General features: G+C 37.8%; 1 protein-coding gene across 1 annotated transcript; it reads right to left on the bottom strand.

The window, feature by feature from the left end:
- Positions 1 to 34,856: 34,856 nt before the first annotated feature.
- SLC1A3 (solute carrier family 1 member 3) lies at positions 34,857 to 96,708 on the bottom strand. Its single transcript, XM_066340081.1, has 9 exons — positions 96,439 to 96,708; positions 79,450 to 79,587; positions 54,040 to 54,244; positions 52,300 to 52,342; positions 44,071 to 44,366; positions 41,816 to 42,049; positions 39,708 to 39,902; positions 38,168 to 38,302; positions 34,857 to 36,940 (listed from the first exon to the last, which is right to left on the bottom strand). The coding sequence occupies exons 1-9, from the start codon at positions 96,617 to 96,619 to the stop codon at positions 36,736 to 36,738; spliced, it is 1,632 nt and encodes a 543-aa protein (XP_066196178.1). The 5' UTR covers positions 96,620 to 96,708; the 3' UTR covers positions 34,857 to 36,735.
- Positions 96,709 to 144,179: the final 47,471 nt, after the last annotated feature.

Below are 144,179 nucleotides of genomic sequence, written 5' to 3'. Positions count from 1 at the left end.
TCCTTACTAGAATAATAAAGATTTCATGATTAAGTTGAAACCTGAACAAGACAATATGGACTTTAAATACTTGAAGCAGCTGCAGGGTGTGTAATAAAAGGTAGAGTTAAAAATACATTATTTTAGGAGTAACATGAAAAATCTGCTAGTTGTTTCAATCTGCTAATGAGTGCTAATAAATAAAGTAATTTTCACATTTTTACATGTCTCTTTTAAATACCTTGGTGCAAAATTGAAAACTAGCGATTCATCAGAACAAATATACGTGCAAGAGTGATACTACTATGAAAAGGCTTCATATTTTGTTCTGGAAATTTCATAAACAGAACTTTAAAATATACACTTGAGATTGGGGTCAGATTTTCAGAAAAAAAGGTCATATGCAATTTAGGTATCTGAAATTTGGAGAAGAATAAAAATATCTTTACCATAATGTTTTGAGTAATTGCACAATACTGCAAGGTCTGGTTCAGTGGAGACTGATGTATTTGTTTGAGTGCATGTACTTTAACTTATTCATGATAGACTGGATTTATTTTACTTTGCTGGATTAAAGCCTGTACTAGAAACAGCAGTCAAAAGGTAGTTTTTGCAAAGTCAGTTTCTTAGATAGGAGTGCAGGTGCTTCCCGCAGCAAGATTGTGAAGAGCAAAGTGAGAGCTGTGGAAAAAAAAGAGGGAGGTTGTTCTGAGTTTGCAGCAGGTCAGTTGCTGCTGTGTCAATATCCAGCATCCATAGGTATGAGTGGATAATGTTAAGACACTGAAAATCAGAAAAAACTTTGGGAGAAGACATTAGAACCATAAGTGAAACTACTTTATATGAGAAAACCTTGCATAGATGACAGATTAAGGGAAAAATAATTTAATTATAGACACTACAGCTTTTGTATTACATTGATAATTGAAGCATTCTCTCCTCCTCTTCTTTTCTTATACCCTTATGCTTCTTCCTGATTTGCTTCTTCTTTTTGTTCCTATTGAACATAAACATTATTTTCTAATATGTGATTGTTTTGGCATAACATGCTCCACATATCATCTTGGTAATATATAAATAACTATATTTGCTGAAGCTTTATAAAGATTTTCACTGTAAACGGAAGGAGTAAAAAATTATATTGAGAGATGGAGAGGTATTTGGAAATGAATGTAAAATTTAGACATTATTAAGCTCTGAAGAGTCCAGATGGAAAGAATGCTGTCAGCATGCTGGGGGATGGCTGGTTTCCAGGGGAAAAAATGCTGTGGATCGTGAATCTAGAGAGCTGCTACTATAGCCTTCCACTTCAAAATGAGAGAAACAATATAGAATACTTTTATAAGGTTAAGTCTTATGTTTCCTGCAGACTTGAACCATAGAGGTATACCTGGATGAAGGAAACAGAGGCAAAAAAATGCAGAAGTTCAAAGAGGCACCACAGTGTGTGGTTTTCTGTGATTGCAGCTACTCTGCTTTCACAGCCTATGCATAGAGGTTTGCATGGAAATGGGAATCTCTCCTCTCCTAAGAGCTAGTTGCAAACCAGAATAGAAATGGCTCTATTCCTACCACTCTGCCTTCTCCATGGAGAGTGAGATTTTTCCAAGCACTTCAGGCAATATGAGAGCAATCACAGAATTTCGAAGAGGACAAAAAAGACATTGAAAAGAGGAGTGAGAAGAGCTTCAAGGACACTGCAAAATGAATGCAAATAAACTACATTGACCTGTAGTACAAAATAGAGTGATTCGGCTGCTTCTACAATGTATTTTTCACTTCAGAATTGGGGTCTGAAGGGAGAGAGTTTTGTGGAGATTTTTATTTCTATCATGTGGAACTTTGAGGACCAAAAGAAAAGAGCGTGTGTAACTTCACTGAAAGCATTATGGTTAAGGAGATACGTAAACATTTTATTCCATTGTGAAATTATTCATTGCAACCACCTGACTTAGGTAATAACCTCCTCATCGATAACTCCAGAAGCTGCTGTGCCTGCTAGACTTATAAGCTTGTTCCGGTACTCAGAGCAGAGATGTTTGAGGCATAAGGGGTCTGACTCTGAGGGGAAACTGACATAGATGCAAAGGGTAGGAGTCAGCTCAGGTCCTGATAATTATTCACTGAAAAAAATGCCCTGAATCCTTCATGCTGAAATCTCATTCTACACGAAGGCAATGCAGTGATCAGGAAAGTGGGAAAAGCCTTCTGTAGAGACCTTAACCAAAATGCTCTTTACTGTGTTTACACCTGCGCCACTGCCTGAGGCCCTTATTCAAGGTGAGTGTTTTCTCAGGATTAATTAAGGGCTAAGCTGAGAAAACACTAAAATAACAGAGAGAATGAAGCAAGTATTCTAAGTAGGAGCCCCACATTTCCTGTCCACCTTATGCCAGACTAGCCAAAGGACTTGTTATATTGGTCACATCTACTCTTGTAGCTTTCAGCTCTATTGCCACTGACTAACTTTTTATGTTAGCCACGGATGAAATTTTAAAACTGGCAGGTGCAAAAAATTCCTTTAACTATGTTATTTAACATAGCCCAAACTGAAAGGTTTTATATCTTGCTACTCTTGTTTAGGAAATAGCTTAACTTCTCAGAAATTATGTACTTTAAAAATATCCAATGCATGGGTTGCAAACCCTGGAGGGACTGTTTTTCTTCTTAACACACTGTTATTCCATTTGAAATAATAATAATAAAAAAAATTTGAAACATGCTGGTATATCTTGTGCTATTAAGTTTTACAAAACACATAATCTGGCATTCCATTTAGCCTAGCAGTTTCTCATTAAAAATATTAAATAACAAAAAGTTTGCAAAATTTGGTTGGAGACGGGGAATCTGACTGTTTGGACATAATTATAGTCACGTAAATGTGCTGAAAATGTTTATATGAAAATCTCCTGATCTTGCAGGCATTTAGAGAGCAATACTACCTGTGATAACCTATATCAAGGCTTGCTGCTGTTGTATGAAAAGTAACAAATAGATATGCTATTGCTCCAGAAATCTGAAAGCTAATTTGTAAAACAGATTAAGACAGAAAATGTATGGTTTTAAAAGGAAAAGTATAAGCTGGATGATTTTTTTATTCTTCCACTCTTTTGTTTATGCAAAGTTCTGAACAGAGAAGTCTACAGTGCAGGCCTAAGTGAGAGATTCCACAGGAAGATGTCTTTGCTTAGAGGTCTCTCAGTATCATTGCTTTTCCCTTTTCAGTCACAAATACCAGAACACAGCTCTGCAGCGTGAAGTTCTAAGGCTGGGACTGAAAGAGTGATTCAAGAAGAAGTAGGTGCAGCCAGGTTGTGGAAGTCATTAAAAATATTAAATAACATGGGAGAGCCTTAGAAGTGCAATTTTTAAGTGCTTACTCAAATATCCTTTAGGGTCTGTGCCTTGAGACACGCAGTGATTCTGTCAAGGCTGTGAGAATATATTGGGAGGGGTAAACAGCATCAAGGGACTTAAACACCAGCTGGTACTTCAAGTAAAGGAATTAAAATCTGAGATAACTCATCATTTACAGCTGCAAGTTAAGTATTTTTGTAGATTTAAAATACTAGTTTTGAACAGAAGAAGCTAGTAAGGCCTTCTAGTTCAAGACTGATTAATTTATTTGTTATAAAGACAGGATTTCAGAATTAAACATAAGTTTTTGAAAGAATTAAGTTCCTAACTGAAAAAGCAGTTGAGATCCTGTGTGTTCCTGGTCATGCTGTTTCTACTCCTAGTGTATTTTTTGTAATTTTACTTAATTGTGCTCTGAAGTGTAGTCCAGAGAATTCTCTAAACTCAAGCTTGAGCTACCAGTTATATTAACTATTGAGGAACATGTGTAACTCTCCTCAAGTCAGAACAGTTTTGGTGACATTTGATTCACGGCTTGGAAGACTGCTAAACTTGGAGATATAAATATACAGTGTGTTTGTATTTGACTGTAAGTTTTGGCTAATTTTCCTTTCCTGCTAACCCCACAGTTTTTCTGTCACTGACATATAATCTGTCTTGGTGGCACTCTCTTCTCTTCATGATGTGACTCAAGCTGTAACTACTACAAGGCTCACTCTGGGAAGAGCTACGCCAGTGTGTGACAGGATCGTGGCCATATTTACAGCTAGCAAATCCTGAACCTTTCCAATTCTGGTGAGGGGCTGTTTATGTGGAAAGAACAGGCAATGATGCAAGGTCTAGACCCCTTATATGAAATAATATGTGTCTTTATTTGGTCCTAGGTGACCAAAGGAGACCTAAGATATACTTCAGGAATATTGAGTGCTTCAGTAAGAAAATGGTGTTACCGATTTTACCTTCAAACAGACTTAAAAAATAGTTAAAAGCAGGTACTGTCAAACTATATCTTACAAAATCAACAACGTGTGGAAGACACAGAAGTTGTGCTCTATCGAGTTGTGAGAGGATTCGAATTTACTTTATCTGTGCAATACTGCACCCCAGAGGTGAAAGAGCACTGCCAACATTCTAACATGAAAGAAACCAAAGCACAATATTTTAGTGCATTTTTGGCCTTCAGCGTTCACTTTAAGCACTATTGAGGATAACTCTGACCATTCAAACCTACTCTTTGTATTGTCATTAAATTCCTGATTTGCATTTGAACATTACCCTAAATAAGTGTGTGTTGTCTGGGACAAAGGAATTAGCTGCTGCAAGTGCCACTGGTGAAACCCTGACAAACTGGTGCCAGATGGTTAAAAGTGAGATGTGTCAGTAGTTTCTCATCAAAGTGTATCCTGAAGATGTATCTCAGCTCTATTTTGACAGTGATCTGAGTACTCAAGTGGTGGAATTCCAGCTAGAGCTGTGTTTGTAAATCACTTTCATCTTTATTCCCCTCTATGCCACATACTCTTTCACAGCCACTGAAGTTTGCTGAATGGAACTGGAGTACAAAAGGATCCTGGAGGGCAGAATATAGGCCAGATTCACATTGAGTCTCAGCAAGCTTGTGATGTTTCAGTAGTTTGTGGTGCTGGATTTAACTGCTGAGAGACAGATGTGTTCCCCAGTCATGGCACTGCAGGCTACTTTCAAGGCTGACTTGAACATGGTGCTGTGTGCAAGCTCTGCCAAATCTGCTGGAGCAGAGGCAGTGACCAATCTAGAAGTTAAATGTACCTGTGCTACCCCCAGAATTGACTGGAAGCATAATATACGTATTATACATACTATAACTACTGATGAGCACATATCACAAGTATGATGAAGCAGAACCTCCTGATGGATCTGAATTTAGTTTGTGCAAAAGAGAGTTTCACATTACTCTTTGTGAAAGGATCAGTATCACTGTGAAAACAGTACTTTTAACAACGTAAGTAGCTTACTCCAACATTGTTAGGGGAGCAGAACAGGTGGTAGCAGATGTGAATTTTTGTTCCTAGGTCTTTGATTCACAGTGTGGCCTTAGCTGAATTAGATCCTACCCCTTTGTTTTCTCAGGTGTTTTCCGTCCTTTTGAGAAATAGTTTCCTTAGATGGAACATAGCATCTAAAAGCAAAGTATCAGCGCTGTTGCAATTCTGTTGTCTTTCCAGTTATTTTTTGGTTCTCTCTGGTGAGCATATTTCCACTGCCCAAAGTTTACACTCATTTTCATTATCTGTCTTCCTTCTGACTGACAAGCCACTTTCTAGAAAGTCCTACCTGTCTTCCATCCTCACTGATAACATATTATTCCTGTGTCTTGTGTTGTTCATTTTATACTGCATGCACACAAGCAATGGCTTCCTAGGTTTCAATGAGGGATGCCAGCCAGGTCTTTGTGCCTTCTTAATTACATAAGTATAAATGTTACCATACTGAAGCCAGAGAGAGTGCAATTACTGTAATAGTTTTCATATGTGGGAAAGTAGCCACTTCCTTTTGGAACTAAAGAGTTTCAAAATTTGAAGAATTCCAAAGCAGGGCTTTTGTTCATAATCCCTGGTATCTCTGTGATTTCAATGTATGAAGCTGAGAACTTCCTACTGCCATGGATATTGGGGTAAATCTCTTCTGTTCCTCATTTGGCCTGGATGGTTTTAAGTGAATATCAGGACTGTCTAGATACTGGCTTTCCATAAAATGCTGTTTTCTGGATTATGAAAATGCTGTCTTTAAAATCATCCTCACACAAATTAGCCTTCAAATGGCATTTCTTTATAGCACACCTCTGAGTTTTTTTAAAAACCTAAAAAAAGGCAAATTCCTTTGAAGGGAAAGGACATGAAATGAGGAGCCCAGTCTTAATTTTGTAGGAATAAACCTAACCTCTGAAACTGTCCAATCTTTTTTTAGCTATTAAGTACCCTGTAGTCCTCTCTCTCCTTTCTGACCCATCAGCCTTCTGCAGTTTAATTAAATTGTCAGTTCTTCAATAAATACAGCTTCAGGCTTCTTCTGTAAGGCAATACTTATATACATGATATAAAGAGATGCTGTATATAAAATTCTTACCAGGATAGTAAATACATTTTCTGCTGTTATACCTGATTGTAAGTTCAACAGATGTTCAGAATTAACTGGCTTGCCCTGAGTTACAGTCAATTAAACACCATTTCTGCCTGAAAAGGTACAAAAAAACCATAGTTCTTTCTCTGTCTAGATCCTCACCTTTCCACCTACCTCAGAGTACAAATTCAATGAGTTGAAACAACAGGAATGTTATGGATGCTCTGTGCTCTTTTTGTCCTTTTCTTCTGAAAAGAATGCCTTTCTTTGCATAGTCTGGTTTTATCTTTGTATTTTTCCTTCTGTACATTGATGTACAACACAGTTTCTTCCAGTTTTTGAAAATTTAAATGGTGAAAAAGTTGAATAAATGAGGTAATACATTTTAAGTTTTAGAGCTCACTTTTTTTTCCCCCTAATATACATTGTAAAATAGGCCTTATCATATTGCCCTCTGGTGGTGTGAAATGGGAGTTTAAATTCATTTAATACCATGGGGGAAACACCGTCTTGAAAAATTAAATCGAGAAAACACAGTTATTGCAACAATGATATTACAGTTCAGTGTTAAAGAGCATTTTCTTGCTCTTGTTGAATACATCATTCATTGGTAGAGATTTGGTTGGAACAATTGAAAATATAATTTTGAGATAAACTATAGTCATTTTACTAATTTAAAAACTTCCAATATGATAATTTGTCCTTATAGCCTTCCAATATGACAGTTTACAAGAGAGAATTTGATTTTAAAGACAAGATAGCAATACAGTCATCTTTCTGATGAGCACAAGCAATATACTTGCAATAAAACATGAATAAATACAATGAGAACAGTTTTCTGCTGTTGGTATAAAGGGCTACAAACTGTGGTAATCTGTTTTTTACAGATGGTTTTCTATTCTCCAGCAGAACTCACTACAGATTACAACTAGAAGGTCAGTATTTTAAATGTACTCACTTTTACCTTCTTAGAATGCATAAACAGAAATAAATTAAGAACAACAGGGTGCCACGTTTCACACAGCATGCATTTTTTAATGTGCTGTGAAGCTGCTGGAATATGCCAGGCTATGTGCAATGTTAGGGAGCAGCACCCCTCACTTGAGCAGATTACTTACCTTGCTTTCTGGGAGGAAACAAAGTGGAATTTTCTCCCCATTAATCAATCTGTAATTTTTTAATCTTACAGCTATGTATTTTAACATATTTATTTGCTCCAGGCAGTGGAATTTTGTTTCTCTGAAAAGAAGAACCACAAGTGATGGTTTAAATACATCTGAGCATGGAGTTTCACAACAGCTGGCTCCTAAAATCACTCCTGAAAGTCCACCTGTGACTGACAGTGAAACCATCAAGGCAACCAAACAAGACTCTGATCAATGAAATGCCACCTTTATTTTGTGCATAGTTCAGATATGAAATAAGCTTCAGATAAACAGCAAGCTAGTTTGGTATGCCCAAATACAGAAAGGAAATTAATGTGTCATCTAAATTAAATCTTATTGGATTATTTATCATTTACGTTTAAAGTGGAAAAGTGTGCTGAAATACAAAGCTTTATTTTTGAGGCTTTTCTGGTGGTATTTTTTTGGTTTTGCTGCTGATTTTTTTTTATTTGGTTTTTTGGTTGGTTGGTTGGTCGGTTTTTTGGGGGGGTTGTTTGTTTTTTGGTTTAGTTAGTTTGGTTTTCTCCCCCTCTCACCCACTGTTATTTATAAATAGATATTTCCAATTTAACTTTAAAATTAGAGAAAACGAGATGAAACTTGTGGAGTGCTTGTGCCTGCAGTTAGGTTGGAAGTTTGGAGCCAAGTGGACTCCAGTGTATTTCAGGTTTTTTTCTCTTTCTAGGTCTCTCACCCATGCAGTCACCACGAACTTTATGGTGGGGAAACTGTCAGAGGAACCTCACAGCAGGTGGAGGAATAAAAGACTTGCCTGCACTGGTGGAGGACATGAGCACCAGTGCAGGGCTTCTGGCCAGCTCATGGCTGCCCTCTGCCTCAGGAACTCTTATGTGCAAAGTCAGCTGAGGACACAGGGCTTTCCAGTGTGCTTCCAGCTTTGAAGGTTGAAAACCTGAAGGTAATGGAAATAGCCATGAAGTTGCTGCACGTTTTTTGGGGAAAGAAAGGTCTGTTGACATCTCTTGTAATGCTTCAGTGTTGCAGGGTAGCTTATTTCCATCTCTCTCCAATATGCCCATTTGGGTAGTTCCAGAGTGTATCTGAGGTAAGCAGAGGAACCCAGCAATGTTGAATCAGATATAACTAAGAAAGAAAAAGTATTTACCATAAAGATAAGCTTTTCAGAAACTCTTTTGAGATAGTTGCTTTAATTTGGAACATGTCTGATAATACATCTTTGCCTGCCCAGCACCTTACACAAAAGAGGCATTTCGCTCCTAATGGAAAGAACCCTACAGCTACATCATTAGATGGAAAGCTCAAGTAAAGTTGATTTAGTTGAAGTAAAATAAACAACTACCTCAGTGGCAGTCATTCCTTTTTCTTAACATTTACATCCTACTACCTCTGCCATGTTTCCTCTCCTGAGCACTAAGGACCATGGCTGCCATTGGGCTTAAAGCCAGTAGATTGCCATTATTAAACAACTGGCTATGTTCTTCTCACTTGGCCTCTTGTCATTCTTCTCTCCTTCCTCACTCTTCCTTATTTTCAATGAGCTTTGCTTGGCCTGCTGAATGCTCAAACTGCTGGCTGCTGAGCAGTGGAGCCTGACCCAGCTCTAGCCTGGGTAACAGCAGTTCCTAAAAGGCTGCTAATCCCACATGTGACCCTTTTAGAGTGAACATATTACCTTGTGTCTTGTTTCAGCCCAGGTGACCCAGGATCTACTGCAGCATGAGATTAGTCTTGCCTGTGTGCAGAAGGGCTGTGGTTACAGTGAGCTGTGGTGACAGGACCCTTTGAAACTACCAATATTACAAGTAAAACCACATTGCTGGTTTCATGTACGCCTGGGATTCTGTGTGGCACTTGCATTGTGTTTGGGTAAGGACAGTTAGTCCCACTACCACATTTTGTCACTAGGAAATACATTATTTTCTTCAGCAGTCATGCAAGGGAAGAACCCTGCAGGCTTTTCCACAAAAGGCATATTTGATGCAGTGACCTGCATGCACTGGGAGTGATGCTTGCCCGTTTCTCCTCTTTATGCTGTAAGAACCATGCATGCTCAGTGCCCTAGTCTTCCTCACTCACAGAAGTAAAGTGGAGGCCAACTTCAGTGGACAAATTCCAATACAATGCTAGCAGCCATTACTCTGTGGGGCTGAAGGTCACAGAATTGAGTTAGAGGAAAATGACACAACAGCGGGAGGATTGAGATAAGACACATATGAATACTTTCATTTGATCTGAAGCACATATGCAGGCTCAGTCCGACTGCATAGTACAGAAGGTTACAGGCAAGGATCTGGGGTTTTGATTTTTCTGTGACCTATATATACACCTTTCCTCTAGGTGTCTTGCATGGGTCTTATCCCTAGTGCAGAAGCTATAACTTACAGTTGGGAATCTGGAATAGGTTATGTTGGACTACACTCTGCTCAAACATTTCAAAAATATTTGTTTCTCCTCAATGGAAGCCAGTGTCTCTGTAGCATTTCTCTCGCTTCCACAAACTTTTCTGTGGCGTATTTTTCCTTGGAAAGATATGAAGAGGAGGAAAGGAATCTGGAGAAAGCACATGTTGTACATCAAAGAGATTCCACACTCTTTTTTTAGACTAGACCGGACTAGACTAGAATCATCCAGTTGGAAGCAACAAACAATGGTCATCTAATCCAACTGCCAGACCACTTCAGGGATGACCAAAAGTTAAAGCCTGTTATTAAGGGCACTGTCCAAATGCCTCTTGAGCACTGACAGACTTGGGGCATTTAACACACTCCCACTAGAGAAATGCCTCCTAATGCCCAGTCTGAACCTCCATGGTGCAGCTTTGAACCATCACCTGTATAATCCTTGATGCCCTAAAAAGTCTCTGTTTTGAAAGAAACAATTTACAGTGATCCATACAGAGAAGCTGGAGTTATTCCAAATTTTGCCAATTTATGTAAAATTAAGCTTTCCCATTTCTAGATGCTGCCTACCATCTTGTTCTCTGATGTGTTGAGCAAGCTTTGCAAGAGGCATCATGTTGTCTCAGTCTCTTCAAAGAGCTACTCTTCCATTGAGTAAAGTGATAAGATCAGGTTTTTTTAAATGTTCTTTGGAACTATGAGTATGTTTGTGTACTAGCAAGGGTTTGTCAGGGCCCTTTTATGCTAATTCAGTTTGTGTTAATTGTGATTTTCATAAACCTTGCTTCCCTGACATATAAACTTTATAACTCCAGTGAAAGCTCAGCCTGTGGTGAAAGGCAGATTCTGCCACTTTACCCTATAAATGTTATGCACCTAGAGCACTCGGACTGAAGTTTCCTGTTCACACAGTGTACAAAAATCTGCTTGCCTTTGCCCACAGGAATCATGTAACTATAATGTTCATCTAGATGCAAAGTCTGAATTGTGTTTTCCTACACAAAGCCTTGGCAAAGGATCTTTCAGGGCAGTTAGATCTAGAACTGAAAAGCTAGGCATAGAGCTGCACTGCAATAACTACAGATTGACATTGGGTCCAGCATGAATTTTCATTTCTTTGTTCATGTTTTCTAATAAGGAAACCAGACCCACAAGATTATTATCTATGTAGCTTTCAATCTCACAAATCTCTATGATGTGAAGTAGCCTACAGGATCAGTCCTGTACACAGGTTGACACATAGGGACAGAGTAATGCTTAAACCATTTTTTGAAAAGAACAGCTGATTAAACATCTCTCAGGGCAGAATATATACTGTAATCCCAAGAAAATCAACAGAGGCTGAAACTGAGCTATGCTCTAAGTGAACTTAGTTTTTTATGTTTGGAACATTCTAATTTCTTAATTACACAAGGTGGTTTTTAGCTCCATCGTGGCACCTTTTGGTTATCTGTATGCCTCCAGGTCCTGTCTTTATAATGATAGATCATAAACGAACCTGAGTCCTTCTGATCCACTCTCCTTGCATACACTCATTTCTCTCCTTGCTCTCTTATGAAATACATTGATCACATAGTCTCACCCAAACCTCTTTATCTTTGTTTCCAAGACATTGCTGCACGTTTCCAGGCACTATTCCACCATTACCACCTCACTTCTATTTAACCTTTCACTGGCCCATGTAGGTAGGTAGAGGCTGCCTTTACTTTGCTATCAGGATTTGTTGTTTCTGGTTCTGAGCACAGGATATTCCACCCAGCTGATAACAATCCTCAGAATTTGAATATCACCATCTTCTATTCTGTGGCCATCCCTACCCATTGCCACACCTGCCGCTCCTTTTGCTCTGAATGCCTCAGCTCACTGTTATTTTGAATTTCCTAAATTTGTTTGACCTAAAACCCCTCTTTTGCTCTACACCTTAGATAATTTTAGAGGCACAGCAAAGTTTTATTTGGCTTTGTTGCATAATTTAGTTTATAGGAGATTAATGGCATTTCCCAGCTGGAGATGTGTGGGATACAAAGTTGTTGAATGTTTGGGATGAGGCTGATTCCCATGAATACATCATCCGTGGTTTCTTAACATTTAATTCTGAAGCCAATAATAGGTTTTTTTGTCCCCCTAGGGTGAGAGGAAGTGCTGCTAGAAGCACAGACCTGCTGAGGTCTTTAGGGACATACAAAGTTATGTATATGCTCCCTCAGCTCATGAGATCTCTACATAACCTGCCAACCTGAATGTATCAAGGTTATGCCAGAGGTAATTTTGGTAGTGGTGAGAAGGCTTGCACTGCAGCCACTTTCTGTCTCTGGTTTTCTCTTTGTGACCTGTTTGTGTTTTGCTTCACACATTTTCAGGAACAAAAGGGCCCGAGTTAATCTCTAATGTTCAGAAAGCATTTCAAAGATGCCAGCACATGACTGGTATTACTATTGTGAAAATGCATTTTCCATTTCTGTCAAGCATGGCATGATCAGCACCTACCCATTCCAAGGGCACTCCCATGGGTCCTGGCCTCTCCCACGTGGCAGAGCAGAGAGCTGCTGCCCTGCTGGTCCTGCTCACTGAGTTACCCTGTTCTACATCTGACTCATGCATTTTTATGCTGGCTGAATAATTACCATTTGAGATTAAAAGATTCCAACCTATGCATGGCACAGATTTCTTACTCCAAGTTAACATTAAATGTTGGATGCATGAATCCTGTATAGACTGGAAAGGGAGTGGTGAGGTTGCATTGTGACATTTGGTTCCCACATCAGATGATTCAAAACTAATAAAGCACTTGGTGCCAGAAGCTGAATTTTCACAGAACAGCCAAAGGTGCCATGGAAGAACTTCTCTGTGGGGGAAACATGGTTGTAGACATGGTTTGGACACAGCAATCTACGAACACAGCGAGGCATTTACGTGAGTGAGCTTGAAAGGTTCAAACTGAGGCAGATTTGTTGTTTCTGGCAGAAATAGATTCCCCAAGTGAATCTAGTAATTTCAAGAAATCTGCTTGTAGATTTAGCCTAGAGAAATCTTCCCCACCTGATCTCTCCTATTATAAATGTCACTTACTTCAATCAGGAAAACAGGAGAGCTGTGAAATGTGCAAACAACCTCTTCAAATAGCTAGTTATTTAGTGCTCAAGAGGACAATTAAAATTTCACGGAAAATGTCAGGATCCACGCAGAACACCAAGCTGACTGTGCTGGCTTAAGGAAGGATGCTGGCACATCTGGCATGAGGGCTATATCTGGCCACATTTTCTTCTGAGTTTGCTGTCTTTAGGTAAGTGCCTTATGGTTAGCAACTGACTAGTTGCCTTGGCCTTTGGAAGCTCAGAGGTAGATCCTGCAGGAACACCTTTAATTCTGTGCAGGTTGAGAGCACAATATCCTATTGTCTCCTCAACGCTTTGCAGGAATTACACTGTTGCTGAACCAAGATGATTTTTTTCCCTTCTAAAATCACTCAGATTTTAGAAGAAGGTCAGTGATCATGTGAGGGGAATTCAACATAGTCCACTTCTGGCACTGACTCTCTGACAGAAAATAAACATAATTACATCCCATATTCTTTCCTGTGTTGGAAGATGTCCTGCAAAATATGACTATATCCTCTTTCTCACTTTCCCATCCCCCCTCTCTTTTTTTCTCTCCCTCTGCCTGATACTAAACCAGTTTTAATGAAGATATTGCTGCTAGTAAGATGGTGGGTATATTTGTTTCATCAGCCTGTTCCAAAGTGTCATTTAATTGCTCTATTATTTCCTTTGTCAGCCTCTGGATAGCAAAGTCATTGGTATTTGACTAAGTTTTCATGCTTGGATAAAAATATATCAGTAAATACAATGTCAGCTGCAAAGAGGAACTATCGGCAAAGTATTGGGATTTAGAGATTTGGCTTGTTTTTTCCTTTCCCTGAACAGTAATTACTGAGGTAAGTGAAACTTCTGGGAACTGTTATTTCAGATTGGATTTTAACTACTTGCTTTCCGCAAGGGAGTGTATCAGGCTCCTCCTGAGTGAAGCATAAACAAGAATAAAGATGGAATACTTAGTGGAGGACTCACGGAGAAGGTAAGCAATAAAGTGCTAATGCTAGATTTTATGCCCCTTACTAACAAGGTAACAAAAAATTACATAACTCAAGTGACAGCTACTAATTTAATATTTTTATCTAGGACATGACAATCTCCTTCCCTGAGGAAGTATACTCAAAGGATATTTCAGATCCAGTTTCTTACTTTCCTTTCCAGTGAGAGAGGTGTCTATAGCACTATCACTGGGAAATCAGAGCAGAAGTCTTCAGGAGCAAAATATACCACAGTCCCTATGTTCAGTGCTGTGAGGGGTAGGTTAGACCTGGCTCCTATAGTATGACTGTGGGGAGCAGGAGGGCAGGAGAAAGGGAAGGAGATGAGGAAGAAAATATGATTAAATTCCTTTCTATTACATCTGAAACGAGTACTTCTGTGAGCAGGTAAGTTCAGAGTGTGACTCATAGTGATCTCAAACTCAGCAATTGTACTCAGAAAATGAGTGGAAAAAAGTAACTGAAAGGTCTCTTGGCTTTTTTGCAAGAAGATGCTTTCAAACAGGATAGATTCTGAATTCTCTAATTACAAAGAGAGAGTTTCTGTAGCCTTTTAATCTGCAGAAAACAGAGGTTTTTCCTTCTGTGTTGCCAAGTAAGCCCAGGATCCTAAAACCCCTTGAGACCTCCTGTTTAGCATGGAGCATCAGAAAGTGGGAAGCTTGGAAAGCTACCTGGGACTGTAACACACCCTCATTCTACAACCTGTGATTGTTGCAAGACAGCATCCTTTCTAGTTTGTTTCTTTTAAACACAGGGTAGCAGAAAGTGAGATGGAGCAAGTCACTGAAGGTCCTCCTGTCATTGAGCATCAGTGGAGACTTGTGGTGGAGATTGCAGCATTTTCTGGGACAGATAAACAGAGGGGTTAATGCTAATGTGTGGTTAATAAGGTTTAGCTGCCACCTGGGGAATGTCTCTTCCATCAGATATTCAGGCACATTCACCATGACTGTTCAGACAATAAGACTGGAATTCAAGCCTGTAAACTGATGCAACAATGCTTCTGGAGCTGACGGCAAGGGATTAGTTACCACTTTGATGGAAGAGAGTGAAAGAAAAACTCCAACACATTTAGTTTAGTATCTGAATTAGAATGCAATGAGGACCTCAAGAGTAAATCTGTGTTACAGAAAAATGTGTGAGTTGAATGAAATTTGCTGTCAAAATGATTAACTGACCTTTTAAAAAAACCCCAAGGCTAGAAAGTGCTAGTATTTTACTAAGGCTTCTACTTGGGGGAAGGCTTTGTGGGAAAAAATATTAGGAATCCCTTCAGCACAGGGTGGGAGATCTTGGAGCACGACAAGGCTCAGGTTTCTCAAGACAAGTCTCTAACACTTTTTGTATTCTAATGTTTTTTATTCTCTATCTCCTGAACATGTCCTTTGATTATTGCATATGAAACCATGGGATCAAAGTCTCTATCTTATTTTACATGGAATTATGACAAATTTGTGGGCAGAAAACATTATGTGGCTGCTCAGCAGCAATTTGCAGGGCTCTCTCTCTTCCAGGAAAAACTCAGTCACTTTGTGACCAAGGAGGCAGTCATAGCTGGTTTTACTTTCCCTTGTGATCAGTTCTTGAAGGAAGGCTAGAAGTGTGAAGTTGTGTATAAACTAAAATCTTATCTGAATAGTCTTTGAATATTTTTGACTATTGTAGAAACTATTAAATATTTTGTGCTTTTCACAAATGTAAAATTGATTAGCTGCCTTAGGCACTATTTAAAAAATGTAAATTTGCATGCGTTAATAATAATTCTTTTGAAGTAGAAGTCAAAAATACTACAAATGAACTCTGTAGAGTGATTGAACAGACCTAAGTTTTCAAGTCTGTGGCATCAGGGCTTCAGATAGGTTCAGGAGAGGAAAAAATAAATGGACAGCAGGTGCATTTATTTGACCACTACCCAGTGAAATATTCACTTCATAATGAGACATAATTTGTGTGTATTTGTTTGTATGAGCGCTTTTGCCCCTGTGTACTTGCTGTACACTAAATATTCACTGTATTGGTTATCATATTTCATTCATGTTTGAAAGAGGAATTACCTGATTTTAGGTGTCTTGTATTGTAAAACATAATAAATAGATTATAATTTAAAATAATTTTATTGAATGAACTAGAGAAGAATCCCAGAAAGGTATGAAATAAAATGTGCATTTGTAAAACATGCTATTAAGAGGGGCTGAGAGAGTGGGGTTTGTTTGAATGTCAAGAAAGACTTGCGACTGTTTAACTATCTTCTATCAATGTAGCTAGATTATTATAAAATATTGATCAATAATTTTCTCTTTTGTGTGGGAAAACAACAAGATTAAACAGCACTTTTTTGTTACAGAGTGGGCTTGAAATGAACGGTAGAAGATGCTTCTAACTGGAGTGCAACACTGGGTTAATTGAAGATTTTTACAGCCATTTTAGGTTTTGAAAGCAGGCTAATCTGTCAAGGATGACATTGGTTGTGCCTGATCTTGTCTCTACGCAGACATTTAGACTGTACAGATCTCCCTGAAGCCCATGGCTGTGATCCCAAGCCTAGACTGTGCTTAGGAAAATGTAGGACTCAGAAACAAACTTCAGAAGGAATTGAGCTGACATGAGGTGTGGGGGCTAAATGAAACAGGATAAAATGCAGTGTAAACTCATCAATCCAAACTTGACACATAATTTTCTTTCTAAATACAAGTTATTTTTTTGACAAGAATAATTTACGAGTATAAATTTTTTATATTCAACATAATATCTGGTCCTGAAGAAACCAATTAATTGCATTGAAGATGATTTGTTTGAACTGTGTCGGATTTTGAGACAGTTTTGAAAAGGAAAAGAGGAAAGTGACATTGAAGGAGAGGGAGGTACTGGTAAAGTATCCCACTTGAGACCAGTCTTAATAATTCTGTTACTGCCTTTGGTATAAAAAGAAGTCAAGCACTGATGCAATATAATGAAATTCATTTAAGCAAAATGTGAAGTAATTTCTCTTAGGGAGAAATAATGAGGATTTCTGTTATAAACTTGGAGATAATTTGTTGAAAATATTTAAAGGATGACTGTCTGTAGAGAGAATGAGATGCTAGTGCAGCAGTAAATGAGATTTTGGGGTGTGTCAGTAAAATATTTGGTAGCTATTATAAAGAATATATTTTTTGTACATCTCAACTTCATCTGAAATACCATTTGCAGTTTTGGTCACCTCTATGCAAGCAGGCTAAGGGGTCAAAAGCACAATCAGGGGAGCAGAGATACATGGGACTAATCTGAAAAAATTACCTAGTCCAGAAAAAGGCAGGCTGAAAGGAAAATACGTAAGTCAACAAGGGGAATGAGAAGCATGTGGAACCTTTCTACATGCTATAAAGCTTACAGAACAAAACCAAATAATTATATAAAATAGGATATCAAAAGGAAACTCCTAACCATTGGATATTTTAATAAACAACTTCCCATTATAAAGGTGGAGGTAAAAGGCCAAATCCTCATTGCTTTTAAAACAGCTTTGTAAATTCATGACAGGAGAGGTATGGAGTGGTAGGAGCACTCTTGCTTTCTTGACTTCTGTCCTCCATTAATAAACATAAATGTCTTCTGCTTTCCCATGCTGCTGTGGTGACTGGGCATGAGGGCTGCCATCTTTGATCAGACTTCCAGAGTCCATCTCGTTTGATAACTTGATTTTGGCAACAACTGCAAGCTAAAGCTTCAGAGAAAGTGCAAAACTTCTAAACACAACATATAATCTAATGTACTCTGGAGGGATTTCCCTCCTACTCAGTATAAAAGGAATAGTAGATGTCCTGAGGGAAGGGAATTTCTGCCTCTTACAAAGATTTATATATGATTTATCTGTTGTGAGTAAGAAAGTTATTATTGTCTTTATAAACATGTAAATTCCTGGATTCTGCTGAAATCTTCACCTTAATATAATCTGAAGTAACTCACTGCAATGTGTGAATTTTCAGCCTTTCATTTCATGGACTGCCACTTTTTTTTCATTAGAGGAAGACATAAATGACATCTTGTTTACACTTCATAGAGATCTTGGCCTCTTAACATCTATGGCAGCACTCCAACTAGGTATACTCCTTCCTTTCAGCTGGGAGGTTTTCCATTCCTCCAGTATGATTTCGTTCATGGAATCACAGCATCACAGAATATCCTGAGTTAAAAGGGATCCATCAGGGTCATCAAGTCCAACTCCTGCCCCTGCGCAGGACACCCCAAGAGCCACACTTGAGAGTGTTCTAGAACTCTGCCAGGCTGGTGCTGTGACCACTTCTCTGGGGAACCTATTCCAGCACCCAGCCACCATCTGGATAAAGAGCCTTTTACTGATACCAAACCTAAACCTCCCCTGACAAAACTTCAGGCCATTTCCTTGAGTTCTTTCACCAGTCACACCAGAGAACAGATCAGTCTCTGCCCCTCCTCTTCCTCTCACGAGGAGTTGTAACTGCAATGTGGTCTCCCCTCAGTCTTCTCCAGGCTGAGCAGACCAAGTGACCTCAGCTGCTCCTCACACAGCTTCCCCTCCAGACCCTTCACCATCCTCATGGCCCTCCTTTGGACATTCTCTAATAGTTCAATGCCTTTCTTACACTGTGGCACCCAAACCTGCCCCCAGCCCTGGAGGTGAGGCCGCCCCAGCACAGAGCAGAGCAGGACAATCCCCTCCCTTGCCCGGCTGGCCAGTGCTGGGCCTGATGTCCCCAGGACAGGGTTGGCCCTCCTGGCTGCCAGGGCACTGCTGGCTCATGTTCAACTTGCCCTGGATCCAGAGCCCCGGGCCCCATTCCATGGCACTGCTTTCCAGCATCTCCTCTCCCAGTCTGTCTGTACATCCAGGGTTGCCCTGGCCCAGGTGCAGGATCCAGCACTTCCCCTTGTTAAAATATGAATGGCTTGTGATTGTCCATCTCTCAAATGTACCAAGTTTCTCTGCAGGGCCTCTCTGCCCTCGAGGGAGTTTTGTCTTCTTGAAAGGCTTTTTTGCTGTGGCAAAGTTTTTTTAGCTGATGGAGCCAAAGATGAACAGGAATTTTTATTTAACCCACTGGAAAAAACTCCACAACTATTTTCTACTTTTATCCATTCTTTCAGGGTTCGGACTTTTTTCATACTCCATTTCATACTGGTAGTTCTTACGCTTGTTTTAGAAAATTGTAGCTGAAAATTATATTAATTCCTTAAGCCTGAAAAATGAAAAAGGATATTAAGATGAATTTTCACACATTTCTTGTACTGGATGCCATGTCCAAAGGTAGAACAATTGGTCAAGAAATTAGTCAGGAAGTACTTTTACTGCTTTTAAAACCATAACAACTGTGCAGCATAGTACCATTATTTTTCTGCTCATGTATCAGAGCTGTTCTTCCCACAAGCATTCTTGTACATATTTATGAAGATTTATGGCAAGTAATTGTCTTGAAAATCAATTGAGATATCTATACTTCGTTTAAGTTATTTCTTCACTTGAAAAGGCAAGCAGAATTCAGATCAAAAAACTGATTTAAATAGTCTTCAGAGGAAAATGCTAGAAAAGATCAAGTCAGTACATTTTTCTCATGACATGACAGACATATGTGTACAGGAAACAAGAAAAGCTGTCCAGAATTGCTGAAAATGTTTCTGTTTAGGACCACTAGGTGTCAGGCAGAACGAAGAATTCACCCTGCCTGAACTAGGGTGAATTTCATCCTCGTAAAGGGTTACCGCAAAGACCACAATTTACTTTGTTACCGCAAATCCACCTGAGGAAGAGACGTGGAAACAAGCTCCCAGCCTCTGAAACTGCTTTATCTGCAGGGCTGTGTGTCACGTCTGTCGCTCAAGCTTCCTTTGCACTTCTCTGTGTGGGGCAGCTTCTGGATAAAAGCATTCTGCTGAAAGCTGAACCCCACTGATTTAGTGCAGCTTAAAACCACAAATTCTCTAGCATGTGGGAGCTAGGAAGTTCTTGTTCTAGCTGCTTCTTACCTCAGCTAATTTCCTGACACAAGAATAGATATCCACTGCACAGCCTCTGAGAGGGACTTCCAGGAGCTCTCTTGCTTAATGTGTACATGAATATTAAAATGTACATGAATGTATAAAACCCATCAGTGAGGTCCAGAAATAAGAGTCAGGAGAGAAAACTGAGTAAAGGATGAGAAAGACAAAAAGGGATAAAAATCAAATGAGCAGAGCTGCTATCTTTTGTACTCTGCTATAAATTAGTGCTTTGTTATGTGATGTCAGTTGAAGATACATTTAATCTTGGCTAATGAGGCCAAGAATAATGTTTCTAAGACTGGGTTATAATTCTGTACAGCCCTCACTTGCTCAAGGGAGGAAATCACAAGTCTCACATTCCCATACACTTGGGACACTGATTAGAATAGGAGCATCACATTATATATGCCATTTCCACATATCTTAATGCTAGATTTTCTAAGTAACCTGCTTTAATCAAATGCTTTTGAAGATTTGCTAACCAAAGATGAAAATCCTTAAAACATTTGAACAAAAACATTTAAATGATAATTAGTGTTGGAAAATAACAATAATTTAGTTTATTAAAAATAATTTGTATTAACAACATTTCAAATGGAGCTTTTCAGCAATTGGTTCTAAAAAGACTTCCATTAAGAGATTAATTACTCCACCAGGGTGCTGTCTTTCTTTATCTATTGTTTCTTTCTTCAATCAAAATGAATGTGAAAAGATCTGGTTTCTGGAAAGGATTTTTTTTTCTCGCAGTCCAAATAATTTCACAAGTTCTTTCAGAGAATATTTCATACACTGGAGGAAGCATAATAATAATGAACGTGATGTTTTGGGAAACTGCATGTAAATCAGCTGAAGTCTCCCTGCTCGACTTTGAACTTTGTCTGCATAAATGGACCATCTGGAAAACAGCAAAGCATAAATTTGCAGCTGTGTATAGGCATTTACCAGGCTGCTTCACTGGGTTTTCTGGAATTGATTAAGGAATTATGAAGCAAGAGATGAGAAGAGGTGATTTTATTCATCATCTTACCTGGTGTTTCTTGCATTGCCTAAACTGCATAGTGGTGCTTACTGGAAGCTCTTGGGAGTGGGTCTTGCTACTCCCAGCCTAGAGGAGACATCCGTGCTTGGGGAAGTCATGGCAGTTTTGTAAAAGTTTTTACAAAGGAATTTTGAAACATGCTGCGAAGGAGGAGGATAGCAAATTTTACACATGAGCACACACAGCATTACAAGTGGGAAGGAAGAAAACAGTTTTTTCTGAAACATATGAGTCATCAATTTGCAGCTCCAGAGTGACTGCTTTATGCAAGATGCGTAACTTGAAGGGAAGTGTCAGTGAAGTGGAAAGTCAAAGAAGGAATTACTGTATCACAGAATACAAATTAGTGGATAACAGAATGAGCCATGTTACAGCTGCCTGAATTCTTGCTGTTGGACAGATGGGAAACCATCCCCCACATTAGAAATCTCCTGCAAGTTTGGACCGCTGTTCTGTTAAAACCAGTGTTTTCTCACTGCCCAGCACTGTGTCATGAAATCATGTGAGCTGCCACTTCTCTGCATGGCTTCCAAAACTTTCAAAATTGTTGTATTAAGGGTGCTGGGGCTTGCGTCCTTCCTTGTACCGTTGGTACCAGACTTTAGGCCTGTTTTTGAATGTATATAATCTCTTTTTAAACTTGTTGATACTGTTGCCTCACTGTGACTCTGTCTCTCCTAGTGTCCTGGGACAAGGTAGTGCCAGAGTTCACTACCCACTTTGTAAATTTGTACTCCTTAATCAGTTTAAACTCTGTTTAAAATACTTTCCCAGTTCCCACTGAGACTAGTGTTTGATATGGTGATTAGCAGCTACACAGTTACTTTATCCATTTCCTACTTGTTTTTGTTTTACTTCATCATACAGCTTCCTGCGGCTAAGGACTTTTTTGTATCTCCCAGATTTTTGTGTCACCTCTTGTGAATGTTTTACTTTGTATTCATGTGTGTGCACCTCTCTTAATTACTCTACATCCTCCTTGAAACATCCTAAGGGATTTGAGGTGTGTCTGCACCAAGGACTTTACACAGAAGCAAAATTATGTCCTCTTTTCTCCTTGTTCTGAGTACCTTGACTGGTAACTCCCAACATTTGCTGCCTTTTTTTTTTTTTTTTTTTTTTGGCCAGTGCATTAATCCAGTGATTCCAGGAAACAGCAGCAACTCTAACATCCTTTCTTTGGCTTATAGCTGGCAGTTTTGAGTTCAGCATCATGTAGTTGCCATTTAGAATTTTTATTTTCCCCCCTGTAGGTGCCCTACTTTATATTTTTCTTAATGGAAGATTGTTGGAGTCCAGGACATCCCCTTGGATGGCCTGGGACCTGAGGAAAGGAGTTTGAGCCCTGGACAGGGGGGTGTGGAGACGGTCGAGGGGGCTCAGAGACCTTGGCACAGAGCCCAGGAAGACACCGGGTTTGATTTTAATCCATGGGAAAAGCTTTCAACATTGCAGAAGTAATTACAAACCTCCAGGATGTGAAAATTGTAGTTTAGCTACAGTAGATGATGTAGAATTTAATAGTTTTAGAATTTTTAGAATAGGAGTAAATGGGGACAAGATGATGGAATTTGGGTGGTACCTTATGTACTTCTCCTTCTTCCTCGTCCTCCATTTTCTGGGGCGGTGATGGCACAAAGTAGTTAGAGTGGATTGGACCGAAGTAGAATGTCACTTCTGGTGTGGGCACTGGGCATTGGCACAAAATAGTAAATAACTAGTATGTAATTATCTGTATAAATGTTAGGGGACATCCCATCTGTGGGGCAGTCACCTCGTGTCCCAGCTGCTGTCCAGACCTCGGCTGGGAGCAGAGAAAATTTTGAGATACCAAATAATAAACAACTATGAGAAACCTGAAAACAAACCTTGAGGACTCTGCTTTTTTACACGGACGCAACTCGGGGCTTTTTAGAGAACCAAGGACTTTAAACCACCTAAAGCTCGGGTGAGGAAACCCCCCCGACATCTGGCGTCCCTGGGTGGGCACCGAGGGGGCACCTCACCGAGAATTGGCTTCACTGGGTGCTTTCCAGTGAACGCACAAAGCCCTCTAAAGCCAGGAAGAAATCCAAAGAAGACAGGGGAAGATTTGTGGCCACAGCAGCTGACTTCAACTTTGCCTCGGACAGACGAACTCCAAGGGCCCTGGATTCGTCACCCTGAGATCTGCTGGTCGGTGATCAGGACACCTCCGGGACGGATTTGAGAACATCTGCACCCTGTTCTTCAGTTTTGGTGAGACCGGTCAAATCTAGAACACATGGGGGTGGGAGTCTCCCAGGAACAACTTAAGATTTTATCCGTTTTATGGGTGGTCATGTCTGCACATCCTGCAGGCCTTCCTGAAAAGGAGCTTCAAGCTCTGCTTTTGTGGTTCGGTGTAACTTTCCACATTGTGAAACCCACGTCCTATTTGAACCGGCATTTTGGCAAGAGGCAAATAGGGAGTTGTACCACAGGGCAACTAAAAAGGATAAAACAGCTGCGAAGCTATTGCCCGCAGGGAGAATTATGCTAGAGGCAATTTCACGTAATAAAAAGGCAGTTCCTCCTTCTTTACAGCAGCAGAGGGCTGCGCGGGAGGAACAGAGCGATGTTTCTTCTGCTGAACAGCAGCCAGCTGCTTCTCAGCAGCAGGCAGGTCCCATATCTCCTAGTGAGAATGTGGGAGGAGGGGATAGCCAGCCGCTTCTCCAGGTTGTAGCAGCAGGAGAGAGCCAGCAGCTCCTCCAGGATGAGGCACATAAATCACAAGAGCTTATCTCGGAGCCTCAAATTCTGAAACCTGATTCCCCAATGCCAGTCCCGGGAAAGAAAAAAATTGTACTTCATCCTAGCGATCAGGATAGAGACATGCTTTCTTTTGAGGCATGTCCCCTGGACATGGGACAATTGCCCCAGGGGGGGGAACGGGAAGATTTAGATCGGATTCCACCTAGAAGTCCGTTTACCCCTCCCCAGACACCGCGCGAAATCGCTTCGCCATCCCTTCCTCCACCCGAGCACGGACAGACACAACAGGGGGGAGGGGGAGTGAGCCAAACCCCAGAGCAGCAGGGAAAACAACCCCAAATCGCGCCGGCGGCGGGAGATAACACCGCGGCGCAAGGACGCCAAGGCGATGCGAGTCAATTGCGCCGGGAACAATCACACGGCGCGGACGCGGAACGTGACGGGGGGCAGCAGAAAAACACACCATGTCAGGGGGGCGCGGATCGCGGGGAAAAACAACTCGCGGGCGACCGTCGGGATTTCGCGGATGCCGAGACCGGGACAAAGGGGGAGGAAAAGCCCGTGCCGGTAGCTCGGCGTAGGGTGATGATGGAGGCTACGGGAAGCGAAATGGACAAAACTGTGTCCACATCGCAAGGTGCGGGCAGAGAGCCAGGAGGGGCGGCGCAGGCGCAGGCGCAGAGCCGTGCACTGCAAACCCCAGAGGCGCTCGCGGCTCACGTTGGCGCAGGCGCAGTGGGGTGGGATGTATCCCAAGCCGCAGTCTCGCTGCGGGCGGGGTAAACCCCGATGGCGAGCGGGACGGGGCGGCCCCGGGGCCGGGTCGAGAGGGAACGCCTCCCAGGGCGGTGCCGGGACGATGCCAGCGGGATCGGAGCAGGCGGGGGCGGTGCAAGTGTTGATGGGGTGGGGCCAGGGCGGAGAATTTCTCCAAGGGGCCGCCTCCTCACAGCAGACGCCACAAACCATAACCCCGCCCACGAGCGGCGCCTCAATACCAACTCGGCAGCCACTCAGTGATTCTATATCAGCTAGCTCGTTCAGGCACATGGGTGCACATCCAAACATCACTGCAGTGTGTCCCAGAGATCCAGAAACGGAGAGTTTGTTAGAAGCACAGCGTCTTTTGTCAGAAATAATTGAAGAGATCCCAGACAAAATATCGGTCGATCGACAGGGTCCGGTTGTCGCGATGCCAGCGCCACCTAGTGGCGGGACTGCACAATTACAGCGGCCACAGCGACTGCCACACCCAGCCATGGGAGCAACAGCGCCCCTAGTGCCGGAACACCCACAGTGCATCATTTTTTCCCAGTCACATATGAAAAACAGATTTATTCTCCAAAGCAACAATTCCAACAAGAACAAATGAAGCCGTTGTTAACTTCAGAGGATCATGCAGCAACTCAACTGCAACAACAAGCATTTGCCACAGATGACAACATGATTCATATTACTGCTTCACAAGGCATTCCTTTCAGGTCAACAACTGCATGTCCTTCATCTCAAGCTTCTTCAATTTTATTATCTCAAGATTTCATGAAACAAATTTTTCCTCAATTTAAAGAAACAGCTTTGGAATTCAACCCAGATTCAAACATTCAATTCCCTCAAGTGCTCCTTCCAGCAAAAGGCAATCAAGCTCCTCTTCAGTTAACTCCACAGACGCTTTCTTCAGTTACCTTCCAACTATCTGATGGCTCAACCTTTTGTCTTGGTAATGCTGCACAAGGATTGCGTGCTGCACAACAATCTCAGCTTTTTACCCCTCAACTAGAAGGGAGAGAAATGTCAAAAAGAGAAATATCCCTCAAAGATGAAAGGATCACATCTCAAGAAGATGAGAACAAACAACTAATAAAGGCAGACTCCGGAATAGGAGGAGCAGTGTCACAATTGAAATCACAACAATTAATTCCTTTTTTTGAAAATTCACAGCTGTCTGATGCACAGATATCCAGTGCAACAGATTGGACTGAGACAAAGAAAGAAGTATTAAAAGAACTTAGTTCAGCAGGCAGAAGAAGTTTAATATTGCCAGTGGCATACGATGCACAAGGGCAGAATGCAAGATGGGAGAGATTGGATCATGATATGGTCAAAGACTTGATAAAAGCCATCCGTGATAATGGATTGGGATCTCTGTACTTCAAGCAGCTTTTGAAGGCAACATTTAATACATATGATTTAACACCTTTTGATCTCAGATCCATTGCTTCGATGATTTTTACAGATTCGCAAATCCTTATCTGGGAAGCAAAATGGAGAAAAGCTCTTGAAGACCTCAGGAGAAGATATCAAAGAGGACCAAATGCAGGTATCACTGTGGCAGAAATGGCAGGTGATCCACCAAATGATGAGCCACATCGTCAAGCAAGAGATTTACCACGAGAAGTGTTAACAGATATAAAAGAAGCTGCAAAAAAAGCAATCCTGCAAATTTCACCAGCAGGAGTTCCAGAAAGTATTTATACAGAAATAAAGCAAAGCACATCAGAATCTTTCTCCTCGTTCATTGATCGTCTCACACAAGCAATAGACAGACAAGTCAATGATGAGGGAGCGAAGCCACATCTGCTTCGAAGTCTTGCATTTGCAAATGCCAACACAGAGTGCAAACGTATCATCAGTGCGATGCCAGGTCAGCCTTCCTTAGCAGAAATGTTAGAAGCATGCAGCAAAGTAGGAACACCGCAGCATGTGGCATCCATTCAAGCAGACATCTTGGGAGAACGTCTAGGGAAACTCATTGAAGCCCAGACTGAAAAGTTCCAAGAGGCTTTTGCAACTCTTCGACAAAATGATTCCACAGCAGAGATGGTGGCGAAACTTGTGAAAGCACAATGTTACAAATGCGGCAAACAGGGTCACTTCAAGAGAAACTGCCCAGAGCACACAAAGAATGCAGATTCATCAGGTGTTTGCCCGAGATGCAGAAGAGGAAAGCATCATGCAAGCCAGTGTCATTCTAAAACGGATGTGGATGGAAACCCTCTGCCTCTTCCGGGAAACTCCAAGAAGAGCGCGAATCGTCAGCGCGCGATGACACAAGGGATGGCGATGATGCAAAGTCAAATTCCGCAAGTGGGACAGTCGTCAGAGAAAGTCAATCCGACGCCCTCAGCAGGACAATGTACAGGATCCCCAGTGATCCAGACCTGCTGCCACCAGGTGCACAATGCGACTTGGCAGCTTCCAAAATAGTATGTTCTTTAAATGAAAATCATGCAGTGATACCAACAGGAGTCACTGGAACTTCATGGAAAAGTCAAGAATTTTTAATCATAGGTAAAGAAAGAAGCAGCATTTTAGGTCTCATCATTTATCCTACAATTATTTGGGCAAATTGCAATGAAGAATTGACAGTTTTGGCCAAACCTCTACAGCCACCGTTGACCATTCCTAAGAACACATCAATTGCTAAAGCCATTGCATTGCCATCTCACACCACAGAACAGGTCATGCCAGTGTTCCATCGACAAAATTTCCCTTCGAGTGAACATGTGGAAGTTCATGCCACATGGGTGAAACACCTAGGTCGAGATCGACCCATCATCACATGCTCATTGACTTATGGTGAGAAGACAATCACGATTGATGGAATGCTTGATACTGGCGCAGATGTCACAGTAATTTCATACCTTTTTTGGCCCAAAGAGTGGAGCCTGATTGCACCTTTGAGCTCACTCTCAGGCATTGGAGGAAATTCTGTTTGTCCACAGAGTGAAAACGCAATTCTTGTTTCAGGACCAGGAGGAAAAACAGCAGTCATTCGTCCATTCATCATACAAAAACCCATCACAGCATGGGGAAGAGACATCTTGGCACAATGGGGCCTGAGACTCGAAGTGGATTTTTAGTGGGGGTCACTGTGGCACTCACCACTTTGAAACTGATCTTGCACAGTCTGCAACTGTGTCAGACAGATGTCACCAAATATCCATCTTTTGGCAAATTTAAAAATATTCATGTTTCTGTTGATACATTTTCTGGTGCGGTTTTTGCATCACTGCACACAGGTGAGACGGCACAACACGCTTGTCGGCATTTTTTACAAGCGTTTGCATCACTAGGTGTGCCGCAAGAGGTCAAAACAGATAATGGTCCAACTTATATAGGGAAAGTGCTTGACAAATTCTTAAAGAAATGGGGTGTTCATCATACTTTTGGTATCCCACATTCTCCAACAGGTCAAGCGATCATTGAACGAACACATCAAACACTAAAATCCCTTTTGGAGAAACAGAAAAGGGGGGAGACAGATGCAACACCACACATGCGCTTGAATAAAGCCTTGTATGTGTTGAACTTTCTAAATGGCTCTTTCACGGAGCCGACTCCACCAATTATCAGACATTTCTCGGACAGTACAAAAGCGAAACTGAAGGAGAATCCTTTAGTTTTGGTCAGAAACCCAGATGTAGGACAGGTTGAAGGACCATTCAAATTAGTAACTTGGGGCAAGGGTTATGCTTGTGTCTCCACAGGAGCCGGACTGAGATGGGTGGCAGCGAAGAACGTGAAGCCCTACCGAGTCCAAGTGCAAGCAGACGTGGACCCCAAGATTGGAAACAGGAACGCAGGCACGCAGACGTGAGCGGATGTCAAGACGGCGGACATCCCCTTGTTCTACGTGCAAAAGAGACTTTGGGATTTGGGTTTTCTTTGGGACTTGGGTGGTGGTGCATTTCAATGGTTCCCAAGGGAAAGAGGCCTTTGGTGATACACGTGTGCCTTAGTCTCTCAGTGATTGTTTTGAGCAATGCGGCAGTTTTGCCCATGGCTCAGCCAAAGGAAAATGTTTGGGAAACTCTGGCCAATGCATCAGGGTTGGACACCATCTGCTTAACTCACTCAAGACCAGGAAAACCTTTTTCAACATGTTTAGTGGGATTGCCAGTCAACAAATGGCCGACTCCAGAAAACATCCCTCCAGCGATCTTAAAGGTCATTTCAAATCCAGTAGATAAATGGGATGTTTGGACGAGTTTCCTTCCGGTGGCTCCTTTTGAACCACAGGAATTGGAAATTCTTGGATCGGTCAGAATGAAGTTTTGTGTAAAGTTTAATTATCCTGGAGTGACGGGAAATAAAACAATAGACGTCACTCCCAATCATGTAATTTATAGAAATGCATCATGAGACAGATTTCCCTGAGATAAATTTTCTCTTTGCTGGAATCCTATCAACTGCTTAGCAATATCCTCCTATATTTGGTCATGTGCTGAGTGGATTTGTGTTATTATCTTACCATGGCAGGTAGTCAGAGTTGCTGCTCTGTTCCCAATATCTCCCGTGCACCCTTCTACCCTTTCAATTCTCTCTCTCTTGTGTTCACAGCTGAGCTTATATTTGGAGAATGCTTTACCCACCAGACTAAATTATACTGTGGAAAGCAGTGAATTGAAAGGAAAGAGGGAGCAAAAAAGCTTGATTGCAGTTTATTGGTGATGGCTCTGAAACAGAAGAGCTGCTTTGTGCTGGCAGTAAACAAAGTCTAGCCCATGCTCCTGGAATTATATTTACAATTTAAAACATTTCTTTGTACTTGTAGCAGATGGTGCACTTTTTGATAGTGGTGGAGTTTCATGGTGGTTTGATTACTGCTGAACTGTGAAAGACCTGCCGCAGTTTGACAAAGACAGCAATTGAAAAGAAGATTAATATTTTCTGGACTAACTTTTGAGGGATGTAATTTTAGTAGTATTCAATGTTACAGATATCTAATTTTCCAGATCATGACCCAAGTCCTTTTGAGTCTGACTTAAAAACAGTAATTTTGGATTCTTTTCCTTTGCTTTCTGGTCCTTTGGGTCATGTTATGTTTTTAGATGGTGCTAAGGGCTGGAAATGAATTTGAAGACAGTATGAGCAAAATTCTCCCAATTCTGTCTTTAGGAGTTTGCAAGTTTGCAAGTATTAGTACTACAAGTATTGGCAGCGCTGCTGGTTTGTAAAGGAACAGCTTAGGCCCTGGCCAGGTGCCACACAGCATTTGCTTCATAGAATCATGGAACTGTTTAGGTTGGAAAAGACCTCTAAGGCCGCTGAGTCCAGCCCTCAACCCAACTGCCAAGTCCATCGCTAAACCATGTCCCCAAGTGCCACATCTACACAGTTCCAAAAAAACTTCAGAAATGGTGACTTCACCACTTCCCTGGCAGCCTATTCTAATGCTTGACAACCCTTTCAATGAATAATTTTTTCCTAATATCTGATCTAAACCTCCTCTAGTGCAACTTGAGGTCACTTCATCTCGTTCTGTTGCTTGTTACCTGGGAGAGGAGACCAATCCCCCCACTTCCACAAGCTCCTTTTACTATAGAGAATGGTAAGGCTCCCTGGGCTCCTTTTCTCCAGGCTAAACACCCCTAGCTCCCTCAGCTGCTCCTCACCATTCTGACATGAATTGTATCTAGGAACGCTCTGCACACTTCAACAGGGACATGATTTGGCAGGTACAGATTCCAAGTGTTTTAAGAAAATCTATCATTTTCATAAAACCTTGGGGCACATCAGTTTACTAAGAGAGATTTCAAAGAGAAACAACTGAGACTAGACAGCATATTGTACTGTTTGAAATTCTGCTATGTTAACAGTTAGTGCTAGCAAAATAGTCCACACAGATAAGGGAATGTTTTGGGGACTTTGGCACATTTTCCCCGAGACACCTTCATCTTGCCCGAGAAAGCAGAATGAACACAAACACTGAAGAATCGGTATAAGACTGACAGTGTTACACTAAAAACCTCTTCAAGGCTGTGTCAAACACAGGACAAGATGAATGAGAATATCCTTTATGTAAGCATCATCATCAACAACAACAAAAACAACATTCTGCAGCTGAACAAATGTTAAATGCTGCCCCCAATACATTAAGTGCTGTGCTCGACTGTTCGTCAGAGCGTCTAGCTTAATTTCTCTAATTGAACGCAAAATGTGCCTTGTAAAAAATATTTGCCACACGATGGCAGCATAATCCAGCGAGACAAAAAAAATTGGCTGTCATTACTGGGAAACTGCAGTTTTTAGGCGGCTGATCGTTACAAAGCCACAGTACATCTGAAGATGAAGCGCTGGCAGCCGCTGAATAGCTCTTTTGCACTGTGCAGGCTAAGTGGCACAGTGGGTTAGTACTGTCGGCTTTTTCTTCTGGAGACTCGGGCTTACATCCTGGCTGAACCTGTAAATGAAAGCAAGTTGGGTGGTCTCATCCCAGTCCCCATTTGCGTCTATCACAAAACCACCGGGCAATTTGGCATGGCCAGGAGGTGCTGCCTGGGAGAGGAGCAGGGTTGGAATAGGAGAGGGACTGCAGGTCACGAGCAAGGTGAACTGGAAGACTTGTGATGAGAGGTTAGTGTGGCACCTGCTCAGAATGACAGTCATCATCTGCCATCAGTACTAATCTTATTCTGAATAGATTTGCAAAATAGGGTTTGAATTCCAACTCAGATATTTCTTTTATCCTTCTTTCTTTGCTATTCATGGTGTTTTTGGCAGTGGAAGGAGCCAGGGAGCACTGCAGTATTTTGGCCTGTTTTTAAGAATAATTATGAAGAACAAATTAATCTGATTTCTGTTTTGAAGAGAGGATAGAGTAAAATCTTAAATTCACCCAAGTATCTAGAGAACAGGATATAAAGTACAAGGGTGCTACACAAATCTTCAGGGTTTGGATGGTCCCCAAGGCATGGCCCAGGTGTCTGTGTCAGACCCATTGTACAGACTCTCCACAATCTTAATTTCTCTGGAAACCCTGGTGCCAGGGCAATGCTGTTGTCCGTATTTTATTGGTCAGGAACCAAAACTCAGAAAGACTGAGTCATGCTGAATACCGAGAATATTCCTGGGACCTGAAGACCTGTTGTAGGGGAGCTCTTGAAGGAGAAGCTGTAAAAATGAGGAGTAAAGCTATGAGAGAAAGTGGGACAGATGGAAAAAGGAATATGGTACTGCACAAAATGGGAAACTTGATTCAGGTTTTGAAACAGAAATTATGTAGAAAATGAGCACAAGTTTAGGAGCAAGAGTAATAGTAACAATAGTGGACAAATATCAGAAGATAATTAATTTTAAAGCATTTTTATCAAGTATCAAAGCTTAAAAAAGCTAATACTACAATGAAGAATTAATTAAATAATCAGAAAACCCCCAAAAATGTGCAATGTCTGGAGAAAGGAAGTTGTAAAGAACAAAGAAAAAGCAAGAATATAAAAATATACTGCTGAAAATGCGGTTTTTGAGGCAAATACTTGTGAAGCTATGCCAACTTCTATAAATACAATTGGCTTAAAAATGAGGAGATATTATAGAAAAGTTGAAACATTTAATTTTGGCATTTTCCTAGCAAAATGATCCAATGTTTTATTTCCAAGTTCAGCTCATTTTACAGCCGAGTTCATTTTAAGTCTGAATAGAGTAAACGCAATCTAAAAGTGAGATAGGATTATGTTTCAAAGCAACAAGAAATTGTTTCAATGATGTCTTGGAAGAATCATTCTCTGAAGTTTTTCAGTTCTATCACTGAAGTGAAAAATCAATTATTTGTGCAGCCCTGGTTGTGTAATGAGGCATGTTCAAGAGAAACTTTGGTTAGAGATACTAACCAAAGTTAGTATCCTGGGTGGGTACTCCTGTCTTAAAATTTTGGAATTTTAGATGGGTCTGTGTATCTCAGAGACATCTGAGGAGCTTCATGGGGGAAGGGCCAAAGGAAAGTACTCATCATGAAGATTATATCACCTGACAGCTGCTCTCTGTTTTCCGTAGAAATCTCGTTGCCTCACTGATGCTGCAAGTCAGAGTTTTAAGTTTTTCATGGAGGTGTAAAAATATTCCATCGTATCTGTGCTTCCAGGATAACTGATCTCTCTAGAAAGGGGGAAATCCAGACAGGTAGTGATCTCTTATTTAAGTTCGGAATCTTTTTTCTTTTGCTGGGAAATGGCTGATCTTACCAGAACCAAGTTCATCACACACAATTATCACAGCTAGGACACTCTTGATCACATGAGAAGCAAGATACACCCTTCTGTACCATTTCTTTTGTTACATTATTAAAACAAGCAAGGGTTAGTTGGAAAAAATGCCTTAAAGTTCTTGTCAGTTGTGCCTGCATTGGAACACAAATGTCATTTGTGTGAATCCAGTCCTTCAGAAGAAATACTCTCCCGTGCCAGTAGTTGATTTTCCACATGCATAATCACTTTTTTTTTACTGGCCACACACTGTTACAGAGAGACAAATTCTTTCCTAAGAATGGCACTGCTGTTTTGTTCCCCAATTTCTAAATGAAAATACTGCTGAAAAATTATGGAATACCAGAGATCTCACTTCTGCGTGAGGGCACAGAAGAGTAAGCAAGGCCACTGTGCCACTAATATGTCCAAATGAGATGCTGGAGCATGCCCAGAGAAGGGCCGTGGAGCTGGGGAAGGGTCTAGAGAGGTAAAGAGTGTCTGAGGGAGCTGGGAGTGTTTGTTCAGAGAAGAGGAGGCTCAAGCGGAATCTTATCACTCTACAACTCCCTGAAAGGTGGGTGTAGCCAGACAGAGTTTGGTCTCTCCTCCCAAGTGACAAGTGACAGGGTGAGAGGAAATGGCCTCAAGCTGAGCCAGGGGAGGTTCAGCTTGGACATCAGGAAGAATTTCTTCACAGAACGGGTTGTCAGATATTGGAACATGTTGCCCAGAGAGATGTTGGAGCCACCACCCCTGGAGGTGTTCAGGAAAAGGATGGACATAGCACTCAGTGCTGTGGTCTAGTTGACAAAATGTTGATCAGTCAAAGGCTGGACTCAATGATCTTGGAGATATTTTCCAACCAAAATGATTCTGAGATACACTAGCCCTCTTTCTTTACCCTCTTCCCATCATGATAGTAGGTCCAGAGACACAAAGATACTTACCTGGATTGGATGAATGGACATGCACGTAACTAAAAATAAAATTGTGAAAAGTTATACTCTGTAACACCACGCCTTCTCTGAACTTTTCTAGTCTCTGATTTTTTTCACAAAATTTGTTTAAAACAGCACAGACATATTCACAGAGGTCATTGTTTGGTGTTTTGCTGATGTATGTTCAGGAAGGCAGGGCTTCTTTCTGCTGTCTCCATTTGCTCCAAACAACACAACTTCCCAGATACAGGTGATTCAGCTTGTATCTTTTATACCTTTCCAGTACTTCTGATGAGATACTGACTTTCATTAGATGATAACTGCTAGCTGAAGTTTTTGCCAAATGAACCCAGCACCATAAACAGTTGAATTTGAACGAACTTTGGTGGAGTGAACAGTTGTTCCTTTAATTTTTAATGTTCCTGCCTCCCAGCCTTTACTTCTTTATTTTTGATCATGAAACTAAGCAAGTATTTGTAGTGAGGAAGCCCTGTTCAAAGCCCTGCTGTACAAAATGGCCTGTAATTCCTGAAACCCCATACTATGAATTCCTCTGAGTTCGAGCTAAGCTTGTATTACAGAGCCTTTGAAAGAAATCTAAATCACAATAAGAGCAGTAATGTAAAACTATTTTTATTGAAAATACATCTACAAAGTACAAAGTAATGTTTCTCAATCCACTCTGGGTGCATACCAATGCAGAACCAGTGAGGGATGGGGAAGGGAATCTTTCTATAATACCTGATTTCCATAAGAAACAAAGTTAGTATAAAAAAGATCACATTCTTTGTGACACAATTCATTTTTCTCAGCTGATGTCATAGAAAGACAGCCTTTTACATTGTCTTTGCAATGTATTTCCAAACAAAGTCTTAACAAAAATTTTAAATGTTATGCCATAAATTCTACAGTTAATGTTTATACACACATTCTGAATACAGTATCTATATAAAAACATCTCTAATTATGTATCAGAAAATGCCTGTCTGCAGCCTATATTTGCATTCTGTTAGGAAAAAAAAATGACCAAAAAAAATCCAACAAAAACCCCCCAAAATTAGGAAACAACCCATTTTTTCTTTCAGTCAGTCATTTAGAGATTCATTTAGAGCTTTCTTGGTTCATTCCCTTGAGAGTTCTTGCTCATATTTTCTGAATTACTCAATTGGAGAAGATTGACAGGAATTTCAGTCCCAAAACTCCAATCTTGCCCGGGAAAAGATTTATGTTTGACCAGCATGCTGACATTTTCACTACAGTTACTTGGTACTGTATTAATGGACTTTAAGTGACAGATGCAGCATATTGAATATTTTTTGAATGGCAGCTGGGACAATGCAAAGGGATCCTTCCTTTCTCTCATCAGAATTATTTTCGCAATGGGAGGAATAAAGAAGAAAACTAAATATTTTAATATAACAGATCAGATCATTGGACACTATTGTGCCTGTCCATTAATATTTTTTCTTTCTTTCAACTTCATCTGCATTATAAAACTTTCTTGTTTAACCTCTCTAACAATACAAGGCAAAAAGGAAAAAGTACATAATTTGAATTTCTAGAAAAGGGCTTCTACAGGGAATAATCTTGAACAAAAAACCCCACTGTATTACAAGTTCATTGCTTTCCTTTTTTTATTCTTTCCTTGTCTATTCCCTGAAAATTACCTTCAATATTTCATTTTAAAATCCTTTCTAATTAAAATTTCAACATATATTATAGTATTTATAATTTTTCAATTTGCATATCTTTTCCTTATAAAAATAAAGAAGCACCCATTTATTTTATTTTCTAAACACCCTTATCTTCTTTTTCAGGTGCTACTGGTAAACTCTCCAAGAATTAAAAATTTCACATTAAGATAGGGAGCCTTCACTGAATGGCAAAATGTAAATCCAGTTCATACATCTATAATTTTTCAGTGGGTCGAGAATTTGGGAGGTTTCCAATCTGAAAACCTCTGCTGGTCTCAGGGATTCAGATTCAGAATGCAACCCATTTAGGATCTGAACATCTCACCCTCTGCACCTTCTGTAGAAGGCTGGCATTGCCTTCTCATAATTGATTATTAAACAGCTCATTAGTGCATCCAGAGGGTGCAAATTTTTTTATCCAAATACAGATGAAGACACATTTTTTGTCCCAGACCAGGGTCTTGCTCCTACAAACACACATACGGATTTTTTAAACTGGGTTGTGATGTTGAAATTAAGGAAATCCAGATTGGAAGTACATCCATGCATATGTAAATGTTTGCAAGTCAGTGGGAGCCAACTAGGCTAAATTTTTATAAAGATCAGCTGAATCTAATTCGAAAAACTGTCTAGATAAAATAACTCTCCCAGAAATATTTCATCTCAGCTGGTAAAAGTGCTGATTTGGGGGTATTTTCTTTTCTTTATTTGTATATCTTCCCCCTTTTTATCCCCTCAATTAATCTCCTACTTTTTATTGTCCTGCTAGTATTTGAACAATAATATAACACTACAGAAAAAAAATCCAGATAAAATAACAAAAGTCCTGTTAATTTACTTAGCTGGATGCAGTTATCAAGTTAGAAGTGTTGATTGTGTCTTTATAGATGTTAGGAATTTTGCAACAGGTATTTAAAAAAATAAAACCATTTTCAGGCTCTGTTATCTGTTTTTACTTTCCAGTTCATAAAAAAAAAAAAAAAAAAAAAAAAAAAAAAAAAAAAAAAAAAAAGATTCACAGGACTGAGTAACATATACACAATCTCTTTTTTTATCCCCAGTTAGCATATGTCTAGCAGGACCAGTGTTGTTGCCTGTTAATTTTTTTTTTAAGTGGGAAGCCAACATATACCATGATCACTGCTAGTTTGGAATATATTTTCATTAATTCTTTCCAGTGCGAACATAAAGGGAGAAATCAAGGAATAGATGAAATTGGTGAGTTCAAGATATAAATTGCCAGAAAAAGTGTGTGTTTTCCCACACTTGTAGTGTTGAACTCATGCTTTCTGTAGCCTACATCTTGGTTTCACTATCTATTGGTTTCTCATTCTCATTTTCTTGTGAGATTAGTTGGTATGGTTTCTTCATTTCGTTCTCCTCTATCACAGAATTGCCCATCTCAGCATCCCTGTTCTTCAGCTCATGCCGTGATAAATGTTCAACAATTCCTGCCCCAATGGAGTCTCCCAAGACATTGGTAGTGGTACGGAGACGATCCCTAGGGAAAAAGTAGTGAGTTACTTTCATCCCTTTCTCAGGGAAGCAAGCAGACTAGCTGCTAAAATGGCCCTCAATAGCTACTGGATGAGTCACCTCTTTTATATGTATTTGCTTATCTGAACTGTTAATATCATAATTTCTTTTAAAGAAATTAACAAATATAGTGGATTATAGAGCCACAAAATGTGTTAGCAATTTCACACCAGGAAATGGTCATGTGATGAGGATGGCAAAGGGAGCATACGGCTTCTTGCAGGCATTTTGGTACTCTTGGGTATCAAGAGTTTAGGTTTATATCCTCTGAACCAGGTAAGGTGTAAGCCAGCAAGAATTTACCTTGTTAGGTTTGTTTGTCTCCTGACCATAAGACATGATGTGTAATTTAGGGTGGAACTGTGCAGGAATGACCCAAATTAAACTATGGATATTCATCCTCTCAGAGGGCTCTGCCCAGCAGATCAGGAGGCAGCCTGACAAGGAGTGACTGGCAGTGTCAGTAGGTAAGCATCCACCTACATCAGATGGTTAGATAATCATTTGAAGACGTTATGTTCTGATAACAACACAGGCAACTTCTTCCAGAGATCTCTTGATAAGACTGAAGGGTAAAAGCCCTCAGAAAAGCTAAATAATAGGTGTTAGATGAAATAGAGGTTGGGAAAAAAAAATCTTCCTTTCATTTCTTTTGTGGACCTAGGGGAATGTGTATTTATACACAAAGGTATCTCTCATCTTCTACAGATAGATGAATAGAAAAATGGAGGGGCAATACTTTGTGGTGGCAGTTACACAGTTATTTTTTGTTTTGTTTTGTTTATCATGAGGTAGACAGATGAACCTTTCCTAGATTAGGTAGTCAGCAAGGCTGCAATGAATTGATTTGACCTAATCCAGTTCTGAGTCTGATTGACATTGTCATCCTGCAAAAAATAAAGGACTAAAGCAATTATTTGCTTATTTGATTACAGTGTATCAGAAAGTTTTCTTAGTATCTTAACAATTCAGGTTTCTATGTTAACTTTGCGTGCAAAAGAAACCATAATTAAACAACACCACTCACCATCTGCTCTTATAAAATACTTCACTAGCAAGAAATAGTGATTCTTTTTAACACTTATTTCCAACTGCCTTCCAGAGCAAGACATTGTAGTATAGCTGCAATGTCCCTGGTTATTTCACCGCTAAATATGGTCTAAGCCTTTAACAACTCCATAAAAATACTTACAAGAACCAGTCCACTGCAATGATAAGAGTGATATCATCTGTAGGCAAACCTACTGATGTGAGCACAATGACCATGGTGACCAGTCCAGCTTGAGGAATTCCTGCAGCCCCAATACTGGCAGCTGTAGCAGTGATGCTGTGCAAAGAGATGGTAAGGGCAATTAATCGACTTCTGTAACTAAACTATATATAAAAACTCTCCTTATCATTTGTCAAACTTCAAAACCAAATATAAAGCAAGAAGGCATTTGCTCAGTAGAAAATGAAAAGATGAACCTAGTCCCTTATCTGAACACCCTATAGCTGCAAGGGACTATGACCCTTGATCCAAAGTGTTTCACTAAACCTCTATCCAGAAACCTTGAAACATGATTTTATTAGGTGATAAATTCCCTACTAGATGCCAAAGGCCAGAAAAAAACATTATAGCTACATGTCCCCACCCTTTGAAAATACTCTTTCCACAAGCTCAAACATGTTAAAAGAAAAGCTGAGGACGTAGTTCTGTCCTGGCAGATCTAACACAAGAACTTTTGCTCTCTGTCCATCTCACTATAACTTCATGCCAGGTGAACTCTCTGTCCTCCAGCAGTTGGTGTTCTGCCATCAGAAAACAGAAAGTTGCCAGAAGCCCTGAGTCACACCATCTAGCGAATTTGTAGAAATATGCTTATTCACACCTGGTTTAGGGAGAATTTGTTTTCTCAGGTGATTTCCCAGGAAGCAGCTCTAGTATTAATGAATGTGAAACAAGTGCCTTGGAGGGTGAAGCCAGTTTTGCCTTAGGTTCATGAATATGGAAATAAACTGGTGGGTTTTATGGAGCACTATATCTGAACTTTCAGTGTTTCTGTGTGATAGATATGTGTCTTTGTCCCAAAATGCCCACCTATCCCCTTGCTGGCACTCCTTTCTTCTGCACAAGTACCCATCACCCTTTTTCCTTAAATTGTGGTAAACATAATGAAATTAAAGCAGATCAGTTATAGTTGAATGTTAATTAGTGGGTTGTTTGCTGTTGTATTTCAAACAAGAAGGGCTCTGTGCTTGAAAATATGACCTGTGTTCACCACTTCTGTCAGCTGACGTAATAAAATTGTATTACTGTTCTTTACACAGCTAGCCCTGATTGTCTCCTGAAACCAGGAAAACACTACCTCTTCTAGCAATAACATTGTGATGACTTTATGCTTCGGCTTTGTACATGCTTTATAAACTACCTGGTATTATAGGTGTGTAGGTCCAAACAGCTGCATGAATTCTTAAAAAACCGAAAAATTTTCAATTAATTAAATCTTGTCCTTGTTGTCTTTACTAGGTGCTGTAATGGGTGTGTTATGTTACAGTTTTGTTAAAAGTTTATCCAAATGAGAATACGTGCTGGGAGTCCTTCTTGTGAAGAAGATGTAAATTACAGATAATCTGATGCTGTAGCAGTTCTTGCTTTTAGCTCTAGGTGCTTTTCTTTAATCCCACTCAAACCAGGAAGGGGTCATCACAAAGGTGGTTTTATTAAATGTCAGTGACAGTGGTTTCCATACCTGATTGTGATAATCTGTCCAAAGTTCAGATCAAAATTGTTGACCTGTGCAATGAAAATTGCAGCCAAAGCCTCATATAAAGCAGTTCCATCCATATTAATTGTAGCACCAACTGGGAGTACAAATCTTGTAACTCGTTTGTCCACTCCATTTATTTCTTCTAGGCACTTAAATGTAACAGGTAGTGTTGCAGAACTGAAACACAAAGAAAAAAGAAAATATATGATATAAATTCTACAATGAAGGAAAGAAATGACACGAGAGATGGTTCTGTCTTAGTTTTTATGTGATCCACCCAAGTAGATTTTTTTAATTCACATGCTGAATTTAAGCATTTCTAATGGTGAGGTTTCTCCTAATGCTCTTGTAAACATTTTCCAGCTGTTAATTACTGCCATTGTCTATGCAATCCCTGGTCTGAAGGTGTCTAAGTTCAGTGTTTAGTCACAAGGTTCTTCTGCCAGGTGCAGGAATATATTCATAATTCCAGCTTCCCAGTATTAAGTCATGGAGCTGTAATTGAATCACCTCTAAGCACTGTTTTCTTGAAGGTATACCAATTGGACTATTCAAACCTTCAGTAAAAAGCTTGTTTTCTCTTATTGTTTGTGGGGTCTCCAGCAAAAGTAATTTTGATTGATGATTGCATTATTTTCCCACCTGTGTGCTAATACCAGTAGGCAGCTAAGTGCCACACAGCCATTCACTTGCCTCCACATCCTGATGGGACAGACAAAACCCAAAGGAACAGTAGAGAACATGAAAATGGAGAATAAAAATGTTTAATGAGTGTGTGAGAAGTTTGGAAGAAGAGCAGAAGAAACAATACAAGTGATGCTTAGGCATCTCTCCCACAGATGGAGCAGTGGCCAGCAAGTTCTGGAGTAAAATGTGGCCAGCCTTCCTAAAATTCTTCTTCTCCTTCCACTGCCATGCATGCTGTATGTGGCATGGAAAATCTCTTTACTTACATTTACCAGGCTGTGTGACGTCCCAACCCACTGTGAACCCCTCAGCTTACTGTGGGGGCAGAGTGAGGGTCAGAGAAGGTCTTGATGCTGTGCAAATACTTAGCTACAGCTAAATGTCAGCATGTGATCACTACTGTTTTGGCCAAAAATCTAAAACATGGCACTATATGAGCTGCTAGGAAGAAAGTTAACTCTGTCCAAGCCACGCTTGTATCTCTATAACTGGTCACACCAAAGTAAAGAGGTTTTCCAATACACAGCAGTTCAAGTTAATTGAAACCTTCATTGCTAAATACTTAACAGATTTTTTAGTCTTTGACGACTGTATCAATATTGATAAAATTCTGACTACAAATAAAAAGGAACTTGTAGAAGTTTGTGCTGGAAAAGTATCTTTGCTAACAGTCATCATACAGTTGAATTTTAAATGGTTTTTAAATGCACTTGCAATACATTATGCTGTCTTGCAACAGCCTAGGTTTTTGCTTCAAAATAATCTCAAATACCAAGGGCTCGAATTTAGCATCACAGAATACCTGACTGAAACCTCCTGTCTTTAGGGCACATTTTAAAAATCTATTAAAATGGCAGTGGTTTCATGAATGGTCAAATGGCATAGAAAGGTACACTTCATAGTAATGTTTCCTTCTGTCGTGCATGCAGACAATTTTTTAATTCACATGACATAACTATGACCACCTGCAAAGAGCAAAACTGTCATTTCTGTTGTAGGTTCTGTATCCATAATTGGCTGTCAGGATTTTGGGCACAAAATATCAGCTGCCAACAGGAATCCCCTCATGATTTTTCTGTTCGCTGCTCCATTTTGCCATGCGTATTCTTTGCCAGCTCTATCCTTTCCTAGTAAACCATTACAAACTACTTGGAATAGCAAACACCGCGACTAAACAAACCAACAAGGGTTCTGGCCATACCGTCTGCATCACCAAACAGATTAATTTCCTTTCGGTTCAGGGTTTCTTATAGAAAATAAAGTTCAAGTCAGTATTGGAGAGTAGCAGAATTGCTCTCAAGTTCTCTGCCCAAGTGAATACAGAGTTCACCAAACATCAGGCAAAATTGGTTCTTAAACCAGTAATATTAAAAAAAATATGGCTTTAAAATATTGTGTTATACCTGGAAGATGTTCCCAAAGCTGTGACTAATGCCTGGATTAAGCCTCCAATAAATACCCATGGGTTCTTACGAGTGATCACAAAATAGAGAAGAGGTAGGACAATGACAGCATGAATTAGCAAACCGATGATAACTGTTACAGTGTACATGGCAAGCTGACCACCAATTACACCCATATCTTCCATCTCAACAATTTTCCCAGCAATCAAGAAGAGAATACCAAGTGGAGCATACCTGCAAATAAGAAATCAAAACAGTATTACCAAAACAAAGTAAAGATTCAGTCCGCCGTCCATCCTGTTTGTGTTTATATGCATAAATGCACAATTTCACTCTTAGGATACTCCTGTTCAGGGGCAGTTCAAAAATTTAACTCTTCAACTTTTAACAATTCAAACTGGATTGAACCACAGCAGTGAACATTTTTGATGGGAATCAGTGGATTCAACATCTGGTAAGGATTTCAAGATTTATAGCATGCCTTTTGGACAGGTAGGGAAATTAATTCTCCTTGGACTTCAAGTGTAATTGAAAAGCTAGTTTAGCCAATCCTGTTATAATTCTGCCTGTGTGAATGAAGGCTAAACTCACATATGTGTACCCTGTGCCAAGCACTCAGATCTATTCCAGTGCTGTTTCCCACATTGTTGGGGAAGGAACTCACACAGAAGTCTGATAATTTCTGAAGATTTCAAGCTGCTTTTGATGCCTAAGATTTTTACCTTTTTATATTTTTCACATATTTGTAGCTTTGACTACAGCTGCTAGTGTTTCTCCTATCTTTCTTCCCTACGTTTAGGAACAATAAGCTAACCTTATAAATGCAATCCTAAATATTGCTTAGTTTCATTTCAAGAAGAGTACCAGCTACAAGGATGTTGTTTTCCAGTCAGAATCTGGAACAGACATATCATAAGTGGGGCAAAAGAAACCTCTGGACTGTTTCCAGTGGGGAAGGACCCCAGGAATTATTACCCAACTACCTAACCTTTTAGGCATATGATATGATATGACAGTATATGGTAAGTATAATAATAGACTAACCATGTAAAAATTGTAGAATTAATATACCACATGTGATTTTTGTCATATGGTGTACCTGAAAGGTTTCAAGCAAAGATTTGCTTTTATATTCACTCCAGTGTTTTTGGGAAGATCTGTTCTGTTTTCCCAGCATCACTTCTGCTTATGTTACATTTCATCCAGTGGGGCACTGGATGATACATTCATCAGCATGAAGAAATCTATGTGACAAAGGTTGGCTGTGCTGTGGAACAGCAGCACAGGTGGGATGAACTGCTTTTGCCTATCAGCTAGAGGTGAAGAAAGAGCTGGCGCTGAACATAAAACTCGAACATAATTCTGCTGCAGCAGTACTTTACGTACAGCCCTACTCCTATAAATGTCCACTTGTCTTCTCACAGTAAGATACCACAGAACAGAATCTATCCACCCTATCTCAACTGGCCTTTACACCAAGTCCATATGCACGTGGATCTGAATCCTCTGCTTTAACATTTTAAGTTTTTTGTGAAGAAGAAAAGGTTTTAATTATCGGAGAAAATATACTTATTTTTGGTTTCGTATCTAGTATGGTAGTATATATGTGTGCTCGTGGAGAGACTCTTGGAGTTGATTTGTTTTTTTCCTTTAGTAAAGATTTCATTTCACAGTTAACCTTCTACCTCGAGAATAATGAGTCTTAATTTTTGAAAAGATTTCATACCTTGAAGGAAAAGGTATTTATTTTATTTACCTAATGAACACAGCAAAGAAAGCAGGAAAGTTATGTGTATGTGTGAGCAGTGCAGCTACAATGCAAGAACTACAGGAATCAGTTGTGTTGGAAAATTATGATAACAAGGTCTTGCTGTGTAGAAATAAGAGTATGGGAGAGGTTTGTCGGTTTCCTTTAATGAATTCAGATTAGGATGTAAGGAAACTTCAATAGCTTACTGCTGGGATTGCTATCTTTATGAAGATATAGAATGGCTCTGTATAAGGGTAGCAACTTTTGCCATAAACCCTTTTTTTCCCGCATGTCAAAAGTGAAACGCACTGAAGGAATTGGTATGTTTGGGCAGATTATTGTCACAGAGAGCTACAGCTCTAGAGTTCACTCCTTAAAAAAGTCCCAAGGTAGATGCAATCTTATTGTCTGATTTTCTGCTAAATAGATTCTTTCTACTTGGTGCCTGACTGATGAAAATATATTGTTAGTAGCTTAAAAAGGAATTTATCAAAGAGGCACTTACCACATGATTAGAGCTACCAATCTCATGATAGCCTCATTAAGGCTATCAAAGAAGTCTTTCAATGCCTGACCTTGCTCTCTCATACTCCCAATCACCAGGCCAAAGCTTATTGAGAACACCACCAAGCCAAGGGCATTCACTCCATTCACAGAACCTGGAACAGGAACTATTTCCTCCTTCATTCGGCTGAGAGCTTCCATTGCTTCTGACACATTGCTTATTATGGAAGTCAACGTGGATGTGTCATTGGATGGAATAGCTACTTTAAACTTTCTCTTTTCATAGTTGGTTTTGAACTGTTAAAATGACAATAAAAGAAAGATAGAAATTCGGTGAATCATAACAAATGAAGGTTAAAATCACAAATTAAATTATTATTCAATATTGTAGGACATTTCAATTTTTGCTTAATATTTCTAGGTATAAATGTACTATGATGAAAACTTGGTTTTCCTGAAAACAACAAAAATCCATATTAACTTCAAAAATTAAATCTTCAGCTTTAGCTTCTAAAAATCCTTTTCTCATAAATAGGCTGATATCAAAGATGCAGATTTGTCATGCTCCTCTATTCTGTAACAGAACTATTGATTCTTAGTTTGTGTTTTAGATAAATTGCTACAAAATTCCAAACATTTATAGTCCCCTTTTGGATAGTGAGAATATTTTCTTGTGCTCTGGATTTTCTTTATTTCTTCATCTTTTTGTATTAAAAATGTAAGACTAAGCTAACTTTAATATAACATACCTCTATTTATTTTTGTTATGGCAAAGCCATTAGTTTACTCTGCAGTTCAAGTCACCACATTTCTTAATTTAGGAAAGGGTTATACTTTAGATGGGTCCTTTATGGAACAAACAAATAAATTTCTAAATCTCAATATGATCCTAAATGTCTGCCTTATCTGCTTTGAAAAGTAGTATTTCACCCCCTAATGTTTTTCTGAACAGAAATTTACACCCTGAATATTTCAATCTGGGTACAAAAGCCCTACAGCTCTGGTTAAATTCTGTTTTACACAAAGCATAATAAATATCTGTAGTATAATGTTTCTCACGTACCTCAGGATGCTAATTAGTCCTTTAAAGAGGAATAATGCTGCTTTCAAGGTTATTCAGCAGCTTTGGATTTTTATTCTTTTTGAGCTACCAGGAAAGATTTTAGTATCCTTACTGATATCTAGAGACCTATTGAAGGCTTCAGAAGTACTTGGGTGAAACAAAGCAATTATAACCAAGATAGGAAACATGATCATGGTCATCTTTCAAAACTAGCCTGAGTCAATGCTACTTTCTGCACGTGAATAGCCTTATGCACACACGTATTTGAGGTATCCCTCTAAAGGCTTTATGTCTCTCAGAATGTCAGATAAAACCTGCTTGGACATTTATGGAAGGTTTCCAAATAATATGTAGCAGAACCAAGATTCATGAAGGTCAGATATTCTTTTGAGCTTTGAATAAAATTTGCTAAAATATTTTAAAATTTGGGCTGTACAGAACTCAGCTGAGAGCTGTATGAGCCATTGGCTGACATGGAAAAACCCAACTCCAATGCCTCACCCACTCACATCTAACCTGTGGTAATTCTTGTTTGATCTCTTAGTGAGACAATTCTACTTTCTAAAGTAGAAATTTCACACCAAGCAAAAAAATGTTACCATTTTTCGAGTGAAGCCTGAGGGAGTGAATCAGCTCTCACTGACTGTGGAAATGTCAGAGAGGAAAGAACACAGAGACTGGAACTACATAACCAGGGAAGAAGGGATGGGGTTGTCTCTTTAAGTAACAGAGTTCTTGGTTCTTCTCTCATTCCCACCTGACTGGGTGAAAAGTCTGATACAGCTGTTGGACAGAGTTGGATGTGGGCTGCCTGCCTGTTGTAACAGGCCAGGAGCTAAGTCATAAACCACTTTTCCATCAGAGGCAGCATGATCTTTATTTGTCTGAGAATTGCCCCCCTCATGTCAGATTAGTTCAGTGTTGCCCATGAGGCTGCAAAATTATGGTGGGGGACTGAGAAGGTGTTGGGATCGATACGGGAAAAAGCATAATCACACAAAGATTCTTACCTTCAGGAATCTGTGTTAGGAAGAATTTTAGGTGCTAACAAGAATATGCCTTCATTTTATGCTAATTCTGGAATTCTGTCACAGCAGGAGCATCTTTTAATTCTTAAGTCTCTTAGGGGTATAATATGGATTTTAGGAAGTCACTCAGCAAAGTCCTTTTCCATTTCAGCTACAAGACTGGCCCAGAGTTGTAGGTCTTATCTCATCAGACTTACTCATCAGACTTAAGTATTCAGAAGTATTACTATGGAGAATAGTCTTTCTGGAACCCCCTCCTGAGCAGGGGAGAAACAGCTTATTTAGAATGAAATTCAAAATGTTAGTCTAAGCAACAGAAACCAGAGCAACTTTATTTCCACTGGAGTATTTACTTGAACTCTTTCTTTCATTATAGCTGAACTGAGCCCTGGGAGATCCCAGGGCCTTCTGTGGATCAGTCTTACGCCCAAAGTTGTCTATCAAAAGCCATGAGAAGTTTCCTGGTGAAGCAAAAGAAATCAAGGGAAACCAAACACAGGAAACACAAGGGATCTGTCTACTGAGGAAAATAGTGTAGGGTGTCAGTTGAGTTTTATTCTTATTATTGCTTTTTCAAATGACATTAAAGGCAAAACACAAGATTGCTTGACAACCACAAAACATATTTTCTGTGTGTGAAATGCTAAAAAAGCCAACTGTTTATAGGAAGTGACTGGATGAAGGACCAATGTCAAGATATTAGAAAATGTTTTGAAATAGATGAGTTGACAGCAGGGTTGATCATTACTGCTCTGCAGAGTACCTGGTGTTGAGCCAATTTTTTTAGCTTTTAGGACATTCCTATTTTCAGTAGATCTCTATCTGAGTGGCAATCAAAAATACCAGTTTCTAATGTAGCTCAAACTGACAGTTTAATTTCACATTGTGGTTCTGCTGATTCTTGTTCCTTTGTAACTTTCAGAAATAGAAGAAATTAGGCAAAATACAACCACTCATTGTAGGTTTAAGAGTCTCAAAAGAGAGAATAGAGGTCCATACACTGATAATATGTGATGGGCTAGGCAACATCACTGAAGTCCTATAATTTTGGGGGATATAATTTCGTTACACCTCCAGGAAGAGGTATTTTTGTTCCATAAGATTTTAGATGCAAAAGACTCATATTTTTTCCTTGAGTTCATGTACAGAGAACAATTGAGGAGCAAGATAAATGTTATTTGAATGTATTAATTTGAATTTCTATTTCAGCTTTCTATGAACAATCACATCTGCAAGTAAAGTGCAAAAATAATGTATTTCTGGACTTTTCTTATAAGACATAGTGCTGATGAACAACTGAAAAATGTATTTTAATTAACTAGGCTCACTGTGAAATAGACAATATAGGTTTTGTATTGAATAATACAATTAATCAGTTGTTTCCACTTTGATTATTATTTTGGTTTTATTAGTGATACAGGATACCCAGTCACTTCACTTGAATATGTTGAAGGAATTTGAAAAAGCGACATTGCAACTGGCAGCAGCACATCCCAGTGGTTTAACTTGCAGAAAAGGTAATTTCAATGATATTCTGAAAATTCCTAATTCACGGTCATATTTTGCACTGAGATAGTGTCATTAGTACTGTCTGGGCTAAGTCTGTATGATAATGCAGCATTTGCTCAATAATGATTTTAAAAGATACAAGTTTGCTTAAATGCAGCCCTAAAAATTAAAAGAAGACAGAGACATTCTATCTTCTTGTTTTTTCCTTTGCTTTCCATATGGACATGTGTGAAAGCATTCTAAATTTTCCATGTAAGATTTGATGACACAAGTCATAATGTATCTTAATGAGCTCAAATTATCATGAGGAGTATACACCATATATTAGTTAGTAGTCATTTCTGGATGTGTGATTAACACTTACAATTCCCTTGATAATAACAAATTTATGAAAGAATATGTAATTAAAAACATCTCAAAAGAAATGCAGTTATGAGGTGCCATTCTTTAAGCTTCAGCTGGCATCAAATTCTACCTATTCACACCAGAATGACCCTCCCTGAATTTTTAAATTGATTCTGTTTCTCCTGATTTTGTAAGATTGCTTGTGCTTCTTCTGGTAGATCTCTAGAGCAGCTAAGCAACAGCTGAGAAACAGTATCTGCTTAACAAGCAGACTGCTCACTATTGATCAGCCCCAGGCTAGAAAGCATTTTCTAATTTAGCAAAGAAAGAGATGTGAAGAGGTAGTGTCCAGAGCTGAAAGATAAACCCAAAGATTTCTTTAGACATCACTAAACTGAGGGTGAATGCAGAGGCATAGAGAAAATACTGAACAAAGTAATCAAATTTTAGGTAAGTGTGGAATATTTACCTGCAATCTATTCAGATTCTTTTGTTATTATAAAAATTACAAAAGCCTCATATGATCTGTGGATAGTGAATGTTGTGATGTGTCATAAAAAACGACCCACCATCAGAAAAGATGGTATTTAGATTAACAATCTACTGTTTAACAATCAGCCTGAGAAAGCTGAGGTACTCAATGAGTTCTTTGTCTCAGTCTTCATTGTCTGTCATACCTCTCCATACCTCTCAAGTCTCTGAAACTCCAAGGGGAATTTGGAGGAGCATAGTCCCTCCCATTTTAAGCAAAGGTTTGAAATCACCTAATGAAACTGAATGTAGATATATGGGACACGGAAAAATGCGTCCCAGGATCCTGAACATACCAAACCACTCTGTATCATATTTAAAAATTCATGTCATTGAAGTGGAAAAGGGAAATATCTGGGAAAGAAAATGTGCAAAAAAGGAGGATGAGGAGAAGTAAAAGAAAGAGGAGGCAGCTTTGCCTCACTTCTTGTTGGGAAGAAACAGGAGAGGGAATCCAAAGGAGCAAACAACTGAAAGAGGAAGAGTAGAAAATTTAGGAAGATATTTCTTAGATAAGTCCTGAAGTTCCAGTCTCCCTCCTGGACTCTTCGTCTCCCAGCAGCAACCACATAAAAGCGTTGCAAACTCCACTAAAAGTCTCTCCCACTTATGCTCTCCATTTCATTTCACACCCTCCAGTGGCTTCCAATACAGACCAGGAAAGAAACCTGCCTCAGGGTGCTGTAAGACACAATGTGCACATCTGATCTATCCAGAGATGTGATTTAAACGTGCAGTGCATATTCCAGTGATGATTTCCAGGTGTGTAAGGCTATGGGTTGGTATTACATGGTTGAGTGTGGACAGCTATGAAAAGTACTGTGTTCTGTGTTTGGACCATCAAACATGGTGTTACAGAAACAGATTTGTACCAGATGGATCATTCCTCTTCATAAATCTGAGAACATGCGAAATAATGGATGGAAACTTTTGAAAAGAGAACTGTGGGGTCAGATGTGCAAAATCATCTGAATACCAAGAATATTGCACATATTTGTAAGCTAAGATCTTTTTTTTAATGAGTCTGCTACAAAAAAATAACTTTTATGTAAAAATTTAGGGTTTGATACCAAGTTCAAAAGTTATGGTATAACAGGTATTTCAGTAAATCCTGGTACTTTCAGTTGCTGCTGAAAGTCGGTAAAAATTTTCACTAAGTATGTCCTGTTGTCGTTCATTGATTTTACAAACCCCCCTGAGCTTTAAAGCATATGAGAAACACAACACTTAAATCTTAACATAATCTACAGGACATCTTTAACTAAGAACATAGGTTTAGAACTTGCTAGTTAAGCCAAGTTTTCTGTTGTAGTAGAGTACTATCAAAATAATTTTTAAACTGTATTGGGAAACTGCTGAAGTGTTCCAATAACTCCTAAATTAAGATGTTTTCAGGAATTTAACTTAAAGTTGTGTAGGATTAAAAACAGTACTAATTTTCAGTTTAAATTTTGAAATAGTGGTTTCCATTTCTTTTTGTATGTTTTTATCTTGTTTAACTCTGTTCTCACTTTTTTTTTGTACTTGAATAGCTTTTCAGTCAGTATGTTTTTGCTTTATATGCTGTGTTCTTTTGACAATTCCAATAAACTCCTCTCTTCACTATTCGTCTTGCATAAATATATGAATGAAGAAAATTGAATGGTCACATTCCCCTGGCTTTACTTCATGTCTTGTTGTTCTGTCACTTACTGTATATCTTAGAGCTGCATAGAACATTTTTGGTCTTTCTGATGATAATTTGCTGTGTCAAAACAGAAATTACTGTTAACTTCTAAATGCTTACTTCACATGTGTTGAAGAGCTACAAGGAGGTAACCAAACATGCCAACATGTGCAAGAGATGAGTAATTTTGTTGCTGTGACTTTACAGTATTGTGCCAGGGTCTCATCACCTTCATTGGCTTTTTTTTTTTTTTTTCTTCATATATCTCAACACAAAGTGCTTGGAGTTTCTTGTCATCTGTAAATTTAACTGTGTGCATCTTATGGCAATGTCATTCATAAAAATATCAACTGAGGTACTCCCAGTCCTCAAATTTTAAAATGCTCACAGTTCACTGTTCAACTACTTCACTTTTGTCATCTTAAAAACTGTTTTTTCCCCACAAAAAAAAAAAAAAAAAAACCCAACCAACAAAAACCAAAACAAAAAAAAAAAAAAAACAACCAAAAACAAACAAACAAAAAAAACCCAAAAACCAATAACAAAACCAGCAAAAAAAAAAAAAAATTAAAAAAAAGAAAGATGAAATGAGCAATGTTATGGAAGAAAGATGGTACAATTTATATTAGAGAAACCTTTGTGATTTTTCTAGTTTGTTTGTTTTATGTATTTTTAATTTTTGTTTATTATGAAGTCTCTACTTCTTCCTTTAAGGCATTTATATCCTTCACTATATCTGAGATCAGACTAGTAGCCTGTTATCTGCTAAAATAACTTCCCAAATCTTTTTAAAACTGCAGTCTGGAAGATGCTTAGATTGCTTTCAAGAACTCTAGATAACAACTTCCAAACTTGGGAGATTTTGAAAAATACTTGCTGCTACATCCGTAACTCTATGCCCTAATTATTTCATTATTTTGAGATAAAGATCTATAATTTCTGTACTTTATTACATTACATTCTTTGAATTTATTTCTAGTTTAGATATAGACTTTTGCATTACTATACTACTCTTCTGCATCACTATACTGAGTTCATCAACATCCTTGCTGAAGACAGAGGCATGGCATTTGGACCTGGGTTTAGTTTGTTTTTTAATCTTTAATCTAGAAATCTTTAATGCAGAAAGCTATTCCTTTCTACTGGTTTCTGTTTATACAACTAAAGATAATGTTACAATTTCTTTTCAATTCTTCTGCAAGATCTAACTCAGCTGGATCTTGGAAAGTTTATACTTTATGCTCTTCTTGGCCTCCACATTTCAAATTTTTATTGTTACAGCAGTAACTGGTAAATTATATCAGTTCAAGATGGTCTGTGGGGTCAATATGCAGCAATCACATTGTAGAAGACACATTCTTGATTTCACTGAATCACTCATGTCCTCCTTTTTAAAAAAACCAATGTAACTAGTTGCTATTATTACTTTGTCCATTGAACAAAGTAATAAACTAAGATTGAGCTAAGATTAAGACTAAGCTAATGATAGTGAATTTTGAAAAGCAACATAATAAATGCACTCCTAAGGACTTATACTGTAGGTGACAAGAAGTTCTTCATTTGGGTGTTGTTTCTTGTGGGGGGGGGGGTTGGTGGTGTTTGTTGTTGTTGTTGTGTTACTGTCCACTTTGTTGTCCAATTTGTTTTCTTCTGTTTTGAACCATGCACATTTGTCACATGACATTCTTAAAAATCTACCTGTCTTTGCACAGATTGTGAATATCTCAGTATCTCCCAGGTTAACAGAACACTATTTTAGAAAAGCAGCTCCTGAATTCACTTTAATGAACCTTGCTGTCAACTTATGAATTTGACATATTGAAAAAAGTAATTTTTTGATTTGCCAAGCTAGGTGGGTTTTCTTCACTTCTCATAGTAAATACTGTTGTCTCAATATGAATGGAAGCAAAACAGACCTGGTTGGTTTAGCTCAGGGTTTTTTTTTTCTTTTTTTGACATCTGGCAGCAAATGTAAGCTACATATTTGCTGTAAGTACAAGAACATGATATTCCTAAGGCAAAAGCAGTTACATTTAATTTCTTACTTCTTCAGGTTTTATTTGGAAATGAAAAAAAGGTATTTTTTACCTGTTTGAAGCAAGCTTCCACCAGATTTGGAGGGAACATATTTCTGTGAAAGAGAAAGAAAATAACCTCAGAAGTAATAATATGGTAATAATTCCTTTAGTAAGGACTCAGCTAATTAAAGAATTGAACAGCTAATTTTTGAGGAATCCTAAGACTAATACATGATTACATATACAGTGAGTAGAGCTTTGCATGTAACATTGGCCTGGTTAGCTTTACCAGGATGAAAGGTAGGATTGGATAGCTCCTGGCAACTGGAATCTCAGTATTCAATATTGTATAGTAGGTCTGGTTATGGAGAGGTATATTATCCAAATTACTAAGTGTATAAACCTCTGTAGGCTCACTTTTAATATTTTTTTATTTTTTACTTTTTTAATGTAAGATTATTAACTTATTAATGAATTATGAATACAGATTAATAAATAATTTAATACTATTTAATATATTTTGAGTTCTCAAACAATTTTTGCATTTATGTAGCCTAATTCTTAATGATATTTATCACTGGATTTAGTCTTGCAGCTGAACCCCATATCTTTCTGAAGTTTGAGTATTCTATAATAATAATAGATACATGTGTGTGTACATTTGTTTCAGATCAGTGTTTCTTTCTTTGTTTTCCTTTGTTTTGTGCGCTTCTGAGGGATTTAGAAACAGCCTAACTGAATACATCTTGAATAAACCTCTCCATGGAAGTTTCTGTAGTCCCGCCTTCCGGCAGCTTGATCCTTGGAGGCCTTTCTTCGTGTCTCTGGATTCTCCAAACGGGTTAGTGGAACACAAAATTTTGGTGGTTTTACCTGTGGAAAAGCTCCTGAGTTCAAAACCTCAGCTTCCCAACTCCCAACTTCCCAATCTTTGTCATGTAAGCTCTGTAAAAGAGGTACTGCAGAGTCTTTGAGCAAGGAAAAAACATGGGTTTATATCTGTGCCCTCTATTTCAAGCATTTCGGTTGCCTGTTCCTGGAAGTTATTACCCATTCATATGATTGAATAAATTGAGTACATGTACCCAGACTGGTGACTACAATTCAAAATCAAAATAGTAACTAAATCAGGGGTTCAAGTGAAGTGAGAAAACAGTTAAAAGTTTGAAGAAAAGGGGAGGATTTAGTAATAAGGTCTGTGCTGCTGAAGGAGGAAAAAAGACCCATGCAGACAGCAAAACAGAGGTCTTTTGAGAGAGAGGAAGGCAGGCAGGCAGGCAGGCAAGAAGGAAAGAAAGAAAGGAAAGAAAGAAAGAAAGAAAGAAGAAAGAAAGAAAGAAAGAAAGAAAGAAAGAAAGAAAGAAAGAAAGAAAGAAAGAAAGAAGATAGGAAGAAATAAAAGAAGAAAGAAAGAAAGGAAGAAAGAAAGGAAGAAAGATAGAAAGAAAGAAAGAAAGAAAGAAAGAAAGAAAGAAAGAAAGAAAGAAAGGAAAGAAGAAAGAAAGAAAGAAAGAAAGAAAGAAAGAAAGAAAGAAAGAAAGAAAGAAAGAAAGAGAAACAAACAAACAAACAAAGAATCTTTCTTTTAGTATTAAAAGCAGTTTCTTCCCCTGCAACAGCTTGATTTGGAAATAAATCCATGTATCCCATTTTAGCATTGTAAGGGTTAGAGATATTGATATCACATAGTTGAAAGAAATTCGGCAATTTTATGCAGTCACTGTTTAAAATTCTCTACGTTTGTTCTCTGTGCATCTAAGATTACTGTCATAGCTCTTGGTACAGAAAATATGCAGTATCGTAGCCATACCTGATTAAATCAAGAAAGGCATCTGCTGCTGTCACTTGCACAATTTTGCCTTCTCTGTGCATGTTTTCCTTCGTACCTTTGCCAGGGTGGATGATGACCACAATGATTATGCCAATCAGTACAGCAATGATTGTAGTGCTCATGTAGTAGACTACTGCTCGGACTCCCATCTTCCCTGAGGCTTTACTATCCAGAGCAGCAATTCCTAGTAAATTTAAGCAGAACAACATTCACCTGATACAGTTGTGAGTAAAGAGGATGAACAAAGCATGATGAAAAATGTTCTGTGGGAAGAGTTTTGATGACCAGATTTAAAGGTACCCAAAGGAAGCTCATACTGCGACTGTCTTCCCATCCCACCCCTAGTTATATAATTTTCTATTAAAAGAGTTACAGCTGTCTGTGCTTTCTTAACACTTCATTAAAAGTAAAGGTTATTGGTCTGATACACTGTGGCACTCCCTATATTCCAGTGAGATAATTAATGGCTTCTGATTAATGTAGTTACCAGAGTCTGAAAAATGTGCTGCACATAATTTGTAATTGCAAGATAGAAAAGAGAGCACTCTTAAGTGATGTTGATAATGTTTGCAACAATTAACATGTATAATGAGTTTTCTTTAATCCCCAGTGGGCGACCCTAGATTCCCTCTGTCCCAAGCCATGGGAGTTTAAGACAGATTAAATGCTGCTAGCCTGTTTCAGAAGATCCTTACCATTGCATGAATCGGTCTTTATAGTACTTCATAAACTTTGTAGCACTTGCAACATTAATCCTGATTCTTGGATCTGTTTGGATCTACTGTGAATATTAGGGTGCTACCTATGGCATCTTCTATAGTGTTTGTGCTGATGAATGGCTGCAACATGTTTTCTAATAGGAAGTGCAGTTCTATCAGGGAAAGAGTTCTAAGTTTCTGAGAAGGAATGTTTCATAATAACTGTCAGAAATGGAAATTCTCTTTCTCTTTCCAGCAGATGCAGCTAAGTCTGATAGTTCTTCTCATAAAATGTTCCGCTGCTCCTTCTCCTTGATATTTGCCCATACTGCGTATGGAGGGCTGTGCCATCAGCCTCAAAGCAGTGCTCATGCTGCTTGTTGCAATCAAGCTTTCAAAGTGCAGAATGAAAAAAGGATTAGGAAAGGATCTTTTAGCTTTCTTATCTCCTCTTATATGGAACTGCCTAATCCATACTTCCAAAGGCTGCCTGCACATTTATATGGATGCCACCTTTGAACACATAAAATAAAAAAAGTTGACCAACTTCTTCTCTGGGTGTCTGTCTCAGAGGAGAAAGCATTTAAAATAAGGCAGGAGGACTACAGGAATATAAATAATATGGAAACTCGAATCATGGGCTGCAAAGCTAAGTGTTTTTTAAATTATTGTAGATATATAATACTTCTGCCTATCTTCTAAAGGAGGAGATACATTCTCTTGCACCTACAGTGAAAGCACTCTAGTCCCTGATGTAGCTGAGATCGAGGATGTCCCAGGCTCTGATCAAATCTTCACAGTATAAAACCAATCCCATGCTTCATACTTACCCTTTCAGTTCATCTTTTTTAATTTCCTGCCCTTTTGGCAGAAATCATTAGAGCCAGTAAGATTAGCACCCACAAAAGGAATTGCGAAGGGACATCACTAGATTCACACATTGAATTGCTTGGCTTATGTGTGTGCCATTGTAGTGGAAGAACAAAGTGTTACTGGTACAGCAAGAAACTGAACATGAAAATCCAACATCTGAAACATTTGATCCTTCATTTCTCTACCCAGCTTTTCCATCTGCAAAACTGGATTATTATGTTCATGGTAAATTTACATTTATGATTTGATATGCTGTGAGGAAAATAGTAAACACTAGCAAGTTACAAAAAGCTTTTTTAACTTTACAAAAGGGAAGTCCTGTAACCCTCTTATTTGTGAATGGATGATTGAGGGTTTTTTAAGAGTCCTCAAGTAATGTAAATATGAAATAATACAAATACTGTTAGCCAATAAAAAATAAAGTTAATAATTTTTTGAGAATTTCAGATCTGCTATCAAACCGCACAGCATTTATGTCAGACAGCATTTGTTACAGATTTTATTTTAAAGAATTAAAATGAAACTTAAAATAAAACATAACTAACAAAGTGAAAAATGAATGTTTGCAGTCCAGTCAATTTAATTTTAATATATTTTAATTAGTTTTTTTTCTCATATCCTTACTTTTTCTTTCTAAGGTAGTCTATTTATTTTTTCATTTTAGATTAGAGAATTTTTAAACTTGTTTTACAGCCTGAGCAAAACAATTAAACTGTACAGTTTAGTAGGAAAGTTTGGTAATGCAGAGATTTTGAAATAGTCAGTTCCCAGTATTCTGCCCTTTACAGACAATAGATTCAAGACCAGAGGCTGAGCACTGTCATTCTTGGAGGATTTACAGGCACACCTGCCTGTGCTTTAACCAAGCTTGATTTTTTTTTTGTACTTCACCCTTTGTAGGAGGTTGAGCCTCCTGCATTCCAAAAATCACTAGGAGTCAGTGTAGGACATACCTTACCAGTAAAGATTGCTGTTTTGAAGGATTAGATCTTTTGATCCTATTTTCTTCTTGGGCTGATTCTGGGATTGAGTGGTGAGCCCTGTGAAAGTGGCATGTCAGGGAGCAAGAGTCGTGCTCTTGTCTTTGTAAGCTGCTTTCCAGCCTGGTTTCCTGGGGTGCTCTCTGGCTGGGACTACATAGCTCCTTGTTTTAGGTTGCTTAGTCTTATTCCTGCTCTTGCTATCATATAATTTATTTCTCGGCTTGGGCATAGGGAATTCCTCTCTTCTTGAGCTGTAACTGCTCGTGGCATGTATAGCAGAAGGCATTCAAAGCAGATGTATGACAGCCCTGAGTACGAACAAAAGCTTTATGAGGAGGAAGCAAAGTGCTCACCTCTGAGAGCCCTCACTGGGGACCTTCTGGGCAGTCCCCCCTCCCACTGCAATTAATGGGAACTCAGCAAACTGCAAAAGTTTCCAGCATACCAGCAAAAACAGTTGTCTAAAATAATATTTAGAATCTGTTTTTAAAACACGAGAAAATGAAAGGGGTTGTTTTCTTTGCATTTTAAGATGTTGACAAGACTGCTTAGAACTGAATAGGACTCTGGAAAGGTCCCCAAAGCTTTCATGTGTCACAAAGCATTGTATCCTCAGTGTGTCTTTTCACAGTCAGCCAGCAAAACCCTCATTGTCCCGCGGGAGATGTATGTGCTCCTTTCATCCCGCTGCTGCTCTCCCCTCCACACGCTACTGGCTCCAGCACCTCTGCCTCCTCTCTTCCTCTCCCTCCCCTTCCCCAGGGGGCCTGGGAAACTTTGCCGTGCCACCAGTCCCCACGCACAGGGATGCCTTGGGGTTGTCAAGGCGATCTGGAGCAGAGCCCCTGTAATTTCTCCCAGCGTGTGCACTCACACAACATGAATGGGAATGATTTTTTAAGTACTGATGGGGAGGGAGAGAGGCTGGGGAGAAGGAAGGGAAGAAAAGAAAGAAGAGGGTAGGCATAAGCCTGTAAAACTGCAAAAACCTCCTCAGACTTTACCCTTGTCTTCTTCCTTCACCTACCCCTTCACTCTCTTGAGAAGCAACACTGTATGGAATAGAGACATGAGTTCTCCAGAGTGTCACAAAGCAGAGCACTGTTTTGTTCTTTAACAAAGATGTTAGAGAAGAAATGAAAATATTTTAGAATATAGCAAAGGCAAGGAGAAGGTAAATACATTATTGCAAGAGGAGAAAGGGAGAAAAGTTGCAGGGAAAAGGAGGAAAAAAAATCTAGTTAGGATGACTTAAACCATCCTGAATTTTTAATCTGGTAGCTGTGATTGCTCACCTGACTTGATCACTGTAATCACTTGATCACAGTTCATTTTCTCCTGTAAATTGACATGAACTATTGATTCTTTAAGTCATCATGAATAGCTACTGTATTATGAATAGATATAATATTATGACTAGTTTTATGTCAATTATATTTGTTTATATTGTATTTATTATTTTATATTATACAGAATTCTAGAATATACCAAATCCAGGATTGCTGTTATTTATAATTTTCTAGATATTGAAAGCATGCTGCACATAATCTATGTGTAATCTTGGATTATAGCAGGGCACACTAATGGAGAGGGATGGTACTGTACTCCTGGAAGATCAAGCATAAAATACACTGAGCATATTTTCTTTAGATGATGTTTAAGCCAAACAGCTTTGAATATGCTTGTTCAAGAATAAATTCCAAGGAGTTGTTTTAAAGGCAGAAATGTAGAACGTATACTAAAAGTCCTACAGCTTCAGAATACTTTCTCCTTTTAATTAGCACAGTAGAATCAATGGAATAAATTGGGTTTTGCAGAACAGTCCAACGTCCTCAATGACCTATTTCAGTTTGAGTTTTGAGTTTATGCCTAATTTTCCCTATTACACTATATGAAACTTTCTACCTGTAGACTTTCCTCTTTCCTTTTTTTTTTTTTTAAGAAAGAAGAATTGTGTAAAATACATTTTACACAATTAGATGCAAAATGTTTTTTTTTTCCACACAAGAGTAAACTGGTCAGTGGCTGGTATGCCTGAAGCCTTGTGTGTAAACTCCTAGTTCTGTGTGTAAAATCCTAGTTAGCAAAGCATCTTTGGGTTTATATTTGGCTCCAAAATTAATCACTAACTAACAAACGAGAGCCCATAAATAGTAGCTTTTAAATAGGATCTCTTTTCTTACACTCCAAAGAAAATAGCAACCATCTGAGGAAAAACAGTCATTATGTAAGATTTATTCTAGTACCTTGGGTGATTTTATCTTTCCTCAGAGCAAGCAAGACTACGACTGGGAATTGAGGGTGTGCATCGAGCATACACATTTATGCATGCCTATAACTTCAGTTTGAAAATGGTTGAAATGCACAGCCACTGCTTACTATATTGAAAGTCCCTGTTTCTGAATATTTTTGCTGGCCCTTAAAAAGTTTTGAAAACACTAAGTATTTTTTGTGTGTGCTTTCCTATACTAAAATTCTTGTGGTTTTAAGCTTTTTCCTCAGTGTTTTTAAATTTTTGTTTCTTTAAAATCCCTTCTGATGCACAATGATAACCATTTTAAATGTAAAACATTTCAGCTGGGGCTGAAATGACATCTAGGCCAACTAGACTTCAAGACTGACCAAAAATTATAGTTATTAATGTCACTGACTTCTTCAGCATTGACAAGTAGGGGTTTTTGAACACCTCTCTGGGAAGCTTGCTCCAGTGTGCTAACTCCCTCTCTGGAAAGAAATGTTTCTTAAGATCCAGTCTGAATCTTCCCTGGTGCAGTTTGAACCATTCCCACTGGTCCTGTCACTTGATCCAGGGAGGCGAGATCAGCATTATCCTCTCCCCTTCCCCTCCTCAGGAAGCTGCAGAGAGCAGAGAGGTCACCCCTCAGCCTCCTTTTCTCCAAAGTGGACAAGGCCAAAGTCCTCAGTCACTCCTCACAGGACAGAGGTAATTCTGCTCAGTAGGTGAGAGGCTGGGCTCAGAGCCCAGGTGCAGGCTCTTGGCTGAGCACCAGGTTCCCATCTGTGGGCACAGGACCCAACAACTCCGGGTTAGGATTCTGCCAAGGTGTAGCAACATGTTGATGAAAATACATAAAATAATGAGGCAGTTCTGAAGGAGTATGTAGAACAAACTTTCTATTCTGGTTCTTACACATTCTGACTTCTTGAAACAAAAAAAGATTTCTATGGCTGTGATGAATTCTTTCCTTATCCAGCACAATCGAACTGAATTGATGGCACTTCCTTGCTAATGGAGATTTTTATATAAATTCCCTTTAGATGTTTTGAACTATGTCTTTATACACAAAACATTAGGAACAGAGAATCTTTTTATTCCTAATTATTTTCCTGTTTACTTTTTATGGTCTCTTCATTAGGAAATTGCAGTTGCTTGTTAAGGACTCCTATGGTGGAGCAATAATAATGGCAACTGTTGACTCAGGAGTGCTGCCCTAATTTTGTTTCTTTAAGGTTGTCTTTCACTCTCCTAATGAAGCAGTCTCAAATGGGCTACTCCCACCGCCCACATCCACTAAGCACTGTGTGATGAGTAAACTCTCAGTGTGAGACCACGAGAACAATCCCTTTTGTGTATGTTGATGAGGATTTGTGGAAATGAAGAACACTGTGCAAGGTCATGGTAAAATATGCTGACAGAAAATTTGTAAGAGAAAGAAATAGTTAGGTAAAGACAGCAGAGGTATTGCCCAAGTTTAATTAACATGATTAAGCACTAGAACTTTATTCCAATTGCAGCCGAACATGTCCTCTGTGGTGCTGAACATTCCCAGAGAACGAAAGTCAAATTTAGGCTTTGACATATGTGTCCTTCACAAGATCAGGTACAAATTTTACCCAGTCTCTCGATTACAGTTTTTAATAATTGTAACAGTAAAATAATAAAATTGCAAAGAAAAAAGACAGTAACATTTTCAAAGAACTGTATGTATAGATGAAGTTAATTAATATTAAATCAGTACATCTAATGACTTCCTGAAGCCACTCTAAAATATATGTCTGAAAAATAGCTCTGTATTCCTTTTTACAAATCTCAGTTTAACTCATCTTTGTTTAGATACAAATTTTTAGACAATAAAATTAGATATTATATTATTTTTTCCAGTTCTGTTAAGAACAGTGGGCAAATAGAGGAAAATTAGCAGTTGTATTTGATCCAAAATTATGTGACCGTGATTAAGCCAAGCTGACTAATGAAACCCATAGCTGGGATATAGTAATGCAATTCGAAGAGCCAATTAGGTGGCTAAGAGTGGCTCCTAAATGACTAGCCTTGCCCCAGAGCTTTGCAGTCCTTCACCATCCTTGCCAGAAAACCATCAATTTTGGGTTTTGTAGGGTTAATTTTCTTCTGACAGTTTTTCATTTTGAGTCACCTCAGAATTATGTTACATGAACACCAAATCTTTTACAAGGGAAGCAGAAGGAAAGAGTGTCTGGGGCAGAAAACTAACAAACACCTGCTTTTTTAGCCACAGTTTATTCTTTAGAAGGAGAATGTTTGGGAAACCATGGCACAATTGTGTCTGAACATCATAGTGATGTAAATGGATGAGGCCCAAATAATCTCTAGTGGCTTCACATCAAGTTTTACCTTTCAGTTAACCATGACTAGTAAAAGAAAGTTTGGTTGTGGTTCATCACTGATGAACACTCTTTGAGTAGAATAGCTTCACTTTGTGAGACTTGGTCTCTGCTGTCAGTGCATTTTAATTGTTATAAAAAATAAGACAGTAGTCCACACTTGAAAGTATCTCTTGGGCCATCAGTTTTAGCCCTTTGATACAGCAAGGAAGTATATTCTACAGTATTCATTAAAAACTGAGGTTCTAACGAATGACAATTTTTGTCCCAGCAATTTCCAGGTTTTGGTATTCCACAGGCTTACTCCCTTTTTAGTTTGCTTACTTCAGTGCAAAAATAATTTGATTGGTCAATGAGTCAATGACTCAATGTCCAGATGGAGACTCGTAATGAATGGTGTCCCTCAGGAGTCTGTGCTGGTATCGGCACTGTTTGATATTTTCCTCAATGACACAGACAGTGGGATTGAGTGCAACCTCACTATGTTTGCAGATGACACCAAGAAGAGAGGTGTTTGACATGCCCAAAGAACATTGATGTCATCCAGAGGGACCTGGACAAGCTCAAGGAGTGGGCCCAGGTGAACATCAGGAGGCTTAAGCAAGACCATGTACAAGGTTCTGCAGCTGGATCAGGGCAACAACCCCCAGTATCAGCACAGGCTGGGCATGAACAGAGCCAGAGCAGCCCTGCCCAGAAGGACTGGGTGGCTGAGAGGCTGGACAGGAGCCAGCCAAAGAAGCATAACCAGAAGATCAAGACAGGTGATTTTCCACCTCTATTCTACCCTCATGAGACTCCATCTGCAGGGCGGTTGGAGCATTACATCCCACCTCTTGGGTCAGCAGCACAAGAAAGACATGGATGTGATAGAGCAGGTCCAGGGACCACAAAGATATCAGAGCATGAAGAACCTCTAATTTGAGGACAAGCTGAGAGAGTTGGGGTTAATCAGTCTGGAGATCGGAAGGCTCTGGGGAGACCTTTCACCACCTTCTAGTACATAGAGGAGTATAAATGTAAGAAAGATGAAGACAGACTATTCAGTAAAGTCCGTTATTACTGTCAGATAAAATGGTTTTAAAGAGGGTAGATTGAGGTTGGACATAAAGAAGAACTTTTTTACAATGATGGAGTTGAAACCCTCTTGGGCACTGTCTGTGTCTTTCCCATCTGTGGAAACTGTCAAGGTCAGTCTGGAGAGGGCTCTGAGTACACTGATATAGCTGAAGCTGTCCCAGCTGATTGCAAGGGGTTGAACATAAAGGTTCTTTATATGATCATAAAGGCCCATTCCAATACAAACTGTGCTGTGTTTCTTTAAAATTCTTCTCTCTGTCAGTATGAGTCACTGAGGGTAGGGAAGCATTTCATAAACCTCCCCAGACTCTGCTTGTTGTTGCTAAAATATTTATAAACAAATTATAACACCTCCTGGTAAAATGAAATAAGTTAATGTGGAACACTGGGTGCATCTACTGTGTCAAACGCTTACATTACTACATGAAAACTCCTGCAGAATTATGCTCTTCTGTTCTGAAACGTGTAGTTGGCTTGATTTTCAGGTTTGCAATATAACAGGATACATTTGAAGAACCAGTAGGAAAGTACATTTCCTGAAACACATCTGCCTGAGAAGGACCCTGCTGTGGGGCAGTTGAGATACTCATTTAACTCTTCGCATTATTCCATCTTTTGCTCACAGTATTGGAATGTGACAAACAATATGCTTTTTGAAGGGAAACTAGGGAGTAATTTATCTTCTTTATGTGTGCTAAGCAGAGCAGGAGGGAGATGCAAGCAGGGATTCACAGCAGGCCATGGAGCAGTGATTAGTAACAGCTGACAGTCTCAAACCAAGACTCTCTTTCTTTGGTTACCTCATTGTAATAACAGAGTACAAAGAACTGACTGTCTTCAAGCCAAGAATCAGAGACCCAGGAACACAGAAAATAGCAGCTCAAAATTTTTTTTGGTAACAAAACACTATTGCTACCTGCACAGAACAATCCTAAAAAGACATCCTTTTTTGTCCAGACTCTTGGACTAAGCTTTTCTGGAAACAGGATTCTTATGTTGGACATAAAGCACTGTTTTCTGTGTAAGGAGTGAAAGAAATAAGTATATTTGTTTATGAAAAAGCATAATATAACATAGTAAACTATTTCAGTCTAATCGGGAAACAGGTTTATTTTGGTAGCTGATAAGAAAAAGGACATTCAATTAGTTTAAATCCTAAAGTGCATGTTGTTGCAAGACTGAAATAAATATGGTAGTAGTTGTAAGACTTTTTTCCTTTTCACAGAGGATGAAATATTAGTTTTCATTTATTCTGAATGTTTTGCCAAAAATACCTGTTTTAAGCATGAAATGCACTACAACCTATGTATGAGGCGATACAAGTGATAAAATTACCTTTGTCTTCTGGACGATATTGAGCACATTATCCAGTGCTCCATAGAAATCCATAATGCGATTTCTCAAAATACATGTGCAAACTTTTAATTTGCTGAAATGCTGGTCTGGGTTTTGGCAGACTGTGCCAGGAGTTCTTCAGAGTCATGTTTTTGTATGTGCAGCACTTACTGAAAAACATTCCACAAAGAAACGATACTTCTTGTATCTGACTGGCTTTATACAGTGTGATGAAGCTGCAAATCATTTACTATATTAAATCACTCCTGATGTATGTCTGTTGCTACTGAAAAAATAGTGAGAGATTAGAGGTGTCCATAAGGGAACAGTAGCTAGAAGTGCAGTCTAGATGTAAAAAATAATTTGTTTTTACATCTTGAGTGCATAAAAAGTTCCTGAAGATACACTTATATGAATTAGTAGAAAAAGTTGACAATATTCTAGTCAGAATGGCAAGATACAGAGAATGTGAAATTAGGGCTTCCCCCCCTAAAAAAAGAGAGAGATTGGTCTCTATCTGTGTGCAAAACAATATGGGTTTTGGGGCTTGGGATTGTTCTGATCAGTAACTGGTCAGAGTTTTATGGTGGAGACATCACCTTCTCACTCAAAATATAATTCAGTATTGTCAGTGAACCTGTTCTTGGCTTCTTCACTGAAACTTCCAGTAATAGACTCTATTGCAATGATAGTATCTTATTTGGATGTTTTCCCACTAGGATCTGACACTACTAAAGTTAATTTTATAGAGTTCATGCAATAACCATCATTTGGAAGGAAGGTTTTGCCCAGTTGGATGTGACTCAATAAAGATTTGAATCAATGGTGGTGTGTGACTAATGGATCTGGTAACAACCTAGCCTTTGGATTTCTGCTGGATTTTTAATTTTAGCCCAATTTTTGAAATATTGAGAGACCATTGTTTGTTAATTCATCTCTACCATGATAATTTGGAAACAAAGGGTGTGACGCTGCCTTTAGGTATGTATAAGGAGACTTGGCTTTTTTGAATAGTTTGAAGTTCCACTAGTGAGTTCACTCACTAAAAAAACCTTTCAAAAACCTAAAAGTTTTTGTTGTTGCAGTAGTCTATCTATTCTTGCAACAGTTTATATTAATAAAAAATAACTCTCCTTTGTAGTTTTGTTTTTAACAAATGTTGTCAGTGATACAACACTGATTTGTGCATCTGTGCAACTTGTAAGTTCTAAGTGTTAATTTTGCTTTCAAGCTAGCAGTTCATTCATCTGCTACTGTTTTACCCATTGATCTTCCATGAGCTGCTAGTGCTTTCTTTTTGTCTGTGTTGCACACTGCTGGTGTTTACATCTTCTCATAACCCTTTTAGTTTATTAAATTCACTCCCATGTGCCTTGCATTTTTTCAGTCTGTACTGTTTTGCAGCACTGTGCATGCTTCCATGGGCTGCTCTTGATGGATTCACACTTTGTTTACTGACTTTTTTCCCTTCACACTTCAAGTATAATTTTAACTCCCACCAAGTTCAGTTGCTATATGCACTGCAGCAACATCAATTGCTTTTAATGAAACTCCATGGTACCACTGCTATTCTGCTCCTCATAGTGATTAAAGTTAGTTATCTATGACAGTGATCTTGGTATAACAGCTCCTCAGTCTGCGAAGGTTTGCCCTGAAAGACATAATGCCCAAACTTGTGCTAAATGACCTAATGTAATGATGCCTTAGTTCCTCTGAGAGTTCAGGCACAAATTCAAAGATGCACCACCACACAGTGGTGTCCATGTCGAAAGGAAATACACAGAGTTCTTTCATGTCTTTAAGTCATTATTTGAACTAGAAACTGCAGAGCAGACTAATTAGGCAATACAGGCTACTTAAGGATTCTTATTTCAAAAGAATCACAATAACTTGCATTTGACAAAAGAAATAATGCACATAAAACTTTTATCAAAAGAATCCTGTGTTGATAAAGAATCTAGAAAAATTTGAGACTTCCTTTATCATATATAATCAAATCTATTTAAAAAGAATGGGATCTGATACAGAAATTATTCGAAAAAATTGTATAGACATTATTAAATTTATGAACATGTACTATTTTAAACGCCACTTACAATCCATTAGTTAATATGTTAATAATAAATGAGAATATCCTAGTGCATAACATGATGGCATTTTTCCTTTTTTCATAGGAGTAAATCAGAACCTAATTACACTCTAAATTCCCCCAAGAATTTAATTAGTCACAGTCAAATCAAGTTTAAGAAAAAATTAGTTTCTATTTGTGAATTTAAGGTCCTCTGGTAATATGCCATATGAATACTAACTAAGGAGTCATTACTTTAGCTGCAATTAGTTTATTATGTTTTAAATTGTCATTATAATTTGGAGGGCTTTTTCACAATTTGGTAATGATGTTAAGGCTCTTCTGAGAACTCATTAAGAAAGTGTGGAATTGGAGTTTCATGTGAACAGGCTTTTGTTTTCCTTCTTTTCTCTCTTTTGTTTCAATGACCTCTTGAACTCTGGGTCACTGATTCAGTTACAGCCTTGCAACATCAAAGACATAAATTTTTTTCTTTGTATTTCTTCATCTTACAGACTTGTAGGAGGGAATGGAAAGAAGTTAATACTTACTCTGGAATGCCTGACAGTAGTAATCAGTACTTTTTAATAATAATATTACACACTTTTCAGGATGTTACAGGGCTAAGTACAGATGAAAAAGAGGGTTTGGCATCCACAATTCAAGTGCTATACTATTGCCATCTGGGCAGTATCTGCTTGTTGGCAGGATTCAGAATATGAATCTCTATGACAGGTCAGAGGTATCAAAGAAAATATCAGATGCTTTCAAACTAAACATATGAAAGAGAAGACAGGGTTTTTAGGTTACTCATTACTGGACTGTGATGTTCTGCAGAACAGAAAACTAGCCTCTTTTTTTTTACAAACTAGTAATCACCCTATCTTGAGCTTGAAAGATTTTTTTTCTTAATGGATGATGGCCCTTTGCACCGGTTCATTTGCCATGGGACAGATGTTAGCCAGACTTAGTAAGAACATGTTCTATAACTTGATTTTCAGAGTTTGGGGAATTAAGACATACTGAGATTGTAGAATCTGGACAAAGCTGATTTTCAGTACAAGAATGAATTAGTGCATTAATGAAATAGCCATTCATTAGGTGAACTCTTGACCAAAACCTACTTTCTCTCTAGCTCTGAAAAGAAACTATGTTCACTGGAGAAGTTCTGATACTATCTAAGTATTCAGAAATAAGTTAGAAGTGGGTGGTGAAACACCAGAATAAAGTATTCAGCTTTGCATGTGAGTAAAGAGAATAGGAGAGAGCTGTTTATGGAGACAAGAATCAGAATAATTTTGTTAACTGTGGTGCAAATAGTGTATTTCTAGTGCTGCGCTGTACTTTTGTTTTCCTTACCTACCACCGGTAAGCAGGTACTTGTACCATTGTTAGAAGATAAAAAAATGCATTTATCTGAAAAAAAAGTTAATCCTGTGTAAGTATGCAGTTATAGCAAACCAAGGTCTGATTCTGAAAATCTGATTAATTGAGGCATATAAATAAATATTTGTGTTAATGTACTTAGTCCAAAAATCTCTTCACAAATTGTGATACACTTGAATCCCTTCAAGACCTTCAGTGGACTAGAGAAGATGAATATTGCTGGAAGATTAATACCAGATCTGATAAATCAGGAACAAGAAAACATGTTCTCCAAATACTGGTTTTGGGGTAAACCTCAAATTTTTTCAAACAAGTGCTCTCTGTTGTGTGACTCTTAAGTTTTCAGAATATAGTCAGGATCTATTTGTGAGCTTCTTTTTACAACCAGAGGCCCGAAATTTAGTTTGCTTTGATTTTTGGCTTCTGGAGATGATGGTTCTTTAAGAATAACGTTAAGATCTGAAAGCTGTTGGCACAAATGTTGGGTTTTCTTTATTTGCATGTCAATTCCTCAGATCAGTGGTGCCATTGAGTCAAACCTGGAAGATCAAATCCTAGAGAGAATCAAAGGAAAAAGGCCTTGTGAAATGAAGAAATGTTCCATCAGGGAGGCCCAAGTGAACTATCTGATGCAGTGCACAAAAGTGTCAAGGCATGTCCAGACTTAGCCCAAACTGATGCTTTCTGGGATAATCCACCATCACAAAACCCCAGTGATTCCTGGGATCACAAGAGCTTTTCACCAAACTTCAGCAGTGTAACAGCCGAACCCTGGACTCATCTGTGGGAAGAGAAACAGATTTGACTCTGCGAGTCTGAAGAAGTTTGCACCAGGAGACTTTCCACCCAATTAAAGAAGACTGGCAATTCTGTAAGGAGATTCTAGGCTCCAGCAAATACTTTGCAATGTTCATGTCTGTCTCAGGCATTTATCTGGAGACAACATTGCAACAAAAGAATAAGGAGCAGGTATTCTATTCTGCCAGCCACGTCTCTGCAAAAAGTTAAGAACTAGGGAAAGGAACTATGATACTACTGGAAAGCAAGTCCTATTGATGAGGCCAGTTCTCATATATTTGTAATGATTATCTTTTGAGATGTTTTCCACACCATATACAACAGCATCATTTATATTTTGTTGCATTCATTTCCCAAGATCTGAACTGGATGATATACAATATATTCAAAAGCAATCCGTAAGTAATGAAAAAGGTGCATTACCAGGAGTGCCTGCATGAAAAGAATTCTAGCTCACGCAGGAACTGCTTTTTCACTCCCTGACACATAACTCAAATCCCAGATACTGCTGGTCCTCTGTTATATATGTTGTCTCAACAAATTATTAGAGATTTTTGTTCTGTTTTCTCCTTATTCTCCACCAGTGAGAGCTGTGACACGTGGCTAGAATGATTAATTATCTGGGAAGCCTTCCTACTCCTCTTAGTGGAATTCAGACCCAAGGCTTGACTCCTGTAAGTCTCGTAGTCCACAGTGGCTTTCCTCATTTTCTGTTGGTCAGAATTCAGGTGGAATTTCCAACAATGCTGTGAAGACACTGGCTTTCAGTACCACTGCCTCCAGTGATGGTGATAATGATGGATGTACCTTACAGAAATTTATAATCCACATATGTGTCTGAAGAACAGTATGTAGTAGACCCAAAAATTAGCTTTGAGAATTAAACAGAAGTAATATGTTATAGGAGAACAACTGTCCATTATGAAAAAGCAAAAAAAGTGGAGTGAAAAGAAGACTAGAGGAACTAATGACAGTATCACAGAACCATTTTCTAGAAGTGACAATGTTCTGCATGTTCTAGAATGATTTGTGTAGCTGATGCAGTTATTCAGAAAGTGCTTTGTGTCCTGTTGTATTTCACAGGTTTGATGAACTATGATATGTTTTACTTCTCCTGGAGTGCAAGTACTTCTAGTAACATCCCTGGTGATCCCGAAATTCAGCCTCAGGAATTTTCTTCCTTGGATTCTTCCAGTTTTCACAAGCAGTTACAGCAAAGATAGGCTGACAAGGAAGAAAATACTATGGAATTGTGCTATATTCAAATGTGGGAAATGAGGATGTGTATCACGGTGCTCAAGGGGGAGATGAGGAGGTGAAAGGAGTAAGAAAGTGACAGCTGATTAGCCTGAAAGAAGCCTGCATGTACCTAACTATGCCACGTTTTCTCTCTGTTTTTTGTTATATTTTGATAATGGCTCTTACACTGTTGCTATTTGTAAATTTCCCAAAAGTGGGATAATTAAGAGCTACCAGTACTGTTATGTATATTTCTTTCCCCCTTCCTTGACAGATGGCTTTCCTTAGTCCTTTTATTTTGAAGTCCAATTTCCTGCCAACGGAGTGAGTTAGTGTCTGGTTAAGGTGAGATGAATCTTAAATCCTGGAATTGTTTTTCCTTGGTTTTGAACTGGTTCTTGAAGGACTATGTGTATCATAAAGCTGAAACTGTATACAGTAGTCAATGCCTCAGAGTAATTGGTAGGTGAAATCTTAGCAAGTGAAAACAGAGACATACTTTCAATCTGTTAAGAAAGTCTAAGGAGTGCAAAACCAGCATAAAACTGTGGGAAATAAATTATTACAATGGTTGTCCAACCCATTTGTCTTCACATTTATCTGGTAACAGGTTCTTATTGAAAGACTATGAGGAACAGAAAAAGATAGAGTAAATTGCCCTTGTTTGCCCTCCCTGCAACAAGGGAGCAGTGGGGTCTAGAGTCTTCTTAAATTGCTAGTTTCACAAATTTATTAGCCAGTGATGACTGTATCTGTAAACTCTATTTTAATTTAATTTAATTTTAATTTGAAACTATTAAATTAATTTAATTTAAATTTGACACTATTAACATAATTGAGGCTGAATTGTGTCATGTGAAAAAGTAATTCCTTTTCTTTCATATGCATGCCCTTGTTATTTCTTAGTACCCCTTATTTTTCCTTTATTATGAAATATAGTTAGGTGATATAGTAATAAATAGGCACACATTATAGCTTCTGCAAGGAATTAATGATTTTTGCGGACTTTTACAGAAACTTCCGTGGTTGTATCTTTTTCAAGCCCAAATAAATGAAGTCTGGTTAATTCCTCCTTGTGTTTCACTAGGACTTCATTCCAGCCCTGTTACCCTCTCTGGACTGTTCACAGTGAGTCTGAGAACTCTTGCCTGTACTAATGCAAATTTGAGAACACATGGTTAGGTGTGCACATTCCCCCTTCCCAGGTAAATTACTTTGCACTTGGCACCAATCTAGTTCATCTGTCAGGTTATTACAGACTCATTCATTATTGAAGAGATCATTCTTTACTCTTTCAATATCCTGAACAAAATGCTTGCTCTCAGTATCCTAATTCTAAAAATGCTGAGAGTTGGGTTTGCATTTTGGACATTTTACTGTTCAAAATGTAAAACCAAGTATTTTCCATTTACAAACTGATGTAGCTGTCTTTACAGATGATTTTTAATATTTTTGATTTTTTATATTTTTTTTTTAAGTTTAAGGTCTGCTGTGTTTCTGTAACCAACACATGTTTGTATTCAACTCAAAAAAGTGTTTTGAGTTTTCCCTTATAAATTTTCAGTCCTTCTGCCCTTGACTGAAATCTTAAGAAAGAGACAGTGTGGTTTTACAGTGCTCCACAAGTGCTCAGGCAAGATCCTTTAATTCTTATGTGTTCTTTCAAACAGTTTTTGCTTTTTGCTTTGTCAGCAGGCAGAGTATTGATGTTATGCATTTGAACTAAGATATAAAAGCAAAACTAAGTCTTTGTGGGTGGGAGGTTGCTCCCCATTGTTAATTCAGCTGGAATCTCAAACAGAATGCAAACTGAATAAAAGTATAACAACCTGTTATTCAATACTTTGGGTAGCAACTAAAGTTATATTTTGCAATGAAGTTTAAATCAGCCTTCAATTAAGGACCACTAGCAAAATTGAATTATTTTAGAGGGGCTTTTAAGTTTTACTATCTTTAGTTTTGTAGACTTTGTTCTTGGACACTGCTGCTGTTCCTGGTGCTCTTAGAGACTAAGACTTTAAAAACCACTCTGATCTGTACCTTTTGCTTTTGGATGTTCCATATCCTGCTTAGGTTTTCTCTTTTATGTTATAATCAAATTTATCTTAATAGAGACTGTTATTTTATGCAAGAATTTAATCTCTGCTGTTATTGCATTTTGATTCTCAGTCAAATCTGACTAAGAATTCACTTAGGATTCTCTTAGGCTGTTATGAAGATAGACTTCTGTATATTCTGTATTGCCAAATTGTTTCAGAAATGACTCAGAAATAAGGACTTATAATTTAATATTTTGAACCTTTCTGAAGTCCTTGCTTTTAGTATTTGCATAGATTAAGATGTATAGCAGTTTTTGAGGACATTTCACCCAAAGGTATATTAAATGTACAAATACTTATGGCATTTCATTATGAGTTTCTAACTTCCATGTCCTGTAAATGCTGGATAGAGTTTATTTCGTAACTGATTTCGTAACAGATTCTGCACACTCAAAATCTGCACATCTCTTTTTGTGTGTGTTTTTATATGAAAGTTGATGTTTGTGGGTGCTGAATACTTCCTAAACTACCTTTTTTTCATTTTTTTAAATGTAGCTACCTGCTATTTAAAATCAATTTTTTTAACTTAAAAAAGACTTTTCCAAAATATTTAAGATAATATTTAAGTATGTGACATAACTATGAAACATATATTGCTCACATTCCCTAAGAATTGTGGAGTGCAACAATATAAGAAGGTTAAAATTTTTTCATCTTCGAGTTCCTACATATATAATGATTATTAAAGACTACGTAGACTTAATAGACATCTGTTTTATACAGAAATACAGCTACTGAAAGGAAGGTCTTTGAAATAGTTATGTTATAGATTAAGGTTTGTATGTTTTTAGCTGCTATTGACCTAAATCTACCATAAAGATGTTATTCTGGGATGAAAATGTTTCTAAATATGGATCAATATTTTAATGTTTCTTCAACTGTTTTTTTTTCACCTGACTGGATATTTTGTTTACAAGATGACTGGATCTCTACTGACTTAACAATTTATATGCCCACACTTTGAGACAGTCTCTATTTTGGACACAAAAAAATCAAAGCATGAGTTTTCCTTTATTTCTGATAAGTTATATGAATATTCAAATTAAATAACTGTATCATCCAGTTATGTAAATTGCATATGCAAATGCCTAAATGAATGCATGAACTCATGTGTGCATGAAATGTACAAATGCATAAAATTAAAGCTGCCATGTAATTCAGCTTTAACAATATTGATGGGCTTATAAAGCTTTGAGTGGCAGAGAAAGAGGGAAGAGTTGCCTTGGAAGAAGGTAAGTCACTTATAAAATAATATTTTATGCATTAAAAGAAAGCCAAAAATGAAAAAATAATACTCCCCTAGGATACTTGTAGCAGGCTTCATACTAGAGGAGAAGTCTACAGAATTCCTCTGCAGAGATATCTCAATACAAATACATAGGCAGCTCAAATCCCCTGACAATACAAGAAGTGCTTTACTCTGAATTTGTTAATTCTTTTCCCTATAACTTGAGTCAGCCAAGATGAATATAAAATTTTTTATTGATTTGGTGGGTATTTATTATTCTGACTTCTAACATTCTTTCTTTCGACCTCACAAAAATTAGAATTTTTGGAAAATCAGAAAATGTGCCAGATTTTGGAATTTGGAAAACAGGTTCATTGCTCTGGTGATCAGCTAAACTGACTAAACACTACTTAACTGCTTCTTGGCTTTTGTGTATGAACTATATGAACTTCATCTGGAATGCCGTATTTCTTAAATTTTCCTTAAACACAGAAGTGTAAGGCTGACTTCTATTAATGTTTTTTACATTCTAACTTAACTGTGGGTACCCAGGTGTTTCACAGGCACTGGTAATGTGTCTATTCTGCCAAAATGAATTAAAAGAGAATTACTGCTAGGTCCCTCCTTTCTTTTTTTTCCCTGGGAGAGCAGTAACTGGCTCCACAGGTCAGTTCTGCCGAATGAGAGATTTTCCATCTGTTGAAGTTACCATAAATATCGTAGCTGATATGAGGCAGCACCTGGGGCCTTGTAGTAGGTGACAGCCTTTTTTCCACAGTACACTTATCAGCCAGTGGACAGGAGAACACAAGAACTGCTTAGAGACTTCAAGCAACAGAGGTCCTGCTTCAGCAAACCTAGACACATGTTACTTTTGCAGACTCTTTTTTGAAGAGATGATGCACAGGTCTCTTTATGAGACCTGCCTATTTTGTGCTCTGATGTGAAAGGTCAAGATGAACAAATTCTAAATTCTGACCCTTTAAGTTTACTATTGTTAATTTATTATGATAATAAAGGAGTAATATTGTAATATTGTATGAAAAAATAAAGAGAGGATAGTGGTTTGATATGATTGATAGCATTTGCATCTAGTTACTCTTCAAGAATCATTTACTGTCTCACTCCAATGTAAAAAAAAAGCAAATATAAACTCTAATTTTTTAAGTTTAATAACATTAGACTATTTTCTACAATTATGTCTTTACAGAAGGCGGTGTACATCTGCTGTTTGGATGTAGGGGGCTGAGCCATTGTGTCACAGTCCTCTGTCACACAAACTAATTTAAGTCTACTATTATAAGTAAAATAGCTATATGGATCTGCTGAGCTATGACAACTTAACTCACATGCCTTCACTAAAATTTCCATCACACAAAGTCATCCTCTTTTCTGCCTAGCAAATATAAAAATCCCAAACAGCCTCTTCACCGGCACTACATCTGAAGGGAGAAAAAAAGCAGAGATGCAGAAGGAAAACACAATTTGCTTAAGGCTATACAGTGTGTCACAGCACTGACTTTCCACATTTTTCATCCCCAAGTAGCATTGGGAAGAAGCTGACTTTTCTGTAGTAGAATATGCTCATGTCCAGATGCTGCATTTTTCTGGACTTAGGTAAGGGAGTGATTTGGAGACTATGTCAAGTTCAGTTGTTTGAACATTACCCTTGTTCACTAGAGGCAATTTTAAGCAACATCAGCTACAACTTGTCTGTTAGCTGTGAGCCCTGAGAGTGCTTTGCTTTATAACTTACATAACTTAAACTTTTGTATGTCTTATTTTTATCTCATTGAGAGGGTAGATCTTATTCCTTACTGGACATTTTAGACAGGCACCGTTCCCTGAATTCCTTTTGATAGCTGAACTCAAAAGCATCATATGCACTTCCGAAGTTACTTAGGAAGATTCCACTCATGGATATTCCAGCTTTATGGAATTTGTCAACACTTTCTATAGATTTTGTCACAGTAACTGCTATGAATATTGTCATAAAGTTTCAGGACAAAACCTTGTGTCTTTGAGTCTGCCCCAAACAAAATGCGTCCTGCAGTACTCAGTGTTGTTGACTGTTATTGAAATCCTACAGAGACAGGGAAGTTTCTATGTCTTCCAGAACCCACAAACGATACTTACATTATTTGAATTAGAAAAGGGAGTGAATATATACTAAGATATTATACAAATACATATTAAAATGCTCTTCTTTGAAGTAAGTTTTCACTATTTCTTTTAAACTGTTTTTCCACACTGCCCTCTTTATTTTGGCAGGAGATTCACAGGCTATGTTTGTATAGAACCTTGCACACAAAATCCTGGTAAGTGATTAAGACTCATTTGCACCATATTAGTGTTACTCCCATGAACAGTTCAGACAATCAGTACTGTCTAGTGCACAACGTGTTGTCCTGGTATTCACTAATCTTTGCTTGAATCTCTAATTGCTGTATAATCTTTGGTGAGCTAGCAGACATCAGTTTTACTGTTTCTATATTCCTATTCTCCTTCCTTATCCCATACCAATGCATGTTAGTGAATAAGCTGTAGACTTACTGTTTCTGCAATGTACAGCAAAAATTAGTGTCAGGTCTTGAATAGGCTTTTTATGCTTTGTTATGTGTTGCCAGACAAAGATATTTGAAAGATATTGCACAGAATTTAATACCAGTTTACTTGCGTTTAAAAGTAGTTGTTCCTGTAAAAGTAAATTCCAGACTCAAAATTTTGTGGAAGGAGAAACAATTAGTCTACTAAACTGAACTATGACTATAACTGCGCAAAATATTTGCAGATAACCCTTACAAAATTTCTCAAGCTTTAACATTTCTCACTAATATGATTTAAAACTATGCTCTTTGTAAAGACTGGTTGTGAATGATTTTTGTGGAAGGGATTTCAGGAAATAAATGTTTTTGTTAAGAAAAGATACCTCATTCTGACAGCATTATATTCAGTCAGAATAAATCTTGTGTGCCAGTTTTAAGGACTGGACTTTCAATTTCATTATCATCTTGGTGTAATAGCTCAAAAAATACAAATGCGTAGTGCTCTTATCGCTGGTTGAATTTTCTCTGGCTTTGGCTATTTCGTGATTAGTTGACTTGTTATCATATGCATACCTATTTATTTTATATACATTTTAAGGTATGTGTTTTTTAAAATAATTGTGTCAAGTAATTTTCATGTCAGATGCTTCAAGCTGTAATGAAATGAGAAAGCTTAAAATATTTTTCTCTTATAACTGCTGCAAATACAAAACAGAAACAGAGCAAAATTGTCAGCCCTCTGTTTGTATAAGAATTCATATTTAAATTCGTATTTAAGACTTGGCCATAATACAGTCCAAATGGGAATTTATTTATTTGATTATTTATATTTCCTCTCATATACTATGTTTTAATTTTGACTCTTTATGAGATCCCAACTGGGAATGCTGACTTAAGAGTTCTCTCATTTTAAAGGCTGTAGACAATAATACATAGAGTATGCAGCTGAATTTGTGTCTAGACCACAAAAAATAAATAACATGGACATGCATATAATCATATTTTCCTATAAACATTAAAAGGTGGTGAATGGTATGCAAATAACCTCCATTTTCTCCCAAGCAGATGTTAGTACCTGCCTGGTAAAACACACATCAGAAGATAAAATCTGGTGGAGAAAGCTGCACACCTGCTTGAACCATGGGCAATTGTGGTAAGTCATAAGGCAAATGTGACTAAAAACCTCTGAATATGATCCTGCATTGTGTCTTTCATGAAATGCAGAAACCAGAGGTAAAGAAATGTGACTGAATTGACTTCATCTTGCATAGTTTATTTTCCTGAGGTCTTTGAATAACCATCATAACTGTTTACCTGAATAACAGAAGTCTTAGGTTTCTCGATTTATCTTCTATTTATGTAACAGTGCATTAACTATTAGTTAGATTTTATTGTTCTAATTTCTTTGACAGTCACAAAGTTTACAAGGGAATGTAACCATCCCCAGCCTATTTCTAATGCCACAGAGACCATATTTAATGGTTTTGCCACAGTTACATCCATCAAACTTGCATAAATACAAAAAGAAATCCAGGTATAATTTTCTAGGAGACACTGTTGCTCCTGCAAATAGCAAAATATTTATTCAAATAATTGACAACTTAAAGAAACAAGTATGTTATCAGCATGAAGACCTGGAGAAGTCACTTTGAAATTAGTGAAGAGGCATCCAATTTGTTCACCAAACAAAATACAGGAAATAAGACATTTGCCTTCAATCTACTGAGTGCTCTTAAGACTAACTTGAGAAGTATAAGACTTTTAACCAATGAATTATCCTATAACATGTGAAAAAAGAATCCAAGCATGCATAAAATTGCACAGTAGTACACCTGCAAAGGTGGTATTTATTATTTTGATATTCACTAATGCCTGTATGTTCATTTGTGTATGAGAGTTCTGCAGCAAATATGTAGAAACATTCTTTTTAAAGTGTAGAAAAGAGGCTTTCCCCACAATTTTTGGAATAGTTAGGAAAAGTATTTTATTCCCATGAGAAAGGATATAGTCTTGCTGTACTGAGGGATTCTTAAAAAAAAAATTAAACCTACCATTTGTGAATTGCATTGAGTTTTCTCTGATTGCTCCCTACCCAAATAAAGAAGTTTAAAATGTTGTTATTCACCTTGAAAATTACTGTCTATACTTCAAAGGGAACACTAAGTATAATCCACTTAGTATTACAAGGCACTTGTATGATAATGAGGCAAATCTTACCGATAGAGAAGTTTCTCTTTGTCAAATGCTTTTCTATGATAAAGGAAATGATTGTTATGAAAAAAAGGATAAAGGGCTTTAAAGGGAAAGAAAAACACATCAAAAAGAAGGGTATTGTTTGAATCCAGAAAATGAAAATTCTTTTCAGAAGAGGATTACTTGGAAACTCAGTTTTCTGATATTTCAGAAAATCTCTACTGAGACCTGGTGACCCAGAAAATGAGTTTGTTTTATCAAAAGTCCATCTCTTTTTGGTGCTTGTGACTCTCTAAGATGGATTCACTAATCTCTACCTGAGTGAAGTTTTTCACCTTAGATTATTGTAAATCGCTCAAATCCTTGTATAAGATGATCTACTTAGTTTCCTGATTTATCTTGAGCTCTCTCAGAGAAACAGTATGATTGAAGAGTTACAAGGAATTGAGAATTGATCAGATAAGTTCTCCTGCAATAATTTATTCCGCAAAAATTAGCAGCCATGCTAGTGCCTTTCCTTTTCTACTTTTAATGGTTCTTCTATCAGTGTCCCACCAACCCAGGGAGTTCTGCAGGTGAAAGTGACTAGAAGATGCGAGAATGTATGATATGTAACAGCAATATATAGAGGTTGGGAATGTAGCCTATCATTATTTTTTCTACAAAACTTATGCTCCCTAGTTTCAGTGTTCATTTAACTTGCAGTATCCGTATAATGCATAGAAACAAACTTTTTTTCTTGAAATATGAGAAGGTAAACAATTTTGTAATTGTGAATACCCTAGTTTTCTGCTGTTGCATTAACAGCTTATATTTGTACATACTGTCTTTTGTTTCTGTGAAGATGTAAGCCTGTGCTCATTTGCATTTTTAAGAGATCTTAACATTAACATATTTGACAACCAATTAATTAGAGAACAACTTATAGTCTCTGGATCCTTTGTCAATCAAAGTAGTGTATCTGTGGTTTAGATCCTAGGACTGCACAGTGGGTGATTTTAATTAAATTCTCCAAGCTGATTTGTTGATAGACTAAAATCCATATCTTCTTTTCTTCTAACTGATAAAATAAATTTTAATTGAATTTATCTAAATTATTTTCTAACTGATAGAATAAATACATCACAGGTACACCCTAGACATTCATAACAAATCTGAGAAATTTTCCATGGAACTTGGGTGGAATGCCAAGGCATACATCATCATAAGAAATCAGATATTATATCACTACTTAAAAGGACAACTTGGTAAGAAGAGCATTCAAAGCTTAGATTTGTTAACCAGAAGACAACAAAACAAAACTGATGGAAATATTTCTTCCGAACTTTCTATTCTGTCCCAGCTATCCCTTATGGACATGGAGACATTGGAGTGGGTCCAGAGGAAGCCATGAAAATGATCACAGGGCTGAAGTACCTCTCTCATGAGGCTGAGAGCATTGGGATTGCTTAGCCTAGAGAAGAGAAAGTTCCAGGGAGACCTTTGAACATCTTCCAGTACCTGAAAGGGCCTATAAGAGGGCTTGTAGAGATAGAAGAGGAGATGGCTTAAACTAAATGAAGGTAGGCTTAGATTAGATACCAGGAATAAAATCTTTACTGTAAGTGTGATAGGGCACTGGCACAGGTTGCCCAGATAAGTTGTGGATGACCCATTCCTGGTAGTGTTTAAGAAGAGGTTGGATGGAGCTCTAAGCAATCTGCTGTAGTGGAAAGTGTCTCTGCCCACGGCAGGAGAGATGGAACCCAATTTTTAAGGTGTCCCTTCCAAACCAAACAATTCTATTACAGGATTCAATTTTTCCTAATTTATTGCCGGAAGACTAGTAGGCAGACAGATGTTTTGCATATCTGTGGTAACGGGTGTGTGTTATTGCCCACAATCGACAGTTTCAACTTTCTTGGGTTTTGGCACTGTGTTTTTGAGATATGTTATCTTTGATAACAATAGGACACTGTGGATGAAATATCTGCTTAGAAAGTAAGAGAGTGGAGTACAGAGTCAACTTCATAGCTATGTATAGTTGCTTGTACTCTTAGTCTGTCTGTGAGTTTGGAAAAGCAGCTTTCATTTTCTCTGTATATCAATTTAAACCTCTTATTACACTGTCTCTAAAGCAGCAATAGCAATGTTATGTCTTTCTGCAGGTTTTAACACTTCTAGGACAAAGAAGTTCACTTTTTAGATTTTTGTGTGTGCATCTTTATGAAATTATTCACAAGAGGGTGCATGAGGGTGTGTTTTGTTTTGTTTTTGTTTACCTGTGACTAAACTGGATACAATTAGTGGCAGGACCAGCATCTGCAGCATTCTCATGAGTAGTTCTCCTGGAAATGAAAAGTACTTCACTTCCCGATAGCTCATCTTATATGATCGAAGAGAAAATCCCAGGATTACACCTGAAGGGAGGGAAAAGATATCATTAGTCATCTTTTAAAGAAGTAGTAACATCTGAACATGAGCATCTATGAAGTACTTACTGGACATATCTAATTGTAACCTGTGTTTTTAATATACTGATTTACTTTCTCCAGTATCATCTACTACTATGAGCATTAAGTAGTAGAAACATTAAGTTATTGTCATGTTTTAGAAATGGTGTTCCCAATTCAGTGTTCCCAGCGAAACACTGCAAACCACAGCCTGCTTGCTCAGTCTCCTGCTCCCCTTCTCCCTCCCCCTGTGGTGGGATAGAGGGGAGAACTGGAGGCACAAAATGCATTCATCATGCATCGAGACAAAAGCAATTTACTGAAGACAGCAGTGAAATAAGAAAAAGAGCAGTAATAATTTTAATAACGAAGTGTACAAGAGGTGAATGATTCACACACAAGTGCTTGCCCATGCAGAAATCCCCAACACACTCCAAAAACCAGAAGGGGCCCCTTCCCCTGACCCCAAAAACTACATCAGGTGGTATAGAATAATCTCTGGGTCCTGGCCAAGCCCTCTCTTGGCTACTGCAAAATTAACGCTCCCCTGGCCAGAATCAGGACTGTTAAGGAATTTTGTGCTGCTCTTTTTTGAAGTCTGAATTACTGTCAAAGCTACATCTTGAGTGCTAATGAAAAGGAAACAATTCCTGCTACTGCAGCCAAGTGTCTTGAATTCTGGGATTTTGAGTGTAATCATATATGTAATTCACATACATACTAGCTACCAGTCTTCGAAAGTCTTGTCCATGCCTGTTTACTCTGTGGGGCCTGATCCCACAGACATGCTTCAGATTGAAGATTGAAGGAGATAACCAGGACAGACTATTTGAGTATGCCTTTGTGGTTTAGTCTTTTCACAGTCAAAAAGAGGCAGGATCTTTACATATGCCTACCTTCAGGAATACTGACACTTGCAAAGAAGCAGATAATCAGGGTTGAATGGCCTTACTGGATGATTAAGTGGTAGGTTGCCTGAGGGACAGAAGCAAGGGAACGCCTGGATCCGTTTATCTTCCTGGGATAATGATGAAGAGAAATGATGCTTGAGATACATTTACAAATGGAAGTTATAGATGGGCTCATTTGTGGCAACCTAAACTTCCCAAATACAGCTTTGAAGATTTTTGTATTTGACACTCACTGCTTTGTTTGCGTATTTATTTAGTTATTTGGTTAGCAGACATGACCAGTTGCAATTTGCCATTGTTAAATGGCTTGGTGCCTATCTGATGTAGGACTTCTATGCCCAGCCAGATAACACATAACTTTATCTGAAACACGTTTAGCCATACAGATGGTGAAACTCAACTATCTCTCCTTTCCCTTCATGACTCCATGTTCTTACCCACTGTCTAGTACTGGCATTTGGGTTTACTGTGTATAGAAAGCTGGATCAGAGGATTGATCCTGCTGCAAACCACACTGGGTTTGCAGCAAAAGAATTTTACTGGGTTAATTTTCAGCCAGGTCAATTCCCTGACACAATTATTTTGTGTAGCTACACAGGCATTAGTGCCTTCACTGATAGACATGTGCCTTAAAGAAGACTGGAATTGCGCTTTTTGAAAGATAGGCAGATTCAGGTTTCCTAAAACATTTTGTGAAATTGCTCCTCAATGATGTTAAGCAGAGAAGCATTCCAGCTCCATTCGAGATCATTAGAACTTGAGTACATCCTGAAAATGCTGTAACATTAAAAAATTTTGACAACTGCTAGTTCCAATTCATAGTCACTTCGTGGTTTTGCTTTTATTTAAAGACAGACTTTTGATTGGTAGAGCAGAAAACATCTTCATGCCAAATTTTGCTAGCTAAAATATGTTGTCATGCCTTGTACACCAGATTATTGATGTCTGCTGGTGAAAGGAAACATCTGTAACTCTCAATTTAGCGACCTCTTTGATGATGATTTAGGGACTTCAGCAGGTTAGACAAGCTAGAGAAGTCCCGAAATGTCTTGTGTAGAAAAGAAAACAGAACGGTGTTCTAGAGAATAGTGTTACAGGATGGGGGTGGGGGGGGGAAGTAATTAGAGTACAAATGACACCAAGCATGGAGTTTGTGTTATGAAAGAGTGTGGCAGGGCTAGAAGCTGTTTGGTTTAGTCTCATGCATGTTCTGTAGTTTCAGGTAGCTAAAGTGAATTTTGCAAAAATTGTTCTCTTTTTTCTGGTAAAATAACATCCTAAAATGCATGGAAGAAGGGCCTCTGAATTATTCTTGTTTAAAAGATGTGCCTAAAAGTTTCCCTTCTTTTCAACAAAGTTTTAAATTCTGCTGCTGCATTACTCATTATTTTCTTTTAATATGAGAAACACGTTTCTCAGATATAAAGAATCCATCTGGACCTTTTGTTTCTGCACTTAATGAGCACTACATTTTGACAACTTGGTAACAAGCAAATAGAGCTAGACTGGTTTCTTACTTAGGCCACAGTTCTGCAATTAGTTCCACATGAATTAATCCCTGCACTAGTACAAAGCCTCACTGAGGTTGGTAAGGGTTTCTGAGGCTGCTATAAGAACTAGTCCTTATGCTATGCTATAAGGGCTTGATTATCTGTTCCACTACCATCTAAGCAGTACAAAGTGAGCTAAGATGGCTGTTTGAATGAATATTATTGGAAGTGAGAGTGAGTTTCTGAAGTTCCACGTAAACCTGTTGAGCCAAAAATTATTGGCTTTTTTTGTCCTAACATGCTCTGTGCATAATTACAGGGTTTCTCAGCACTGCAGTTTACAGAAAGAATTTCTGCAATGTGAAAAAAAATGTGCCCTGATAGTGTATTATGTTGAAATGGGTCAACACACAACAGCTACTAATTCTTTAGCCTCAGTCTTAGCACTGCTATTGATCTGGATGCAGTCATGCTCAAGACATGAGAACCTTTCTCTGACTCAGTTTCTCTGCTTGAAAGTAGTTGTTTCACAAGTATTTCTGAAAATTGATTCTCCTGTGTTCACACAGGAGAAGAAGAAATTTGGACAAATTATTTCCTCGTTGTAGGGTTTGCTAATGAATGCAGGACAGCATGATTTCACCACTCCCTCTTGATTTTAGAATAAATTAAGATTAAACTTTATTTTCTCTTCTGAGTTCGAATAACTAGATAGTGGACATAGCATCCCATCTGACAAAGTTTAATCAGCAATATTCTTGAAACAGAAACCTCAGATTTGGCAAAGTAGCTTCTTAAAACCAACATTCACACAGGCTTGAAATAGTGAGATAGCAACATACAATGATGATGTAAAAATAGCCACAATGACAAAATATCAAAGTAAAGTCCTGAACCAAGACCTGGTAGGAGGTACGAAACCTCTGGAAGGTGTGCAGTATTCCAACAACCATCCACTACTTTGTGTGGGGCAGGAGTTTTAGTGCTTAGTACCCTTCGCGACCAAGACTGGGAAGATTACATGGAAGATTAAATATTGGAACTGGCCTTTCTCAGTAAAAGTTTCAAGTTTCAGGTTAATTCTGAAAATTGTAATGAGACAAAGCCTTGTGTGAAACAAGCTCCCACAACCTGTTGGGCAGGTTTCTGTGTACCCTTTGTAACAGAAAAGATCAACTAATCAACACTATCAGAGCCTGACTTCTCAAATGGTTAATAATGTACCATTTCTGCACTGCAGAAAACAGTAGATTTATCAACAGAATTTGGGCTTTTTCTGGACAAAAATCAGTAGTGCCTGTTTAAGTAAACAAGCTGAATTCTATAAATGTGTTTAGTGCAAAACAGAACCATATTGTTAAATAAATTATACAGTTCATAATGAAAAAGCAAGTCAGCTTGGAGTCATAAAACAATTTTTAAGGTGTTCTTGTCAGTGATAGAGTTAAGTATATGGGAAAATTTATTTGTAGATGATCCTGATGATAATCAGAACAATCTACCAAAGCTAAACTATTTTATTGCATTGATTTTATATGAATGTAGATGCTCAAAATTAAATTCAATGTGTATGAATACAGTGAAGAGAGGTTTTAAAACTTGCAAGGTGAAAATAATTCTGGCAATTAGGATAATGGGATGGAAATGGCAAAATGGTAGTTTTGATCTGGAATTCTTTATTCCAAAAATAAGCATACATTGATAAATGGCCTATGGTCTTCACTTCTAGATGCTGGGTATCAGAAATAAAACAATAAAGTCTTCTTGCCAGAATTTTAAAACTATGGATACACTTGTATGTAAAAAAACCACACAACCTTCTATATAAAATGGACTAACATCGAAGTGTGATGAAGTAAGCAGTAAAATCAGGGTCTAAAGTAGCAAGGCAAAAAAACTTTTGTAAAACAACTTTTTCAGAACAGATATGTTATGGAGATGGCTGATTTAAAAAAAATTCACACAATTTCCTTAGCTGAATTTAAAATGAGCTTCAAAATCCTTATTGGAGACAATGAAGTTCTTAATTGTGTCACAAAAATGCCTTGGTCTCACAATAGTGGAGGGCTGTTTCACATGACTCTTTGTGCTGTATATATGAAATGGGTGGCACACCTACAGATGAGTTTAAAACAACACATCAATTAAAAAAAAAATCCCAAACCATAACCCTTATGAGATAGGAGATGGGGTTTTACCCACATCTAAACATTAATTCAAGAATTTTGGGGAAGCTTAAGTCTACCCTTCTGGCCCACTTAGAAGAATTATATATATAAATTTAATAAAAAGAGAAGATTGCTTCTTTCATTACTTCAAATAACTCATTATTTTAAGTCTAGGTTATTGAAATGAATTATTATGAGCTTCTGGTCTGTATCTTATTTCAGAATCACACAGAAATTAATACCATACAATTATTTCAAACTTATATTTGTTTACAATGCCCATGCTGTCTGCTGCACTTTCAAGAAGTACAGAATTCTGACAGTTGTACTTCCCAATTGACCAAGCATCACTTAAACATATTTCAAGTGGAAATTACTATGTGTTATATCAATTATGGTGTAAGACCTGCTTTGTTTTAATTAGTGCTTGCCAGTTCAATCAGAACACACCACTGAGAGTTATATACACTTCTGGTTTTTACTGTAAATCTCAGAACACTGTTAAATGAGGTCTATATCAATATCCTTTCCCTTAATATATAAGGTACATAATTACTTTTTCTTTTCTGGCAGGAAATAGAAAACTTCAAAAATAACTGAAAAAGAACCCCGTACGCTGAGTAGAATGCTGTTCTAAACAGCTGTTAATAGTTCAGTTCCAGAAAACCTTGTAAACCAGCAAGCAAATAACATTTTGTTCTGTAACAGCAATTGGGCAAGGGCCATGAAAGGAATCAGGCTTCTACCAGTTTAATGGGACATTGTATATTTTTGTTAGCTGCACAGCCATTTCATTCCTACATTCCTGCAGAGCTCTGGAATGACTGCTTTTGTTCTTTGGGTCATTTGTTATTGCTTAATTTACCATTTTGTTCTGACACCTTTTCTTCTAACAGCCAGTTTCAGATAAGTCCACCACAGTATTTACTTGAGACAAACAGGTAAATTACTTCTCTAATGATAAGAAATACTTCAAGTTGCCGGCAAAATCCCTCTCTTAATTTTTTTTTCCTTGCTTGCCACAGGAATCACATAATTTGCTCATCATGGGTTTGATTTTTTTTTTTTTCATAATTTTATATTGAATCTTCACCCCCTGGTACACCTTCCTTGCTTTCTGGTTTTCCTTATGTAGGTAGGAAGGTATGCTCCCTGTGAAATATTTTATTGAACATAAATGCCAGGTTATAACTGCATGATGACACTTGCAGCAGAGAGTTTAAGCACCTATGCTCCAAGTTGCCCTATCAGAATCTATATTAAAGTGGAATATGTGTTGATTTGGATACAAGCAGCTACCTCTCTTTTGCATGAGACATACTGTGAGAGGAGTCATGGGAGAAATAATGTGGAAGAGCTAGATATCTTAGACATGACTGGGATACAGAAAAGAACTGGTATCTGCAAAAAGGGACATGTCCAGAGCAAAGCAAAGTAAGAGTCACATTGATGTCAGAGAATTGTCCGCTGCATCAGGAGAGAAGTCAGTGTGTGACCTTTGCTCAGGGGCCACAGGAGTGCCATGGTGCTCACAGCTCTGCTGGGGAGACACATAGCCACAGTCCTACAGTCACAGTGCCTCAGGAACAGTTGCCCCTGAACCTAACCCTGAAGGATGCTTTATCCTGTAAGAGGGATTATTTTCCCCAAAAACTCCACACCAGTATTCAGTTACAATTTGCAAAGGTGCAGAGGCGTTTTATTGTAAATGTGTATTGCAGGCATTTAGAGCTAGATTAACACAGATACATAGGCACTTAATTCCCAGCTCAAAGTTAGTCAAACACCTTAGGCCCAGCTCTGGAGGAGCCTGTATTCCTGAGACGCCTTTGTAGCTATAGCTGGGCACTTAGATGTTGCCTTTACTTGCAGAGACAGTATCTCCTCCTTGGATTTTGTGGACAGAAAGCATGCAAGTGGAAGGGAGAGCTGTAAGAACTGATGTAACTAAGAAACGAGCAAAAGCACCATTTGAGCAGATGTTGCTTAAACTGGACGCCAAACCTGAGGATACAGCAGGTTCTGAGTGCTGTTAAAAAGGCTTTTTAGAAACCATTGAAATTTGTGCTTTGCTATTCCTTTGCTCTAGTGTTATACTCATGCACTTTTTTCCTTTTGTCTGTAGTTGTTTGGCTCATTTGCATGTCTTCCCCAATTAGGAAGCAATTTTGTTCCTTTGAAAGCATGTCCAAAAAATTGTTCTCTTTTTATCCAGCTTCAATTTTTCTGTTTGCCTTGAAATGATTTTAATTTTTTTTGCCTGTTTTCCTTGAACTGTTTCTGTAGTTATCTCTTGTTTGTAACCTTTGATTTCTTTCTTTCTTTCTTTCTTTCTTTCTTTCTTTCTTTCTTTCTTTCTTTCTTTCTTTCTTTCTTTCTTTCTTTCTTCTTTCTTTCTTTCTTTCTTTCTTTCTTTCTTTCTTTCTTTCTTTCTTTCTTTCTTTCTTTCTTTCTTTCTTTCTTTCTTTCTTTCTTTCTTTCTTTCTTTCTTTCTTTCTTTCTTTCTTTCTTTCTTTCTTTCTTTCTTTCTTTCTTTCTTTCTTTCTTTTCTTTCTTTCTTTCTTTCTTTCTTTCTTTCTTTCTTTCTTTCTTTCTTTCTTTCTTTCTTTCTTTCTTTCTTTCTTTCTCTCTTTCTCTCTTTCTCTCTTTCTCTCTTTCTCTCTTTCTCTCTTTCTCTCTTTCTCTCTTTCTCTCTTTCTCTCTTTCTCTCTTTCTTTCTTTCTTTCTTTCTTTCTTTCTTTCTTTCTTTCTTTCTTTCTTCCTTTCTTTCTTTCTTTCTTTCTTTCTTTTTTAAATTTTATTTTTAAGACAAGGATTTGCAGGGCATTTGTAGAGGATGTGGAATAAACAAGAGTTTTCACTGTTGGCACTGAAGCAGACTGTTCTTAATGGAATAGGGATTTCATCCTCAGACAAGATACTTCATTGAAAGACAAACTATCCCTAGTTTATGTACTCTTGTTAGACTCTGAGCTTTATTAAAATAAATACTTTTGATGCAAAAAATAACAAATGATTCCATGAACATATAGGAATAATATCTTACTGTGCATATACAAAAGCTCAGACATTCAGAATATATATATCAGATTATATCTTATAAAACATTATTTAGAATTATCCTACTACTTGGTGCCTTACAAAGTTACTGTATTAACTGTTCCTTTCACGCCTGGCTTTATTTTGCTGCTTCACATTTAAGACTGAAGTTAATATATTTACTCCCATAAAATACAGATAAGAAAGATTTTCTCTCTCAAAGTTTATAGGGCACTTTTCCTGCTTTACATTTCTTTCTTCTCTCTTTTTCCTTGGCTGGGAGCTGTCATATTCCTTGCCATCAATGAATTGTATTTTTCCCTTCTGTGGTTTTAGCTGCCTGTCCATATTTTGTCCTTTTTACGGTGTAGTTGCATTAAGGAATCACAGACAGTGAGGCTGAGATTGCTCATGTACAAGAATTTTGTGCAAACATTCACAGAAAACAGAACTCTACTCTGAGGAAATTTTAGCGTAGTTTGACAGAGATCTTAAAGTCAGATATGGATAGTTGTGTTTGTTTTTTTACTCCAGCTTAGACACACACTTCAGAGAGTTAATTTGGACTGTCTTGATATGCAGTTTAGAACAATTATATTAGCAGGACATTCAAATTATGCATTCATATCTCTATGGAGCTAGTCCAACTTCTAGCTCCTACAAAACCACCTGTTACTTTTGTGCTGCTGATAGTCTAGATCTGTAAATGACTGTGAGAAAATCAGCCTAATAGCTGCAACTCATGGGATCATGTTACCATTTTCTTGCAAAGATAGTTAGGATGCTCTCAAACTCTAACTGTTTGATTATGAGCCACTTCATCCCTAAAATCCTCAGTATGACTGTGAAACTACAGGCAAGTAGAACCTGCCATCTATTTGTTTTACTTCCCCGCAGCTTCTTCCAACACATGAATTTCCAGAAGTGTTTAATTTCAGTTCATTAAAAATAGGTATCACGTCTTACTTCTGTTAACTCATCTGAAAAATACATTGTGGCATAGGTGATTAACTTTGATGTAGCCTCAGTATAGGTAATGACACATCTCTTCTCACTGTTAGCTGTTATTCAGAATGGCAGAATTTTCCTATCTTAAAGGTCACAAAAATGGCACAGGAAATCTTGCACCTGGAATACTACTTAATTACACAGTAGGTACCTGAGTCCAAACTGTGACCTCTTAAAGTCCCTCCAGATTAAAAAAACTTAGTTCTGAAAAATCTATAAAGTAAGTGGGCACTGCTCCATTTGCTTTGGAAGACTCCTCAAGTTCTCACCTTTCTGTTTGTGTTCTTCTCAGACCTGCCATGACCTAAAGATCTATTTGCCTAATTCCAGGCTAACTCTTGAGGGACTAGCAACTGAACACAACCATCACGCAGAATGCGTGGAATCATCTGGACTTGGGATACCCTGTGTCCCTGTTCTTGCTCAGAGGATACTTCAGAGCCTGAGACTTCCTATTATAGGTGAGCGTTTAGTCATCAGGTTAAACACAATGCTGCCTTTTGCTCTCTTGGCATAAGTATCTGTCCTCAGAAGTCTTACATTTCCCTCTGCCTCATGAAAGGACTTTGAAAAGAATGGTGGAATTGCCTCATCCTGTAACTTGCTTTTTGAGAGGAAAAGAATAACCTAACTTCTCAAGTACTGCTGACACAATTCCCAAGGTGAGGACTCTAAAGCTTCTGGGTCTCCACTGAGTAAAAATGTCTGGCATGGTCCTGACTCAGAAAGGAGGGAGAGTAGGAATGCCAGCTTGTTTGTTGCTTTGTTTGTTTGACTGTGTTCTTCCTGGCAAGTTTTAGGAAGTTACACACTTAGGTTGTGGACTTGTGTGGTTACCCTGTTGAGTCTCCTTGCTCTAGCCCATGCACTAAAAAGACACATAGGTCTGAGATTCAGATTACATTGGCAGCTTCCTTTGCTTGCATGTTAGGGTTTGAAGAACTTGATTGCACATCCATGTCTGTTTAATATATGGATTCTCAAGTAAAATCTTTTTTAAAAAACATCAAAATATATCCAGTGAATTTATTTGTCAACCATCTTTGGTTAGTACTTCCAGGAATTCCCTGATTACTGATCCTGCAATACAAAGAGACATTATTATATACACTCTTTTTCTTTCATTTAGCCCTTGTGCATGATAAAATTAAAACATCTTCCAGAGCCAGTTTGAGGGGCCAGATTGTGTTGCAGTGAAAGCAGTGCTTAAAAGTTAAGCCCCATCTTTTAAAGACTTTGTTTTGAATAAATCAATTTTCAGTTATACCAAGCTATAGTAAAAGATGAAAAACAAGCACACACTTTCTGACTCTCAAGCGCATTTCTATTCATGGTCTTCCATCCATGCCAATAGAAAATATATAGACATGCTAAATTTCAAGCAAGATACTGCATTTTGAATTGTAGAAAATTGAACAAGTATTCAAAAGATGAATAAAACTTATGGCAAATGAAAGGACATGGGAGAATAACCAGGAAATATGAATAGCAGTAATGTTTTCCTACTGTCCGGATTCTCCTGTTATCCTTTTGGCTTTCTTTGCCTCTTTTCCAGCATTTAATTATTTTCCTTTCACTGGTGTGCAGCTCATCAAGCCTATTATTTTACTCATTTATTTTAAAAAGTCTCATGAAGCCTAGAAGAAAAATAAGTTTCTCTTGTATGGATTTTAAAGGGTTACACACCCTGTGGTTCCATGGTGTTGATTGAAAAGTGCAAACACTGTCTATACAACTTCTAGTCTGATGGGTTGATATAACACAATAATCCAGCTTTTACTAAAATTCCTCTGAAATAATTTCCATTTTAAAGGAAAAAAATATTTCCTCTGAAATATTTTCCATCGTTTCTTCTCTACTCCATACTATATATATTTTTTGTATCCATGGATAATTTAAGACATCTTGGTGAGAAGCCTAGTTGTTCTCTAAAATATGTTGCGGACGCCATAGAATATTCTGTAAACATCAGAGATGGAGAAAATGATATGGGAGGCAGAAATTTCTTAGCTCCTTACTAAGTATTTTTTATCATAATTTGCATTGCATACTGCTCCAAAGCTCCAGTGAAACTGAATTGTACTGCACTGCAAAAAATATATTATGATACATGCTAAATTCCATGAAGTCACAGGGCCACTGAGGCTGGAAAATACCCTTAAGATCACCAATGTCAACTCTTACCCCAATATTGCCACCACTAAACCGAGTCTTAATGCCACATCTATACAACTTTTAAGTATCCGAGGATGGTGGTTCCACTGCTTCCCAGGGCAGACTGTTTTGGTGTTTGACAACCCCTTCAATGAAGAACATTTTCTTAATATCCAAACTAAATCCTCTGACACATCTTCAGACCTTTTCCTCTTGTCCTCTCCCTTGTAATCTGTGAGAAGAAGCCAATCCCCACCTGGCTACAGTCTCCTTTCAGGGAATTTGTAGAGGGTGATAAGGTCCTCCCTGAGCCTCCTTTACTCCAGGCTAAAACCTTCCAGCTCTCTCAGCTGCTCCTCACAGGATTTGTGCTCCAGACCCTTCCCAAGCTCTATTGTGCCTCTGGGCTTGCTGCAGCCCCTCAGTATCTGCCTTGTTGTAAATTTACTTACCATAAGATTAGTGGATTGTAATCGAAAATGAAATTAAATACAAAATCTTAAGGAACTGCACGGCAAACAGAAGGATTTGGGAGAATTGTCAGAGGATATACACAACTAATGTGACTACATGGATTATTTCATGAACCTGATGGTTGCAAAACACCTGATTTTCCTTTAACAAGGCATAAGAAAAAATTAGTATATCTCAGCTACTGATCTAGAAATCTATGCTACAGTAGAATACAAATTATCCCAATGCCTGCATTTTTATCTTACTTTTTTTAGCAACCTTTTCAACATCTAGAATACCTAGCCCCATTGTTTATTTCTCTTTAATATTGGATTCATTGATATAGCTTTTTAATTGCACTTAAATATAAGCATTTTATAAAAACATTTTTTCTATTTTATCATATAACCATATAATGATGTTGAAACTTTCAGATGCCTGGCTACTTCAAGAAGTTTTGTTAGAAGTTTAAGCTAAATGAATGAAATTTTCAGGGATTCATGAACAATTGAACATAGCCTCTTCAGCCACACCTTCATTGTGGCCAACTCAAAAGAATCTCATCTCCAATGACATCTTGTTCTAGCTTTACAAGTGCTAATAAGGATCTAACAATGTTAAATATTTACTCAGCATACAAATCACTGGCATGTTGCTTATGATTTTGTGCTGCCTTGCAATCACCACAGCAATCTTTCAGTAGACAGTGCCTGTCTACTGAAAAATGGAAAGGGTTGGCAAGCCCTAATACTAGTTTATGTCATGCTGATACGTCTTTTCAGTGCCCTTTCTGGATCAACATGAAAGTTTTCTTGAGAATCCTTGAGATAACTACTGTGTCAGTTGTAACACACCTTCTGATAGCATGATGGCCATACTCTAAGGGCATTCAGAGAATTTTCTTGTAAAATCTCTGAGCAACTTCATCCTAAATGTCCACACAGTTACTGCCATGCATTTTGCCTAGGATAGCCTTGAATTTGTAAGAAGTTATTTTTAACTTCTAGAGAGAATCTCGGTAGCCTTTTTTTCAATCTGTATGAAGTGTGGAGTGAATGTATGTTTATCTGGACTGTTTTATGACCATTCAGACACATTGCTTTTGAGCACCACTTTGAAAGTCCAGTGATGTAAAAATTTAGAGTGTTAGGATAGAAATAAGTTGATATTTGGCAGATTTTGCGTCTTTACTGTGCATTTATACACGGTAAAATGCTCTCTCCAGAATGCTTAATTGTTATTCATAAGGTAACTAAGTTCATTTTTGCTACTCTGTGCCATGTATGACAATTCAACAATCTTTGCTGTTTCATTTCAGTAACACCAGAATGAATGGTAAGAAATGTGGATTGTGTTAATATATTAACATTGTTTTATTTTGCAAGTAACTGTTAAGCTAGAGTACTGTTCATATTTCACAATCTGACTTTTACTGCTGGGTTCTTAATAGCAGAGTTAAAGTTTTTTGCATTTCTATACTTTTTCTTCCTTTTGAAAAGAATAATCTCTTTTGCAGTTTTAAGTGTCACTCTGAGTTTTATACTTTTTTGTCTTCCAAAATTATAACTATTTTATACTTAAAAAAAAAAAAAGGTTTTGATTAGCAAATTTTTCAGAATATTACTTAGGAAGGTTTTGTCACTCAGTGAGAAATCAATTTCAAGGCTTTATTTATAGCTTTGTTCTTTTTCTTCAGGGACAAGAGGCAAGGCCTTCATCTCACATGTCTTCTTCCTGTTTTTTAACCATCATGGTTTTCTTCAACCTTCCTGGGAAGGTTTGTTTGGTAAATACACTGGAAAGTTTGGAATCTCCCACATGGTGCGTGCTGCTGCACAACAGAGGTTGTATGGGTTTATCTGTATTTCACACCTATTGTGAGATTGCTGGCAATTACGACACAGCCAGGCCTGCATTCCCTCTTCCCTTTGGGGAAACAGAGAGTCAGAAAACAGGACTTGATCCATTCCCCTCCACCTTGAAAGTCCTAGAAGGCAACTGCAACATATACCTCTGGCAAAAGGTTGTTAGCTAGTGAATTGGAACTTAATAACTATGCAGAAACTGCTTTTCATGGTACTTGCTTCACAATCTGCCTCTGTTTCACTGAGCCCCTCCACTAAAACAGCAGTTCTCTACAACAGCTTCTGAGGATCTTTGCTCTACGGTGCTCTATGTCTATGTCTTGGTCTTTCCTTCAGGACAAGCTCAGAACCCAGAGGAGATTCTTTGGCATTTAGAATCCTGTCAGAATCTGGATTCCTGTGCCATTTTTCAGAAAATGGGATGTGAGAATGAAGGCGGGCTGATAAAGGAAGTATACCTGAAAGGAAGGAGGTTTTGGGAACAGGATGATGATTCTGAGCAGCGTGGGAGATCCTGAGGCCTTGCCAGTAATTTGGCTAGCACTTCAAAGTTTGTGAGATTTCATGCAGGTTTTCCATGAGCCATCATGATCCCTACACCACCTTAAAGTGGTCCTGGTCCTTGTGATATTCTCAATTTACCAGTGGTCAGCCTCACAAATTTGTCTCACATGATTTTTCTCACCTAGTGGGTCTTGACAAAATTAACTACAGAAAACTAATCCATAATATCTTTATGTGAACAAGAACAATGCAAAAAATTACATCATAACTCACTTATTGACTATGATTTTCTCCAAGTTTTTTGAAGGGCTTGAGAAAAGTTTAAATTTCACTAAAATATTAACAATGATTATGACAATGTGCTAGACAGACACTACCTGTGCAGAATGTGTAGTCTGAAGGACATTCCATGCATTTTTTTAGGCAATAGAGAATAGTTCTAAGTATTTTTCAACGTGAAAACTTAGACATTTCTTGCATCTTCATCACTGTGTTTTTAATGAATACTTGGCTTAGTATGCAGCTAGTAGCAGTTACTGAATTTAGTTTAGAATTCAATTTAGAATCAGAGTAACAACAGTATGGCTATAAAAATATTTCTGCTTGTCATGTGAATACCAGAAAAACCTCACTCTATTTGCAAAGTATCCATATACGTCAGAGAGAATTGCATGTTATAGTTACCCACTTCACAAAAAAGTTCCAGTTTCCCACTTCAACACAAGCCCAAGTCCCCACTATAAACTACAGTACTGGAACTAAGATAAGATCCTGTCTACTTAACCTCTACCAAAATCAATCCTGCTCAGCAAAGAAATAGGAAATGCTCTGTTAGAACAGGCTTTTTCATGTCTATCCTTTGATAAAATAAATGCCAAAAAAAAAAGGCTCTCTCTAAATGTTGCTTTCTCTAAATAAAGTCTTATCCTGACCATGTTCTCTATGAAAACTTCTGGGCTGGCAGCTCTAAGAACTGTCATCTGTCTGTTAAATTACAGAGCATTAAGCATTATTACTTGTAAATTATTCAATCCTGGCCTGAGTATACTGTGGTTTCCACCTAGTCTCACATCCAAGCATCTCAAGTGGGAGAGTCAGTAGTGTTAATTGGTGGGTTAATTCTGCAACATTGATTACTGTCTGCTAGGAAAGGGATCAAGACCACCATCTAATTTTCCACAGATCACCAAACAACTGAGTGATGATAGCAACTTAGTCTTTGCCAAACTAGACAGATGGAGTTCGATCACTGAGTGTTTTCCAAACTCTTTAGCCATCTGTTTCCTACTTCTGACTATTTCCACAACAGCAAAAAACTCTCAAAATCCCAAATATTACCTTTTTATAATCTATTAACCATTAAATTACTGTTCTAATCATGTATAGGTACTGCAAAATTACACCACAAATAACAAATGCAAGAAAAAATTTGAGCATTTTGTGATAATAACAAGAAGAGTTTGTCTTCCATGTGTTGCACTAGACATGTCTACAAGTTCATGAGCAGAGTTGGTGCTGCCAGCTCGTCCTAGGCTGCATATTTTCATCAGTTCTCTAACTTGTGTTCCAGTGCCTATTGATCCTCTGCTCTAGCTGCTAGTGGAGAGGTGGGTAGAGTGTCAGTAGTTACCTAAAATTAATTTGAATCAGCAATAACAGCAAAAAATTGTCCAGTCTATATTTCATTACCACTTTGACAAATATGTGGAAGCCCTACTGGATGTAGATTACAGAGAAAAAAATGCAAAAAAAAAATATTTTCTTCACATGCTGTATACAAAAGTAAAAATCAAAGAATTGTGTTCCTTGTGGTTGGACAGTGTTTCAAAACTTGTATGACTTGCTCTACCATTTCTGACCATTGTAGATAAAACACCTAAATTTTCACCCCTGATATTTATAGGGCTTTTACACCAATAAAGATCTTAGTTAGGAATTGAAAACACTATCAAATATCATTTATAAATATCAGAAACTGAATTTACTGCTTTTCGAAAAAAGTACCTTATTTTACCGATAGGCAAATTAATATAAATGTCTCCCAGAAAAAGTTCATCAAACCTGAAATTAATTTGAAAAACCAGTGCTGATGTGGTATCAAGCAACAGTAATGGTAAAGCCCTAAAATTTCAATTCCTGAAAGTGTTGTAGAAATACAGCTAGCAGACCTATACAGAACAACAAAATGAAGGACATTAGGGCCTACATAGGTAAAGGGCAGGTATATAGGCTATAATCTTTATAGGCTATAGGTATAAAGGTATATAGACTATAATCTTTAGGTGCTTACATAAGGGTTTTTCATCACCATCATGATTTGATTCACAATTTCATATTTTAAACTAATGAGAAAAAATTTAGTTCTGGCTCACCCTGTAAATAGTGGTTATTTAATGAAATAAGGTTGCACTTTGGACATCTCTAGTAAAAGAAAAATTATCATTAGTGATCCTGTAATAATTTAAAGGAAAATTAGTTTTGAAAATTGCATGTTTTTCTCCCCAGATTCTCTTTGTAATGCAAATTCAAAGTATGTAGCAATATTTGAATTTACATTTTGGTGCATTCCAAATCTAAAGGCTGTTTGATGTACTGGATTCCTCTCAGTATACTCTTAAAAGGCATTTAATCAGGTGCTATCTTTCAGTCCTTTGAATAAGTAACATTGCCATTGTTGCCCAAATTGCATCTGAAAGATGCATGTGTAAGATTGTGAGTGGCTGAGGGAGAATAAACTTAGGTTTGCATTTATCAAGGGAAAACTGAAAAGATTTAGGCTGTATTTATTATATGCCTTTGCTTAGAAGTGTCTCTTAATTTAATTTTTTGAGAATTTTTGTTCATCATTGTAACGTTTTCATTTTTTGACAGTTTAGGTGAATACAAATGACCTCCTGAGCACTTTGCTGCAATTGGCTTTGGTAGGAAAAGATACAATTGAAAACAATCAATTCAGTTATTGTATCTGATTCTTTAAGAGAAGAATTCATACAACAGCTGTTCTGGTTGGCTTTTCTCACCAAAATTCTTCTTAGGAATTGCTAGAATAATTTAATGGCTCTTCCTTAAACTTCATGCAGTTGTCAAAGCCAAAAGTCTCCAAGCCAGAACATTCTTATCAGTGCAGAAGAATTTGGAAACTCATTTGTAATGCAAATCACCCAGTCACATCGTCATTGTCAAATGGACTGGAGAACAGAATATTTCTATCGGACAAATTACTCACCAAGAATCACGGCAACAACGGTGAAGAGCACAAAGGCATTCCTCATTAAATAACTTTTAACATCGTCCTTTGTTATGCTCTGCACTTTTTTTTTTGCCAAAAGTGTACGTTTCCGGACGCCTTGTTGAATTCGTTCCATCCTACTTCCAGGTTTTGGATCTTCTCCGTTACCTTTAGTCATTTATCTTGCTGAAAGCTTTCTTTTATAATTAACTTCTGTCAGTATCCCTTCAGAAAAGTGGAGGGCTCTTTTCAGTGGGAGGTACTGGAGAAACCTGCAAGACAAGAAATATCAAACATTGCAGTAAGATTATAGGGGAATGATTAGCTATATATTTACATAGAAGTGAATATTCTTCATATTTCAGTAAAACTTGTATTGTTCTTAATATCTAAGCAGTTTTTGATGCAAAACCTTTATGACTTTGAAAGAAGGATTCGATGAATTGATCAGATAAATGTCCCATGTCTTCAGAGATTAACCTGAACTGCTGTTGTGCGGTTAAACCCAGGAGAAACTTTTTAAAAAAATATTTGCTATTGATCTATAAATGTAAAATCAGTACAAATCACAGCAACTTAAGGTATTAAAAAATTTAAAACTATCTGTCAAGCTTGCTTTTATACTTTTTATCAGGTCATTATAATTTGAAAAAAAAATCTGGCTCACCTTCACCTTAACCACTGAAGACACATATTTTGCTCAAACTCGTACATTTAAATTGTTCTGCATTTCAGATGTTTTTAAATGATTGAATGTGTTAGCTCAATTCTTTCTTTTCACATGGAAAAAGGCAGCAGCAATACTTTATTTATCCCTCAACCACTATTTAGAAGATATGTCTTTGACAGCTTTATGTTGATAACATTCATCTTTTAGCTCTATAAACTACTCTGAGCACATCTGTAAAACATCAGAAGTAATATCCCACTTAACTTGTTGCTTCAGCCTGTAACACCAGCACTCTTTGCAGAGAAATGCTTAGCTTGGCCTGATAGCAGTTATGAGCATATATCACAAAATCACAGACTATACTAAGTTAGAAGGGACATATCAGGATCATGGATCCAAGTCCTGGACCTGGGCAGGACAACCCAAGAGCCACACCACGTCCGACTTTAGGAAATCACACTCTGAATCAACCTTAAAATGTTTCAATATTAAACGTTTTTATTAGGTGTTACTTTTTTTTTTTAGATGGTGGGGGTTTGTTTTGATGTCTGCTGGATATGAGTTTGTTTAATAATGGGGCCTCCTCAAAGGTATTTTCCAGACTAAGAATCTCATTTTCTGAAATCTTAGTTAATATACACTGGCATGGTTTTTTAAAAGAAATTAGTAATGAATAAATGGAAAAACTAAGGTGCTTCTGCTGAAATCTCTCTCTGTTTATAGGCAGTTCAACTCTAACATCTCAATTTAAATAAACTTAGTGCCAAAACTTTTTTTTTTTTTTTTTAAAGCACTTAAAATATAAATACACAGGAGTTTCAGCCAGCACGTTTTAAACAAAATTGCATGTTGTAACAAGTTTATTTTGGTGGATTTTGATGGCTGCTTTTACCATATGTTTTGAGACAGGCACTTTAGTGCAATATCGTCCCTGAATTTTAACAGAATGCTATAAACTTTGCTTCTTTAAGGAGCTGAAACATTCTGCGACCGAGCTAAATATTTAAATCAGTTAGTGTCCTACCGAGGACAAGACTGCTGTGTAGGAGCAGGAATTTTTACCCCTTACCCAGACCGACTAATGTAAGCATTTTGAAGCGGGGGGGGGGGGGGTATCGTTCACGGTGTTTTATCTTTCCAGGATGTTTAACGCTGCTAATCCGTCCTGTATAATTTACATCACGATCAAGAAAAGAATACGGGTGCAGCCAAAAGGATCACTGCATTAATTAACTACAAAGGCACAGAGTGAAAAATGAGTGAGATGAGCTCTCCCCGCTCCCACCCTCCCCGCAGGAGGGGCTCACCTTTTCAGACCTTCCCGAGCCTGGCGATCGCGGCGGATGGCGCACGGGCGTCCCGGCGGAGAGCGCGGAGCTGCGGGCAGAAAACTGACATCTGCATGTGCTCCGGAATACAGCAACTTACTATCACTGTAACTTAAGGAAAGGGGAGGAGACTGCCAGCCCAGCCCCGCGGGGGGAAAAAAAAAAGGACAAAACCAACCCACACCGAAGCACACATCAGCAGAGAGGGGAAAGCGGGGCTTCTGGAATATTGATTAGACTTGGCACAGTGAAAGCAGGGTCACTTTCTTTGTTTTTCCTTTTAGACCACTTTCACGCTTTGTCAGTTCAGCTTCGTTAGAAATGCAAAATCAGGATCCGGGAGGAATTGAAGGATCACACACACACAGAGCAGGGAAGGCTGGAGCGCTTCTTCATCAGGCATTCCAGGCTGGACATCTGAAAATCCTAAACATAATTATATAACACTATCCCTGTGCTTTTGAAAATAAATGATAAAATGCTACCTTTTTCTAAAAACAGGCATGGTGTGAAAGATATCACGTATTTTCTAATTCTTAAAGACAACTATTCAAGATCTACTCTTGCTGGGGTGGGGAACCAGGCATATCTTTCAGAACCAACTGGAGCATTATCAAGGAAGGAGAAAAACATGATCAGTTATAATTCTTTGTATGTTTCTTGTAGATATTCTAAATACATAGCTAGACTTGCCTCTTGTTTGGCAATTTAAACTCACTGATAGCAAGCCCCATTCAGCTTGTTTCAATAGTAGAGAATGAATGAATGAAAGGAAAAGTATAAAATATCCCCTTTTGAGAAATAAGTGGCTTTCAGTTTTTTTAGCATTTCAAAGTATGCATTGTTGAAGAGGTGTTCGTTGATGGGAGTCAGGGGAATTCCCAAAGAACTTTCTTTTTCAGAAGAACACTTTCATTTTAAGCATTGGTAAAGTCAGGTTAAAATATTCTGTAATTATATTTCAGTGCATCTTTCACAGAATTGAAAGTACTTTCTTATAAGACAAATATTGTAAATCAAAATTTGTATAATTTTATGTTAAATATATAATTCCTCTATATATATTAATCTCTAAAGATTTGTTTATAAATTATGTTGACATTTAAATTATTTTCCTGAGATTTTTTAAGTATACAGAAAAAAGAGTTATGCACAATACGCACGAAGAATACATAGCTACAAAATAAAATTAAGAGCAGATTTACTTCCACACAGTCAGAGTAATGGTTTTGCTAAAGTGTTTTCCAATTTGAACGTGATTCACATAATGATGTACAATGTAGAGGAAAATAATCTAACTATCATTTCAAATTTGCTTATGATTAATGTAGGTTTGAGATTTGTGTACCATGGAATCTTGATCTTTTGTGTCTAACTTTAGAAAGAAAACATCTAAATTAACTCATTGATTGACTAAAAATGAAGAAAAAATTTGACAGCTCATGCTGCAAACACAGAAACACATGTTGTATTTTCTTGTATTCAGCATCTTAAATGTCTATCTCATTTTTAATTTTTGTGATGCAGTTTTACAATACTTTCACTATTATTTCCGTAGATGTGGAATGACCTTTCAACCAACCTTTACCCTCTATCAATCTGCTTGTTTGATCTTTCTTTTTGGTGTATGGCTTGCTTTCTGCAAAACCTCCCAGATAGTTCAGCCCTCTGCTCACATGAATAGTAATGATCCACTTGACTTAATGGCACAGGGTCAGGCCCCAAGTGAGGTGATCCAAAAGTATGTCATCATTTAATGCTTTCATTAATACTGGAGTCCATGAGAAATGAGGATAATCTTGTGAGAGAATTAACTATTCAGTGAGACAAAATGAAAATAAACAGTTATCACTCAGACAGCTCAGTTTAACTTCCACAGTGGTACTTAAAATACCTCTCAGAGAACAACAGATACTATTACACACTTCTTAGATAAACAGAATATTAAGAGCTTTTATGGCAGTATGTTCAAATTTTCTGTCTTTTTTCCTCTCTCCTTCATCTTCTAACATTCATTTATTCTTTTGGTTCTAACTTTCAAGAGTATTATTCTTTATACTATAAACCGCTGTTTATTTTAGATATTCCTGGATAGCAAAGAAAGGAGTCAAATAAGTTCATAGAATGGTGTCACTCTGTAACACATATAATTAAAATGCACTGGAATTTCCCTTTATAGACGCAATAGATTTCACAGATTTAGTAGGCAATATGTAATAGTATGACTACAGCAAATTTAGAATTTTATTGGTTATGTTCTTTTATCTGTAGCATTTTCAGCAGTGTTAGTCCCTAGGAAGAGCAATTTAGAACTTAGGCACGTTGTAGATTTTAGACTGGGTCAGCCAAGGCAGAGAATATACAAAAACATTGTTATGTTTTGTAGGGTAACACAGAGCAGCAGCTATCAGCAACTACCAATTTTACATAGGTTAAATAATCTCTACATGCTTCAGGGTGGTAGGTTTCTTCATAAGAATTGACAAGGAATGACCTAAGGCCTGGATGAACCTGTCTGTGTTAACATACCAGCTCAGGACTCTAATCTGTCCTTTGGGCTCCACTTTCAGCCCTTCTTTGATAATGACCCAGGTGGCTTGCAAAGCAGTGAAGCACAAGTACAGGGCAAGGACTGACTCTGGCACGGCCCTCATCCTCACACACAGTATGGATTCATTCAGCTGAAATCATGTGTTATGGCAAATCCAAGCCCTGTTTGGTTGTGGCTGAAAAAGTCTGCCAGTGAATGTATTTTGCACAGTATCTGAGTGCCTTTGTAAAATAAGTAAAGGTATTAGAGTGGAAGCTGCTGTTCCAACACAAAGTATTGTTATTTTCAGCTGACAAGAGCTATCAAACAGAAACCCAGGGAAGCCAGTTGTAGCAAACGCAAAAAGTGGGAATGAAGCAAGCAACAAATTACTATCCTTTAATTTCACAGCTAGCAATAAACATAGCATGAGACTGCGTGGATCCCAGCTGAAATTAAATTTAAGATTTAAAGTAACACTGGTTTCACATTGATAAGTAACACTATAAATTAATAGTGGCAGCATATCTGGAGTGTTGAAGTTTTAGTTAGAAGGTCAGTCAAATACTGTTGGTAACACAATGATAAAACTGGAGTAAAATTCTTGTGAAAGAATATGTTTATTCATGGTAAGTGGCATGCCAGTAAGTCCCAGACTTCAATTAAGTTGGACAAAATAAGAAAATATATTACTCCCTTTCAAGCTGCAATCCAGTTTAGAACTGTTTATTACCATAATACACTGTCATATCAGTGAAGGAGCTGAGTCTCTAAAAGGTCAAATTCAATCCATACAAGTTAGCAAATGTTTGGCAGAGCTAAGCCTTAGGATTTCCACAGGATGATGGCATGGTTTTCTTCCTGAGATACTTGGTTGGCTCTTGCTCTTTTGAGCATGCTAAGATGAGTAGGAGAAATCTAGGTTTAGTGTTTGTTTCTTATCAAATATCAAAGAGGATTTTGATGAATACCTACATTTTGGCCAGCCAAATGTGAGGCAGCCAAATTTGGCCAGCACGTGCACTACAAACATCAAAAAAACATAGGCTGCATTCTGTTAGCAAGTATGAAGTGCTGCAGGAAAAGATCTGCAGATCCATAGCTGGTTCTGAGTATGACATTTGCAGAATCTGCACACTGGAAGCATTACACTGAATTGCTTCTAACATAATTTTGTGCCCCAAATACTTTTTAGTGCTTATACCGTATGATCTGGTTTTGTTTCTTCTAAAAGGAATCCAGCTCACATTTCCTAAGACCACTTCATAAAATGAATCAAGCTTGGTCACCTCTAGAGGAAACTTCCTCTACTGGTTACGCTGAATCTCAGTTCACCCTTGATATGTTGTAAATCATTGGCCAAGCTCACTTATCAAAACCCCCCCTAAAATCAGTGTTAAAATGTTCTGTTTTCTGTAAGGACCCAATCTGTAAGGATTGAATTATTTTAGAAAATGCTACTATTCTGTAAAAAACGTTTTGAAAGTAAAGTTTTTTGCCTATGATTAGAATGAACAAGTTGTAGTACAGGCCTATCTAATCAGCAGGACTTCGATATTTCACTGATCTGTTTCTGTGTTTCTATTTAGTGTCCCATTACTCTTAGCATTACTCACTCAAGCCAGCCAACAAATACTCTTGGTCATTTTTACCCCTGCATTTTGAGGACTTGTGCCATGAGAATAAATGTGATTTCACGCTTTTGGGCTCTGTCAGTGGTCATTCGGAAGTTACACACAAAAAAGGCGGCATTCCTTTTCTGCTCTGCGAAAATTCCCAGCAGAGAAACACGAACCTTTAGTATCTCCACTCAGCATCATGGGCTGTCTGGGCCTTAACACACACTGCATGTCTGACTCCAGCTGAATAGACAACCTTGTTTCCTTTCAACACAGGGCGTCAGATCAGCACTCACTCCAGGGAGAAGGGGGAAGGGAAATGAAGTTATACCAGCAGAGGATGTGGCTCGTGAACTTTTCCCTTAACTGTCTTATCTAGGATGTGAATGTCTGTGTGTACAATGGGGCAATTCTCACTGAAGAATAAGCAAGGTTGTCTAGAAGGATTGGGGATAGGATGGGACTCTGTCATTGTAAGAAATCTAATGGGATCTCGTTGGTAGCTGATAGCATTTCAGATGCAAACACTATGGCCTCACCGGCTTTCCCACAGCCAGTGGCAACCACTTAAATGGGTGCTGAGGGAGAGACAGGTTTATTTGCAAAGTTAATACAGCAGTGTGGCTGGTTACAAAAGAGCATGGTATTGGAGCCAGAAATGTATGTGCTACCCCTGTAGCTCAGATCCCTCTTGGTTTCCTCTTTCCGATTTTATTTTATTTTTTTTTTTTTTTTTTTTTTTTTTTTACCTTTTCTGATCAGCTGCTAAATTTCAGTAGCTTGTGAATCGGCAGAGCTACTGAGAGTGCCCTGGGGGTGCTCCAGCAGAGAGTATACACTGCCACGGTTAAATCATGACCTCACAGTAACAGAGCAATGATCCCACATGGCTCCTGATTTGGGATAATAGCATCATTTTTGGGCGTCCCTCTGCCTGAACTGTTTTCTATCTTAATTCCCAGACTTGCTGCTGAAGAAGCCCGTTTCTTGTATCTTATTCTTTGGTTTATATTGGATATTCTTTAAACAAGGTACAGGCTTATTACTAACATATGTGCTAGTCTGTACAACAGATAGGTCTCAGATTATTTTTTTCTTTTCCACTGCTTTTTTTTTTTTTTTTTCTTGGCACGTGCTCCTTACAAAGCAAAGGCAGATAGGTGAGAAACAAGACTGAAGAGAAATGGACATCCCTGAATTAGAATATGGTGCTATCTGCATTAAGCACTTTCCATAAGAAACATTGCTTTTCATTTGACGTCTTTATCCATGGTTATTTTTATAATGAAACAATAATTTATCAGCTGTTTAATACATCCTAGTTTGTTCTTAGCACAGCAAGTAAGATAAATACAGAGAAAACCACTCATTTGTATGAAGTTCATTTAAGGAAACTAATTTATTTGGAGCAGTAAGCTAACGTGACTTTTTAAATAGACATTTACTACTATGGAATCATAATTACTGCAATCAAGACACAAAATCTTTTGTAAAAATAATTATAATTTAAAAGCATGCAGCTCAAAGTTGCTGCTATAATAATGACTATAATAGCAACTGTTTAGCATTTGGACATTTTTTTGGCAGGAGGGCATTGCATTGTTTATTGTGAGAAAGAAACAGGCTCTGAGAAAACATGCAAATCTTCAGCAAAGGAAAAAGCAGCATCAAGTTTGCAAAACAGAGTGGCAAAAAGACTGTTTTGCCTCTATGTCTTTAGTTCACATAGGCCAGGATGATTTAAAGTTATTGTGGTCTTTTGGAGGATCTCTGTTTAATATACCATAGAAGATCTCAAAATATCTGCTTCATAGTATTCCTGGCATACAGACACTTAGGCTGTGTGGTGGTCAGCATTTATTTTCTTGCTGCGTTTTTCATTCTGAAATTCCATTCTCTGTTGGGATCCAGAGTTCACAGAACTCATTGGTAATCGGCAATTAGCTTAAACCTGGAACTGTCCTTTAATATTTATTACTCATTGTTCTTCCTGAAATGTGATCAAATGCCTGTCATCATATATATAGAAAAATTAAGGATTAGATAGTGTGAACAAGTGTGTTTCAAGGGAAAGATGGCATATCACTGGTGAGATATATTACCTCAATTTGTTCTGTCAGCACTCATTTCTTCACTCAGCTTCTGAGAGGCTACGAATATTGTTGTACAAATAAATTCAGATCATTGTAAATAAATACTAATTACAATCACTAAAAAAGATACATGGAATCCACATTTTAATGCTGTCTTTCTGGAACAAGACAGAGTATTGATACACTGTACATTGTTTTTATTTAGACTTCTGTGAAATACAATGAAAGCTTTTCTGACATATATTATAAAGGCATCTATAGAAAGAAAACAAACAGTAGTCTTTTGATTTGGACCATAGAAATTACTAAAAGAAATAAAAAATCCCTCCTATAACATGGTATCCTATCCCTCATTTACAGATACAGTACATACTACACATCAGCTTTGTTTTCATGCTGTCAGTTACTCCATCCATTCTTCTCCATTGTGAATTTCAACCACTAGACAAGCCAATTTAATGTCCTTGTCCCCTTTGCCCTCTTTTCCTTGTTTTTTTTTTTTTGGTAAAGCAACTACTCCCCATGTTTTTGCAGGTTCAGTGCTCCTCTTCTCCCTCTACTTCCATTAATTCTATCTTCATTTTCACTCCTACAACCACCACTTGTTTTCTTTGAGTCAGAGAAAAAATTACTCAGAACAGGTCTTGTTTTAATTTGAATCAATGGATCCAAGTTTTGAGGTTAAGTTAGACCTTGGCCCCATTTGATTTTTAGACACCTATTCCAAATCTTTCCTTATTATAAGAGCTTTCTTTGGGTAGTTTGTAATTCTTCTTTTCCCTGAGTTCAGTCATGTTATTTTATCTTTCTTTTTGTCCTGACATCCTGTTCTTTTTTACAGTTGTAGATAGATAGATAGATACAGTTCACTGTATCTTCTTTTTCCCCTTTGGCTTTTACTTGTGCTCCTCTTATACCAGCTGTCAGTGGTTTGAGAGGCAACTTGAAGGTCTCACTCATCCTGACATGGATCCATGGAGGAGTTTATGCCATAAACATGTAGCCTGGGGGGTTTCTATGGACAATGGATAGGCACATGCATAGCTGCATGCTGAAAACTGGCTAGTTAGAAATCTCTCCCTCCTCCAAATAAACAATGATAGAGGGTACAGAGAATGGAACGGATTTCTCTTTTCAAGTGTAAGGATGTCAACTCTTCCCTTCCAAAGAGGGGTGTCTCTTCCGTCGACAGGCTGCATGCAGAAGGGTAATTATTTTAATTAATTTGTTAAACCAAACAGAATGTCAGAGTGAACAGCCAGATGCCTTTCAAAACAAAAACATTTAGGCCAAAATAAGGGGAAATAAGAGACAATGCATTTGAAAATGCTGCTTTATACAAGCCTTTCACATGGCTCCAAAAATGTCTGTATTTCTTCCAGTTATGTCTACCACCTAGTGTTAACTTCAGAATGGTGATGTATTGGGTGCTTTGCTTAGCCACTCCGTGAATGGTTCCCATTCACCAGAAGTCTCAGCTCACTCCATATGCAGGCAAAACTCCCAGTGAGGACAATGCGAGTCCAGGTCCCCTGACTCACATTTTGCTCAGGCAAAACCCCCATTGTCCAGTGATTGCTTTGCTCAATAAGCAGTGATTCAGAAGTGCTGAATAGGAACCCAGTCAGCTGTGCTTTGATATTATTTTCCTCATGATTCGTTGATTCCGTAAAATTGTTTTAAAGGTCTTTGTAGAGTTACCCAGTAATTTTTGTAGAGACTAAATATTAGAAACACATCACCTATGAGAAGAGGGCATATTGAGAAAAATATCATTAAAACATTTCTTTTTCCTGTGATCTGAACACTTCTGATAAAGCATTTGTTACTCCTGACTTCTTCTAGGCCAAGGAATATGAGAGCATTTAATCATTTTATCAGGTTCCTGATAAATTATTAAAGAGTGAGTTTCAGTGATTCAATGACACAGAACAGGAGAATAAAATGAGAGATGAGTGAAATGAGATGATCCCATTCAGTTGCTTTTGTCATGCTGTATTCAACCAGTTTAAAACAAGTTATGGGAACTTTTTAAAATCACAAGTTATTAAAGTCTACAGTGGTTCAGTAACAAATGAGACTCAGAACTCCTGTTTGCACAAAATCCATAAACAGTTGAAATCTTGTTTGACTGTATGAATAAAATTTTTCTTTGATGGACCTTTGTGAATACCATGAAAATGAAATATGTTTTGTCTCAGGTTAAAATTTTTAATTTTCTATTTCCTTTGTTTTATCAGGGATGTATGAGGAGCTTCATTTCTTTCTTTCCTGATACCTAAGGGCTTTCTTAATGTGATGCAAAAAAAGTGTAAAATGCTACTAATTTTCCTTCCCACTAATTTTGCTGCCATGAACTGTACAACAATGTACTACAAAATTAAGCTTTAAATAGATAAGTGTCATAACCCTTAATACATTTCATTCTCATTACCAGAAACTCCAGGAATCCCATCAAACAGTGAGTTCCATCTTCCACAGACAAGATCCTTCTCTGTAAGATGTGGAACCAGTGATCTAGAAAGGGCAGCTCTCTGCCTATCAAAGAACTTCTTAAAATTCATATTAAAAATATCCAGCAGATATTTAGTAAAAGCCCCTCAATGCCTCAAAAATGACAACATAGTGCAGGGGCCATGAATCACATTTTTTTGTGTTTCAGGTGGAGAATGTATGAAACAGGAATATCTAGATAATCCTGGAAATCCATTTTGCCCAGTAATCTGGGATAGATGTCACCTGGATACCTGATTTCCATCACCAACAGTTTTGCTTTCATTTGGATTCTTGTCTAAGAACACTTTAGATATAGCACTCAGATAGAATATTTCCACGCTCTTCATCCTGCTTCATTAGCTCTCTGCTGATGATTCTTTTGATTGAAGAGTTTTTACTTACTTTTTCCAGCCGTTTGTGGTGCTTTTTTATGCCAGATATAATCTTTCCCTACTGGGCTCTGGTAACTGATGAAGGCTGATGATCCGAGGCCTGCTTCCTATCCCAAATACTGTTTTCCTCAAATTTCTTCAAGAAAACACAAACAAAGCTCACAAATTTCCATACAAGTTTGAAAAGTAAAAATAAACTCAGAAGTTTTTTCTACTGTGTCAGACTGTTTTCTAAACCTTTTCATCTGAAGCAACATTGGTACATGTAAAAGGACCTATCCCACCTCTTTCATGAATTATCTCTTCACTGTAGCCCTTAAATTACTCTCTTTTGCTACTGAGCTTATGTAGATTACTGTAAAAATGTCTGAAGAGAAGCACAAAAAATCTTTTAGCTTCCTCTTGAATTTTAATATTTTAAAAATATACTACTAAACTGCTTTTCAGAGTGAGGTTTCAGCTCTGGATTCCTAAGCACTGTTAGTGCTATTTACAGTCCTATTCATTTTCTGAGAGCTTCACACAAGGGTTCTGGAGAAGGAACATATTTGGTTCCTGCTGTAGGGCATCCTGATAATATCCCCTCCCGGACTCACCACCTCAGAACTATTCTGTTCATTCTGGTACTTTTAACACAGTACAGTATAATAGGGTACTCATACATCACTTCTAGATGACATCTTAGCACCTAGAATAAATAGCAATCTTCAAGCAGCAAGGTAAAATCTGACTCTCTTTTTTCTTTTGTTTTTGTCTCCTTTTTTAATAGCAAAATAAACATAATCTTTTAGTTATTTTGAAGTATTTAATTATGAATTCAGCCAGATTCCAAATTAACTCTGAGCTAGAAGGTTCTGAGGTATTTTTAATAATCATAAAAAATAGCAGAAGTTGTCCATTCTTCTAGAAGAGATGAATCAAGATACGTCTACACTCTAATATTGAGGTCACTTGTAGATGAAAGTTTATGATTTTACTTGGCATTAGTATAAGTCAGCATCTGTGACTACTGAAAGCTATGTTTTGAGAAGCCAGAACTATAGAGGGGGGTCTTGTGAAAATTCTGCTAAGCAGATGATTTCAGTCTTGGTTGGTCACAAGATAGTCTTCAATTTGAGAAAATGTATCAAGGTATCCTCTGATTGCTTTGGGCATTTCTTAAGAAAAGATCTTTCAAAAAGGCTTTTATGCTCATGAATATTCTGTAGGTAGCCAGTTGATCCCATTGCTTTCCAGGAAAAGTCCACAGAAGAGAGAATTTTCCTGACATCTGTATTTGCCTTTCATGAACCTGCAAAATTCACAATTTTGTTTCAAGAGCTATAAGTGGCTTTTGAATGAATCTTTGACCAACCAGTAAGAGTAATGGAATATAACCTGGGCTGCAAGGTCATCTACAAATTCCTAGGAATGTTCCTATTCCAAAACCCCTTGTTGCATTGTAACAAATCAGAAAAGGATCCAATGAGCATCAGAGATACATGACAATAAAAGACAGGAAGGTGCAGCTGGTGGTGGGAATGTGGTCAGAGCTGAGAGAGGATGACCCTTTAGAAAGCTGTGGTCTCTGCCTGTCTCAACCAGCACCTCAACTTAACTGGCACAGGATACAGAAATATTTCCAGAGAAGCAAAGGATGGCTCTGCATATTTACTTGCCCCTTCTTCCTGCTATCAACAGATAAAAAGATCCTGAATGAAACATCAGTGGAATCTGGATGCTGCACAGAGTGAACAAAATGCTGTGATTCTACACCCTGACTTCAATATTCAAAGAACCTTATATGTGCTAATCTTAAAACTATTCTTCTCATTCTAAGGTCTTTGAAGCCTTTCACTCTCTGGACAGGAATGTTAGTTCTACCACAGGGCAGAGAAAGCAGACACAGTTTTACTTGGAATTAATAAGAGCAGCCAGACCTGAGGAGGTTATGTCCTGCCAGCATTGCAATATGAATAATATCCTCCTATTCCTGAGTTTGTTCCAAAACAAACGATCAAAAAAGAGCCTTGCCCCTACTAACACTACTTTTTCCTTTTCAACCAATGTATGTAAGATCATTCTCTGACTTTTTCTATACTCAAGCATGTGAAAGTCAGTATTTCCCTCATTTCTGAATCACAGGAGCGCTGTGTAAACCACAAAACTGGCCAGTGATTACACAAATAGAAAAGTTCTGAGCTGATGGATTTGTAGCAGAAAAATCTTAAAAGGGGTCATCAAAGAATAAATACACTAGTACCACATTAGTACATAATTTCTCTGGTTTTACTGACACTGGTTTATCCACTTACATTGACTTAAATTTGGAAAATTTTTTTACAGTATTTTGAGGCTCTCAGTATAGCATTCTGTTGTGTATTTGAATAACAGTCTTGCAGAGAGGAACACTACACTTCTCCCTGTAGGTACTCCTACATTGTGACTCTGTAAATTCTAAGAGTGAAATAAAGCTGTTACTAGAAAAGTTTAATATTGTAATACTTTAGCCCTAGATACTCCCATGACATTTTTGGAGGTACTGTTCAGAATAACTACAGCACGTCTTTTGTTTAAAAGACATTTTCCTGAGGTCAGAGAAGCTTCCAAACCTCTCACTTCCAGCATGTTAATCCATCACTGATTATGTTACACACATGTGAAACTTGAGGGAGAAATCTCTCAGCTGCATTTTTGCAACCTCACTAATGTAATTCGGCCTTTCCTTTTTATGCTTGCTTCTCCCTTTTGTTCACAAATGTGGTAATGAGTGAAGTCTTCTTGGTATGAATCTACAATGACTTTGCATAGTTAAAGTGGTGTTGTTTTCCTGTTCTTCATTGTTTTCTTGATAAATCTGCACTTTGATCTTGAAGCTGCCTTACCCCTGGCACAGCTCTCATTCCGGTGGTGCCTGTGGATTCTTTGTGAATGAGGAGTAAGAAGCTGAGTTTCTAAGCACATGAAAATGTGAGTTCGATTCAGATGAAGTACAGAAATTTGCTGGTTTGTTTTCAGAAAAATGTGTATCCTTTGAGCAACCTCAGAGGAAAAAAAAACATTACATTTCACACAGCTTGCAGTAAGAGCTATGAATTTCTTACCAGGGCTATTGTGAAGAAATTTCATGTAAAACTTAGGTGCAAGTTAGCAGAAAGAGTGAAAATGGATTGAAACAGCTATCCCAGTATTTCTCATCATTATGATACCTTCTATCAAAACTTAAACACAGGATAATCAAAATTACTTTAGAAAAACATCTATTTTCCTCAAATCAGTTTCAAATTGAAATTCTAATTACTTTATAACAGTGAAAACAGACAATTCAAATTATTATAATTTCTTTTGCCACACAGATTTTATGTGAAATTGTATTCCTACAGAATGCAGCCTGCCCAGTGGCAGGGAGCTGGTGACTCAGGGGTCAAGGAGAGCTATTTTCCTTTTATGTTGCATTACAAGAGTATAATTTAGATACCCTTTGATAACTGGGAATGATTTGACATACACCATAATGTATGAAAATAGAATCTGAAAAGGCAGTAATAAAATAAACAGACATTTTAAACTAGATTTCTCCTTCTGGGGTCTTTTGTCAAATTGAGAAAAAATATTCTCATTTACTGTTGTGGTTTTAGAAATGCATTATTTTTGAGGGAAGAGGCAATAGAATTCCCACAAAGATCTTTTTATTCAGAGCATTTGCACTAGAATAGTAAATACAGCACTTACCTACAGCATGATATGGTCATGCTTCTTATTTTTCATTCCATATTTGTGTTTACAAAGTTGGTATGTTGGCACAACAGGAATCTTATGTTTGCCCTCTAGCCATATACACTCCTGGGTGATACAGGCAACCACACTGGGAGCTCCATGGTACCCTGCCAAAAACCTCAATCCTGCAATCAAAAGCAATATTTTCCTCATGGACAAGAGGTAATTCAGTCTCTGCGTGTGTTTGGTTTTGTCCTAGTGTGATGAGCAGTTCAGAAAACACTGTGTATTTGCATGGTGACTTCATAACTCCATACAGACAGCTCACAGGGATTAGTGCTCTGGGTACTTACTGCCATGACCACGGCATCTGCAGATCCTGTGTGTTCAAAAATCCACATTTGACTCTGTGTCCCGGGAGGTTTGGTTTCTGACTATGAGGCCAGCTTATATAGGGCTGCAAACAATTACAAGATCCTGTGTGTGCTAAATTGTGCCTAGATTCAGCGATGGCTTCAGTGTGCTGAGATTGACATGCTGGGACACTAAGGACAAGTAGGTCTTCTAAAATAAATAGAAGAAATGTACCTTGATTTTTATATGGATTTAATGTCAGATGACAAATGTTGAAAAGCCTCAGCAGACTAAGCCCCTCCTGATGATATCTTGCTAGGATAGCCTGATAATGAAGAGAGATAAAGCGTCTCAGAAAATCCAGATAACACCCAGGTCTGCAGGGTGAGTTGGGCCTTTTGTGTCATTTAACCACAGAAAAGAGACAGACTGTGCCCTGAAGGGTTTTCTGTCTGAAGACATGGAATAGTACATTATTCCATGGCTGTTTGGTTGTACCAAACAAATCAATTTGTTGGGCAATTGGCTATGTTGTAACATTTGCATGGAATGCACTCTGTGTGTCTTCTCCTGAGTCTGGAGACTGGGGAGGAAGTACTTTTAAAAGGAATACAGGGATGGGAAACAGCAACAAAATCTTTATAGCTGGAAATTTGCCAGGAGGCTGAGGCTTTATGGGGGGATTTGGTGGAAATACAAATATATCTGGTTATTTATTGCAATTTTAAGAGGCAGGCTTTTGAAACCACAACTATCATGACAGAGGGAGTTTTAATTGTGTTTAGGATTTCGGTGATAAAAAAGAAGAGATATAAGGTGCTTACAGCAACAGACATTATTTATGGTGTCATTACTTTATCAACTTCAATTACTGTAAATTAGCCTGAGCCTATGCTTTGAATTGTTAGGATTTATTATTTGAACAGGACATATGTGCAGGTTTCCCACTGTATCCTGTGAATTTGACTCAATTTGCCTGAGATGTTTTAAAAGATACTTGCAGGAAAGCTCTGCTGGCAGGAGACAAAGTGCAGCAGACACTGCAAGGGGGTGCACCAGTGAATAGCCAAGGACAAACAGGAATTGTAGCACTATGAGCTGGCACAGCTGCAGCCAGAAACGACGCACAGCCCGTGTGCCCTAAAATATGTTCTAGTACAAGCAGGTATCTCTAGAGGAGCATGCCAGCAGGCAACATGCAGAAAAAGCAACAGCAAAAGAGCAGAACAATCTCACTGCCTGCCCAGTAGTATAAATGACATCGTTTGGGTGAGATGTAAACTGATCCTGTCTGTACGTCTCCCAGACAGGAGATCAACATCTTCATATGGTCACTCTGAGTAAAAAGCTGAGGAGATCTGGCCTGCATTTGTACTGTGCAGGAATTTAAGTTCTTATGGCTATACTGCTAGGGTTCAAAATTTGTCTGTTTTCTATATTCTGCTATGTTAAACAAATAGAATAGAGAATATTTCCCTACTGTTTTGTGGAGAGACAAATTTCAGTAAGAGACTCAGGGTGGGAGATAAATGGAGTGCTAATAATTTTTTGTTGTTTTTTGAGTTTTGATGTCTTTGTTGTACTATGGAAAAAAAGTACTTTTTCAGTACTTGTGACATTGTCTTTCCTTTTTAGTAATAAAGAAAATTTATTTTTCTTTTGGTTGGTTTCTGCTGTGCAAACACAAAAAAATTTACATAACTCTTTATGATGGTGGCTCTAGCAAATGAATGTAATGTGTCCTCATCTTTGTCAAGCTGTTACAGTTGACTGTCATCATCATTTTATTTTTTTTTTCACACTGCTGTGACTTTGGGACAGCTGCTGAGCATTTTTTGGTTCCATTGGTAGGTTTGCACACCATCTCCACTTGCATTACCCTCCAGGGCTGACTGTAAAATGCTTATAAAAGGCAATTAAGCAGACTGGGCATGTGAAAGCTTCAATAATAAATACTGCTGACCTTTTTGGAGGGTGCATCTTTGATCATTTTATCTTGATTTTCTCAACAGCTCTTTTTCTCAGAGTTGTTTATTCTTGGCTCTTCTCTTGGCAGAACAGCTGCTTCTCTCTGGCCACTTGGTATGGCCTTATTTTATTTATTCTTGCCTTTAACTTTTGTAGGGCAGCCAGATACATGGGGATGGGTGTTATATAACAAATACAATAAATAAATAAAGCCCAATTTGCAGCATTTTTGCTGTCCACAGTGAAAGCTGTGGTCATGGAGAAAGGAGTTCATTACACAAAAATGCCCTGTTTGATCTTGTTGGGGCAAATGGCTAAAAAATGGTAGTTTGAATACAAAGCTCAAGAACTTAAAAGCAAAATAAGCAGATTTAGGAACAACTGCTAGACCTTCAAGTAATTTTGTCAAAAAATAAATTTGAAGCGTAGAATGTCTCCTTAGTCCAAACAAGTCACTGAATTTAGATTTAAAATCTTAATCCTTCCAAATTTAAAACAGTTGAAACTCAGGTTGCTGCTGGCATTGGACACTGAGAAGCAATGCCAGAGTCTCAGTGTACTGTGGAAAGTTGATTATGCAGAGCCAAAAGACTGATCAAGGATTCACGCACTGCAAGCAGTCACTGAGTTTATTTGAAACAGTAGGATAGATTTTATAGTGTTTAGAACTTTAAAAGGGTTTGAAAGAGGAGGTCAGCAGGGTCTGTTTTTGCAGTAGGCTTTGGGGCTTGAGAAGAGGCCTTTGCTAGTGTTGCCAGACTTTACAGATGCTTTTAAAGACTAAAGACTATTTCTTCCCAGCTTTCACCTCTACAATAACTCTCCTGCCCTTTCCCCTACCATTTCCCATTTTGCCCTTTTATTAGTCCATCTTTCTTTCTTCCCATGTCATTACTTCTCCCTGTTCCTTCTCATTACAACCCCTCCCTTGAACAAGTTCTTCTTATTACTCTAGTCTTTGGGTTCAAATACTATTTGTATTACATTTCCCTTAGGAAGTAAGAGCTAAGTCACCATCTTGAGAGGAGACTGTCTCCTAAGGTGAATGGTAAAGTATAAGAGATCCATAATTGTTTTGTTTGAAGCTGGAGTAAAAGAGGCCTGATGAATAAATTTAAGTGTACAGTCCAAACAGAAGCTTTGCTGTTGCTGGCCTTGTAACTCATGTCAGTATCACAGGTACTTTTATCTCTGTTAGGAGCAGCATATTTTCACAACATATGTAAATGTGCTCTTGCAGCAGGCCAACCACATTAACAAGACGACTTTTAGAGTATAGCTACAGGTCAAAGGAGCCTATTATTCCCCTTTATTTGGCACTAGTTATATCTCAGTTGGACTACAGTGTCAAGCCTTGCACTCCCATGTGCAACAAAGACATCAACACGTTGAAGAAATCCAGCAGAGAGCTGTGAAACTGATCATGGGGATGGAACATGTGTGACATATGAGGAGAGAACCAGGGCAGTTCTGCCTTCAAAAGAAGAAAAAAAACGAGGCAGACCTTACTCCTGTCTTGAAGTATTTCACCTGTGGGAGGGTGTAAAGAAGACACATGCATTCTCTTCTCAGAGATGCCCAGTGGAAGGACAGAAGGCAATGGACACATGTTGGAACAAAGGACTTCATGTGAGATTTTTTTTAATGAGATGGCGATAAGCTTTGAAATAGGGACCAGAGAGGTTGTGAAATCTCTGTCAGTGGAGACATTTAAAATTTCACGAAAAAGGTCTTGTGCAGCAAGGCCTTAAATCACACTGATTTGCCATTGTTTTGACATATGGTTGACTTGCTGTATTTCCTTGAAAGCCATACCAGGAAAGACATAAGAGTAATTTGGGCAGCAGCACACTATAGTTGAAAACCATATGCCAGCTAATAGTAAAGGGGGATCAAAACTGTCTTCACCTACCAAACCTACTTATATTTTTATTATGTAAGAATTAATAATAATAATAAATTATTATATACCTATAAGTATATATACTTATATTTAAAGATCATGACATTTATTAGAAGTGAATTTAATGTTCTTTAAAGATGGCCAGAGACATGCATCATCACAGAGTAGACTGTCTTGAAATCCAGTGCAGCACACTTGGGCAGTAGGTGTAGACCACCGGGGATGTATTTGTGCTGGAATTGAATTCCTCACACAGCCCCGAAGTGGCTTTTCTTTTGGAAACTGTGACATATAAAGAATACCGAGCCAAAGATGTTGCTGACACAGGAAGAAAAAATACTCAGATCTTGCAGAGCAGTGGTGCATTGCTTCCTGCATTCCAGATATCAATATCACCATAATTCAATCATTAAAAGTATCTCTTCACTCTGTTAGTAAATTCAACGCAACACAAGTATTTGATGAAAGAAAACAGTAACTCCATTGGATCTGAAGTCACAAAACAAGAGGCTTGGAGTAGCCCATGCAATTCATAAACATCAGAATCGGGCTTGCATAATTAAAAATTTTTAAAGAGTCAAATCTTAAGTATATACAAAATTGATGCTCTGAACGCGACCAGTTTCAACAGGACATAATTAGAAGACATTTGCTACATTATTTCCTTTATGGTTCCTGTGGAGTATTTAGCTTTAGGAGACAGAATTAAAGAGAGGGTTCTATTCTGGTTTTGTAACTTTGTAAACTTTTATAAAGGAACGACTTTGGAAAAGTTTGATCTTGTGAATAAAAATGGCCAACAAACTAGTCATGCCAGCTACAGGAATATTTTATTGTTAAGATATCCTAATTCAGTGGTCTAGAAGGAATTCAGATTACTGGGCAAATTTGGAGAAGATAAGAATGAGATCGTTTACACCCACTTCTGTGCTGCATTAACCCTCAGGACAAATTCTTCTCTTAACTCAGAATTTCCATCTCTGAATAAATATTAGCTTCACTTTCTCTACTGCAGAGCACACTTCCCCCCTGCCCCCCCACCCTCCCTTTTCAAAATTATTTCTTTTCTTCTAATGACTTAGGCAGAGGGATGTCTTGCAGTGGGTTCCAAGCGGCCTCAGCTGAGGCTTGCATAGCTGAAAGTGCATCTGGAATGCAGAGCATGGCAAGTTTGGACAGGTAAATAATTTTGGTTCAAAACATTTGATACTGCAGATGTTGCTTAAAACAAATGTAAGCATTGGAGTTCTGCAAAAATTACACTTTGAGTGCCTTCTTTTGATTTTACCAAAGATGGGGACTAAGAACAAAAGACGTTTTAATTCGTTTTATTTAGGCTTTCCAAACATTGGAAAGGGTTATATTCTTGTCCTGCGATCACAATTAGAGACATGAGAGATGCAAAAAAGAAAACAAGGCTTGTTTAATTAATGTTTAAAATCTATTTCTACTCTGCTTCATTTTCTTCTGAATGGGTAAAATAAGAAATCGTAAAATCTATGACTTCAGTATCTGCATAACATGATTAAAGCACTAACAATGGCGACACACTGTCATTTTATTTACACACAAATTGGTCCAGCTAAGGGATATGTGTGAAAATTCAGGAAATGCCACTACTAGAATTCAATTACTAGAAATCACATCCTCAGTGGCATTTAGAGAATCTTGAACAAATATTTCTTTTCATGCTCTTCCTTTGGTCTGAAGTTTTCCTCTGGCAACATGAAAAACAGGTTCTTTTATTTTGCATTTGTTAGCACTTGGATGTTTATAAAGACTCCCAACAATAAGTAGGCAATGGACTGAATGCCTTAAAACCTGGAGAAAGTTTTTAAGGCTAACTAATGTTGCATATTAAGCTCTGAAACTGAGGAAAAGTAGAGAAAGCAACGCTATTTAGTACTCACTATTCAGAGATTTGTGTATCCAGACTAAAGTAAGAGTCCAAAGAAGAGGAAGATAAGTTCATAGCTGTACTCCATGGAGTGGACAGAGTAAAAAATAATCTGTTTAAATGTATCTGCTCCTGTGTTGGGACAGATTGTATTTCTAGACAGAACAAGCATTAAAACATTACATACAGCAATATGAAGTGAAATAATTTTATAGAAAGAGGGTTTATATTTACAGAGTTAACTGCATATATATATTTTAAAAATCTTATTTCTGCTTCCCACATGACTTTGTAATTATTTCATTTACCCTGTGATGAAAAACAGAATGCTTTCTATAGACATCTTTACTGACTCCACAAAACCCAAAGTACTCCAACCCTGTTTCACAACTGTATTTCATATGTGATGTAACACCAAAATAGCCCCCTCCCAAAAACAGAACACAACCACCATTTTCCAATGACAAGGAAAGTATTCAAATCACTAGATTGCTGTGCTGAAGATAAAACTACCAGTCTACTTATATAATTTTACACTTTTAGTGGAAAACAATGATCTGTGTGTCAGGGTTGAAATTCTCTACTTTGGTGTGATTTAAGCTATACCTCAAACAGTTCTGACATTCCAGCAGCAAGTCCAGCCTGTCTCCTCTTCACTCCCTGTATTGTCCTGCCCTTGTCTCAGTTCTCTGACTCGTGTTGCTCTCCTCAGTGTTCTGCACATTATGTAGGTGGATGCAGAGACAGTGAGATGATCTGATGGGAATGCAGTTTTTCTCCCCCTATAATGTTGATTTAAGTCAGCTCAGCCTCCTGATTGGGGTGACTGTAGTACCAAGGAAGAACCTTTGCTAATGCAAGTGAAGGAGCAAACACCCACAGGCCAAGAGGAGAGATGTTCTGCCTATTAGCAGCATTCAGCTTTAGCTGCCCTGAGCTGCACCATTACGTATCTTTAATCTGCAGCTCCTTGATTTCAGTAAGCCTTTGCTCAACTTGCTGTCCAAAGCCTTACTCTTCAGAATCAATTCTAGCCAAGATAAACAGTTGGCCAGTTTGAGGGACTGATCTGGCTAAGAATTAACTTGTGGCATCAATAACAAAACTGCAAATTTTCAGCTCAGTCACCTCCACGACTAGGAAGTGTCTCCCAAATAAATATGTCAGCACCATGTGTCCTAAGGCTCCGAGTTCTGGAGTTTCATAACTGCAGCTTTCAGGCAGGCAAGGCACAGAATTCTGAGATTTCTTTTTCCTTGGCGTTTCCTGCCCCCTGGATGTATTGCCTCCTTCTTAGAGTGGCTGCTACTCAGAATTGTAATTCCTTCTCGGTCACTGTAAAAGGAATTTATCAGCACCTTGGACTTTTACTTTTAGGCACTGAAGTGTTAAGCATTGCAATACCAAACTAATCTTTTGGATCTCACCTGATGAATGAGATTAGCAAACAGTTCAGAAAAGATTGTGGAAAGTAACTCAATGCTTTTGTCACTTATTTTATTGCAGTGACAGGGGTGGAGAAAAGGAATGAAATATTTCTATGTGAATACTTTTGTCTGCAAAGAAGCCCAGGTAATTTGTCAGCTCGGACCTGACATTACTTAAAGATGTTTTTCAGAGAATAGTTTTTGAAAGAGGTTCGTGTTTTTGAACAATGCTAGCTCATACCAGAATGTCGCATCTTCTCATGCAATACAGTCTTTATGTATAATGTACAAGAAAGACGATTATCTGATTTCCTTGCTGAATATATTGGTTTCTCAGCTAGGTTTTCATTTGTCTGTTTCATTGCTAGGAGTATATGATAAATCTTTGTTGAATAAATTACTTCCCTGTGCGTTAGACATAAATTCTGAGTTTAGGTTCCTGTTTACAAAGATACTAATGTAAAAATTACCTTCTTTATCACAGTGCTTTGAAAAAAAAAGTCAAATTGATATGATTATCTTGCACCTGCATTGTATGCAAATTAAGCATTCTGCAAAGCTGGGTATTTGCTAGCAATTCTGTGACACCTAATATTTTATAATTCCAGTGCTAAATATTGTTAATGGTGATTGTGAGTAGTTAAATTGCTTACTTCCTTTATTTTGTAATGATTTCTTCTTTCCATGGCTGATGACGGAGGTCTGCTGAATAACTGTGCTGGTTTTGACTGGTTGCAAGTTAATTTCTCCCATAGTATCTTGTATGGCTCTGTGGATTAGGTTTGGGCTGAAATAAATGTTGATAATTCAGGGATATTTTTGTTATTTCTGAGCATGCTTGCACAAGGGCAAGGCTTCTTCTCACTTCACCCCACCAGTGAGCTGGCTGAGGGTGCGTGTGAAGTTTTTCTGGGGGGACATACAGCCAGGACAGCTGGCCACAAGCTGACCACTTTAAAAAGCACATTATGTACTCTGTGTGCCGTGCACAGAATACAAGCTAGGGGAAGAAGAAGGAAACAGGGAGACACTTGGCATTTGTCTTCCCAAGTCACCATTACATGTGAGGGAGCCCAGTTTTCCTGGGACTGGTTGGTTGAATATCTGCCTGCCCATTGGAAGCAGTGAATTACTTCCTTATTTTGCTTTGCTTACATGCACAGCTTTTGCATCTCCTATTAAATCGTTTTTATCTTAACCCATGAGTTTTCTTACTTTCACCCTTCCAATTTTCTTCAGCAGCCAACTGGGGGGGAATGAGTGGTGCTTGGCTGCTGCATGGGTTTGAACCATGAAAATTACATGCTAGCAAAACAGGTACTTTTAATGTTTGCATACGTTACTTCTAGAAACAGATTTTTGATACACCTGGGTTGCTTATTCTGCAGGCCACATAGAGACTTCTTGAAAATGGTTATGAGAAGAAAAATGTCACCACTTCTTAGTTTTTGTTTTGGCAGATCTTGGTTGTTGGTTTGGCAGACCAAAAACCCTACTCTCTTCGTATTGAAGAGATGATACACTGTTACTCTCTAGGGGAGGGTTTCAGAGTTTGTCTACTTTCCCTTCTGTCACACTGATGTCTAGGAACCTCTACGCTATTCACCTAAAGATCTGCCTTTCATGTCCTACAGCCTATCTTTTAAGCATTACAAAAGACTTGCCCATTACTTCATGGACACCCTCAAGGTGTTCACAGAGATGCTGTGCTATCAGAGGGTTCACACCTCCCAGTTTCCATGTGGTGCCTGTCCTCAAACTGTCTTCTTAGGCTCAATCTGAACCCTTCTCTTCTGCAGTTAGGATTTCTGTTAACCTAATAAGAATGGTGACACTTTTGAGGAAGTTTTATCACTTCTACATAATTTATAAAAAACATAAAACCAGAAATGCCTAGGTTGAAAATTCTTCAGTCCAAGAAACAAACACAATGTGCTATGAGCTATCAATTTTTTAAAATGAGTAAAACACATTTTTTCACCCTGTGACCTGGAATTTAATTTGAAACTTAATGCCTAAATTGAAACTTAGAATATTCATAAATACGACTATGCTGGTAACTGTTTATTACACCAAAAAACCCAACATATTGATGTTATTTCAAGCCTTCTGAGACTGAATACAGTAGTGATGAAGTATTCCTGTAGTAGATTAGGGTTGCATTCCTTTTAATTTAGGATTTAAGATAACTTGATGTCTCTCATAGAGCATTTCTGAACTATAAGGCAATGATTTTTTTTCACATTTGCCATGGCTAGGATCAAGCATAAGGTGGTATCATGCCTATGTTGTCAACTGCAATTCATGACACTATATGCACTTGTTGTCTGTATCTCTTAAGTGAAGCTTCTGTATCTCAGTCTTCCCTCTGCAAAATGTTTACTCAGCTCATTAGACTGTACAGTTTTTTGAAACTAAATACACTGAGAATTATCTGGTACTTAAAACTGAATGAATCCGTGTAACTTGTAAAAACAGTGATGGTAACTGATTTTAAATTAAGGTCTACTTAAAACAAGGAATTTTTTTTGTCTGCAGTACAGTAAGAATTTTAAAGAGTTCTGCGGAAGTGGGAAACTTAAACTTAAAGGGTAAATTAGGATAGTCTGATTCATTCTGCTAGCTTTTTTCTCCTTAATCAGGCCTGAGCTTTAACTCAATGAGTGAGAAAGGGGAATGGAATCTGCAACAAGTGAGCTGAAGTAAAAATTGTTTTATCTTCCTGCAATTTAGTGCAAGATGACTTGCCTTGCCTCCTCCCTTCTCCCTTTTCCCTTCTCCCGTCAGTTTACCAAGTGTTGCCATAGCAGTCAGCGTTGCCATAGTAGCTGTAAACAAGAGAATTATACGACCAGAAGTTGGAAGAGGGAGAGCACATAAACAGCAGCCCTGTGGGCCGCTCCTGTCACTAGCAGAAAGTGAAGGGAACATTTAAAATAAAAACCATGAGTATCAACCATCTGTAAGTGGCACATAAAAATAAATACAGGTTTTCATTGGCCAGGAGTCAGTTACATGAATCGGCTTCATGATTTTGTTCTTTATTTTTGCTGTGCAACAGGGTAGCATAAGTTCGCATGTTTCCATGAATGATTTTTCCATTTTTTCCTTTCCCTGAGAATTCTGAAGCTCACATTCAGAAGTTGCAATTTTTATCTACACAAAAACCAGCTAAAAATGTCTAGCATTTTCTTGTTAATTTAGCTGGATTTAATGCCCAAGATTTCATTACATCAAAGGTGTAACATGGTATAATAACACTCAGTTTGAAACAAGCAGTGTGAAGAAGAAGAAAAAGAAAAAGAAAAAGAAAAAGAAAAAGAAAAAGAAAAAAGAAAAGAAAAGAAAAAAGAAAAAGAAAAAGAAAAAAGAAAAAGAAAAAGAAAAAGAAAAAGAAAAAGAAAAAGAAAAGAAAAAGAAAAAGAAAAAGAAAAAGAAAAAGAAAAAGAAAAAGAAAAAGAAAAAAAAAAAAGAAAAAGAAAAAGAAAAAAGAAAAAGAAAAAGAAAAAGAAAAAGAAAAAGAAAAAGAAAAAGAAAAAGAAAAAGAAAAAGAAAAAGAAAAAGAAAAAGAAAAAGAAAAAGAAAAGAAAAAGAAAAAGAAAAAGAAAAAGAAAAAGAAAAAGAAAAAAGAAAAAGAAAAAGAAAAAAGAAAAAATCCGACACAATGCATCCTCCTTCAGCTTTCTGACTTGCTGGGCTGAAGGGAGCTGTGAAACTGCCTTGGATGGCCTCTTTGGAATGGAAGAGATGTGTGAACCAGGCACCTTAATTCCTCTTTGTAGCTTCTTGTGCTGGCTTTACCAGCAAAAATGCAAAGTATGTCTGCATGGAAGTGTGTTTTAAAAGAAACCACAAATCATTTTAGCATGCCAGCAACAAGAGCTATGACTCTCAGAAATAAATACCATTGGTAAAAGGAAAAGTGATCCTATCTTTTCCACTGATCTGAATATTATTTCAAGTACTAATGCTGTATATGGAGATTGCTCCAGTGTCAGTTTTTCTCCTGCTATTTAAATTTAAGTAATAAATATTAAATTAGTAAAGAAATCAGATATAAAGTTGATGTTACATGGAAATTTGAAGAATACTGCAATGAAGTTGCAGTAAAAAAAGTCAGGTAATAAATCGGAGGCATGCTCTGACTTGTCAGTACTAATACTTCTATAAAGAAAAATTTGGAGAATTTTAACACAGGCAAAATTTTCCACAGCTAGTTCTATCAGAGACCTTTGCAACCTTAATGAATTTAGTTTTGAAACTAAGATCTCACAAAAAGCCCCGTTATTTAAAAGGGAAACCACATGGAGAAAATAACCAAATTTGGTAGGTGGAAACAGATATAGTTCTACAAAAATAATTTCAAAATTAGTTAATGCAAAGATAACACTCGCCTGTTTTTTCCATCTTTATTAGTTGGTCTAATAAAGACCAGTTTCCTTTTTCTATTAACGTTGCTTGCCCATTGCTTCATCCATTTATATCCAAGGTCATCCATTTATTTTCTACAACAATATAAAATTCTGTAAAATTTCTCCAACAGGGAGGTGCCCAAAATTGACACATGTGACTTACACTTGATATAACACCTTTAATATAATTTTTGACTAACTAGATGACTAGTAGGCAGGTGTAAATTATTGATTCTGTGCTGCTGGAGGACACAAATTCTGCTAACACTTGTCACTGTTTTTCATGTACAAAAGTGTCAGTGCAGCAAAGTTTACTGGAGGACATTCCCACCCTTCCATTGGTATTTGTTGTATTTCAGAGCATAAAAGGAAGATGCATACCTTTCTCATTTTCCTCTTTAATTCTGCCAGCCTTTTATGGTTTTTTCAGTTGTGTTTAGAAGCTGCAGGCTATCCAACTCCATTGGCTGAATTGCTGCACTAATTTTATATAATAAATGCTGGTCTGCCATAGGGCAGCTTTGGACAGCATGTTGCTGTTCTCTGTTTAGGTTTTTTCCCTAAACAGAGGGGAAGCTTTACTACCACAGCACAGTAGTAAAAAAAGATGCCAGGGAGATGCTGTGTTTCTAAGCAGGTTTGTATGAAACAAATATCACCAAATATGCAGCAGATACATATGTGGAAGGTATATATATGGAAGGGAGTTTTTATATTTTTCCTGAAGTAGTGTTTGCTTGGACAGGAACATGACATATATTTTTCCGTTTTTCATCAGAAAATTTTGAAAAAAACTCCAGTAAGAAGAAGATTCATTTTCCCCCAGTTTATATGTCCCAGAACATTCACAAAGCTTCCTAAAAGAATTTTTGTAAAAGAGGTATCTATCCAGAAATAAGTCAGTATTTTATCTATCAACCAGTCATAAAAGTTATTTTAGTGAAGAAATATTAGAAGGATGTAGAATAACAATGAAACCTATACTTTTATAAATAGCCAAGCAGTCAATAACAGAAACCACAAAGAAGTCTGTAACTATTTTATCATTCACAGATAATTCTTGCAGGAAATGCTTGAGCTTCATTGTGTTTTTTGCTGTTGGTTCTTTACCTATATAGTCAGAAATACAGATGAATTTGCCTTTTTTCAAATGGAAAAGGTCATGATTTCACAAATAACAAAGTAGAAATCATGTTAATCAAAAGCATTTCATGAAATAATTCTAAATTTAACTGTAGTCTAATCTGAATCTCAGACGAAGTGTAATGTTATTTGTAGTTTCTTGTTTGATTTAGAGAGAATAGTTTAGGCACATTCAGGCAAAAGTATGTTCAGTAAACTTAAAGAATGGCAAAAAAATAAAGTTTAAGGCAAGGGTAGTGGTTTTGACATCTTTAAAGAGGTGGAATGGATGAAATCTTGTGAATGAATTAAGATGATTTATATTTTGTTTTCAGATGTGATCCTCAGGGAGCACAACTGCACAGTAGCCAACTACTTGAAATGTGCAACAAACCCACAGCTGAGCCTTCATGGAATTTATAGCTTCCAGTTCCAGTATACCAATCTGGAGGAACGAATTAGGCAAAAGGATAGACCGTGAATTACCTACAACCCAAGTGATGTTTCATCCCTTCTAAAGTGATGTTTTACCCTTCTAGGTAAAATCCCTTCTAAAGTGATGTTTTACCCTTCTAGGTAAAATCAAGGTACCAAAGAAAAATACCAACCCCCACTAAGAAGATCTGTTATTCACAATGTTCATAGCCTCAAGAATGATGATGTGTTAAAATTAATAAATGTTAATAAATTAACATTCATACAAAGAGATACTACAGCGTTGTTTTATACTCTGCTGTAGAGGTTAATATTACGTCACTACCATAGCAAAGCAGGATTTTATTCTGTAGATCGGACATGGAAACAGATTATTTTAATAAAAGGTAGGCTGAACTAAATAAAGAGCTTTGATATTTGAACAAAGAAAAAGACATAATGTTTTTGGTTTATGCTGGCCAGATGCCAGGTCCCCATCCAAGCTGCTCACTGATTCTCTCCACAACTGGACATGGAAGAGAAAATTTAATGAGGGGTTCATGGGTTGAGAGATAAGGACCAGGAGAGATCACTCAAATACTCTCAGAGACAAAACAGGATCAAGTTAGAGATATGAAGTGAATTTTCTAGTAACAAAATCAGAGCAGGATATTGAGCAGTCAAATAAACCCTTAAAAACACTTTCCCTCACCCTTCCCACCCTCCCAGCTCTACCTCCTACCCCAGCAGTGCAAGGAGACAGGGAATGGGGCTTCTTTCACTGCTGAGGGAGAGGAGTCATTGCCCTGCTGCACCAGAGAGTCCCTCCCATGGGAGACAGTTCTCCATGAACTTCTCCAGCATGGCTCCATCTCAGGGGCAACAGCAGTGCCCCTGCAGTGTGAGTCCTCGCGTGGGCAACAGCACCCCTGAAACCGCTGCAGAGTGGATCACTCTTCCATGGGTGCAGTCCTTCAAGGACAGGCTGCTCCAGCCTGGGACACCTCTTCCCACAGGTGTCCCACAGGCTCAGAGGCTCCTCTCAGGCACCCACTGCTCTGGTGTGGGGGTCATCCAGGGGCTGCAGGTGGATCTTTGCATCCCTGTGGACCTCCCTGTGCTGCAGGGGCACAGCTGCCTCACCAGGGGCTGCCCAAGGGGCTGCAGGGGAGTCTCAGTTCAAGTGCCCTGGAGCATTTCCTCCCCCTCCTCCTTCGCTGACCTTGTGTCTGCAAGACTGTTCCTCTCACATGCTCTTACTTAGTACTTTTCTGCTCAGTATTACAACTATACCACAATTTAGGTTTGATCTCTTCTTAAATATGTTACCAGAGAGGCATTACCACCATTTGCAATTGGCCCAGCCTTGGTCAGTGGCACATGTATCTTTGGACAGGGATTGTCTCTGCTGGATATGGAAGAAACATCTGGCAGCTTCCCTCAGAAGCCACCCCTGCAGGTCCCCTCTGCTAACAAAACCAGGCCATCCAAACTGATACACATAAAAAAGAGTTTTCCTGGAATGCTTTAGGTACAGTTAAACCCATGTCTATTGGAAGGCAACATTATCTATGGAAATCTGGAAACTTTTATTAGGCCCTTATTTTCAATTCTAAAGGCCAAGAGTGATGTCAGAGGACATGTGTAGAGTGAAAAGTATAGACTGGTTGCATGCATTATCCAGACTATGATGAACATTTTCCCAAGGTTTCAAATTTTCAGGCATGTCTTTTCAGACTGTCTAATGCTGATCATCATACATCCAGAATCCTGTCTCCTATTAGAGTCTAAAAGGAAAGTAGTGTGAGTTCCTCAATACTCACATGTTGTACTGCTGCTCGGACAGACTATGAAAACAAATAAAAATGTATATTTACATTCAATCTACATCTCTATAAGAGTGTCTAAATTAACAAAATTCTGTGTGTAAGCTAGTTTCCCAAAATGTAGATTTTACTCAGTATTGCTAACTTTAGTTATAATAAAAAATACCTAGATCCCATGGAGAGATTCCCATCAGCAGATTTGAAAATATTTCACAGAGTAACTCATTATCTTTTCTTTATTTTACAGATGGAGAAAACATAGTGAGAAGAAAAAACAGGACTTTGGATTGTTTCTTAATATTTCTGTATGATCTATACCATGGATGGCTTCAGTTATTTTTTATCACAAGTATTGTTTCTGCTGTGTAAGCGGAAAAGCAAGTTTCAAATTATCAAAAAACATATCAAAAATAGTATTTATACAGAGGGAAGAATTATGGGAAAAGGCGCTCCTCTTTTAATACTGATTTCAGTAAACAGAGTGTAAGAGGGTGTGTAGGTTAATAGTGATGGGATTTTTTAAGGTAAGAGGTTTTTTAGAATAATGCACCATTCACAGCTATTTGGGAATGTTTCAACAACACAGTATTTCTGCGCCTTGTTACTTAACAAAATAGAAGTGAAACTTCTTCACCTTTGTTCACAATTCTTTGAACAGCTCTTAGTTCTCCTTCAATGGGAAGTGATAGATAAATGTGTATAATTTTAAATAAAAAACCAGAAATCTCTTTCACATTACTTAGATGCTTGAACTATTAGCAAGTCCAAACACACCATCCAAAGTTACTTCAAAGGTTTTCAGATTGAAGCTAAGGGACACTGAACAGAAAAATTGACATTAAAATAAAAATAGTTATATATAAATCTGCCAGAGTCATAATCCAATCTTCTTTTTCTCAGGTGTGTCAAATGGGCTGACAATGGGCAAAATTCTTGACATACAATGTTCAGACATGATACATAAAAATGACCTTTGAAATTCAGCACTCATAATCTTTCAGTCTTTCAGCTCACTATATTTCAATCAGGTTGAATAACTCTATCCCTGTTCCAGGCTTTTTTCCTCATTTTTAGTTTCACACAATATACATTAAACATAATGGAAAGAATCATAGGTCATTATTTATGACTCAGTTCAACTCTAGATATGAGCACAAAGTAGAGCTCTGCCAAGCCTCTGTCAAATGACAATATCACATTTCAAATGACAAATAATGAAGAATCTTGAAAACTTTAAACTCCAATAAGTTTCAGTACTCTTTTTACATTTCTCAGGATTTATAAATAATGGTGGTTTAATTGTTTATGCTTTGAAAGCAAAGTAGTAGAAAAAATAGCATTTTTCAAGCCTAACACTGATTTTCCAGTAACACAGTTTAAAGTGTCATCTTGCAGCTGCTCAGACCTTTCTAATCAGAGAAAATGCTGGAGGTGTTGATAGACTAACCACATCCTCTGTCAGTCTGCAATCTAAACAGGTCCCCCAAATTATTCCGATCGGTTCAGCTGTTGTATGTCATAGCCTGGAAAAAGTGTTTGCTGCTGCCACCTTAGCATCTGAGCTCACAGAAGTTCCTCTGAGCTGATCTCACACACGATCTCAGTGATGCTACTTGAAGGAACTATAACATCAAACCCTTGCACTCATCTGAACAGTGAAAATATTGTCTTGGTTTTGGAAGACAGGTATCTGCCAGGGAAAGCTGGAGCTTCCCTTGGAATGGAGAATGTAAACCACCACCACCCTTTTTCCAATTATAAATTTACAGAATTATTCTTAAAATAGGATTATTACCTCTGTGTCTTTGCAAAGGTTAAAAGGCAAAAGTATGAAAAGACCATCCAGCCTGGTAACCATCTTTGCACTCTTCACCACCAAGTTGCTGTACATCATTAAATGATTGTGTCCTCTTCACAGGCCATGGGACTGAGGGTCAGGTCTGCATTCATTCTGCAGTGAGAGTGATCATTCAGGCAAACAACAAAGATTTCAGTGTGTTTAGTGTGTTCAGGGAGTTAAAAAAGCAGAGTGGACTTTTGCTTTCTACATCTTCCACAGGAATTTTAAATCTACTGCTTATCATATATTAAAACCCATCAAATGTTTGCAGATTTCTACTCAGGTTTATGGTTTTTAAGAATTTCATTAAAATATCCTTATGAAATATTTTGTAATTAACTTTTTAATTTAAAAGTGGTGCTTGTAACCAGGATTTTACTTTTATGATCTGAATTTGAGAAAAAATAAATCTAGTTTTAATTTGGGGGTTTTGTGTGGGTTTTGTTTCGTTTTGTTTTTTTACTGAGAATTATACTTTATGGCTTTGTTTTGATTTTGTTAATTCATTTATTCCAAGCACTTTAAACTACTTCACTGCCGTTGAAACCATCACAAGGTATTCCATGGCAGACAACATGAAGACTGTACTCCATGGAAACACGATTGTTTAATGTTCTGAGAGCAGAAGGGCTTAAGTTTGCTGGGCAATATTGAATACAGAGTAGACAAAATAACTTCTCACACATAACCTAGAGCTTACTGTACAGCTGCCATAGTTATCACTGTACTTTTCTGAGCTCACAGCCTCATAACACTAGAAATTTTACTTTTATCATGGGCAACTGCACATCTGGTAAATGTTGAAATAGAAGTATTCCATCAACTCTGCCTGGACAATATTTTGAAGTGGAAAAATAAAGCCAGATTCTGAAAAAATAGGCATGCAGTCCTGTGGTCTGTAGAGTAATCTTGTTTCTGAGCTATGTGACAATTCCTGTATTTTGTGTACAAAATATGATGACCTTCATGATGACCTTCAATTTTTACTGAAAAAAATATTATTTTGTTATTGGACCACGGAGTGGAAGTGACAGATACAGTGTCTACTACCAGCTTTGCAAGGGGTGTTTAGTGTGGCCTAAATCCTTTCAACCTGAGGGTCTCTCCATCTAATGGAGATATGGTCTAGGCAGAGACATCTTTTCTAGATCTGTAAAATGCTCTGAGATCCAGGAACAGAACCTAGCTATTATTATTTCACAGTGCATTTCAGCTAGAACAGATCCCAAAATAATTAGCAAGCCATGTAGTTTAAATTATTTTTCTCCGAGAGGAAATTACTTAGAAGATACAGGCTAGGATGCACCAGAGGAACATCTACATCTGTAGTCAGGCAAGGTGAACTTCATATTCCCTGCCAGCCCTCAGCTCTGTTCCACAGACATCATAACAAGATGTACTTCAAAATACAAACTGAAGTACTGTGGTGATTTTTGTAAATATGACAGATATTCCAAAATTAAATTTGTCAGAATACTTAGTCCTTTTTTTGCAAAACATGCTAAAATGGGAGATTCTCAAAGGCTGGGGGCAATTACAGAGATACAATCATGACGAGATTCTGGTAATTATTGAAGATGTTTTCTTACACCATCATCCCATTTCAGGACGTACTACAAAGCTTAAAGCTTAAAAGAGAAAAAAAAAAAAAAAAAAGAAGAGAGAGAGAGAGAAAAAAAGCTTAAGCCATTAACATAACTAAAATACCAAAAAGCATTTTTTTCTGTGAGAAGGCCTTATTTCTCTGAGCATAAATCTAATTCTTTGATTAAATAAACAGTTTTAAAAAATAACTGTACTTCATGAAAGTGCGTGTTTAGAGTTCCAAGTACTGTTTGATTTTGTGCAAGCAATTTAAAGTACAATTAGCAGTAAAATAGCCAGTTGTTAAGGCCACCAATAAATTAAAGCCACAATACAATGGTGACTTGTGCTTAGTATGCAGATCATACAAACCCCAACTGCAGAGGCCAGCATTAGGATTCTGGACACCTGGTCTGCTCTGGTGGTGAATAAAGAGCAAGGCTGAATGTTGGGCTTCAGTTGTACACTTCTAGTGGTTAATCCTCTTTGTAATGGTCGATTTACATGTTAGAAGATCTAAAAGACAGGAAGTACAGTGTCTGGCTTTCAGTCTTGGTTGAAAAGATTTCTGTTCATCTTCCTATGGCAGGAATTGCAATTTATTACCCGCTATTTTGTAGCTTGCTTTGAAAAGTTTTTGTATATTATACAGTGATTTAGCAATCAACAACCATGAATACAGCTCAGATTGTTTGTATGCTGTGTTTTTACAGCTGAAAGTAAGGCTGTTCATGACATACATTAGAAACTGAATATTTTTCATGTAGTGTAACAGGACTCTTGACTATGACTCAAATAAGGGGAAAAATGTTCAGGTGAGTCTCAAGCAACTTCACTCATAATACGTAATTTATTCATGCCTGAATGAAGTTGTTCTGCTTTTCAAATTTTTGAAAATATTGCTAAGACCTGCTTGAAGTTCAGCAGCCACCACGGGTCACACAACAGGCAAAAATTTATTAAGGTAACCCAAAACATGAAGGTGCCCTCCACATCTTAGAGGGTCCACACTCCTTAGATGAAGCCTGTGTGTAGAAGTACAAATCTCAGTGCCCCCATGATCACCAAACTGCCCCCCTGGGCCCTCTGTTCTGGCCTGACTGAACTTTGCAGTGGGGGGGTGGGAAATAGATAATCCTTATGGTCCCTTTCAACACAAACTGTTCTATGATCTCTGAGTCTGTGACTCCTCTTCTGAATCAAATTCTGCCCTAATGAAGGACAAGGAAGTCACACGAGAAACCATCACGCTGGCCCATCTCTCCTGGGCTGTGCCACGGCTCCTGCACAAGGTCCATCTGTTAACGTTCAACAACACGTTTATGGCTGAACATGCTGTAGTTTCTGAGCCCATTTAGCCTCCAGTAAGTCACTTCAGTCTCAAATGCCACTTTGGTCTCAGCCTGATTCAGACTGGTGCTTCTTTTTCAATGGTCATTCATTTTCTCCCCAGATGCTTCGTGCTCCTCTGGGTCTCTCTTTCTCACAAAAAGTTATTCCAGCCAGTACTTTAATTACTCACATCAGCTTGTGTCTGCACTTCTGTCAGGTACTTCTTGACAGAAATGACTGAGTGACAGAAGTGACTCTTACCTTTTCCTGTGCAGCCGAATACACAGATGACATTTTGTTTGTAGCTCATTAGTGGCAAAATATGGAATGTTATGCTAGATGCTGAATGACTGCTAATGAATACATTTTTGATCTAAAAAGTTTTCAGTCTGCACTCAAGCTGATAGGTATGTTAGCTGCTGCCCACTTAGTCAAAATGTGGAAACAAATGCACTTATTGTTCTTTAACTGATGGCTGAAACAGTGACACGTCATCCAAACACAAAACCCGGAGAATGACTGGAGATCTGTAAACAAGGCCACTCTAGTTTCCCCAATTAGGAAAGAAATGTTTGCCAGAAATTTTTGAAGCACAAATGCTACTAACATATGATACTGACTCCAGCTTCTGTTGCTGTTTCTGAGTGATCTCCAGCTTTGCAGTATGAGCAGATGAAGGATGATGACAGGCTACCTTTTCAGTATGTAAAGACTCAGCTGTTTGTAGATCAGTGTCTGAGCTTTTGGGTTCTTGCTGTGTCTTGTAGGATAGCTATAAAAGGGAAGATGAGGACACAGGTGTGTACATATATTAAAAGTAAAGAGCAGAGGGATGGTGGAAACCTTCACAAAGTGTGGTACAAGCAAACAGAGAGGGTAAGGGACGTATTTTCTGTGTGTTTCTTAGTTTCTGTGTGAAAGATAACTTTGGGCTTGTGAACAAGGAATTCCTTAATGCAGTCAATGAGAAGAGACTTATTATCAATTTTGTTTTTTAAAAGAAAACATAAAAAGCAAACATACCAAGAACATTCTTTTTTATTTTTTTTTTTTAAATTGGAATTCAAGAGAATCTGGGCGGTAATCATGTTCTGGCCACAATGGATAATAGCATTTTTCTCTATTAATGAAGTGTGGTGACCATGAATACCTCTGAAATTTTCAGAGGAAAAGGATTGGACTAGCTTATATATGCTCGTTTTCTTGTTTTCTCATCAGATTCTTGACCAACAGTATTAGAAAGACATGGGGTTTGGTTTTATTAAAAAAAAAAAAAAAAAAAAAAAAGTTCAGCCATATAGTTCTGACTACTTTTCAGAGCAAGTGCCTACTACTATTGATTTTTGCTAGCTTTCTTTGTTCATAATTTTTTTCAGAGAGATACGCAGAACTTGGGTGATCAATATAATAAATGTTTCCAAGGTGATTTGGCATCTTTGGAAATGATTTCCAAATCTGGAAATTTCTTGTTTTCTTCTGCTGTTTTGCACTGCATCTGCTACATTTATCAGGTGAACAAAATTCAAAAAACTGCAAAAGAAGTTACTGTTTAGTATTTTCCCAAATATAGTTAATTTAAATAATGTTGAAAAATTATAATCAATCATATAACCAAACCAAAGAAGAAATGAAAAAATGGATAGAGGTGGGGAAAATTAGAAAACGAAGTGTCAAGTAAAAAATTAATGTCAGTGGAAACTTGTCCAACTCAATAAATAATTTTAGTGGTTTTAAAAAAAATAGAGATTTTTATAAGTGTATTTCATATTTTGTTATTATTTTGAAACCACTTTTCTACATTTAAATGAAATGAGACAAAAAGAGATAAAAGCATAGCATCTTACTTTAGGCATAATATTATCTAGCTTTTTATTAGGTGAACTGAAGGAGTAGTTGTTCACTCAGTTCCACAGAATGACTTCATGCCACACTGATGTACAGCTCTGCCACAGTGGTAAGAAAAACAACATCAGAAAATGAAAAAAATTTGGCAAAGATTTCGAAAATTAGTTAATATTGGCCTTACCTTATATTGCTTTCAATTGTGTCATCCAAATCTTTAGAGATCTATCGTAGAATTCTCCTTTCATTTATGCCTATCCAAAAAATATTGTAGTTGGTGTTAATTGCCATTAGCTCAATCTTTAAGGATGAACAAACCTATATGAATAAGACATTCAAAAGTGAGGTAACGCTTTTATATTAAAAAAAAAAAATAAAACACAAACCTAAAAAATCAAAAATTAAAAATTGAAGGAATGTCTGATTTTCAGGAAGTCTAAATATATGCTATACATTTAGCTCTAATGTGAACAATAAAGTGCTTTAAGCTATGTTTCTTTAGCAGAAAATGAGAATTTTGAGTAAATACATTATAGCCTCTTTTTAGTTTCCGAAGCAATTAGTGAAATATTTCTAACATTTCTATCTGTCCCTGATCTACTGTTCTTATCCTTGCATTTCAAGGCTTTGGTAATTTCATAATGTCAAAAACTTCCTGGTTTTCCACACAGTGAGGTCATATTGCCCCATATAAAGCGCTGATAATTGGACTTCTACAGTGAATGTGACAATTTTTTAAAACATCGTGGCTGTTGTTGGGGTTTTTTTAGTGGTTTCTGTTAGTTTGTTGATTGTTTTTGTTGTTGTTGCTTTTTTTCCCCTAATTTGTCTGAATATACTGCCTAAACCAATTCCTGTGAAATTATTTTCTTCTATCAGATAATTCTACAAGACCCACTTCCTTGAACTTGAAAGAAATAAGCTATAACTTGTATAAACTAGGAGGAGAACACATAGATCTGTAGCTGTAATGTACACAATGGTAATTATAGGTGGGGCTAGTAGAAGTCTTTTATGAAAGTTAACTGACATTTTTGTTAAGAATCTATCATTGGTTGCTTATAACTTTTTCAGCTTTTACTCACATTTCAGACTGAATGTCTACCTTAACTGAGCATTTGGAGGCATGTGTTTGTAGGTAATTCTTCCATTCAGATAGAAGAAAACTTCTCTTTCAAATTAAGAAACATATCCATCAACCTCTTTGAACAGCCCTGCCACCTCTTTACTATGGTATTTGCAGTTTGGCGGAGCACTTACAGCTATTCCCATGGGGCTCCACCCACACACAGCCGAGTTACGCTTTCAATTACTTCACTTGGAATATGCCGCAAGACTTCAGAAGAGCTCAGCACCTTAATCTGGAGGCTGATGGAGAGGGCCTCTCACGCTGGCAGCCTGCACACGTCGCTGTGAAAACACAGCTGCGCGGTGTCCAAGGCGCAGAACCCCTCCCGGCACAGTCTCCCCCAGCTGCTTCTGGGCCAGCTGTGCTCCAGGCAGGCAGCTGCTGGGTCTGTCCTGCGCCCCAGCTGTGCAGACAGCGCTGGGCAGGAGGCGCCTGACTGGAACGCAGCGGGGACAAGGACTGACCCAAGGGAAGTGCTGGGGACTGCAGCGCCGACTCGCAGGGTTAGGGCTCGGGATACGCGCGCACACGGCGCAACGTTATGGACAGCAAACTGACCGAAAAATGGAGCTGCAAAATGCTTAGCCAGACAGATAAAGAGAGGATTCAGGCTGCACCTCCTTATGAAAGTTAGGAAAACAAGATGTGCCATGTACCTCAGTCCTCATGCCCTTCCCGCTTGCCCCACTTCCCTTTCTTGCATTAGGTACATTGTCCTATTCCTTGCTGTGACACTGGTAAGTGACGCTTAGCTGCCTCAGTGCACCATACCCAGCAGAAACTATCCAGCCTTTTCCACTCTGTTTGTCTTAAGCAACATTAGGAGACTAAAGTGACTATTGAACGGCTCAAACAAGTGCCAATTCCAACATAATTCCATTGGATAAGAATGAGCCCACAGCACAGAAAGGAGTAGGATAAAGTGCCATCACAGAGAAAGTCTCCCTTTTCAAGGCACTTTCTTTAGTGTAATTTGTGGAACCAAGTTCTGAGAGGGAATTGATGGATGCCTAAAATGGCAGGTAATGGTGGGGCCACGGGCTGAAAGTCAAGGAAGAGAAATCTGACAAGATTCTCTATGGAAACAAGATGGATTTTCATGGAACAGAACAGTACAGATAAGGTCTGAAAATGGGTTTAACTTACACAAAGGAATGTTGCTGGTAAAGGTTGAAGCGAATCATAAACCAGGAAGGTGAATTTATTTCCTTTTAGTTTTTATCTCTGTATGCTTAGGGACTACAAGTCTAAACATGGATGAAATGGAAAGGGGAGAACAAAAGATAACACCATTTATTCTGTAGTAGACTGGGTAGGTAAGGGGAATGGGACTGAAATTAAGATGACATAGGCCTTAGAACTGTAGCCCCCCATGAAGGGTAGAGGCAATACAGGTTGATGTTTGGAAGACCTGTGAGTGTCAATGCATGCACATGCTGCACAGCACTGTTAGCACCCTTTAGCATAATGAAGTATGGAGAAAGGAGGAGGAAATGTGAAAAAGAGTACATAAAAGAACACTTATGTCCCAGTTTTCTTCATTCCACTGCTTGTCTGTGAGTTACTATCACTGTGTCTGGCCAAATAACAATTTATCTTGGTGTCTCTCAGGGCCTTACTGAGGACAATGACTGTCATTGATGGCTTACCTCTTTAGCACAGTTGCTGTGTTGTTAGCTTAAAATTATTTTTCTCTTGGTTTACAAAATATAAAAGAACTTTAAAAAAGACTACTTAATAAAAAAAAAGAAGAATGCAGAGAAAAAAAAGGGCAAACCTCAAGATGAAACCTGGGGGCTTTTTTTTTGGGTGGCTGGTTGCTGTTCCTCATCTACTTTTCAGGGAAAACCTAGAAAATAAAGCAGACTTCAGAGAAGTTTCCTAGAATATGTAAGTTTATACTCAACAACTCTATTGTATCTTTAAGGTGATATGACCCCTTCATTCCTCATGAATGTCATAAAACTTAAATTCACAAGAATGAACAAATCAGATATTGTACTAGTAAATGTTAGAGAAAAGCAAGGAAAGCAAAACTTCTTGTTGTCAGATAGGAATTTAATAGTATGCAGTAAATTTCTAGAACTAGTTCTAAGGGAGAAACACTTCTATTATATTTTGAATTAGCATAAAAATTTATTTGATATGTAAACAATGCAATATCATGATTGTATATGACAAAATGTTTATTGCAAATAAAATTGTCACCATTGATATTGTTAAAAGGAAGGAAAATTGCCAGTGTTGTCATATCAGTGATGGTGTTGGGTACTCATTGGCTTAGCATTATTCCCACCCATAAAGCACTGTTTTGTAGTTTAGGCATTAGCTGATACCCTGGTGATCAGGGATCATGTCTTGGCTAAGTTACAGACATTGTGTGAAACTATAGTTAACTCACGTAGAATCACTGGCCTTAGCTCTCATCTAATTTCTCGTCTCATTTTTTTTCTCTTTTGCATAATAATTTCAGACCATAAACTCCAGACAAGAACATCTGTGACACCTCTGTGCACTGCCATAGGACTGGGAGGCACCTGGTCATAGAGAAGAATGAATTTGAATGGTCTTGAGACTGGAGTAACAAAATGATAGTATGATGTGTAAGGCAATGTATTTCTAGATAATTGAAAACATTCCTAGGAGCTAAACGGTTTGAAAAGCTGTTTCCAGCAGATGAAAAAGAATTTAATGTGCTACTCTAACAGATGTTCGTGAGTCCAAAATTACAGGCACGGTTGCAGTAGACCTGTACAAAATGCAGATAGGCTTTTTTGCTTAATGTCAATTTATTTGTGTGTATTTGTGTTTGTGTATATGCAATGGAAAATAGCCATAGCTCTTTGCACACTTACAGGTTATTTCTTATGTGTCACTGGCTATGATGCCAAAATGTTATCGGCTCATTTGTCATTGTTTCCACTCATTCCTCTCTAAGTTTATACTGCACTTGCATATATATTTATATGTGGTTTTGTGTGCTTGTATAGAGGATATATAGAAATGTATGTGTGTGATTCACTTCCATAATGGATTAGATATTACTTTCCGCAGGCAGATCCTATTTTGCTATTTCATGTTTTTATACTTACGTTTTCTCAGTGTTTGCTTGTCAACTTTCGTATTTAAATTTCTTGCAAAATATGGTGTCCCAGTTGGTTCACTTCCTCTGTAGGTTACAAAAGTTTTGTGAAGGTCACTTTGCTCTTCTCTTTACAGAATGTGGAATTTGAACATCAAAATGCTAGTTTTATACCACCGGGATTGCTTTCTACTCTAGCTTTGGACACAAATAACACATTGTCATTGTTCATCAAAAACGCTAAAAAAGATATGCTTTAGAAAGCAATGGAACAATTATATTGCAGAGAAAAGTTCAGAAATAATGAAATAGTATACAGTAATTGACCTTTTAAAACAAATATACACATTTGTGCAATTGATGCACAAATCAAATAGGCAGAACTATCTAGCTAAAGGGGTTATTTTGACTACATTAGTTCAATTTCATATCAATGTTAAACAGAAAGAAAGTCACTGCTATGTCTGTTACATATTTAGCCAAACTTCCCTTAGTAATTAACTTTAAACTTTGCTGTTTAGACTTCATATTTTATATCCCTGTTTTCACTTTTCGGTGTTGTTAAAGACAAGTACTTTCATTACCATAGCAGCCACAGAAATGTGATCCTGTAGATATGACACATCTTTCAAAGTACACAGAGCCATGGGAACTGAACTACAGAGTCCTTGGGAGCAGCAAATGTTTGCAGTAGAAGCAGTTCAAATACATCCTTCAAACAAATGGTAGAAGTCTCATACTAAGTGATGGAAGACAAAGATTGAGGGACTATGCTGCTGTAGGATACTTCAGATATTTCCTCTTATTGCTTGTGGCCTGGAAATTTTAGGCATGCTAGTCAGGAGATGGAACACTATGATCCCTTTGCAATGGAAAATGTTTTTCTAAACTCACCAGTAATCTAGGCTTTGTGACTATATTCTTTTTATAATACTTACCTTTCAAAAACATCCCATAGTCTTCTCTTTCCAACCATTATGGTCTTTAATTTACTTTTATTAAGAATCTCTTGTGGAGGTGGGCGGAGCTCTGATTTGGACATTGTGTAGTATGTTATTGTAGATAACTTTGAATGTCTACAGATGCATCTCAACTCTATTCAAACGACTATGTAGACAAAGAGAGAAAATATTTTAGAAGTTCCTGCTGTAAAAAGTCATTATGCAGGCCATGTGTTTGGGGACTATTCAGACCTTTTTAATTAGGATTAACTTGCAATCCTTCCTCTTTAATTATACCTGATTTTCCATTTTACACTCAGTTTGTGAGCATCTAGATGTTAAGGAGGTAAGGTGTATCCAGCTATCAAACACAGCTGGGGAGCCAGCTGAGGTTTGTTGGTAATTCAAAGAAAGGATTGTTGGTAATAACATGCTGAGGGAAAGAACAGTATGTGGAGAAGACCACATGCACAGCAATGGCAGCACTCTTTGGGACAAATGTCCTTGTCCTTGCTTCTGGAGATAAGCACAGCACAACCCAGCACAGCAGAAATGACATCAAGAAGTGGATATGTGTAGTAAGATGTTGTTATGTTAAATGTCTTTTTTTGTTGTCTCTATGCTAATAATTTGGTCCTAAATTGTACCCCACCCTCCTTTTCCCTGTACTGTTTGTACTGCCTAGATTGCATTCACTTATTTACCTGTCAATCCTTCCCTAACCATGCCTTTTCTTCAGACTGCTCCCTCTCAATCTCTCAGTCTTCCATGCCTTATTATTTGTTTAGATTGCTCCCCTCCTGCCGTGTTCCCTTATTGGTGTCAATATTGTAATCCCCACCTTGTTACCCTCTCCTATTGGATCCCTACCCTGAACTGCCCCCACCAAGTGGTCCCTTAAAACCCACTGCCCTGCCCTAAGGGAAGGGATTTTTTCAGGGATTTTCCTTTTAGAGGTTCTTAGGTCCTAGTCTGCTCTGTCTTTGAGTCAAGTTATAATAAAGGATTCTTGGAGCTGCAAGCTAGGCCCATCCCGCATTCCTTACGCTGCTCCGCGGGTGACCGCCGGGGACACACGGGGCCCCGGGGAAACGTGTCCCACCCCATAAAGAGCAGTGATATCGAAGAGTGCTGTGATAGAGATGGGCTGTAGGGGGAATCAAAATCACCCAAGGCCCCCCAAAGCCTCTGACCCCTTTACAGATAGGTTTGAAAGTATGAACTGCACATGAGAACTGATTTACATAGAATGAGGGAAATTTATCTCCAAGGTGGGGAAGACTTACCTGCAGCAAGGTACCCCCACCAGTCCAGGTGCATGTGGGCCTCAGGATGCTGGACACCCCATCAGCTGGATTGATACTGGAACCAGGACTGTGGTCTGGTTTTCTCTCTTCCTTTTTCTCTCTCTTACTGACTAATTCATCTCTCTCTTTCTCTCTTTACTTTTGCCATGCTGTGCCACACCAAAAGTGTCTGTCAAACCCTCTCCTGCAGCTGTGGTCATAAATGAAAGCCAGGAGAATAGAAAGACCAGGCAAAGGTTACCTGTGCTGTCACTCAGTTCTTTTCACCTCAGACTTGATGTGTTCTATTGATAAATAAAGTGGGGGTTTTTTTTCCCTCAGAAATGCATCCAGTGTGTAAAGTAAGACCTGCAGTCCAAAGGGATGGCATGTGTGTTCATTCACCAAAACAGGGAAAAAAATCTAAATAATAAAATATGAACTATGATTGTACTTATTCAATCAGTAGATGCACACTAGAGGTACCTTTACAAACAACTAAAGTTACTTTACAAGAGTGAATAGCTGGTCTGACTAAATCAATTGATTTCACAGGAACTGTGATTCATCCTCAAAAAAGCTATTTCCTTCCTTTATAGATAAATTGCTTAAACTGCCTCCTTTCATTGCCAGCCTTATCATCTGCTGTTTTGCAGGAACTTTTGAAGCATGTGGCATAGAAACGTAACACTGCAGCATCCCAGTTACCTGTAAATAAATCTTACATCTATTATTTAATCCTTCTAACCTCCTGAAGGTGTATTAGGGAGTGTCCATCCTCCAGGGACTGCCTGCATTGATGCTGAGAAGGCAAACAGGAGCCCTGCAGGGTCACTCTGAGGACAGAAACATGACCAGCACACTGGAACTAGTACTGGTACTGTGATCCTCCTGAATTAAACTTCAAATGAACCCTGCTATTCTCTTCAATTACTGTTGAGTAGAAATAGCTACGGCTTGTTCTCATGTCTGAAGGAGAACATGATCTTTTTTATCAAGTCCTGCTTGATAGCAGATATGTGATTTTACCCTTTCTTAGGCAGTCACTAAATGTGTCCTTAAAAAATCAGTTGAGCATACAGTAACTGCTTTCACATTTAAACCAAATGCAAATTAGAGACCACCCAAATTAGATACCACCAAAATAAAGGAGAAAGCATAAGCCTTTAGTTATTTGCAAGATGCAGCATTGCTAGGGTACTTCCGAGTGACTCACCATGAAAGAGAGAGCAGAACCCTGAGAAAGGAAGCACTTTGAAATGAAGAAGAAAAGACACTACAGTCCCTCACAAAAAAATGTGAACACCACATTGTGCAGATTGGTGCATGAAAAAAGTCTCACTGGTCTAAATTGAAAAAAAAGAGCATTATACCCCATCCAAAAGAATTTAAGTGTCACCACTAAAATCAGGTTTTCTGGATGTTACATACAGTACAAGTTTATGTTATGGATGCTTCATAAATTCCTTTTAAAAATTGCAAAATACACCTTTGCATATTTTAATAGTATTGTAACTGCTAGAATGGCACAAGCTTTCTATACTGTTTTTGCCAGTCTTGACTGGTTGTGTAAATACATCTGTGCCTGCAGCTGTGTGTATGTTACATATTTGTTGCTAATAAATTTACCTCCCATTTCTATCAAAACTTTATGAAATCTTATTTTTCAATGGTTAGACTTTTTTATAACTCTGAGTGTCTTCAGCTGGAATTTTTTTGGAGTATCAGCTTGGCTGTTGCTAAAATGACACTAAAAGCAGCTATCTTTTTCCTCACATTGGATTACAAACACTCAAAACCTTTTTGGGTCAGGAACATGCCTGTTGGAACAGGATATTCAGTGTGAAAAATACTGTGAACTTGTGAAAGCTAAGGCTATAGAGGGGATTTCCTAATTTTCAATGCTTGAATTTTGCAACATCAGTGAAGTTTTTATAACTAAATAAATACAAAACTATCTAACTTTGGCTGAATGCAAAACTATCTAACTGTTTGCTAAACACAAAACTATCTAACCAATTAGTTTGTTGTTTAAGTATTGTCCCTGAGACTTAAAGCTTTTTGTCCTCAAGAATACAGAATATGCTCTCAAAGAGTATGTACAGGGCTCTATCATGTCTTATACCTGCACAATTGCACTCCTGTACTTGCCTTTATGTGTGCTCTTGTTCCTACCTTATATGAGACGATAAATTTTTGCTATCTGCTGGTGACAGCAGAAAGAGCAGCAGTTTATATAGTATTTGAAACCTCAAATTCTTCCATAGCACATGGTTGGATGTCTGTTAACAAACCTTCAAAATGTGGTAGCAGTGGAGATCAGAGAACCCTGGTCTCTTATCAGGACAATAAACAAGTAACAGTTTAAAAAAATTATAAAAAATTCATCTAAACAGTTTTCAAATCCATGTCTGTTTCTAGGATTGGCATTTTAAGGATGAAAGAATTTAGTCTGAGTGGGAAAAATGCAGTTTTAATTCTGTACTAATTTACTTGCTGACTTTATGAAAAATGAACCAGTTCTGACCATAGTATTTCAAAGCAGTAAATAATGTGTTTCTTTTCACTAATGCTTTCTATGCATTCAATGCATAGTGTGTCAGTCAATGCCTGTGTCACTGTCAGTCCAGCAGTTTAGTAAATGAAAGTAATTCAGCTCTCATGATACAGATTTCTCTTACTCCCTTGTCAAAACCCCAGTAGCTAACAGTAAGAATTATTCCTAGCAAGAGATGCAGTGTGATTTCCACTCTGAGATACAAAAGGGCTTTCAACCTTAAGATGCATTCTGCTTTGCACAGGTGATCTACTTGATTAGCTGTTTTGTTGAAGTTAATTTAATACTGTGAATTTTCTCCATTTTTCACTTCTGTTAGTTGCTCAGGCTTAATTGTGAAATCAGGTCTTGGACAGTCATCAGGAAAGCACTGCTCTTATTTTTTCAGGGATATTTCAGAAGAGCTTTCTCTGTGTATGGGAGGTTATTTTAAGCTATCTAGCCGGAATTTTTGGTCATTATTGCATAGGAGAGAGGAATATAAAGAAAAGGAAGTTAAAAAAACCTTCTTGTTGTTGTTGTTGTTTTGTTGTTGTTGTTGGTTGTGGGTTTTTTTTGGTTTTGTTTGTTTGGTTTTGTTTGTTTGTGGTTTTTTGGGGTGGGGTTTTTTTGTGTTTGTTTTTGGTGTTTTTTTTTTTTTTTTTTTTTTTTTTTTTTTGTGTGTGTGTTTTTTTTTTTTTTGGGTGATGTTCTGCCTTGAAAGGAAAGTGAAGAAGCATTAATTAAAGACTGTTTGTATATGTATACTACATTTTGCTTGTGCTGAAGAATGATATATTCATTACAATAATGAAAGTTTGAACACAATTTGCTTATACAGTGTTTTTTAAAAATAACTGATTGGAACAACAAGAATGTGCCTAAGATTTGGGAATGTTAGTGAATAGGTACATAGAAAAATCATCCAGATAGCAGTCACATGAAGAATAAAGTCACACAGAATAAAACAATCTCTTTATGTTCCTCACTACTATCACGTTTATTTTCAGATTTTTTTTTATAGTCTATCATATCTATAGTTATGTTTTCAAGATGTCTGAAAATCCTGTGGCTTCAACAGAGTTTCCATCTGAGTGGATCTAAAGCCTTCTTGAAGGGCAGTGCCTCACACTGGTTGCCTTATCCTGCACACCTTGTGGTTTTATCAGTGCTAATCCAACTAGACAGATTACGTCACTTGTTCTGTGGTATACATTCTGTTTATATAACCTAGCCTGAGTCTTTGCTTGTTTAGTAAGAGCAAGCCTGTCTTGGCTCACATTCAGCATGTGATTTACCCTTAGTTCCTCCTTAGCCAGCTGCTCTGTCTATGGTATTTGTATATTTGGTAGGTTACCTCTGCTTTCTATGCATACCTGCTGAGCTTCACTCAAGTCATGGCTTCACTCAGTACTGCTTTCCATTCTGACAGCTAAATATTAAATAAGGCCACTATGAGTATGGATTTCCAGCAAACTATGCACCCTTTCTATGTTAAGAGAATAAAAAAAGCTTCTGTAAGATGTTAGTGAGGATGTCTTATGGGGCAGTTGTCTAAAGCCTCTATAGTGTCTGGAAACATTGAATTATCTTCTGCATCCACAGCTGCAAATCCTGTTAATTTATAGAAAAAAACTTGACATGATTTCATGGAATAATAAAATGTTTTGAGTTGGAGGGGATCCACAAGGGTCATTATAAGTGGGATTTTCTCAGTCATTGAACATTTCATCCTTCTTTCCATCCCTCCAAATGAAGTTCTGCATTGTATTTTCCCTATGTAGAGGCTTCTTATCTCTGTTTTCTTTCACAAGTACTCAGATGACTCCATACGCCCTGAGGTTGTATCAGACATTTTGCTAAGTAAACTTTGGTGATGGGTCAAACCAATATGATAGTTATTTTGAGCTGTTTTCACATATAAGATATCTAAAAATTGTATAGCTTGTTCTTCCTTTATAAATTCAAACTATACATTTTAACACTCAGTGAAGCATGTTAGCTTCATGTTCTCAAGTG

Source organism: Sylvia atricapilla, chromosome Z (assembly GCF_009819655.1).
Source record: "Sylvia atricapilla isolate bSylAtr1 chromosome Z, bSylAtr1.pri, whole genome shotgun sequence".
Taxonomy (NCBI): Eukaryota; Metazoa; Chordata; class Aves; order Passeriformes; family Sylviidae; genus Sylvia; species Sylvia atricapilla.
Note: the sequence above shows the minus strand (reverse complement) of the source record. Positions and strands in the feature narration are given on the sequence as shown.

Bases quoted from the DNA above. Each gene is read 5' to 3' on its own strand.
- SLC1A3 (XM_066340081.1), bottom strand. From the start codon at position 96,619: ATGACTAAAGGTAACGGAGAAGATCCAAAACCTGGAAGTAGGATGGAA. The intron at 79,588-96,438 runs GTGAGTAATTTG...CCCTCCCTTCAG, and splicing joins CGTTGTTGCCGTGATTCTTG to GTGTAATCCTGGGATTTTCT. The intron at 44,367-52,299 runs GTAAAAAATACC...TCATTTTAACAG, and splicing joins TGGAAGCTTGCTTCAAACAG to TTCAAAACCAACTATGAAAA.